The sequence below is a fragment of the Piliocolobus tephrosceles genome, chromosome 6, assembly GCF_002776525.5.
Source record: "Piliocolobus tephrosceles isolate RC106 chromosome 6, ASM277652v3, whole genome shotgun sequence".
Lineage (NCBI taxonomy): Eukaryota > Metazoa > Chordata > Mammalia > Primates > Cercopithecidae > Piliocolobus > Piliocolobus tephrosceles.
This window is the reverse complement of record NC_045439.1, coordinates 77,233,220-77,377,398: the sequence shown is the minus strand read 5'-3', so window position 1 is coordinate 77,377,398 and position 144,179 is coordinate 77,233,220. Positions and strand designations below refer to the sequence as shown.

The following is a 144,179-nucleotide window of genomic DNA, read 5'->3' as shown; positions in this document are numbered from 1 at the left end:
AGATTTCTAAGCCCAGTTCACCCCACTAAGTTTCAGAATCATCACACAAGAATGTTGCCACCACAGCTTCATCTACAGATCTGCTTCTGCCAGCAGAGTCAGGAGGGCCAATGTCTGACCTTGAATCCTGGCTTCAACACCTTCCGGCTGTTTGACTGCTGGCTAATCACTAAAATTAAGGATAATGCCAGCCCTGCAGTTAAGGTTGTCAAGAGAACAAATTCATTTTAATTGTATCAATGCTAAGCATATATTTATCAAATATATACATAAGGGTTGTTGTGACAATAAATCACATTGATTATACACGTCAGAGAGGATTCCAGCCTCCAAATTACTGTGCAAATATAAGGCACTAGGGGTATTACTATTCCCCCACAACTCATATTTGGGATTCCCACCCATATTCAAAGTAGAAATCCAGAAGTCCATCTTTCTCAAGCTGTGACAGTTCTATATGGCCTTGTGCTTGTTCTTTTTTAAAAAATATTCAAGGCCGGGTACAGTGGCTCACTCCCGTAACCCCAGCACTTTGGGAGGCCGAGGTGGTCAGGAGATCCAGAGTATCCTGGCCAACATGGTGAAACCGCATCTCTACTAAAAATACAAAAATTAGCTGGGCGTGGCGGTGGGTGTCTGTAGTCCCAGCTACTCGGGAGGCTGAGGCAGGAGAATCGCTTGAACCAGGGAGCCAGAGGTTGCAGTGAGCCGAGATCGTGCCATCGCACTCCAGCCTGGCAACAGAGCAAGACTCTGTCTCAAATATTTAAGGCCAGATGCGGTGTCTCACACCTATAATCCCAGCACTTTGGGAGGCCGAGGCAGAAGAATCACTTGAGGTCAGGAGTTTGAGACCAGCCTGGCCAACATGGCAAAACTTAGTCTCTACTAAAAATACAAACATTAGCCAGGGGTGGTGGCTCACATCTGTAATCCCAGCTACTCAGGAGGCTGAGACAGGAGAATCACTTGAACCTGGGAGATGGAGGTTGCAGTGATCCAGGATCTCACCACTGCACTGCAGTCTGGGTGACAGAGTGAGGCTCCATCTCAAGAAAACAAAAAGAATATTCAAGAATATCTCTTGCTTGTTCCTCCCCAACTCTGGGACAATGACACAAGGGGAACTATGGCCACATCTTGGTGTGAGAGGGGACAGAATGAAAAGGGGTGTGAATACTCCCGTTGGAGAACTCCCCAGGCCTTATGCTGAGCTAACACAAGGGTCTAAGTTGTGGTTGTCAGCCATTGTGCCACCCTGGGCTCTTGCAGACCCTTCCTCAAATGTTACGTATGCGTCTAAATGCTTGATTTTAAAAAGGATAACCACACAAAAGAGTACGTATGAGGCAAGAGAATCTAGAAGATGAAACGGAAGAATCTAGCCTAGTGTTCATCAAAGTGGGTCCCCGGATCAGCAGTGTCAGCATCGCCCAGGAGTCTGTTACAAGTGCAATTTCTCAGGCCCACCCTGAACTACCAAGTCAGAATCTCTGGGGCGGGGCTGGGAAGCTGTGCTGGCACAAACGCCCCAGACATTCTTAAAAACACTGAAAGTCTGATTTAGGGGGTGATGAAAATGCACTAGAACTAGATCCTGGTGATGATAGTACAACATTGTAAGTGTGTAAAATGCCACTGAATTGTACACTTTTTTTTTTTTTTTTTTTTTTTTTGGAGACAGATTTTCGTTCTTGTTACACAAGCTGGAGTGCAATGGTGCAATCTCGGCTCATTACAACCTCAGCCTCCCAGGTTCAAGCAGTGATTCTCCTGCCTCAGCCTCCTGCGTAGCTGGGATTACAGCCATGCACCACCATGCCCGGCTAATTTTGTATTTTTAGTAGAGATGAGAGTTCACCATGTTGGTCAGGCCGGTCTCGAACTCCTAACCTCAGGTGATCCACCCCCAACCTTGGCCTCCCAAAGTGCTGGGATTACAGGCGTGAGCCACCACACCCGGCAAATTGTACACTTTAAAACGAGTTAAAATGATAAATTTTATGTTATATGTTTATCACAATTTTAAAAAACACACACACTAAAGCACTAAAGCCCAGTGGTTCCAAAAATTTGGCCAATCATCAGAACCATCTGGGAAACTTTTTGAAGCCTGGATCTAGTGGACCAGAAGCTCTGGAGTATGGGACTCAGAATCTGCATGTCTTTTTTTAATTCCCAAGTGAATCTAATGATCAGTGAGTTCTGGGAGCCACTGAAACAGAACAAAGCGGAGGAGGTTGACAGTCTTACATTGTTGGCAGACAGTCAGATAGGATGAGGAGCAGGTGTGTTCTGTGCTGCTCCAGCAATCAGAACTAAAATCAATGGATTAAAATGACCAGGGAGCCAATTTTAGCCTGAGAACTCCCCTGTAACCAAAGGAACCATCAATAGAATGGGCTTGTCTCCCAGGATAGGAAATGCCCCCACCAACTAAGGCATGTAAAGAGAAGCTGGATGCCCACCTGGGATCCTGGGAGAACTCTTGCAGCAGTGAAAGATTAGAGATACATTCTAAAGTTCCTCCCAACTTTCAGATTCTGTGATTCTCAATGCCACAACTGCTGCTGTCTGGCGCCCCATCCACAGAGGCCAGTCCCATTCCAGAGTAGAAATGCAGCTGGACTGTCTGAAGTAAGGCATCCTTCCACTATGGGTGATTCAGGACAAGGCAGTTATACATCTTGGCTTTGGACCAGGAGAGAATTTCTAGGTTTGGGCCTGGAGTGGAGTTCACTTTTTCTAGGTGTCATACCTGAACTGCCCAGCTACTCTGTAGAACTTTCTGCAATGATGGAAATGTTCTATATGCACTATCCAGCATGATAGCCAATAGCCACCATGTCACTATGGAACACTTGAAATGTGGCTAGTGCAACTGAAGAACTGAATTTTTCATAATATTATAATTGATTTTAGTTTTAATAGCCACAAATAACCAGTGGATGTCATATTAGACCGTGCAGCTCTAGAGAACCCTTGGCCAGAATTGACCTTTACAGTTAGCCCAGAACTCCTATAGGCTGGAACCATCACCCCACAGCTGAACTAGTCCCAAACCACCCTCCGAGAGTCGGGGCAGAGGCCTGAGACCTAACAGGCCCATTTGCCCCTAGGTTAAGCATTGCTGCTACCAGGGCAAGAAGCAAAGAGATGGTCAATGCGGAGGATTTCTGTTGCATGAGCCTTAATTCTAAAAGGAACTCATTGGAGACACTTGAGATTTCTAAGACAGGCGCTAAGGACCCTAAACTAAGTGCCCCTGCCTCTCTCTCTCTCTCAGACAAGAAGCAAACCGAATGACGGGGCATCTTTTTTTCTTTTTGCTGTTTGCCTTCTTTAGAGCTATAGGTAAACAAACAATCACCATGGGAGAGATTTCAAAAGCTGGGGCTCAGGTAACCAAGGGAGGCTCCTGTCTCCTCTCTGATTACAGCTGAGTAGTTGAGGGAAGTGGATTGGGACTCCCGCTGGGTCTGCTGGATCAGGTAGAAGATATATTAATACCTAATTACCACTGTCCTCACAAGAAGGCAGTTGTAATTGTTGGAAACTGCTCTGGGCTAAATACCCTGCTGTAGGATCTGTTCTCTCTGTGGAGGGCACCTCCTCTTGGGACTAATGGGCCTTTAACGGGAGTGCACAAAACAGCTCCCTGTGCCTGCCTTCACCTCCTGTTGTACATCCTCTCTGAAATGCAGACAAGAAAAGCCATTAGAACCTTGATCAGATAAGTAGGTCTCCAAGGTGGTATTTGTGCCCAGAGGTGCAACAAACCTGACATTGCAACCTGAAGAACAACCTAGGCTAAGTAAGTCGTGCCTGACGGTGGAGCAAGGACTTTCACTGGAGTCAAAAATAACTTCCTGTCGCCACCAGTCCAAGCTACTCCCTACCCAGATGTGTTTGTATAGGCTGCTAAAAAGAAGGATGATGGTTCTAAGCACAGGATCTGGAGCCAGGCTGCCTGAATTCAATTCCATACCCTGCCTAGTATTTGATGTCTGACCTCGAATAAATCTCTTAATGTCTTTAAGCCTCAGTTTCTTCATCTGTAAAATGGAGATAACATCTATATCTCTTCAGAAGGTTGTTGTGAGGGTTAAGTGAGATCATCAATACAACACACTTAGTATAGGGCCTGGAATATAATAGTCAACCAACTGTTATTATTACTATTAATATTAGTACATTCACTTTAAAGTATCTTCGACAGGTATTTGTAATAAAAATTCCAACTATCCAAATGAAACCCATGCTATAAAGTTTTCTGAGTCCACAGTTCTTTGAACTAATAAAGCATCATAAATAGCCATAACACATCTAATTTTTTCTCACTTTATTTCTAGATCATGAGGGTCGCATTGGCATGGCCTCCATCAAAATGAAAGAAAACCATGAATTTGATGGAAAGAAACTCTTTCAGCACGTTGCTGATTACCTGCCTAGTTACGCGAGGCCCCGGTTTCTAAGAATACAGGTGAGATCTCTTATTATCAAGCTCAATGATCTGCTCTCTTGGAGATTCCTACTTCTTGGGGAACAACTTGCCTTCTCCCAGGATGACTACGTTTGCCAAATTATCACCACACTTTCCAGGAAGCTCAGAAAGAAGTGTCATAGACCAATAAGGAAGTGGTCATATCAGGCTGGCTGGGTGCAGTGGCTCGTGCCTGTAATCCCAGCACTTTGGGAGACTGAGGTGGGAGGATTGCTTGAGCTCAGGAGTTTGAGACCAGCCTAGGCAACATAGTGAGACTTCATGTCTACTAAAACTAAAAATTTTTAAACAGGCCGAGTGCAGTGGCTCACGCCTTTAATTCCATCCGCCGATCACCTGAGGTTGGAAGTTCAAGATCAGGCTGGCTAATGTGGTGAAACCCTGTCTCTACAAAATTACCTGGGTGTGGTGTAGCATGCCTGTAGTCCCACCTACTCGGGAGGCTGAGGCAGGAGAATCATTTGAACCTGGGAGGTGGAGGTTGCAGTGAGCCAGGATCACACCACTGCTCTCCAGCCTGAGCAACGGAGTGAGACTGTGTCTCCACAAAAAAAAAAAAAAATTAGCCAGGCATGGTGACACGCACTTGTAGTCTCATTTACCTGGGAGGCTGAGGCAGGAGGATTACTTGAGCCTGGGAAATCAAGGCTGCAGTGAGGTATGAGTGCACCACTGCACCCCAGCCTGGGCAACAGAGCAAGGCCCTGTCTTAAAAAAAAAAAAAAAAAAAAAAAAAATCAGAAAACAGCTAGCGGAAATCCAATTCTAATCCCTTTCTCCTTACAATGACAGACCAGTTCATTCAGCAAGAGTCTTAGCACATAACTCACAAAGTCTGTTTGGTGAGTCCTGACAGACATCGCAAATAGAAATGCTTTGACCCTGTTTGTTGTTTCCAGTTTTAGAGAATACAGAAATCCACAGAAGTTCTGCACCTTTCCATGGTGTGAAATTTAACTGGACGTTAGCCAGCTGGAATTGCCTAAGACTTAACTATCACCGCTAGGGGTTTTTTTTTTTTCTTCCTCCAACATTAACCCTTTGGTTGGTTTAACACTCTCACTTTTAGACTTTGAGCTCTGTGATTCTGTAGTTGAAGAGTTGACAAAGGAAGTCTTAAGATTCCAGATATTGTGTGTATAGGATTATTCCTGTTCATAAAGCACCGACATTTGCTTTGCAACCAGATGGTAAAGAGGCATGAAAATGAAATATCCTCAGATATTTTGATTAATACATTAATTGAAGGAAAAATCAGTCTTCAATCTAGTAGACAAGATAAGCAGACTGACAAAACAGAGTTTGTCTGTAAATGATCCCTCCTTCTACTCCCACCTAGAGTCGGGATATCCTAGTGGTACCTGAAGGCTTACCAAGCAGTAAGTACCACTCCTCTGCTCAGAAATCTATGCACAGGTATCTCATCATTGGCAGGTCCTCCCTCCCCACAGGTGATCCTAAAGCTTTAAGGGAATAAAAAATACCTCACAAAGGGCTCCCTAATGGAGACCAGGGAACAGAATGTATGGGTATCATACAAAACTCTCACTTCACTAGAAAATGTAAAGAGAGTGGATGTTGGCCGGGCGCGGTGGCTCAAGCCTGTAATCCCAGCACTTTGGGAGGCCGAGACGGGTGGATCACGAGGTCAGGAGATCGAGACCATCCTGGCTAACACGGTGAAACCCCGTCTCTACTAAAAAATACAAAAAACTAGCCGGGCAAGGTGGCGGGCGCCTGTAGTCCCAGCTACTCGGGAGGTTGAGGCAGGAGAATGGTGTGAACCCGGGAGGCGGAGCTTGCAGTGAGCTGAGATCCGGCCACTGCACTCCAGCCTGGGCAACAGAGCGAGACTCTGTCTCAAAAAAAAAAAAAAAAAAAAAAAAAGTGGATGTTACTTGCTCCTACCACAAAAATTGTAGCTATGTGAGGTAATCCATTTGTTAACTAGCTAGATGTAACTATTGCACGATGTATGTGTACTTCAGCACATCATATTGTACATGAGAAAAACACACAATGTTATCTGTCCATGTAAAAATAAATCAAAATGGAAAACTTTTTTTTAAAACTTTCACTTCCCAGCTGTCACATGAGCCAGGGATGCTAATTATTTGCTAGATCTCCATGCCCCACCCCTACCCCTTGCCCTGCATCCCAATCTATTGCAAAATGCAACCACAATGTGGATTATTTGATGTTTTTCAGGACACCATTGAGATCACTGGAACTTTTAAACACCGCAAAGTGACCCTGGTGGAGGAGGGCTTTAACCCCGCTGTCATCAAAGATGCCTTGTATTTCTTGGACGACACAGCAAAAACGTATGTGCCTATGACTGAGGACATCTATAATGCCATAAGTGCTAAAACCCTGAAACTCTGAATATTCCCAGGAGGATAACTCAACATTTCCAGGAAGAAACTGAATGGATAGCCACTTGATATAATCCAACTTTAATTTGATTGAAGATTGTGAGGTGCAGTTTTTTTAGGAAATTATGCATACCAGTAAAGGGAGACTTTTTAAAATAACAGCTGAGTCTTTGCAAGTAAAAAGATTTAGAGATTATTATTTTTCAGTGTGTACCTACTGTTTGTATTTGCAAACTGAGCTTGTTGGAGGGAAGGCATTATTTTTTAAAATACATAGTAAATTAAATGAACACCAACATGTGAGATGGCACCATCTCTGTGTTCTTTCCTCACTTTATTCTAATACAAAGCCTGTGTCAGTTACTCCAAAGCCTGAAGTTCTCACTGGTAACTTTTCATACATGCCCCATTCATAAGAGTAATGACAGTCTAGGTAAAACTGGCTGGAGACAGGGGGTGGGGTGTGAGGGGTGGTAGGGTGAGGAGGCTGGATCAGCAGAGGCCAACACAATGAAAATCTACTCCAATGTGAGGAGACCAACTTTCCCTACCCAGAGGCATCCTGTCCACTGTGTATAGGCAGCATTATCCAACAGGTAATAATGCCATCTATAGTCCTTACAGGAGCCTAATTCTATGGCATCAGAGTTCTGTACATAAAAGGAGTTCAGGCCAGGCACAGTGGCTCATGCCTATAATCCTAGCACTTTGGGAGGCCAAGGCAGGTGGATCATGAGGTCAGGAGTTCAAGACCAGCCTGGCCAAGATGGTGAAACCCCATCTCTACTAAAAAAATACAAAAATTAGCCAGGCGCAGTGGCAGGCACCTGTAATCTCAGCTATTCGGGAGGCTGAGGCAGGAGAATCGCTTGAACCCGGGCGGCAGAGGTTGCAGTGAGCCAAGATCACACCACTGCACTCCAGCCTGGGTGACAGAGTGTGACTCCGTCTAAAAAAAAAAAAAAAAAGTGTTCAATACATTTTAGCTACATCAGGGGTTGCAAACTCAGGTGTCTTCAGAATTCACATAGGTAATGTGGATGAGAAAAGCAGGTCACAAATGAATGTGGTAAACTTGGGGACAGCCACTAAGCTTCAGTTAGCTGAATATAGGTCAAGTATTGCTGGGATTTTCTGATTATTCAGAAAACAGAAATCCATCAGAACTTATTAACTTTAGTGTCACTAAAGTTGATCTACAACCCCCGCCCCCAACACACACACACACACGCACACACACACACCCAACTACTAAGTTTGACTGGCTTTTTAAAAAGAAAACAGAAATCTAGATACGTATGTGAATCTCCCAATTTTTGAAATCTGAAGTCTCAAAATTGTTTAAATTTCTATGCATCCCAAACAAAATATGTCTGTGGGCCAGATAAGTCCCAGCTGTCCAGTTAGCACCCGAGTCCCACTTACATGTGCCCCTATTCCCCAGATGGCAACTGGTTTCACTCCAAAGCCAGTCTCCTGCCCACGGACCCTCTTCAAGGACAGGAGGACCTTTAGGATGGCACAGGAGGCTTTGGGAAATTCTGAGGAGCTCTTTCACCTAAGCCCTTTCTCCTTAGACCTAGCTGCTCCCTTCCTGGGTTTAACTGCTTTACCTCTGCATGTATGAGCTGCAACAGAATTCCAGGAGCAGGTCATTGGTGGCAGCACTCAAGACGACATGTACCTTACCTAGAGCTTGTCCTAGGCCATGGGAGCATCATGGTCATTGAGTTCACATCCAGAAAGAATGGCCCAAGTTTACCACAGCCTCCCTAGCAGTTTCCATCATGGAGTTTCCCTCCCTAGAGGACATCTTCAGATGACCAGGAACTGGTAAGGCTTGCCAATTCTCCTCCAGTGTAGTCCCCATAAAGCCCCAGGCAAACATACCTAGGACTCCTCAATGATATATGATGAGAGGTGTTGCCACCCCCAGCCCCAACAGAGTACTAGAAATACTTTTTTTTTAATTCTCTTCACTCTTTTGGGTGACTTTTAAGAAGAATCATGACCAAAATCCTTGCCCCCACTCATTATACCTAACGATAAACATTTCCTGAGTGCTTAGTATACATCGAGGACTTGAGGAGGGTCTAAAGAAAATTCTAGACAGGCTGCACCTTTGTGAATTTTGCCAGTAATTAGAATGATTATTGTTTGTGAGTCAGCACTTGGGAATTTTTGCAAAATTCTCTCTGCCTTTGAGTTACAGGAGAATGAGGAACCCAAGTAGTGGGAGATAGGACAGCCTTTGAGTATCACGTTGTGCAATTGTGTTACCTGGAATCTTGTCAAAGGAGAAGCAGGATGTCAGCAGGGGTCATGTTAGAGCAGTGGCTTCATTCTGTGTCACAAAGGGTATCTTTTTGGGTAAGAGGTCAACATTTACACTGTTGGCCAGAATATTCGTGTTATATTAACCAGAGCCTGCTTGCCCCGATCTCATTTGACCTGTGTTTTAGACCTTCCAGTCCGAAACTCAGAGACCCAGGTCCTCACATCCACACCCTGCCCAGCTCTGCCTCCCAGCCTGATGGTTTCCTCAGTCTCTAATTTTCCCACACCTCCCTGAATCTGACCAGGTAACACAGCTCCATTGAGATAAATTAGAGACACCCCCACAATGTCCTCAGCCCCTAGGTTTGCATGTATGTAAACAATTTTAAGCCATCACTTGTGAGAGATAATCCCTTAAAGACTGACTTTTCTCTTTTAAAAGGGTAAGAAATTGTGCCCAAGAAATATCTGCACAAGTCATTCTCATTTGAAAATATCAGTGGATATTTGAATTTAAAAAAATAAGCTGATATCCATGTAAGTTATCCAACAGGGCTTTGATTTCAAATGTATTGTTTGGAAACCTGTAATCAGTGCATACATGGGATACTATAGGCACCAAAATAATTTGGCGATAAAAGTAGGAAATGTCAGCTTCTGAAATGGAAGCTAACGAGAATCAGTATTAAAATGGGTAAGGTTAGCCAGGCCTGGTAGGGTGTGCCTATAATCCCAGCTACTAGAGACTGCCTATAATCCCTGCCCAGAGACTGAGGCAGGAGGATCACTTGAGCCCAGGAGTTTGAGTCCAGCCTGGGCAACATAGTGAGACCTCATCTCAAAAAAAAAAAAAAAAAAGGTAGGTTTAACTAATTGCAGTGACTCAACCTAAGAGATAATTTGCTAAATGTGTCACTCATTCATACATCCACTCTATAAGCACTTAGTGAGTGCCTGCTATGGACCAAGAAGTGTTCTCAACATGGAGTGCTGAGTCCCATCCCCCCGAACTAGAATTGGAGTTTGCATTTCTAACAATGCCCAGGTGAGGGTAATGCTGTGGGATGGGAGCCACATTTGGGGAATAACTGACATCCTGAGTTATACATCATGTGCACTTACTTAGTGGGTAACTCCGTTCCTCCGGGCTGGGTTATCCCTTGCTGAGACTCAGCTCTTAGATCAAGTGGCTCAAAGTGCAGGCCCCAGGAAATGTCCAGCATCCAGAAGCACCCTGTCATCTCAAGCCTGCAATTGCTCTTGGAAATTTACATCAATTAGAGCTTATATCTGCTTGCTAGATACATACACACGTATTATGATTTGCTATAGCAAACTAAAAACAATCCTAGAGAGTAGCTAGTCAAACCTCTTTACTTGATAAATGAAAAAACTGAGGCCTGAGGTTGAGTGACATGACTAAAATCACACAGCTAATTGGCATCACTAAGATCTCACTTAGTACTTGCAGGAAGAGAGTATCGTCATAGACCAGTAGTTCTGAGTGTGGTCCCTGAGCCAACAGCATCAGCAGCACCAGGGAACTTGCTGGACCAACAAATTCTTGGACCCTGCAAATTCTAGACCTACTGAATCAGAAACTCAGGGAGCAGGCCCAGACATCTGCGTTTTGACAAGCCAAAGCCCCCCTGGTGTTACTGATGTGGACTCAGTTTGAGAATCACTGGCTTAGAGCAGTGCACAAGCTTTACGGTGCATGAGAATCACTTGGAGACACCAACGCTTGGGGCACACATGCTGCTTTGAGTAGCATGTCAGTTTAAAGCGGTGGTTCCTAGATGTCACTGCACACTAGAATCATCTGGGGAGCTGTCAAAAATACCAAAGCCCAGGCCCATGCCATGCCAATTAGATCAATGATTCTGGGAGTGGGAACGAAGCATCAGTATTTTTTTAAGGACCTCCAAGTGATTCCAGTATGTAGCAAAGTTCAGGGATCACTAGTAGAGAACAAGGGGCAAGTTTTCAGCTTTTTCCCAGGAGCAGTGGCTCACACCTATAATCGCAGCACTTGGGGAAGCCAAGACAAGAGGAGTTCTTGAGCACAGGAGTTCACAATCAGCCTAGGCAACATAGGGAGATCCTGTCTCTACAAAAAATTTTAAAAATTAGCCAGGCCAGGCATGGTGGCTCATGCCTGTAATCCCAACACTTTAGGAGGCCAAGGCAGAAGGATCACCTGAGCCCAGGAGTTCCAGACTAGCCTGGGCAACATAGGGAGACCCTGGCTCTATAAAAAATTAGCTAGGCATAGTGGTGTGCACCTGTAGTCCCAGCTACTCGGGGCACTGAGGTGAAAAGACAGCTTAAGCCTCAGAGGCTGAGGCTGCAGTGAGCTGTGTTCACACCACTGCACTCACAGAATGAGACCCCATCTCAAAAATAAATAAATAGCTACTTGGGAGGCTAAAACAGAAGGATCGCTCAAGCCCAGGAAGTTGAGGCTGCAGTAAGCCGTGATCGTGCCTCTGCACTCCAGCCTGGGTAAGAGAGAAAGCACTAGTCTCAAAAAAAAAAAAAAAAAAAAAAAATGCTTTAAACTCTTAACAAAGATTCTTTTGACCAAACTCTAGTCAAGCTCCTCTGAGCCCTGAGCCCCCTTCTCAACTAGGCCTCAACCTTTGCCTATAAAGACGTGAACAAACACTAACATAATTTCTCACAGCTCAAGGCCACATCCCTGAGATGATCCTAGCCCACCTTAAAGTGCCTGCCTAAGAAAACTCAAAGCTGCCGAAAGATTTAACTGTTTGTTCAGCCAACCCCTGAACTGATTCCCAGTCTCTGTGGGAGAGTAAGAGTCTTTCTTCAAAAAGCACCAGTTAGCAAACCCAGAGGAGTTTCACATCAACCACTTTCCACTTTTTGTAATTTTTCACATTCCTGACTCTTCCAAGTCTAGGCTGGCCTTCTCCCTATTCTCCATTCGCCCTGTGAAATGCCTAGTCACCTTTGCACAAATCCGAGTTCAGTTCATACGGGACCCTTTTCCCTATTGTGATAGTATATTATTAACATCTTTCCTTACAGTTTTAACTAATGTCCAGCTTTGTTTGTCTTTAATACTCTTTACTAACCCATTTCAGAGTCACAACCTAGCAAAGTACCATCTGAAATGGAAATAAAATTATGTGTTTGGCCTCTGAACCAATGATGAGCAAGCCACTTGTGAGTATAGCTTTTATTTGACTACTGGGTCCAGAAAACAAAGGGAAAATGTACAAGGTCCAAACCTAGAAAGGAAACTTTTAAATGTACTGGAGGACCAGAGTGGCCTGCTGGGCTGTGAGCTCCTGTTCAGGTCCAACCTTGAGCAGTACTGCATGGTGGAAACAGCCTGGGCTTCACTGGAAGCCAGGAGACCTGGGTTTGCCTATTTAAAGCTATGTGTGATTAAGAAAATGTGGCACATATATACCACGGAATACTATGCAGCCATAAAAAAGGATGAGTTCATGTCCTTTGTAGGGACATGGATACAGCTGGAAATCATCATTCTCAGCAAACTATTTCAAGAACAGAAAACCAAACACCGCATGTTCTCACTCATAGGTGGGAATTGAACAATGAGAACACTTGGACACAGGGTGGGGAACATCACACACCAGGGCCTGCTGTGGGGTTGGGGGAGGGCGGAGGGATAGCATTAGGAGATATACCTAATGTAAATGATGAGTTAATGGGTGCAGCACACCAACATGGCACATGTATACATACGTAACAAACCTGCACGTTGTGCACATGTACCCTAGAACTTAAAGTATAATAAACAAACAAATAAATAAATAAAAAATAAAGCTATGTGACCTAAACGTTGGTTTCCTCATTCATGAACCTTGAGCCACAGTGCCTGACTCATAATTGATGCTTCAAAAAAAGTACATGCGTTTAAGCTCCCAGACTGGTTAATCAATGTTTCAGCAGCCAATTAAGTGACACAGGATATGTTTTGTTTCAGGGACAAACATAATTTATTTCTAGGTTATATTTCATGTCACAAGCTGAGCCACAGAAGCTGCCTGTCTACCCTCAGCCCTTTCTCTCTGACCAGCCTGCTGAGCCCATCTGGATCATCCTGGCTTCAACTCTTCGTTTGTATCCCATCGTGGGGCATGAACCCCTATGAGAATGTGATTAAAATTATGAACTCGCCCCCAAGAAAAATGCATGTACACATAAGCACACAAAGTTGGCATACAACTGTGAGGGGTTCACAGAGTCCCTGAAGAATATCCTCAGACTCTGGCTGAAGACCCTGGGTCTAAACCATGGCCTGCAGAGGGCAGCAGGGCAGCTGGAGCCCACACTGAGAGCTGCATTCAGGAAAGCTGGGGACGCTGTAGAACTTGATGAGTTTTTTGAAGGCACTTTTCTTCAGCATCATCATCTCTTCTGGAAACCTGGAAAAGATTCTGACCCTGGAGGAGCCCCCATTCTTCACAGAGGCCTCTGTAGGCAGTGGCTTTTGAGCACTCACTGGCACGCTGTTGCAGCTGAGGGAGCGCACTGTCTTCTTCTTAGTCTGCACAGACAAGTAACTGAACAGGAAGGAGGACAGCTTGTGCTTGGTGGCATCCGGGGCCTCTTCTGAAAAGCAATCATCAACTGGGTCCGGCAGGCTTTCATCATGGCGGCCGTTTTCCCTTCTCATGGGACCGGCTCCCACACACTGAGGCTGCTTGATGATCTTCCTGGCCTGGACTGGATCATCTCCTGCCCCACTGACAGACTGAAGGGACGTTCCACCAGCCCAGGCTCTGGCGCCCCTGATTTGGGGGATGAGGTTCCCAACCCGAGGGCTGGGTTGGGAAGTACAGTGCTGACTCAGGATGAGAGTGGCAGCATCTCGAATGAGATTCCAGTCTCTCAGGATGTCATCCCTAGTGGTAAACTGGGATGTCACAGTGAAACGGATGATTAACTTGTCCTGGATAGTGGCTGGGATGAGGAAGAGATGGCCAGCTTTAGCTATTTCCTTTAACACATTTTCTGTGAGACAATTAGGACCCTGTTTGAAAAATAAAGAGAAGTCTCCATCACACCCCGTCAGCATTCCCAGAGTCCAGCATTTGTGTTTCCGAGAGGCTCTGGAGCACCACATAACATCATTCACAGAGGGGCTTGGAAGATGGTATTACCTTTAGACGAAAAACCACCAGGCCAAGGTGCCTCTTGGCAGGAATTTCAAAGGAAGGGTCATTTCTGACCAGAGATTCAAAATATTTAGCCATTTCAGTACCCTGGAATTGCAAATATAAAGAGAACTGAGATTCACCATCTGACAAGGGACTAACTATGCATAAACTTTCATACTGCTAAATAGTTTTAAACCAGTGCCACCTTCCCATCAGAGAGACCTAAGCAGCTTCTGCCTCATTGTCATCTCCACTTGATTTTGCTCATATTCCAAGCTGGAAAATCTCCAATGGCCCCCTGTTTCCTGTCACATCAGATCCACCTCGAGAACTCATCTCAGGGCCCTCTTTAAACTCAGCCCCAGAACCCAGAAGGCCTGTGCTTTGCAGTCCAGGCAACCCGACCTCAACTCATGGTTTCACAGCTCCTGGACCAGCCAAGTGGGCAAGTAAGGACCAAAACCCAGCCCATGCTCTGCATCCCCAGCCAGGTGCCTCATGCGAGCTGCATCTGCCTAAAGGAAGAGATGCCTGTTTCTAGGGCACATAAAGTTGCCATATGGGCTAGTGGGGCAGCCCCGCCCCATCCTCAGCCTATATACTTCACTTGTCTCTCAAACCTCTTCTCACCCTGTACCCCAAATGCCCTTTTCATCCCCTGTTTCTGACATTCCATAGAGAATATATTTTCACATCTTGTCCCCACTCACCATGGAAAGGTGTTGGACCTGGTTAATGGATACAGTGTTTCTGCTCAGGATGATGAAAAAGTTCTGGAAATAACTCACACAACATTGTGAGTATACTTAATGCCACTGAATCGTCCACTTAAAAATGAGTAAAATGGTACATTTTATGTTATGTATATTTTGTTACAATTTTAAAATGTTAAAGGCTTTGTATTATATTAATCTTCCACTGAAGTTCATGTCATCTTTTTAAATGTCCTGGGGTTTTTTGCTTTTTGTTTTTAACTTAGGATTACTAACTAAACAAGAACAGGACTTGCCTTTTCTTTTCTTTTTAAACATTTCTCCAAGCATCCAGAAGAGCTCAATAAAATATTTGCTAAGTAATTATATCAATTAGTTCTCACACTTGCTACTCTATTTCAAGAGAGGGCAAGGGAGTTTGCTGATCCTCTTTTTTTTTTTTTTTTTTTTTTTGAGACGGAGTCTCGCTCTGTCGCTCATCATTAGTTCAGAGGCCAAACACATAATTTTATTTCCATTTCAGATGGTACTTTGCTAGGTTGTGACTCTGAAATGGGTTAGTAAAGAGGCTGGAGTGCAGTGGCACAATCTCGGCTCACTGCAAGCTCCGCCTCCCAGGTTCACGCCATTCTCCTGCCTCAGCCTCCCAAGTAGCTGGGACTACAGGTGCCCGCCACCACACCCAGCTAATTTTTTTGTATTTTTAGTAGAGATGGGGCTTCACCATGTTAGCCAGGATGGTCTCAATCTCCTGACCTCGTGATCTGCCCGCCTCGGCCTCCCAAAGTGCTGGAATTACAGGCGTGAGCCACCACGCCCGGCCCTTTTTTTTTTTTAAGAGGGTAAGGTCTTGCTTTGTCACACAGGCTAGAGTACAGTGGCATGTTGCACAATCAAAGTTAACTGCAGCCTTGAACTCCTGTGCTCAAGTAATCCTCCCACCTTCACCTCCTGAGTAGCTAGAACTATAGGCACACACCACCATGCCCAGCTAAATTTTTAATTTTTTTGTAAATACAGGGGTCTCTCACTAGGTTGCTCAGCCTGGTATCAAACTCCTGGGCTTAAGCGATCCTCCTTCCTAGGCCTCCCAAAATGCTGGGATTATTGACATGAGCCACCATGTCTGGCCCTCATCCTGTCTTTTGACCATAATGAAATGAGTTTCTTCAAATCTTTCTCAGAGCCCCTTTCTCCCCTGCATGGTCAGTTTCAAATAGCACAGGAGTTTTGACCTGCTCCATTTCTAACCTGGGCCCCTTCACTCCTCCTTAGGCAACCTGGTGATCCCTTGTCCTGGGAAGTCACCATATTGATGCTGAACTTAGTGCGGACACTCAATCAGCATAGCACACCATAGCCCAGAACTCCTGAGCTCAATTGAGCTTCCCACCTCAGCCTCCCAAGTAGCTGGGACTACAGGTTGTGCCACTGTGCCCAGCTCAATCTTTCCATTTTTTAGAAGGAACCAAGGGAAAGTGACTTTCCCAAGGTACAAGTGACAGCAGGGAGATCTCCTCCCACTGTGCTTTTATCCCTCCTACAACGCATGCTGTTTGCAACAACAGAAGCAGAGGTCAGGGGAGAGGAGAACACAGAGCACAGGCAGCATCGCCATCTCCAAAGCCCCACTTTACAGGTCATGAAAAGAGAGCTGCTGCCAGTGCCCTGCACCGCTCTAGGTCAAGGGCAGGCACTGTGCAGTCATGGCCAAATATAGCCCCCACCTGTGCTTGTAAAGTTTTTTGGAACACAGCATTCCCATTTGCTTACATATTGTCTATGATAGCTTTTGTAGTACAGAGGTAATTATAATAGAGTATGGCCCACAAAGCCAAAAATATTTACTATCTGGCTTTTTATAGGAAATGTTTACCAATCCCTATTGTAGGTGATAGGAGATGAGGATGATGATGATGATGATGGTGATGATGATGACAACTTATAATTAGATGAAGAAGGAGATGATGAAGGAGGGGAAGAAGAGGAGAACAGGAAGAAGAACTCACTGAGTACTTGAGTACTAGGTAGACCCTATGCTAAGGGCTGCATATATATTATCTCATTTAATTTGAAAGAGGTAGTATCCTTTTCTCATTTTTATAAATTAGGAAGGCATGGCCAGGGGTGGTGGCTCATGCCTGTAATCCTAACACTTTGGGAGGCCAAGGTAGGCAGATTGGATCACCTGAGCCTGGGGAAGTCAAGGCTGCAGTGAGCTCTGATGGCACCACTGCACTTCAGCCTGGGCAACAGAGACCTCATCTCAAAATTAAATAACAAAAAATAAATAAATAAATAAATAAGGCAGACAAATATAGAAAGGTTAAGTAATTTGTCTAAGGTCACCAAATAGCAAAGGGTAGAACTAAATTTCCATTCCTTAAGGCACTTCTCTGTAACAGAGAAATATGAAATTTAATTTTATATAACTTTCCAAGAGCTCAGCATATTGGAAAGCAGCCCAGAACTATGAAGAAAAGATTTGTGATTGGGAGGCTTCAGGGGAAGTCCCAGGCCTTCTTCCCGCAAGCAGGGCAATTGCTCCCTCTGAGCCTTGTCAGATTAGAGTGACCACCCCAAGCACTGTGCTAAAAATCTAGTGAATAACTAGAATGTATTTTTGTACTGAAGGCATTATACAAGTGTTAATAATTATCATCACAGTCAAGTTGAAGAGATAAAAGTAAATCATATCAAACAACTTTATTTTAATTCCATTTCTTCTATTGTGGGACACTGGAAGAACTCTGAGCTCAGTTTTGTAAAGGTGTTTGAGTAGGTGATCACAGGAATGCTAATGAAGCAGAAACCAGAACAGATGGAATAGGCAGAAAAGTTCCTGGTGGAAGCAGAATTTAATCCATTCGCAACATTTGGAAAGCAGAGGGCAATTCAGGTGAAGGACACGGGTGAAGGTGCAGAGATGGACTGAGCATGGGGTCTGGATGGGTCGATGAAATGCCCAAGCTAGGGTAGGAGCTGATCATCACCTTGAAAGCCAGGCCCAGGAGTGTGGGCCGCATATATGGTAGGCAATGGGGTTGCTAATAGGAATTCAGGGGTTTGACTCGCAGACGGAAGTGCTAAGGGAGGTTGGTCAGGATCTGCACATTGAATATCCAGTCCCAAATTGTAAGCAAAAAAATCTTCCTAATTACTTATAACCTCCACCAACCATTCCCCACCCACAACCCTCCAGTCTTGAGTCTGAGTTTCTAGAAACAGTACAAAGTGCCTAAAGTTCCTCAATGTTGTTGATGGCAGCTGCTCATTGGTAAACAACCAGTGGTGATTACAAAGGTAAAATTACCAACATTAAAACCAGTCATATGAAACTGGAGAATATTATGTTAAGCAAAATAAGCCAGGCGCAGAAGGACAAATTTCACATGTTCTCACTCAAGCATGGGCGTTAAAAAGCAAGCAAACTGAGCTTGTGGACACACACAATAGAATGAAGGTTGGCAGAGGCTGGGAAGGGTAGCGGGGAATGGGGGATAAAAAGGTGATAGTTAACGGGCGCAAACATACAATTAAATAGATCTAAGGTTAGGTGGCACAATAAGGTAACTGTAGTTAACTATAATTTGCTGTACATTTCAAAATAACTAAAAGAATGGAACTAGAATGTTTCTAACACAAAGAAATGATAAATGGTTGAGTGTGGATACCCAGTTACCCTAATTTGATCACTGTTCACTGTAGGCCTGTATCAAAACCTTACACATACATCATAAATAAATGCATAATTATTACATAAGCATAATAATTAATTTTTTTTTAAGTTTTTAAAAGTCATAGTTACCGCTTCCACCACTTCATTTTGGTTTGTGTTTGTTTAACCAAGAAGGAATTCCCTAGAGGCAAGGTGGAAGGACAAAGCACACATAGGCAGAAAGGATAGTGTCTCCAGCTTCCCCTGCCGCTTTTATCAATGGCTTTGTCTTGCATGTGGGCTCTTGTAGAAATGGGAGACCACCACCAGTGGTCAGAGTTCTTACGTCCCTCCTCTTCCATGAAGAACATGGGAGAGAGGCTGTGCCTGTCTCATTTACCTCTGTGTCCCTTTCTTAGCACAATACCTTTGTAATTGCTGAATTGAATAGAAATAAATTAAGCCAAATAGGGCTTCAATAAATGCCTGTCAATGCAGGGAGGTTTGTTCCAGACTTGGTAGGTCTACCTGTCCAAGCCAGGAGAGCTTTGTTTAAGGCATAATCATAATAGTGCTAAAATATTCAGCCAGCTGTGACCATCAAGGTAATTCCACAGCAGATAGGATCCTACCCTGGCAAAACACACTTCCTCTTGATTTACTTTATCTTTCTCTCTCTGCAAACCAGACTCTGGGGCCATCCCTCCCCAGTGCTCAGTGACAGCAAGGGGAACAGTGAGACACTCAGCAGAAGACAGGCATCAGGCGGCCCTCGGGGCATGTTGTGCTCAGTGCTCCTCAGGTTGACAAAGAGAATCAAATCCCAGGAGCTGAGGAACAGGCCCAGACACCTGAACCAGACACCGCAAATCTCCTGGGCAGATCTGCAAAGTAGAAACCAGCTTTCCTCGCCATGAGAAAACAGAGGAACACAGGCTCAGCCCCCACAGTGGCATGCTACATACATGTCTGACATGTGCTTGAAGATTCTTCACCCCGAAGGACCGAATGACGAACCAGAGCTTAATAGACCGAAACCGTCGGCTCAGGGGGATCTGCCAGTGCTAGAAACAAAGGAACACAGTGCCCATGGTTAGAGACAAGGGCGGCCCACTCCCTCGGGCATTTCTGGGCATTATCTGTTGCCTGCCCAGCTCTCCAGGGATGAATGGTGTCACCATGACTCCAGAAGCTGTTGCTAAGAGGTAAGCCAAGCTTCCCAATGGTTGCCCCATCGTGTGACCAAGTCACTGATGAAGGTGGCCAATAGTCACTTGTCTGAGAGCCAGACAAGTGGAAATCAAGTCCATTACCCTGAACCAATGAGAAGGGCACTTTGCTTTAAATTGCTCCTTTAAACATTTCATCCCAGCCCAGAAACTCAACATAAGGGCAATACATTTTCACTCTAAATGCATCTATATTCCTTGAATGGCAGAAAATAAAGTCCTATTTTGATCCCCCCCAAAGTATAGTATAGTGTAAAGTATAGTGGTTAGAGCACAGACAATAGAGTCCTGCAGACCTAGGTTTTGCTTCCAGCTCTGCCACTTACTAGCTGTGTGACCTTGGGTAGTGCCACCTCACTGGCTCATCAGTGCGGGACATAAAGAACCAATTGCACCTCCTGGGGAAGTGGCGTGAGGACAAAGAACGCCAACAGCCTCAGAAGAAGTTGTCAGTAGGTGTTGGCTATTTCGATTATTTTAAAATGTGAGCTACAAATCACAGTAGCATTTCTGTCTAGAGCCAAGATGATCCCTATTTAACCTCACACTGCCTTGTTCATTTTCCTGTGAGATTCGTGTGATCTGAGAGGCATCACTCCAGCTGTCAGATTTCAAATGAGCAACGAAACTTCTGCCTCTGTTAGATGAAAATTGATCTTTTGCTCCTGGTGGCCAAATTCAACAGAGCTTAAAGTTCAAGGTTGCAGCCACCACAAATCTGAAAATTTCCAAATTAATTTCAGACTGATTTCTCAGATCTGAAAATAGAGCAGAGGATTTGGAAAACATTTGCAGTTATTATAATGAGTCATGTGGTTTCTAATGACGTCTCCCTCAAATGTCAGAAAGTTTCTACCACAATTTCTGTTGACTAAAAATAAATGTTTGTCCCACTGAGTATTTATCTGCCCATGCACAAGATTATCAAATCCTCACAAATGTCCTCACCTTCACCCTTCACCCCAGTTTCCTGAGCCAGGCACAGTTGGGACATCACCCCTTTGTTGATGGACAAAGTTTCCCCAGCATAAAAGTACTAAGCCTTTGATTTCCAAGCAAAAAACTCTGTTGTGCTGAGGACCAGCTTGTGGCTTTTGTGCCAGCAGAGGGCAACAAAACCTGAAAATGGAACAAAATCGCTGTAACAGGGAAAGCGTCAACTCCGCCTCTTGTCCAAGGACACTCCAAGAGAATAATGAATGGATGATAGGGGTCATCTCTTAAAAGGTTCTGATTTCCAGATAGTTATAGCCAATTTATTTCATATATAGAAAGAGCTACTTTATTTTACCAGCAAATAAACCAGGATAGGCAGAGGTGATTTTATTTTGACTTCTTCACAATCTTCCTTATTCCCAGTTGTTCCTTTGCTTGTCACTATTCCAAAACTGATCCATGCTGAATCAGTAGAGTGGTTCTAGTCAACATTTTCTGTTGGATCAAAAAATCTGGACATATAAAGGCTGACAGGACTCTTCTGTACCTTGAGGCATCCCCAGCCTCCTCTGTGTCCTTGTAAGGTTTTGCAGGGCTCCCCTGCCAAGGTCAAGGTAATGCTCCCTCCACTGGTGCTCTCTGTCCAGTGGGAGGCAGAAAAGAGGGAGCTTCTCTGCTGTCAGAGAATCTAGCCCTGATTTTAGGTGATTCCAGGGCCCCAGGGATTAAGCCCCTAAGTCTTCTCTCCTGGGATGCTACCCTATATTTGGCTCTTCTCAGAGCAAGACTGAGCTTCTGTTCGAAGCTGCAGCCACCTGGGTGGGAAGGACATTGGGCCCATGTGAGAGTAGCTATGAGGACCCTCAGGTGCTTTGTCATAGCACCCTGCTATGACAAAGATAGCAGCTTCACTTTTCTAGGAGTTTCTTCATGGACTTGAAAATCAAATCCATAGGATTAAAGGTGGGGGGAAGGATAAGTGTCAGGCAGCACTTTCTGGGTGGAGAGGTAAAAATAATAAGGTTCCCCAGAGCAGGGCTGGGAAGAGTTTACTGTAACAACATTTTTATGAGTTATCTGGAAGAGAGGGAGCACTGTAAAATCTCCAGACTCCTGGGAATGAACCCCGGGAAGATCCTGAGGCACTGTGGTAAATGAATTTAAAGGGTAACATGAAATTCAAAAGGGCAAGGGTGAACATAATGCTCCTCAGTTATGATGACCCAAATACACTGGTAGGAGAATGGGCATCAATTCACACTCAGGAAGCAAACCCACAGTTATCCCTAAAGATATCTGACCCTTGGGCTGTTCCGGAATTTTTTTAATTTTTCATTAAAAATCTCTGAAAACCCACCAGAAAGAGCAGTGGAGATAAAGAACCATTATTTTTCTTTATTTACCTCTAGAGGGTCTTCTGTCACTACCAGTAAGCCATGAGGCTTACCGCTGCAATTCTAATCCAAAAGCTTCAAAAATCTAAAGAGGGTGTGGGCTGGTCCAAGGGAGAATAGCCAGTATAATCAAGTGATGACGAAGCTATTATTTGAAGACTAAAAGGGCAAGACACTTCAGTTGTCCAAAAAGATAAAAGCATCTCTTCACAAGGAAGGACACTTACGGGGGTCAGACACTGCTCTCAGTGCTTCAGTGTATTAATTTGTATAATCCTCACAGCAAGCCTAAGAAGCCAGAACTGTGGTCATCAGCCTCATTTGACACAAGAGGAAATCTGGACACAGAGTTTAAGTCACTTGTCCAAGGTCACACAAGTTAGTAAACAGAAAGCCAGGACTCCAATACAAGCCATCTGGCCTTAGCACCTACATGCTTACCCACTGTCATAACAAATCTCTGCAGCTTCAAAGAAGAACTTTCAGAAATACTATGCCTACCATATATCGAGCACTTGCCACACGGTTATTGTGCTAAGTGATCTACACGTGTTCCCATTTAAGCTTCACAATACCCTGTGAATCAGCGCCACTATTCTCATTTTACAGATAAGGAAAGCGAGGCTCAGAGAGGTCCAGTTAGTTTCCCAAAGGGCTGCTGCTGCAATGGAATTCCAAACCAAGCTCGCCCCTACTCTGCTCCGCTGCCTTCGTTGGCCAGGTAATGTGTAATACATTCGTTTACATCCCTGTCTCCCCTACAAGTAAAGGAAGGGCTCATCCTCAAACTGCGGAGTCAATGTGTAAGAACTCGTTTCCCTAAGGCAAAATACTGGCTGAGGATGTGGGATCAAGAGAGTCGAGGTTTGCCGGGCACGGTGGTTCACGCCTGTAGTCCCAGATACTCGGGAGGCTGAGGCAGGAGAATCGCTTGAATCCGGAAGGCGGTGGTTGCAGTGAGCCAAGATGGCGCCGCTGCACTCCAGCCTGGTTGACAGAGCGAGACTCCGTCTCAAAAAAAGAAAAAAGAAAAAGAGAGAGAGAAAAAAAGAGAGAGAGAGAGTTAGAGAGTTGAGGTGCAGCCAGCTGGGGAAGTCAGGAATGCTCAGAGGCTTCCAGAACCTCACACAAGTCCCGCAACCCGTCACTACCACAGAGCTGCCCCACAGCGCCTCTGTCAGGGACGAAAAAACAAAAGCGATTTCAGCAAGAAAGCTCTTTCCACACCAGGGAAATTCTCCACCCTGCCCTGCTGCTGGGTAGGAAACAAAAAAGATGACCCAAGGTGGAGGCAGAAGGAACTGGTCCACCTGTGATAGGAAGAGCATTTCTGGGAATTAAAAAAATGCCACAAATATTCAGGAAATGTGCACAGTGCCTCAAAGGCTGTTCTCATTTTCAACCATGTTCTGGGTTTCATTCTATATACTTAGGGACAATTAGAAACCAGGGTACGCGTTGGCAATATTCTGAGAGGAGCTCATAGCGTGCTGCCTTCTGAAGGGAGCCACCGTCCAGATTTTGGGGGGTCAGACGCCCGAGACCACTAGGCTGCCTGTCCCTGGCCACTCACCATGAAGTCGGTGGCCACGCCTGAGTTGGCATGCCTGAGGTAGATGGGATTCACACTGAAGGTCTGCTGAAGCTTGTACTTGTCCTTGACCCTGTGGGTTTCCAAACGGGCATTAGTGGCTGAGGTCTCTCCAGAGGAGTCAAGGCTTTCCCGTGTGCTCAGAGCTGGGCTGCTGCACTCACCAGAACCCAGTACAGTCAAAATGCACCATCATCCACTTGGAAGGATTAAAGGTGAAGGAGTCGGCATACTCAATCCCCTTCAGAAACCCCCGGAACTCGGGGCACAGGAAGGCGGTGCCTGCATAAGCAGCATCGATGTGGAGCCACAGCCCCTCACAGGCACCTGAGGAGGCAAACATCACCTGGCTGGAGGGGAGGCATGAAGTGGGGAAAGGTGTCTCTCACCTGGCCAAGCTGAGTGGTGGGCTGCAAGGATGATGTGCTCTGGCTAAATGAGAAATGGAGGGGTGTGGAGATGGGAGCAGGGGGAGTCAGTTTGAGGAAGTGGGGCTGAAGGAGGCATCCTTACCTCCTAACAGGAAAGTCTACAAAGCCTCACCCTCGCCTTTTTCTTCCACTGGGTAAAGGGCCAACACCCTCTTGGCCTCAACCTAGAACATCCTGGTACAGAAATCAATTTCCCACCAGCACAGAGAGCAATATTAGCGCACTGAATACAAAAGTTAGAGGGTTTCTTGCTTGGGGGTTAAACAGTCTCGTCTGGGTTTCCTCTCTGCTTTAATCTCTCCCATTATTTCCCCCCCCCTACCCTTTTCCTTTTCTGAAGCTAGAATAGAAAGCATTTCTATTCTAACCTAATTCCCACTGTATTTTGGATATAGCCTGCATTAAGTAAAGTTCAACATACGAGTAAGAGGATGAGAAAACCAAAGCCTCTCCTACTGTCGCCTCCTAGGACAGGAGGCAAGGTAGGGCACCTCTAACTCTTGTCACACCACTGGGAAAGGCAATGTCCAGGGATCCCTGGAAGACAGCCTCATGACCTTTGGTGGTTCTTCCCATGTCTCTGCATTGACCAAAGAGGAATAGAATAATCCCATAGAGCTAGTCTCAGGTTCTTGCTTTAGGAGACATTTAAAAATGTATTCCTTGTCTTCCTAGCCAGAGAGGGAAGATACTTACAGATGGGGCCCAGCTCTGACAGACAGTCAAACGCACAGACCCCAGTGGTCCCTAGTGTTGCACAGACCTAGGGGAAAATGAAAGCAAGTTAACATAGGAGGGTGGGCTCGTGTGACACGTTTGGCCTAAGATTTCACCACACATGTGATCTTCTCCCATCCATCCCACCAAAACAGTGTATATTTCAGACTGTGTTTTACCATGACTCGTAAGAAACACATTTTGTGTAACAATCTAGTACATGTATACATGTGTATTTGAAAAAAAGTTTCACAAAACAATACATACTCTGGCTATATGTGTGCACTCTAATATTTTATACTATATTTCTTTTTAATGCTGGTTATGACCCACAAAATTTATTCCACAACACACCTATGGATAGGACGTCATGATGTGTAAAATACTGTATGGGAGGACCTTTCTGCTTTTGTGTGCAGCATGTTACTTACCTGAATTCTGCCAAAATTCCTTCCTCACATCCAAGTTCTATCATTCTAAGCTTAGGCACACATTGTGACTTACAAAGACAGGCACCAAGCCCCGCTGCTTGTCTTCCTCGATGGCCTTCTGAAGAGCTTCCCCTCGGAGTGAGAAATTGTCATCCACAGGCAGAAATTTCATCTTCACAAGGGATATCAAACCAGCCTTCTCCACGGAGGAGTGAGCCTAGAAGAGCCACAGAAACCTGTCAGCAAGAATCGTCCTGGAATGATCACTCCCCAGAAACTGCTGAAGCCTAAGACTCGGGGAACCGAATACCATCATTGGAAGCTTGTCTTCCCTACAGTTGCTGGAGACAAGCTCCCAGGTCTGAGCCGCCCGGAACCCCAGCGTACTCACATCTAGAAAAAAATTGCTCAGGGACCAAGATTCCAGAAGCCAAGCACCAACCCGAAGGGCTGTTCTGTGTCAGGCAACTCACCTGGTCAGAGGCATAGGCCACGAGTCGGGCATTCAAGCAGGACTCATCAGCATCGGGCTCAGACATTTTCATTTCCAGGATTTTGTTCTTCCTTGCTGCCAGCAGGGCAATCAAAGTGGATTCACTGACCGTGCTCTGCAGGGGAAAAGGATTACCATGGCAGCCTTTCTGTGTTCTCTTGCCAAATTTCCCCAGGTTTTATAGTTGTTTCTCTCTCTCTCTCTCTCTCTGTCTCTCTCTCTCTCTGTGTGTGTGTGTGTGTGTGTGTGTGTGTCATAGCTATTCACAGAAGGAAATACACAGCTCCTCCTGCCTAAGGTGCCTATCTCCCTCCCAAACTTGCATTCCTATTCTGCCTTCTAAAATAAGCTTGCACCTAATACCACCCTCTCTATTAGAGAGGCCACAGAAACCGAAAAGAGCATGTTCTGTCCCTCCTGGATGTGTTTGCTCCCCATGTAAAACATATTTAAAAGAAGAACTCTCAGTTTATTACACAAATGGAAATGGAGTTCGATTCCCCAGGGAGAGAGGATCCTGGCCTGTGCAAGAGGCTGGTGACTTGGGCCCATTTAGTTGTCAATAGCTCTGGTGACCTTGTGCTAACATTTCCCCTCCAGAAGACTCTTTTCTGTCTATGAAATGGAGAGCATCCCTTTAACTGCTTCCCAGGATGGAAGTACAGATTATCCAAACAAGGGCTGGGTAGGATTTTGCTCTGGCCATGATTGTGGAAATCTGCAGGGCCACCTCAGAAACTTCACAGGAGTCTTTATGGTTCCTCATCATTCATTCACCCAGTCTTTGATGTCTTTGCTTCTTGAAATCTTCAAGTAACCTATAGCTGATAGAATCCTGCTAAAAAGGCCTGGCAGACACTGTCATGGAGAGTGGTGTGGACCAGATCCCACAGATATCAAGTGTCTGGGAGTTACTCCATAACAAGAAAGCTATTTATGTAAAGAGGTACATAATGTAATAATAATAATAATAATAATCAGCTGGGTGCAGTGGCTTGCGCCTGTAATCCCAGCACTTTGGGAGGATCCCTTGAGTCCAGGAGTTTGAGACCAGCCTGGACAACATAGTGAGACGCTGTCTCTTAAAGAAAAAAAATTAGTCAGGTTTAGTGGGTGCACACCTGTAGTCCCAGCTACACGGGAGGCTGAGGTGGGAGAGGATTGCTTGGGCCCAGGAGGTAAAGGCTGCAGTGAGCCATGATGGCTCCACTGCACTCCAGCCTGGGCGACAGAACCAGGCCCTGTTTTTAAAAATAATAATAATAGTAACAACACCTTCCATCCGTATTGCAATTCCTAGTTTACAAAACACTTTCTGGCATTCTACTTGCTCCTCACAACACCTCTTCGAGATAATTATGATTCTTGTCACACTAAGATGAGGAGAGGGATGTTCAGAGAGGTGATGGGACGAACTCAAGTTCACATGGCTGACAACACAGGAAAAAGCATGGTTTGGATTTAGACAGGCATGGGTTTGAATCCTCGTTCTTCTGCTTCTCAGCTGTGTAAGCTAGGGCAAGTTATTTAATCTCTCTGAACTTCAATGCTCTTATCTCAAACATTGGGGAATGGTACTATTCATCTACAGGGTTCCTGAGATAATTAGATGAAAAGCAAGATCATGCACCATAGACATTTAGCATGTTCTCCCAAATATGATATCCGAAGTTGTAACTATTTGCTGACAACCCAAAATGTCCACAACATGCAGCAATTTGTCTTTCTTCCGAGGTTCAGATTTTAATCTGGCTGCAAGGCTGGAGTGAGAGAGGGAGTCACTCAGCTAGCAAGAGGACCCAGTGAACTTCCTGGCTCTCATCTCAGAGCGACATGGCAATTTTTTTATTTTTGATACAAGGTCTTCCTCTGTCGCCCAGGCTGAAGGGCAGTGGTGCAATCATAGCTCACTGATGCAAAAGCACCTAAGCTTTCTGGGAGGCACCCAGAAAGCTCCACTCCATGGCACTACAGTTGAAAAAAATAAATATTTGAAAAGCCATTATTTGACAACTATCCAAAAGATAGGGTCAGAGGATGCCATTAATCAGTTTATGCTGTTAGTTGCTCTCACTGCAAGGGATCTCCTGAACCTAGCAGGGAGAGAGACAGAAGTCCTCCCTTGCCTTCTCCTTTCCCCTTTCACCGTGAGATGCAAAATGGAACAACAAAAGGGAATTGTCAGATTATAGACTAAGAAACCCGAATCAAGTCATACTGGAAATGTGATCATGTGTTGGCTCTTTAATTTCTTTCAAAGGAAGTAGCAGCACATGTGAATGAAGCAGAAGCTGCGTTGGGAGTAGAGGTGGAAGCTGTGATGATGGTGGTGTTGGTGATGATGGTGTGGTAACGTGGGGGAAACTCCATGGAGAACGGGAGAATTGCCAGGTTAGGGTTTGGCTTGTCTTTCGCTACTGAGCCCCCATGCTAGGCGAAGCTTTGCCAAGGGAAGTACCTGCAGGACGCCTCCGCCCTGGCTGCTGGGGTGGTAGTGCAAGAAGTGCTCTGGAAGTCCCAGCATTTTTGCCAGCCAGTCCATGACGTTCATCTCTAGCTCTGTACACGCAGGGCTGGATGCCTGAGAAAGGAAAAGGAACTTCAAACTGCACAGCCCCAGGGCACTGAGGTGCCCCCACGAGCTCCAGAAACATGCCTGTCCCTGATGGTGTCAATGGGAACCTTTCTGGAAAAGGGATCAATGTTAGGCCATGTGCCTCTCTCCCGGTCCATGCTCTGTCAACCAAAAAGAGAAAATAATGTGGGGTTTTGGATTCATGCTGCCCTCAATGAGGTGAATTCTCCAAGGCTCTATGGGGAAATAGCCCTAGAAATCCTTGGCTTGGATTTGGTTTTCCAAGTCCCTAAAATACATAGCTGAGAAGTCCTCAAATGCCCAGGGGGAAGTTTTAGGACTAAGAACGTACTCTTTCCTAGAAAAGATATGAATACCCCCGCCCTCCCACCCACACACACATAAGAGTTCAGGCTTAAAATAAAAAGATGTTCTAGAAGGCTTTTTGGCACCATTTAAAGCTGAGTGGTGCTTAAGGGGTTATTAAGGGAAGTCTTAGGATGTATCTCCAGCTACTCAAATACAAGAGCACAGGGGAAGTGGCGACCCAACAGGCATCAAATTGCTGAGTTAAGGTCACAAACTGTGGCAATAACCGGATCTATATCCAAATCTTATCTGTGTCTCTATGAGCTATGTGATCTGGGGGAGATAAGTTGCTTAAGCCTCGATTTCCTCATTTCCTACGCAATGAGACCAATACTTGTGATTCCATAGGGTTAAAGGATGCAATGAGAAAATTAAAATAAAGCATAAGCTTAAATAATGTAGCCATTGTTAATATTTATTGTGGAGCCATATTCAGAAAGAAAGGCAAAATATTTCTGCCCTAGGATGCCACTCCCTGCTACGTTCCCCATTGCCAGTAGTTACAGCCATTGCTACTCACCCAAGTGAATCCCAAGCAGTTGATGGCATCAGCCAGCATGTCTCCTAGCAGGGAGGGCCAAGAGGTGAGGGCTGGGTAGTAGGCGTGCATATGGGGGCTCTGCCAATGTACCACCTGGAGGCAGAGCATGCACACAGTTGGCACCAGGAGGCTTGCTTTCTCCAGAGACCATCTCTGGCAAGGTGAAGTGTCACTCTAGAGATGGGCTGACACTTTTAAGCAGAAATAAGTGACACAACTCCATGAAAATCCGACTTGTTAACTGGTGTTCTTGCCACTCACATGGCTCATGTCCTATGCTAGATCATCAGTGGAGCCTCTTCATATATGCAAAGTCCACAGGGGAAAATGCAAAAGGAAAATCACTAAAGTAATCCAGTTGTGGGATTCTGAGTGGTATTCACATTAGTCCCCAACACTTACCGCTCATGCCACCCCTGCCCAGGAATAAAAGGAAGGACAGACTGTGAGCTCTAGAAAAGTAGACTGTTTGTTTCATCCAGTTTCTTGCAAAAGGCACCTTTTGTTTTATGGAGCACTGAGCTCTCTGGGCATGCAGCTCAGAGGGTCAGCGTGAATAGGTTCAAAGCTGTCCTTAAGCATCACATTGGGAATGTAGTGAGGAGAGGAGACAGTAGAGAGGAGAGCCCAGACCAAGCATATTAGAGGCCAACCTCCAGGCTAAGCCCTGAGCCCACAATCAAACCCGGATGTAAGGAGGAGCTGAGTGGGCAGGGAGGGCCCCCCATCAGAACTCAGAAGCAGCCCCAGTGGTTCATCTGCCTCAAGGATTATCTAATCTCTCCTCATCTCACTGCTCTGCAAGCATGCCCTGTTCCTTCCTGCATTTATGTCTTTGAGCAATGCTGTGTCCCCTGATACAGAGGCACTCGCCATAAAGACATGACCTTCCAAAACCTGCCAGTTTTTAGAAAGCTACTAAATATTCATTTCCTGCTCGAACTCTCCCCGAGCTCCCACAGCTCCCTTCGATCCCTTCCCTGAGCGATGGAACACTATCATTCTAGATGTTTCACTCTACTGAGGACTCATTTGATAACCTCTTAGAACATCATCCTGTTCTTTACTGTGCACAAATACTCAGAGTCCTTGAAGAACAAGGGCCTTGTCCTGGACAACATGTATAGTATAAGTAGCATAAGAATTAAGTCCAAGGACACAAGTTCCCATCCCACCTCGGTCCCTAACCAGCTGTGTGACTGTGTAGATTTACCATGAAGCTAATGAACTTAAGGCTCCAGCATACCATGTTTGCAGGGGCCTCTTTTAAGATTCTTTCTTTTTTCTGAGACAGATTCTCACACTGTCACCAGCGCTGGAGTACAATGGCACCATCTCGACTCACTGCAACCCCCGCCTCCCGGGTTCAAGCAATTCTCCTGCTTCAGCCTCCCAAGTAGCTGGGATTACAGGTGCCCACCACCATGCCTGGCTAATGTTTTCATATTTTTAATAGAGACAGGGTTTCACTATGCTGGCCAGGCTGGTCTCGAACTTCTGACCTTATGATCCGCCCGCCTCAGCCTCCCAAAGTGCTGGGATTACAGGTGTGCACCACCGTGCCCAGCCTCATTCTTTTTTGTTTTTCAAGAGGAGGTCTCAAAAAGCGTTTACAGTACAGACCCCCTAAAACCAGGAGCCTATCCTGCACTTCCCTCAACCTCAGTTTCTCATCGTAAAATAAATCCTGTCTCCTAGGGTTGCTGTGTGGGTGGAGGCGTGGGCAAGAAATGTGTGAAATGTTAACGGTAAACTAATCATGTGGGTGACAGACACATCACATATCCTGACTTGACTCAGAGAATCAAACCTCTTCCTCCGATTTTCACCATGCAAGACTCATGACTGGTAATAACCACATCTCCTGCTCTCCATGCCTTCTCTTACTTACTTCTCACAGGACCTTATGGGGTGGGGCCTACGCATTATCTCTGTTTTACAGGTGAGAACTGGGGGTGGCAGAGAGAAGCAACATCCCTGTGGTCACATATACCCCATACGGACAGGTGACTGCAATGAGACAGAAGCCCAGACACCTGAGCAGGGTGGTGTCCTGACTTTTTCCACGGGAATGCCCTCTCTCTCTCATGAAAAGTAAATGAGGATTGTCTAACCAGGGTTGGAATTAAAGGGGAAAGAGAGTTTTTCTTCTCTTATTTTCTAGGTGGTGGCAGGAAGAGAAAAACTAATTCAGTTCTCAATGAGGCACTGAGCAAAATGAGTAAGCAAAGGGCCAACTGCTTTCAGGCCAGCTCTCGGAGGCTGGTGTGGCCTGAGAGATGAGTTGAGAGATTTGACCCTTATTATCACTGTGTTTAGTGACAGTATTTTGGAAACCCCAGACAAGGGCTTCTACCTCCTAGCCCTATCAAGAGACAATAGTCTGTTCTCGTAAGATAAATAAGATAAAATAAGCCAGAAGAGCCCTTATCAAAAACAAACAGACCTCCCTTTCCAGAAATGAGCCTCACCGACCATACCCACAGCAACTGCTGGAATTCCTTTCAATCAAATGAATCAGCTCATTTCCACCTCTTCTGACAGTTGCTTTCAGTCTCACTCCCAGATTACAGTTAGCCCCTCAGCAGATTACATTTTACAGAATAAAATCCAGGAGATAATCTTATCAGGATCTAGCCTCCGTAAGCCTTACTGATACTGACATTTTCAAAAGATGCTTGTGAAATAGGCTGAATGGTCAAAGAGATGAGTGGCTTTATATGAAATTGCCTTCATGGCCAGGCGCAGTGGCTTAGGCCTCTCATCCCAGCACTTTGGAAGGCCGAGGCAGGAGGATCACTTGAGCCCAGGAATTGGAGAGCAACTTGGGCAACATAGTGAGACCTTGTTTCTGTTGCTTTAAAAAAAAAAATCAAAATTGCCATCACTTTCTGAGCTTGAGTATTTTCTCACCCCTGCCTCTAGCATATTTTTGTCACTTTTTTTTTTTTTTTTTTTTTTGAGATGGAGTTTCGCTCTTATTGCCCAGGCTGGAGTGCAACGGTGCTATCTTAGCTCACCACAACCTCCTCCTCCTGGGTTCAAGCGATTCTCCTACCTCAGCCTCCCAAGTAGCTGAGATTACAGGCATGCGCCACCACGCCCAGCTAATTTTGTATTTTTAGTAGAGACGGGGTTTCTTCATGTTGGTCAGGTTGGTCTCAAATTCCCAACCTCAGGTGATCCTCCTGCCTCGGCCTCCCAAAGTGCTGGGATTACAGGCGTGAGCCACCACGCCTGGCCTTTTTGTCACATTTAAGTCAAAAGTTCTTTGGCAATGATGAAGGCAAACCTCAAGTTGGCCTCAGGAAGAGCCTCTAAACATGTGTGGTTCAGAACACAAATGCCCTAAGCGGGTAGAGGGAGGACACAGCCTGTGCGGGGGTGCGGAACCAGAGAGGCAATGCTAGGGGCCCAGGCTTAGCCAGGCACACTCAGGCACTCACCAGTAGAGGTGACAGAGGGTAGGAGAAACGGCAGAGCCTGTGAAGTAAGACTGGTCTAGGTTAAAATCCTGGATCTACCAGGTACTAATTCTGTGACTTTGGGCAAGACAGTTAACTTCTCTGAGCATCAGCAGCTTCCTCATCTATAAAACAGGGCCACTGGGAAGATTAAATGAGAGAGCATGTAATGTGGCCAGCACAGAGCTGGCACATGGCAGGGAGCCCCGCCCCAGGGAGGGAGTTGATGCTACTTTAGCGTGAGCACATGGCAGAGCTCCTCACCGCCGCTGGCCGGGGGTGTCATCACCACCCATTAAGGCAGGTTCCAGCTCAAGCCCATGCGTCAGCCAGCTTCCATCAGCTTCCTGGCCCCACCAGCACTACCCCGGCTGCACCCTCTGTCATGGAAAGTATCAATGATTCAGGGAAAGCCCCTCTTGCTCTTGAAAAGCAGCTCAATCACCAGACCTCAGAGGTGACAGGAGGGGTTGCTGGGGCCCACTCAGTTTCCTGGACCAATGCAACCTGGTCACCAGAGCGTCCTTGCGGGGATGTGTTCCCCAATTCCTTCCTTCTCTTTGGTGTGGTCTCAGACACTGTATAGAAGAGTCCCTGGCTCCGTCGTCAGGGCCAGGCAGTACCTCCAGCTTCCTCTCCGCTGTCTTACTACCCACAGTTGTCCTTTCCCCTCAGACAAAATGTTCTCTTCTCCACCCATCCCATTAGACTTCCACACTTCTGCCAGACTGTGCTCTGGAATGCAGGTGTTCTGGCCAGCCCTGCCCTGGCATCATAAACCTCTTGCCATGGCACAACTTGGAAAAAAAAAAGAAAAAGAAAGCTAATACCAGTCAAAGTCCTGCCCTCCACATGCCTCGCAGATGGGCTGGGGTGTTGGTGGCCAAGGATGCATTCTCATCCCAAGCTGACACAAAGCAGGCCTTTCTTCAGGCCACCACCCACCCTTCTGTGCCCTGAAATCCAGATCTGCCCTTGTGGTCACTGTGTCTCACCCCAGGCATGATGATTCGTTCAATGTCCCCAAAGATGTTGTCCCAGCTGTCGGGGTCCTCAGGAGCACTCTCAGGCAGCTGGGCTCGCAGGTAGCCGGGCTGCACGTCTGGCGTCACACGCCTCTCCCGCACAGTGCTCAGGTACTGGCAGATGTAATCCACCATCTCTCTCCCTAGAAGTGACACAGAGAAATCAGGCTGAAGTCCCCTGACTGGGCCTGACCAATTTGTGCCCATCCCTCTCAGGTCCAGGCCAAGAGACTTGGTAAAGAAGGAGATGGATTTGGCCGGGCACGGTGGCTCATGCCTGTAATCCCAGCACTTTGGGAGGCTGAGGCAGGTGGATCACTAGGTCAGGAGATCGAGACCATCCTGGCTAACACAGTGAAACCCCTCTCTTCTAAAAATACAAAAAAATTAGCCAAGCATGGTGGCAGGCACCTGTAATCCCAGCTACTCGGGAGGCTGAGGTAGGAGAATCGCTTGAACCTGGGAGATGGAGGTTGCAGTGAGTCAAGATCGCACCACTGCACTCCAGCCTGGACCCAAAAACAAAAAAAAAGAGACAGATTCATGGGCCAAGGGTAGGATCTGATCCCCTGCACAACCTTATCTTCAGAATTTAAAAAAAGAGTAAGGGAGTGAATGAATGATGGAGGGAGATTCTGAGTGAGCAAATGAACAAGAGGGAAAATCTGCAAAGCACAAAACTCTAGCGCCAAAGTGAAACGTTTCATTTTCTTTCCCCTTCCTTTTTCCACTTCAATTTTGATTGTCTCTCCTACCTTTCTTTCCTTCTCAGAAACAGGACATCTATTAACTACTTTATAGGTTCAGTAGAAACTCTATAGCTCTTTGTATCCAAAAAGTGTTACACACACACCCACCAGTTAAATCTGTTAGCACAGATGGAAAGATTCCATGCCCAGTTCCAATAAAGGACAAAAAAATCTATTTTTTCACCATTCCCATTGAATCCGTTATTATTCATCTTTTTTGGAATCATATGAGGACTTAAATTCAAGAATCTGATTAAAACTGTAGGCTTACATATACACAGAACTTTGTGTATAATTTCTGAGACTCACAGAATTCCTAAAGCACAACCATGGGTCCAGACCAAGCCCCCTGCCCTGGCCTGGGAAATGTGGCACCAAATCTTAATGACTTTCTCTCCCTCCCTGCTGCCTCCATCAACACCTCAGTGCTTAGGATATTTTTTAGATGCTAAAAAAAAAAAAAAAAAAAATGTATCAAGTGAATGAACATATGAATAAGGAAGGAAAAAAAGTCAAGTCGAACACTCTGAAACTATTGCAAATTATTTATTCTTTCAGGTTGCAGTCTTCAGTGCCTCTGTTGCTGTGTGTGTGTCTGTGTGTGTACATATTTCTTTGTCTCAATATCCATTCCTTAGTACTTCCTGAGCTGCTTTTACCTAGGAGAGGAAACTCAATTTCTCCCCTTTGCATCAGCTTATGCAAAGTTCTTAAGAACAGAACCAGCCCCAGGCAATACTGATGAGACAAAGGTAGATTTCCACACCATTCTGTCTTCCTTCTGCTCCCCTTCAGCCCTCTCACATCCTGGTGCTTCTCCAGCAGGGCCCCACCAGAGATCTGAGAGCTCTAGACCTAACCCTCCACAGGTCCAGCAACAGTGCTAAATGTACTTGTGTTCCACTCAGAGGATGAATATCTACAGGAACCTGCTCTCAGCTGACAGTGCCTTAGGAAAGCAACAGAAGAAGCTAATGCACACTAATTAGTGAGTAGGAGGATATAAAAAATTATAGAAATAAAGACATTCAAGATTCTCTTTTAAGCAACTACCTACTTTCCTGCTAAGGGAGAGCCATGTCTGAAAACTGGATAACCACTTGGTTTTGCCTGATACAGAGTAGGCACCTACTAAATATTTATGAAATAAATGACTAAATGAAAGGACGCTCCTGATAGGTTCACACATGAAGGAATGAATGTTAAGAAAGAAAAGATTTGCAGTGATCACAGAATACTGAGAACATTTTTTTCTATTTCAGAATATGAACAATCCCCTTTTCCCATTTAATGGCTCAGGAATCCAAATCCTCTATTTTGTGGGAAAGTGAGGAGGAAAAGCAAGGCACGGTGGAATTAATTAAACCTAGTGGAATTAATTAACCTAATTAAAATTAATTAAACCTGTGGACGTATTTGAGCGTGGTTATATGAGAGAGAGAATGAAAGAGTGGTTGAAAAAAGTTTTACACTCTGATCCCACAACCCTTTTGCAGAAAAAAAAAAAAGTGTTGCTGGTTCCAACTCTCAGAAGGCAATTCTAATGCTCCGGTCAAATGTCACCCCAAAATCTAAGGGCCACCCAGCAGCAGCTGTTCCTGCAGAAGTAGCAGCAGGGAAGAGGGCCAGGGATGCCTGTCGCTCACCTCTCTCTCTGTACTCCTCAGGCTCCATCATCTCCCTTGGGCTCTGGCTCCTTCTCACAGATGGACACGCAGGAGGTGGAAGGCGTGAAAGGCGGAGCAGCCCAGCTTCCCTCTTGCCGGTCCTGCGCACTCCCTGGCAGCCAGTGTGGGCCCTTTATTTAAAGGGTTCGTTCTTTGACCTTAGCTCCGCCCTTCAAAGTCTCTTCCTCTAGGTTTAATTAATTCCACCCTTTCTTTCCCGGTCCTTGTTGAAAACAGTGACCACAACTTTGAGTGGTCAAGACAGCCAGGATAAAAGGCGCTTCTAAATTAAGCAATGCACTTAGCAACCCAAGCCTGCAGGCAGCCTCCAGGTGGATGCCATAAAAGAGCCCTCAGTTATTTCTGCCCCTGGATTCAGACAGTAGAGCTCCAGCCTCAGACAAGCTCTCAGCTCAGTAGCCCAGAATGAGGCCAAGGGTATGCAGAAAAAGTAGCACAAATTATTAGTATTATTCCTGCCCCTGTTTCCTTATCAGCAGTAGGGAGGAAGGAACAGGCACTAATAGTGATGTCCCCTGTGCCCAGGAACGGGCAGAAGTTATCATTGACCACAATGGCTTTTTCTATTACAACATACTACCTGTTGTTGTAGAGAATGAGAAAACACAGTTTAAGCCAAAAAGAATAAAAATTAAAACATCACCCCAAAATAATCACTTTTAGCACTTAAAGAAGTGGAAGGGGGCATGTAAAGGGACCTGCAGAAACCCCTGCAGGGAGGGGAAACACTATCCTTGGGGTTTGATTTCTGAGTAAAAAGTAATCCAGTGCTTGCAAGTTGCTAAATGCAATAGTCTTTCTTGTTTATTTGTTTCCCGTCATCCTTCTTCTTCTCTTGGTGGTGTTTTATTTGTTACTACTTCATCGTTGCAGCTCACAGTTTCTCTGGGCTTTCCTCCTACATCTCAGGCTGTTTGTTTCCTCCAGTGCTGGCACACCTCAGGGCACTGCCCTCCTTTCATCTTTCTTCTTACGTGGCATTGCCTATTTCTAAGGCTTTCTTTTTTTTCTTTCTTTCTTTTTTTTTTAGACAGAGTCTTGCTCTGTCACCCAGGCTGGAGTGCAGTGGCGCAATCTCGGCTCACTGCAACCTCTGCCTCCTGGGTTCAAGGAATTCTCCCACCTCAGCCTCCTGAGTAGCTGGGACTACAGGCATGCGCCACCACGCCCCACTAATTTTTGTGTTTTTAGTAGAGATGGGGTTTCACCATGTTGGCTGGGTTGGTCTTGAACTCCTGACGTCAAGTGATCCACCCACCTCAGCCTCCCAAAGTGCTAGGATTACAAGTGTGAGCCAATGTGCCTGGCCCATTTCTAAGGCTTTAAATGTTACCTATGTGATATCCATATAGGTTTAAACATACCATCAGGCCCTCCCTGTCTTTTGAGCTTCGAAATCTTATATCCAACTGCCTTTCTGACAAATCCTCTTGTATGACTCTGAGGCACCTCCAACTTAATGTATTGCAAAACTGTCTTTGTCTCAAAATATGCACCTCTTCTAGTCTTCCCCATCTCAGTTCATCATCTCTCCATTTTCCATCCACCCATCTATTCACCCCTTCACCATCCATTCATCCAACCACCATCCATCCAACCACCATCCATCCATTCATCCACCCAAATGCTGAAGGCATAAACCTGGAATCTTCCTTCCCCTTCACTTTCCCTGCTCCCTGCCCAATTCAATCTGGTCAAATTCAGTTCTATTTCCAAAATAAATTTAGTCTGTCAAATTCTCCCCATTTCCATGATTACCACCCTATTCTGGTCCAAGCCACCATCATCCTTCACCTAGACTAATGCAGGAGCCTTCTCATTGGCCTGTTACTGACCATGGGTTCTTGGGCTCTCAATGTAATAGAAATTGAGAAGGCCAAAAGAGTTTTCCCAGACAGGGCTTTATCAGAGCTTATGCCCAGGCATAAGGGAGCCAGCACAAGAGAAAGAGAATTCTCTGGCAGGCTCTCTGAAGAGAGTCAGGAAAGTAATTTTAGGCTAAAGTAGGTAGGAACTTTTTAAATTACTACTGAAAAAACTACAGTGAGAAATCACTTCATACAGACTATGATGACTATAATAAAAAAGGTAACAAGTGTTGGTGAAGACAGGAAAAAATTAGAACTCTCATACTTTACTGGTGAGAATGTAAAATGGCACAGCCATTTTGAAAATAATCTGGAAGCTCCTCAAAAAGCTAAACCTAGAGTTCTTTATGACTCAACAATTCTACTGCTAGGTATATACTCGAGGAAAATGAAATCATGTCCATACAAACACTTATACATGGGTGTTCATAGCAGAATTATTATAATAGACAAAAGTGGAAATAATCCAAATGTTCATCAACAGATGAATGAATAAAATGCAGTATATCAATACAACAGAATATTATTCCACGATAAAAAGGAATGAAGTACTGATACATAGCAAAACATGGATGAACTTGGAAACATACTAAGTGAAAGAAACTAGTCACAAGGAACCATATATTATATTATTTCATTCATATGAAATATCTAGAATAGTCAAATCTACAGAGACAGAAAATAGATTTGTGGTTAGAGGTGGGTAGGGAGCTGAAGATTGATGGCTAAGGAGAACAGGGATTTTTGGCAGGATGGTGAGATGAAACTGTTCTAAAATTGTTGGGTTTTTTGGTTTTGTTTTATTTTGTTTTGTTTTGAGATGGAGTCTCTGTGGCCCAGGCTGGAGTGCGGTGGCGCAATCTTGGCTCACTGAAACCTGTGCCTTCTGGGTTCAAGCAATTCTCCTGCCTCAGCCTCCTGAGTAGCTGGGATTACAGGCGTGAGCCACTATGCCCTGCTGAAAATGTTTCATAATTTATTATGGTGATGGTTGCACACTTCTGTGAATATACTAAAAACTATTAAACTGTGCAATTCAAAAGAGGAAATTTTATAGAATGGGAATTATATTTCAAGAAAACTGTTGATTTAAGAAGAAAAATAATGCCCTAAGAAAATAAGGGCTTTGGTGAAAAAATGGCCTAGAGGATTTAGATTCCAGTGATATTGTCAATAAATCCTTCACAGGAGCCGGGGTGGGAAAAATAATAATATTGACAACGATGTGGGAGGTAAAAAATTTGATCTCATGGAGGTAGAGAATACAATGATAGTTACCAGAGACTGGAAAGGGTTGGTGGGAGCTGCGGGTGAGGAATAAATACAGATTGGTTAATTGGTACAAACATATAATTAGATGGAATTCAATAATATTCAATAGCACATTAGGATGACTATAGTTGGTAATTTATTATATATTTCAAAATAGCTAGATTTGGAATGTTCTGAACACAAAGAAAAATGTTTGAGATGATGGATATCTTAAATACCCTCATTTGATCATTACACACATTGTATGCATGTATCAAAATATCACATATACTCCATAAACAGGTACAAATATTACGTATCAACTTTAGAAAGTGCCAAGCACCAAGTTAGGCACTTTTTTTTTTTCTTTTTGAGACAGGGTCTTACTCTGTCAACCAGGCTAAAGTATAGTGACGTGATCACAGCTCACTGCAGCCTTGACTTCCAGGCCCTGGTAATTCTCCCACCCTCACCTCCTGAGTAGCAAGGACTACAGACATGTGCTACCACACTCAGCTGATCATTGTTTTTTGGTTTTGGGGGTTTCTCTGTAGAGACGGGGTTTTGCCATGTTACCCAGGTTGGTCTTGAACTCCTGGGCTCAAATGATCCACCCATCTCAGCCTCCCAAAGTGTTGGGATTACAGGTGTCAGCCACCACACCCAGCCAAGTTAGGCACTTTAAATAAAAAAGTATTAGTTATTTTTGGCCGAGCGTGGTGGCTCACGTCTGTAATCACAGCACTTTGGGAGGCCGAAGCAGGCAGATTACGAGGTCAGCAGATCGAGACCATCCTGGCTAAAACGGCGAAACCCCATCTCTACTAAAAATACAAAAAAATTAGTCAGGCGTGGTGGCGGGCACCTGTAGTCCCAGCTACTCGGGAGGCTGAGGCAGGAGAATGGCGTGAACCCGAGAGGCGGAGCTTGCAGTGAGCCAAGATCGCGGCACCGCACTCCAGCCTGGGCGACAGGGCGAGACTCCGTCTCAAAAAAGGTATTAGTTATTTTTTCTTCAAGTGTTGCATTCTTCCCATTATCTCTCTTCTATTCTGCAAATGCAGTCCTATGTTAAACTTGTGTATTATATATACTATTATATATAAACAGTATTGTATTTTTTTATCTTTTTTCTGAATTGCTTTGAAAATATTTTTCTTATTTTTTAGTTGTCCCTTCAAATGTATCTAATATAATAAACCATTTATTGATTTCTTAATATTAGATATTATATTTTTTCAGTTGTAGAATTTTTATGTCTTCTGCCTTATGGGGGCAAAAAAAGAATTTTTATTTGGTTCTTTTTTATAGTTTTCAACTCCTTGCCAAATTTTTAAACCTCGACTTTTATTTCATTGAACATAGTAGATGTTTTTTCAAATTGCTACTGAACAATATAAAAAAAGACCTGTGCAGGTGAAAAGACGTACCATGCTCTCACGGAGTAAGACTTAATTAACATCATGAAGATAACAGTTTCCCCTAAGTTAACCTGAAAATTTAACATAATCTCAGTGGAACAATCAACAGGCTTTGTGGGTGTTCTATTTTGGAATTCAGTACCAACTTTTAAAGTTCTTAGGAAAAATAAACCAGAATAAAGCAGAAAACTTTACAAGAGTAACGAGAAGTTTCTGTTCCTACCCAGAAGGTATTAAAATTTCTCATGAAGCTTGAATAATTAGAACAATGAGATAGATACTGGTGTACAAAGAGACAAACAAAAGGAGCAAATAAATTTAAACGTACAGAAATTTAGCATCTTAATAAAGATAGCATCTCAGATCAGAAAGAAAAAGATGAACTATTTAATAAATCATGCTAGAACAAGGTGTAGCCATCTGGCAAGAAAAATAAGTTGGATCTATTTTTCACATCATGCACTTAGATAAATTCCAGAAAAGTCAGATTTAAATGTGAAAAATAGAAGCATAAAATTACATGAAACCATCACCACCATCAGGTTAACAGATGGTTTCCTGGCTGTGTACACATGTCCAAACTCATCAAACTGTAGTAAATATGTGCTATTTTTGTATATCAATTATGCATCAATAGAGCTGTTTTTAAAAAGATGAAAATTAAATTACGAAAATTAGGAACTTCCCTGGACAACCTCAGAGTAAAGCATACATTTATAACTATGGTTCAATGCCAGAAACCATAAATCCAATCGCATTTTTTTAAAACCATAAGAAAAATCAAGATAAATAGCAAACCAAGAAAATATAATTGCAACATATTTGTACAATGGGCAAATTTGTCTAATCTATGAAGAATTTCAAATCAAGAAGAAAAGAGGCCAGGCACAGTGGCTCATGCCTGTAATCCCAGAGCACTTTGGGAGGCCAAGGCAGGCGGATCACCTGAACTCAGGAATTTGAGACCAGCCTGAGTAACATTGCGAAATCCTGGTGGGAGATTCACTTGAGCCTGGGAGGTGGAGGTTGCAGTGAGCCAAGATTGCCCCACTGCACTCCAACCTGGGTGACAGAGTGAGATCCTGTCTCAAAAAAAAAAAAAAGAAAAAGGAAAAAGATCAGCACCCTAATAGAAAAATGGGCAAAGGATAGTAAGATAAATTAGCAGAAAGGGAAATATAAAACTCATAATGGAGAAGATCAATTTAAATCTACACTGACCTACCATTTTTTTCTTATCAGAGTAACAAAAACCCCAGGTTAATAAACTCTGTGGGCAAGGCTGTAGGGAACTAGGAGCCCTCATCTAATGGTGGTAGAAGAGCATTCTGAAAATTCCTATAAAAACTGCAAATATACATGCCTTTTCATCCAGCTTTTCCACTTCAGGATATCCTTACTCATGTGCGCAAAGTAATTTTTTGTAGAACTATTTGTAATAGCAAAGGACTGGAAACAACTGAAACGTACACTGCTAGGGAACTAGCACTGTACACTGCTAGATTACTCTCTGGTATGCCCACACAGTGCAGCTCTATGAAAAAAAGAAGGACATGTCAAGATATATTAACAAATGAAGTACAGAACATTGTACTGTACTTGTCCCTTTTGTGTTTAAAAAAAGAAAGAAAAGAAAGGAGAAAAATTAGAATACAGTATATATTTGCTTTTATGTGCCAAAAAAAAAAAAAAAAATCACTTTTTTTTTTTTCGAGACAGGGTCTCATTCTGTCACCCAGGCTGGAGTGCAGTGGCGTAATCATGGCTCACTGCAACCTCAACCTCCCGGGCTCAAGTGATCCTGCCACCTCAGCCTCCCAAGTAGCTGGGGCTACAGGTGCACACCATTCCTCAACATATATTTAAGAATGTTAACTCTGTACTGAGCACTATGCCTTGCACTTGTCATGTACACTATTTGATTCAATCTTTACAACAACCTGGTGAAAGCCATTTTCTACGTCATCTTTGAGACACTGAGACTTGAGGAAATTAAACACTTGGCTAAAATTACAGAAGATAATTACTGAAGAAGCCAGGATTTGAACCTAAGATCATCTGATCCAAAACCCATGTTCTTTCCACCACACCAAGCTGCCTCTCTCAACTTTACTATTATTGACTCTTAAGATGCCAGATATGTAGGATCAGGGGGCTAGTGGAATTCTAATTTTGGAGGCTGTACTAAACGCTCCCAAACACTTTACTAAATATCATGCGCAATAATCCACTTAATCCTTTAAACTATAATTCAAAATACACAACTATAAAATACCAGAAGTTAGAGCGAGAATTAAAAACAAGTTATATTAGGTAGCTTATTACGTCTTTTAGAAATGCTAAAAGTGAAAATCAAATCTTTATCTCACTAATTATCTGGAAAGTATACATTATAAAAAGGGGGAAGTACTGAACTAAAAAACAAAAGGATCAACTGGTAAATTAAAATTTCACTCCACCTTCAATTACAGGCACCTTGGGTGTCAGACTTATATAAAACTTCTTAGACTTCTCCCTCAGCTTGACATTAAGAATTGCACATAGAGGCTGGGCTCAGTGGCTCACGCCTGTAATCCCTACACTCTGGGAGGCCGAGGCGGGTGGATCACCTGAGGTCAGGAGTTCGAGACCAACCTGGCCAGCATGATGAAACCCCATCTCTACTAAAAGTGCAAAAAATTAGCCGGTCATGGTAACAGGTGCCTGTAATCCCAGCTACTCGGGAAGCCTGAGGCAGGAGAATCACTTGAACCCAGGAGGCAAAGGTTGCAGTGAGCTGAGATCGCGCCACTGCACTCCAGCCTGGGTAACAAGAGTGAAACTCTGTCTCAAAAAAAAAAAAAAAAGAATTGCACATAGAGGCATTCACTAAATATGTGCTAAGTTAGACAATGCAAACGAAGTTTTAAAACAAAATACAGTGGGAGAATATATTTACAACTGACACAACTAGCAAAATATTAGTTTCCAGAAAAATATTAAACTTCAATATATCAATAAGAAAAACTACACCCCCCAAATGGCCATGAATTGGCAATTCACAGAATGAACTTTAATGGATAAAAAATAAGAGGGAAAAAATATTTGACCTCACTAGTAGTAAGTGAAATGCAAATAATGAGAAACAATTTCACACCAACGTGGGTTGACAAATTTTTTTTTTTTCTTTCTTTCTTTGAGACAGAGTTTTGCTCTTGTTGCCCAGGCTGGAGTGCAATGGCATGTTCTTGGCTCACCACAACCTCCATCTCCTGGGTTCAGGTGATTCTCCTGCCTCAGCCTCCCGGGTAGCTGGGATTACAGGCACCCGCCACCACGCCCGGCTAATTTTTTTATTTTTAGTAGAGATGGGGTTTCTCCATGTTGGTCAGGCTGGTCTTGAACTCCTGACCTCAGGTTATCCATCTGCCTCAGCTTCCCAAAGTGCTAGGATTACAGGTGTGAGCCACGACGCCCGGCCGACAAGAATTTTAAAAATGTGACAGTATCAGGTGTTGGTGAGATGTGGTGAGATGAAAATTATCATTATTCACTCATTATACTTTAGAAAGCAATTTGACGATACTTAGTAAGGTTGACTGCTGTAGATCTAACAATTTCATTACTAGGTGCATGCCTCTGGGAAACTTGCATATGCTATAAGGAGGTAATATACAAGAATGTTCATTATAGCACTATTCACATTAGCAAGAAATTGGAAGTGATATTTCTATACAGAGAAAAATGACAAATTATGATACATTCTTAATTTCATGTAACAGTCAAAATGAATGACTTAGATATTCAAGTATAAACATGAATATCTAATATACCATTTACCTGAAAAAATCAATACACAGAATGCTACTTATATAGTACAATAGCCTTAATAAAGTTTAAGAACCACACAAAACTCTACCATATATTTCTGAAATCCGGTCTATAATAAAAGCATAATGTAAAAATGTAGATAGAAACATCTCACACCCAGGATAGTGGTTGATATTGGTTACCTTTTAGGAGAGAGGAAGGGAATGGGTTATGGGGAGAAAACAAAATAACTACATCTATAACATTCTGTTTCTCAGAAGAATTAAAGCAAGGAAGGCCACTTAGGATGTATTAAATTTGGGTGGTAGGTACATGGATGTTTTATTATTCTCTGTGATCTTTCATGAAAACTTCAAAACATAGTAAATGAATGCAATTTAAACAATTCTTAAGAGTCACGATGAAGATGGTAAGTCTAGAATAATGAAAAATAGTAATGCAAAAACAAATGCTCTACGTTAACTGGCACACAAAAATATGTGGGAAAATTGCTTATAGAAAAACCAAGAAGACATTTAAATAATCCACACAATTCAAAATTATAATCCATGTAATCCATCAGTAGTAAGATTGGAATTGTATTCGATAATATTATATATTTACAGATGTGGAAAACATTACATGTCAACCATGCACATGAGATCAAAACTATCCAAATTAAAAGCTGAGGAAGCTAGGGCCGGGCACGGTGGCTCATGCCTGAAATCCCAGCACTTTGTGAGGCCGAAGTGGGCAGATCACTTGAGGTCAGCAGTTTGAGACCAGCCTGCCAACATGGTGAACCCCAGCTCTACTAAAAATACAAAAATTAGCCGAGTGTGGTGGCGTGTGCCTGTAGTCCCAGCTACTCAGGATGCTGAGGCACAAGAATCACTTGAACTTGGGAGGTGGAGGTTGCAGTGAGCTGAGACTGCCCCACTGCACTCCAGCCTGGGTGACAGAGCGAGGCTCCATCTCAAAAATCAAACAAACAAACAAAAACTGAGGAAGCAATTAATAAAGCAGAATGAACAGAATCTCAGAAACCAGGTCAAAATTTTCCAAAAAGCAACTGGTGGCTTTTGAGGGAGTAGTTACAATATTTATCTGAAAATAAAGAGCCCCTAGAAATTGTATCCAAATTATGTTCAAACTTTGACTATCATTGAAGTGAAAAGTTAAAAGAGCTCAGTGTATCAAAGGATCAAGACCGTGTATCTGTGTATCTATATATTCGGAAAATAGTTTTAATAAGTCACAAAAATATTGGTATCAAAATTTTGATTTGGAACCAGAAGCATATTTCCAATGATGATAGTATGTTTTCCATTGTAGGTTACACAGAATAATCTGAGAATGAATATGGAGAGCTTACGTCAAACTGAGTCCATGTGCATCAGGTTTTCTCAACTAACAGAGGAAGCAAACAGCAGACATCATTCAAAACTACAACAGACTAGTTATCTATAATGAAATCCAAGCACGGTAAATATTATTTGATGAAATAACGAATCTATTAGTTAGTCCATTCCTAAGTTGACCTGACATGATGGAGGAGTTATTTATTCAATAGAAACCAGGTGAATGGAAAATATTTTTTTTCTATTTGCTATATAAGCCTGAGTGCTAATGCCTTGGGAACCCATCCATATGGACATTAAGGTTCCTTTGTTTGTGATTTTACCTGAAAAGGCTTTTCTTCTTGCTCTATTTTATTCTGAATCAGCTCTCAAGGTCTTTCAGGTATTAAAGCACAAAGAAGCTTTATAGATTTTATCAGGAAAAAACTTTGTTATATAGTAGTATGGAAAAAATCAATAACATCAGAATAAGGTACTCATAAACATTTCTATCAACTCATCAATTCCTGCTATGAGCAAGGATTTCTTCTAATTTTCAATGACATCATAAACGATAATGTTGAAGACATATATACTGGTAGAGATTTGCATCAGTCACGTTTTGGACAAAGATATTTGGAAGCAGATCTTTTTATTACAAACAAGTACAGATGCTCTCTGGCTTGCAATGGGGTTACGTCCTGATAAACTCATCCTGTCAAAAATGTCATAAATGTAAAATGCAATTAATACCCCGATAAACCCATTGTAAAGTCAAACAATCACAAATCAAACCATCATAACTTGGAGACCATCTGTATAGTTTTCATTACATGAGATTTCCCATTTATCCCCTTTTCTCTTTAATTTTCTTCCCAACACTCCACCACCATAAAGAAATAGAGCAGTCCAGTGGCAGAGTAAAAGAACTATCCTGCCATTCATGTCACAAAAGACTGATGTTAAGAAAATAATTCCTAAAAGCCAATGAAAGCAAATGACATCACAAGTCCTTTTGTGAAGTAATTAAGATATAAATAGAATAAATAACAATAAATAAAAATTAGTTGAGAAGCACAGTCCCTACAGACACTACTCAGATGAGGCTTTCTGAAAGCATCACAGATTCAACCTAGAATTCATAATTCTAGAGGTCCAGGGACTATACAGAGGGAAGTGTTAAATCTGAATCAAGTAATTGGGCAGTCAAGATGCCTAACGAACTTGGTGTCTAGATAATCCGTAACAAGAATGATTCTAGATGCATAGGAAAGAAAATAATTCATTACACCGTAACACTAAATGGCTTGCTTGTCTTGCAGAACCCTGGTTGAGAAAGGTTGCTCTAGAAGGTGTTTGTTCATATATATGTCAAAACAATTAACCAGTGACGTGGCAACCAGATGACTGCTAACTACAAATCCATCATTTGGATATGTAGTGGAAACAACTGTGTGGATTTCTGAAAACTTTTATTTCATAGACTTTTATTTTTGTCAGTTCTTTAAATCCTCTGCTCAGAGCACCATTGAGAATGACTAGAATGCAAAGCTTTTACAGCCCACTGAAAACAGTATGAAATAAGGGAAAAAGAAATCCATTTTAAGTTTTAATTACAAATTCTTGTCTAAGTATTGATTTTACAGAACAGTAAATGAAATGTAAATGATTGAGAAACTGTAAGTTATATAACAATGACTCTGAAAAAGGTGAGCTTCCTCCATAGATACCTCAGTACCTGATGCTACCATAGACTTACTCCTTTTAAGCACCAATTATTTTCTCCCATCTATGCCAGCTGTTGTTATTAGGAATCAAAATTATTTCTTGCACCAGGTAAAGTCTCAAGCAGGAGAGGAGATTGGAAGTCAAAGACAACATTAAGTTAGCTTTCATAAACTTGTCCCCAACACTGTCTTGAGGCTTTTCAGGGCCAGCCTGGTCTGAAAGCAAAACTACAGCGGCTGCACTCTGGGGTGAAGACATCGGCCCCTTTCTGCTCCTGCACCATGTCAGGGTACCCGGCTGTTGTACCAGCACCCTGCCTAACATGACAAATTAATGTGCCAAAGTAACCACAAACAGGCATTCTCTATTGACTTTTCAGGACTGCAGAAAAAGTCACTTCATGCTACTGAAAATATGGCCTGGCATTTATTTTTATTTACTTATTTATTTATTTTCTGAGACTGAGTCTCGCTCTGTCGCCCAGGCGGGAGTGCAGTAGTGCAATCTCGGCTCACTGCAAGCTCCGCCTCCCGGGTTCAAGCAATTCTCCTGCCTCAGCCTCCTCAGTAGCTGGGATTACAGGCACCCGCCACCATGCCCGGCTAATTTTTTGTATTTTTAGTAGAGACAGGGTTTCACCCTGTTAGCCAGGCTGGTCTCGAACTCCTGACCTTATGATCTGCCTGTCTTGGCTTCCCAAAGTGCTGGGATTACAGGTGTGACCCACCGTGCCCCGCCCCTGGCATTTTTAAAAACTAGTTTTTGGATCACTTAAAATACGTCAAATTTAGTGGAAAATTGAAAAAGATCTTTTTCCTCTTCCTTACAGAGTTCTTCAATTTGCCCTAAACCCTTTTTAAGCGCTTCCACTAGTAACCATCAGGCGGGCAGACCACAGACCCCTTTATTACATTAACAAATAAACTGGTAATTCCAGTGAGAGAGTTAACAAATTCTCAAGAGCTACCTCAGGAATTTTAACGTCACACTGTGGAGAGTATAAAATATTTTCATATGGTGGCTCAAATATGCAGTAGGATAACATTTTTAATGTGTTAATAAGATGTGATAAAAACATAAGTCTACAATGAACATATGTGAAAAAGATATTTAATTGCAAAATAGAAAAGTAGGCCAGAGTACAGTTTTAAGGGTAATTGCTTTTTTATACAGTATAGATAACCTAGAGGGATGTTAGGGTTAAACAGTTCATAAAGCAATAAAACATTGAAAAATAAAGCAAGAAAAAGGGTTTTGAAGTAATGTTTTACCAAAAAAAAAAAGAAAGAAAAAGTGAACAGTCTGCCAGTGTTTAATGTCCATACATTGTGGAATTCAACAATACTGTGATGAGGGCAAGTCACAGCACAGACACTGAGCTTTCAAAGGGAAAAGTAGAAGTTACATTAGACATGTCTATTGCATCACTATAGTACAAAAAGTTCCTGTTCTACATACAAAAGCAATTTTTTTCCATAAGAATAATTTCCTGGGGAGAAATAAGTCCATAAAATATTTCAGAAACCCATATACATTGAGTTTTCCAAAAACATTATCTTAAAATCCAGTGCCTTAAAGTGCTTTCATGTGGAAATCATGATGGAAGGCACAGAATACAGTTTCACATCCCCACTATTAAATTTTCGAAAAAGCACAGATTTTGCAGAATTGGCAAATTCAAGTTATCTGGTAGGCTGCTCCTTCCGAGAACATTGTCATTCCAATAAAACCAGCTGCTAGCTTACTTAGTTTCAATGACCTGCAGAGTAAAGGGGTTTTGTTTTGTTTTTTTTTTTTCCTGGTTACTTTCATCATTTCTGTGGGAGAAATACCTATGTAAGTGATGCATTTTGAAATTATAAAACATGCAGAATATGTACAAACAGAAATTTTAAAAAATATTTGCTTCATATACATGTAAATCTACTTGGGTATAGCTGAAATTGAACAAATATAAAAAGTTTGCTTTCTAAAAAATGTTTTCAGAGAATCTGACACAACTTAAAGCTGTACAAAGATTTCCCGGGAGAAATCTTCCCTTCGTATAGAGGTTTATACCTATAGGAGTAATTCCAGCATCAGTCCACCGTAATTATTACACAACGTTTGCTCTAACCAGCAACGATCACCCTTAAAACTGTTCTGTTTCTGAGAAATTAAGGTTTGTACTAAAATCAAAAAGAATTCACAAAAACAGTGGCTTATTGTGGTTTTGGATCTCTTCAACAATCTTTATCAACTCATTTGGAACTGTAAAAAAAAACAAAAACTATTTACAGAATTCAGTTTTAAATACATTTCACAACTTCTAAAGTAAAGTTTTATGTTACAAGAATTCAGAGCTCATGGCTTAAGTCCAATTATCAATCTGTAGTCTCTTCTATCATTCTGTATTCCCATGGCTGTACCTTTGTTGTGTACAGTTCAAGACTGTATTCTTTCTTGACCAAAAGTAAAATCAAACTACATGTTCGTTTCAATTAAACAGCTTCTTTATTAGTCTGAAGACGAGTCATAGCTTCCAACTTCTGTCTGTAGGCCTCTGCTTCCTGTTCTTTCTTTAGGAGCTGCTGTCGATATTTTTGTGCTTCTCGATTTGCTTCATCCAGCTGTTTCTGAAGAGCTTCTCTCTCCTAATTAAAAGAATAGGTTTTTTTTAATTTTGGCAAAAATACATTTTTAATCCATACAAGTATGCATCATTCAAATTAAAAAAAACAAAAACCAAAAAACTGTAGTAGCTAAAAGTAGCCAACTACTGAAATTTCCTAGACATCTTGCCTTTTCAATCAATTCACTAATATTTAAGTTCCTAATTTTGTGCTCCACATTATGAGATGTGGATCACTTTCCGACCGCAAGGAAATTATTTTCCTATTTAGAAATAAGACTAACAGAAAGACTCCAAACTGGGCACCTGTACTTTTATACGTACTACAAAAACTAACAAAGAGTTTTTAAGAGGGAAATACACAACCACACCTCTTTATATTTCCATTTGTTGTGCTCTTACCTAAAGGTAATAATTATAAAACAATTTTACTGAACACCCACTATATGAGTAAACAGGGTGATTTCCAACAATAAGCTTCTGAGACAGATATTATGCTCAAGTTACAGATGAGAAAAATGATGTGCAGGGATGAGGTAGCTCTCCCAAGGTCACATAGTAAGGAGTTAGATTTATAGGGTTCTGACATTACTGCTTTTAAAACTATTTTTCATTTACAATAGCAAGCAAGATAATTCACCTTTAAAATGAAGAGTGCTGATCAAGATCAGTATTTCCTAAATTATACTGTTTCATAAACCAATAAAATATGAAATTATCAATGATTAAATTATATAGGTATAAAATGTATGTATTAAATTCCTCAGCAAATTGAGAGCTGAAACACAAATCCAATCCAATGAAAACGGTATTCTTTCTCCTCTTCCTCCTCACTCTGCCCCTATTCAGTTATTGCAGGAAAAACAAGGAAAAACATTTCAACGAACCCATTCCCACACCTCTAAGCAAGCACAAGGACAAAAGCTCAGCCTCCACAGACCAAAGCTCAAGGTTAGTTTCCATGGTCTTAGGAATGAAGCAACCTCATCACAGATGCCCAGGACCTCTGAGTGGGGTGAAGGCCAGGGTTCAGACTGTGACAAGAATGATGGGTCCACAGTGGACAAGACAATTGGTCAGAGGGAACTAAAGGTAAGTGGTTGGCCGACTGCTGGGGAGGCACAGTATGAGGTTCTCTTTCTATATATCCTATTCTATGTATCCTCTGCCTCCTTGACTCTTGCCCATTGCCAACACCAAAGGATTCCTCACCTTCACTATTCACATGGTTGGTCCACAAGCAGGAGCATGTATAATCCCCCTGCCTTTCTGTGATTCCACTTCCTTCCCCACAATGGGAATGAAGGGAGATCCAACATTTCTTTTTCTCATGGGCCCACCAGATGTGGAAGTGATTCATTTGGAATCCAATTACACAAAATGTACAAGTAGAAGAAAGGAATGCCCCTTACCCCCAGTTTAAGCAATGCCCAGGCCCTATCCTGCTGCCTCCCAATACTTCTTCTCCCCTCCTCTTATCCTAACTCCAGCCAAGATAGGAACAAGTCAGAAAAGACACCCTGGGATGAGTCCAAGGTAAGCAATCAATGCCAGTACCCTGGCTACGAACTGCAGGACTTTAAGGACACCAGTGGAAGCGGTGAGGGGTAGAAGGTTGGATGTTACTTCCCAGGAGCTAGACCACAGCTCTGGCAGGAGTGTCCACAGCCCTGCATGTGTTTTAAAATGTTACGTGTGGCTGGGCACAGTGACTCACACCTGTAATGCCAGCACATTGAGAGGCCAAGGCAGGCAGACCACTTAAGCCCAGGAGTTCGAGACAAGCCTGGGCAACATAGCAAAACCCCTACAAAAACATACAACATTTAGCCAGGCATGGTGGCATGCACCTATTGTCCCAGCTACTTGGGAAGCTGAGGCAGGAGAATCACTTGAGCCCAGGAGGTTAAGGTTGCAGTGAGCAACTCCACTGCACTCTGGCCTGGGTGACACAGCAAGACCTTGTCTCAAAAAAACAAGAAAAAAGAAAAAAACAAACACAAACTTACATGTATGTGAAAAATAAGACCAATCCTTTGGTAGCCAAAGTTTTGAAAATGAGTAAAAATTTACCTTGATTTAGCAAGAAATATTGGAAGAGGTTAACTCTAAAGCATCTTCTAGTATTACCTATTTATTAACATTTAGAGTCAGGAAAGGATTCACAATTATTGCGGAAGATGAAAGCAAACCGAGTGAGGTAGTCTAACAGTGAAAAGAGCCTAACCCTATTTTCCATATTGCATATTTTAACTTCAAGAAGTATAATTTATATTGATAAAAATGAAAAGATAGCTCCCTTCTGCCTATTTGTGAAATAAAAAACTCATTTTCACAGTATTTTTTGGCTAATTCTATAAAACCTAGAAGACAAAGATCATTAGCACTGCATGCTCAATACATTTAATCTTTAAGATTGAAAGTATAATTAACACTATACTTTTTTTTGGCTAATTCTATAAAACCTAGAAGACAAAGATCATTAGCACTGCATGCTCAATACATTTAATCTTTAAGATTGAAAGTATAATTAGCAGTATACTTTTTTTTTTTTTTTTTTTTTGAGACGAAGTCTCGCTCTGTTGCCCAAGCTAGAGTACAGTGGTATGATCTCGGCTCACTGCAACCTCCACCTCCCGGGTTCACACCATTCTCCTGCCTCAACCTCCCGAGTAGCTGGGACTACAGGCGCCCGCCATCACGCCCGGCTAATTTTTTGTATTTTTAGTAGAGACGGAGTTTCACCATGTTAGCCAGGATGGTCTCGATCTCCTCACCTCGTGATCCGCCTGCCTTGGCCTCCCAAAATACTGGGATTACAGGCATGAGCCACTGCACCCGGCCTAAATGTTTTTTAAAAGAGATAAACTGGGCAGGATATGTGAGCTGTTTGCTTGTGTGTAAACGTCAATTTTGTAACTGCCCTGGGCCAAACATGACAACTATGATTTTGTTTTTATAAAGTTTTATTGAAATATAGCCACACCCACCCATTTTCAAATTGTCTATGGCTGCTTTCACTACAATGGCAGAACTGAGTAGTTGACAAAGAGACTGTAGGGTCCACAGAGCTGCAAATATTTGGTACCTGGCCATTTATGAAAAAACCTTTGCCTTCTCCAGCCTTAGAAAAAAGAGATATGGACTGGGTGCTGGGCATGCAGTGGCTCATGCCTGAAATCCTAGTACTTTGGAAGGCCAAGGCAGGAGGACTGCTTGAGCCTAGGAGTAAGAGACTAGCCTGGGCAACAGGGCAAAGCCTCGTCTCGAACTCCTGACCTCAAGAGATCCTCCCACTTCAGTCTCCCAAAGTGCTGGGATTACAGGCATGAACCACCATGCCCGGCTGCAAAACCTTATTTCTACAAAAAAAATACAAAAATTGGCCAGGCATGGTGGTGTATGCCTGTAGTCCCAGCTACTCAAGAGGCTGTGAGGTGGGAGGATTGCTTGAGCCCAGGGAGGTCAAGGCTGCAGTGAGCTGTAAATGCACCACTGCACTCCAGCCTAGGCAACACAGTGAGACCCTGTCTCAAAAAATAAATAAATACAAACATACATACATACATAAAAACATTAATTTTAAAAAAGAGAGAGAAGAGATATGACCTGGATATGGTGACTTATGCCAGTAATCTCAGTTCTTCAGGAGGCTGAGGTGGGAGGATCACTTGAGGCCAGGAGTCCAAGACCAGCCTGGGCAACATAGCAAGACACCCTCTCTACAAAAAGAAAAAAGCCTAGCCGGGTATAGTGGTCCCAGCTACTTAGGAGGCTGAGGTGGGAAGCTTGCTTGAGCCCAGGAGTTTGAGGTTGCAGTGAGCCATGACTGCACCACCGCACTTCTGCCTGGGTGACAAAGCAAGACCCTGCCTTAAAAAAGAAAAAAGAAAAAAAAAAAAAAAAAAAACAGAGAGAGATGTGACTATAAACATTTTTAAATTGCAGATCAGGAAAGATAGCCATAAAAAAACAAAAAACAGATTGAAAAACTTTGCATCAAATAAAACATTTTATAAAGTTTACAGAAATCAGTTTTTTAGAGAGCACTAAGGATCTCAAATCTACCACCAGTTAAAGGGCACAAATATTTCATTAAAAATAAAATTTACAGACATGAGCAGTGACTCGCGCCTATAATCCCAGCACTTTGGGAGGCTGAAGCGGGCGGATCACCTGAGGTCAGGAGTTCAAGATCAGTCTGGCCAACACAGTGAAACCCCATCTCTACCAAAAATACAAAAATTAGCCAGGCATGGTGGTGTGCACCTGTAATCCCAGCTACTTAGGAGACTGAGGCAGGAGAATCACTTGAACCTGGGAGGAGGAGGTTGCAGTGAGCCGAGATCGCAGCACTGCACACCAGCCTGAGCAACAGAGTGAGACTCTTTCTAAAAAAAATTAAATAAAATAAAATTTACTAATAAACATATTTATCTTTAACCTCCATGGGAAAGAAAACGTAAAGGTATTTCCCGAAGTCACACAATAAAGTAATAGAGAAAATCTGTTACTCCTAATACACTAAATATATTTCTTACACATGTACAAAGATTAATTTCAATTCAGAATAGTCTAACGTTTATTTTTGAAAATCTGTAAATAACACTCTTCTGCCAAAAATATATTCAATGCAGTAATTAATGGAAGATAAAATTATATACATTATTGCAATTTGGTGTCTTATTCATACCCTTCCCTCCAAAAAACAAACCTATTTTATTTCCTATATTGCCATATGCAGATATAAAGCCCACAAAATGTACAATACACTTTCTACAATTTAAAGTAATTTTTCCAGAGACTCTTGGAAAACTTCTCCATTGTTAGTTGGGAAACTGTAAACATAAATTCTTAGCACCTTATTGTATTATTATTTTTTCTTCTGTCTCACTCTGTCATCCAGGCTGGAGTACAATGGCGTAATCTTGGCTCACTGCAACCTCCGCCTCCCAGGTACAAGCGACTGTCTCGCCTCAGCCTCCCGAGTACCTGGGACTACAGGCGTGTGTCACCACACCCGGCTAATTTTTGTATTTTTTAGTAGAGATGGGGTTTTGCCATGTTGGCCAGGCTGGTCTCGAACTCCTGACCTCAGGTGATCTACCCACCTTGGCCTCCCAAAGTACTAGGATTACAGGCGTGAGCCACTGCCCCTGGCCAATTCTTAGCACTTTCTTTATGGAGAGTCACTCTGGTCATTGCAGTCACAGATACATGGAGAAAACCCAAACATTAGATTTTGTACAGAGTTAATTTTTAAATTTCTTTAAGTTTCTCAATCTCAGCATCATTGATATTTTTGGGCCACATAATTCTTTATTGTGGGAGGCTGTCTTGTGCGTTGTAGGATGTCTACCCAGCCTCTATCCATTACATGTCAGTGGAATGCCACTAGTCATGACAACCAAATATGTCTTCTGACGCTGCTTTACAGAAACTTTTTCAGTTAATGGCCAAGCTGTCCCTCAGGAGTATAAAAGTCTCCCCCCAAGATAACACCATTGGCCACCTAAGAAAATAAATTCAAAATAACAACTTCACGTATTATAAGGAAATGATTACCTGGTTTGGTGAAAACATTGAAGGTCATCTCTTCATTCTACATCTCCAGCCTACCACTACCTGTATACTCACTGTATGCTTCCAGGTTTCTCTGAAATAGCCCTAAGAGGTCAGGCAAGCTTGGCTTGAACATTTCCAGTGATGGAGAACAAGATTTCCATGACCAGAAAGCTCTCATTACTAAAATCAAAACAAAGCAAGCAAACAAAAACCACTGTTCTTCACACCAAGCTGAAACCGAATCTCCCTAAAGCTCCATCTCCTGGGCCCTAGTTATTTTATATACCTCTCAATTCATACTTTCCTGTTATTTGCAATTATTTTCCCTGGTCTCTCAAAGACTGTAAGAAAGAAATCAGGCTAAACTTTGAGGGAAACAGCAATGCTCCCTGGTCATTAGGTAAATACAGGTACAGGCTGCACATTCATTGTTTAAAAATATAATCTGTTGAATTAAATAAGCTTACATTTAATAAAAAATTCAAGTAATTTTAAAATAATACTTTATTAAAGAGCTAAAGCGAAGTACATTTTTTTACCTTATGTGTCTGAAAAAGATCATCTGACATATCAGAAAAACAACAAAAAGTATTAAATGATAAATATACTGATACCATTCAATGGAAAAATTGTTAGTTTGTGAATAAAAACTTCAACATCCTACACATCACTTTAAATCCTGAAGAAATAAAACAACCCAACATCAATATTTAAAGTCATAACTTTACCAAATATTCTGGTTAAACCATTAATCAGATTCTTTTAAACTCAATAATATATTTGTGGTGTGGCCAAAGATGTACCAGTCTTATATTTACATGAATTTAGGAAGGGTATTTTCTCATTGTCTTTAGTTTGACTTACGTTACCTTTTAGTGGCTTATTTTAAAAATCTCCTTTCTATAACAAGAACCTTTACAAAAAATTACTAAATATTCACCAAATTTACTACAAACACATATCAGATATAAATATTTTATGACTATGCTGACTTTTTCAATTCTCATAAAAACCCAAAAATGGAGACATTATTATTCTAAATTCCAGTTTGGAATACAATAAAACTGCAACTCAGAAAGATAAGATTCCTTGCCTCAATGCTAACAGAGCAAGAGGTGGGATTCAAACTCAGCTTATCTGATTTCAAGTTCAGTGGTTGCAGCTGTTCTTTCAAAGTTATTCAAGAATAACTTTGTTTTCATTTGATATAACTTATTATCAAGTTCATGGAGCAAAATTTTATTTACAGTCAGTCAAGAAAAAAACCTGTGAAGCAACTATGGTTTGGTTACACCTACAAACTGGTTTACACTTACAAATTACTCTGAGGGAGGGGAAAAAAGGTTGAATCCTATGAACAGCTAGTCTAAATTCATTTACTTTCCTTGAAAGAAGCAATTATCTACTGCTTTTAAAAAATAACCCATTTGACAAACATCGACCTTCTTTAAGAGGACCCCCTAGCCCAATTAGGTATTTTAGCTTCAGTTTTGAATGAAAAAAAAAAAATCTTAGCCAATATATACTGGTATTTTCCTTAGTGACTTGTAAGAATGGTGTGTGTAACTTTAAAATATAAAGGATGAAGTGCAAGAACCAAAGACATTCCAGTGTTGCCAAGATGACAGACTATTATAAACAAATTCTTCACTCACTCATTCATTCATTCAATATTTATTTATTGAGGGCTTGCTATATGTATAAGGCAAAAATAAACAAAATGAAAATACTATGCACTTTCATTCTGTATCAAAACAATACTGTCAGTAATAAATATAAAAGACAAAAAACTTGGATTTATTTTGGATGACTGCGGCAAAGCACACCGGGTAAAAGACTCCTTACTTCTATTTCTGCAGATTCCACCCGGTTTTCAATTATTTCGATACATTGTCTCTTAGCTGGTGGTTCTTCACTTATAACAGTTTCTTCAGCAATGTCTGTTGCTGGTACTGTTAATACTAAAATGAAAAAAAAAATTATGTATTACTTCATTTTCAGAGAGATTTATTAGAAACAAAACTAGTCTTGGCACTGTTGATGCTACTCATCTAAAATAAGTACATTCCAAAACAGTAATTCCAAATCATTGATCTGCTTTTTATGAGACTATCCATATACGTCTTTTTTATTACCTTCTTGCTTTTTTACTTATGAAAGTACCTACATATATTTTTTAATTATATAGATAATATATTCATTCATGACTCAAACATCAAAATATTGAACAAGCATATTTTGAGAGGCTTCATGCCCACCCCGATAACAGATAATCATTTTATTAATTTATTATGTATTATCCTTGTATTAATTTGTTTAAAAATTAGTATATATTCTCATTTTCCTTTCTTACATAAATGGTAGCATATATACAATAGATACATTGTTCTGCATCTGCTTTTTTCACTCCAAATACTTATAGTATCTTACATCATTACATAGAGAGCTTCTGTTTATTTAGCTTCTTAATATCCACTAAGTGGACATTCCATTATGAGCACTGAGAGTTCATAAACATTGCTTGTTTTTGAATTGGACTGTTGGGCTTTTTCTCAGTTTTTAGTAGCTCTTTATATAAATGTAATTATACAGAGAGGCTGTCCTTGCTTTGCACAGCAGTACAGGAACATAAAAATGACTGTGCAAGCTGAAACCACGTGAAGCCATCCTAAGAATCACAATGGGGAAAATTACAATTGTTCCATGGCCTTTAAAATTTTTTGCCAAAACATGAAAAACCCTCTTAGTGACAGCTATAAATGTAAATAAAAATTTAAAAATAGTAAAACTAACATTTATTTAGTACAATGTAATTTAAAACATTAGAGATATTGAGAATTCGGGTTTTCTTTTTTATTCATGACATTTATAAATTAACTCAGGAAAAAATGAGAATTTATATCTGTTTATTAGACTGTACAGTCTATATAATTCACATGTTAACTATATATTTTTAATTCAGGAAGGCTTTAAAAGTTTTTTTTTTTTTTTAATATTCAGTAGAACTCTCTCATTGCTATTCTTTTCCAGAGTTTTCCTTATTCTTCTTCCCTCTGCCCCATCAACATAAACTTTAGAATCAATTTGGCTAATTACAGAAAAAAACGTGATCTTTGTTAGGGCTGAATGGTACTCCCACTCCCCAAATTCACATGTTGAAGTCCTAACCCCCAGTACCTCAGAGTGTGACTCTATTTGGAGATAGGGTCCTTAAACAGATAGTTAAGGTAAAATGAGATGGGCCCTAATCCAGTACTACTGGTGTCCTTACAGGAGGAGGAGATTAGGACACAGATAACACAAACAAACTGAGGTAGACCATGTGAGGACAGGCCAGAAAATGGCCATCTGCAAATCAAGAAGAGCAGCCTCAGAAGAAACCAAACCTGCCCCAAGACCTTGACCTTGCACTTCTAGCCTCAGAGCTGTGAGAAATCATTAGTCTGCATAATGATACAAGTTTTGGAAACAATGTTACGTCTGCTTGATACAAATATTTTTAAAGCTTTCTTCTTTTCTAAAAATTAGAATTAGTTCTTTAACGCTTTGTGAAAGCATCTGACCCTAATCCAAATTTCAGACCAGCTATCAGCAGAAGATTTCAGCAGAGTGGGACAGAATGGCCTCCCAGGCTTCACAGGTCAAGTGTTTCCTCTTCTACTGTTACAGCAACAAACCCCTTTCTCGAAATCTGGTCTCTGTTCAGTGTCATGCCTCCTCTGTCACTCAAAACCAAACCTGGTTTAGGTGAAGTTCTACCTCTAGCCCTGCCCTTCACTGGCCATGAAAGGCACACTCTCTACAATCCTACTCATTTTCTTTCTTATTTTTTTGGAGACAGGGTCTCGCTCTGTCATCCACACTGGAGTGCAATGGCGCAATCATAGTTCACTGCAGCCTCAAACTCCTGGGCCCAAGCGATCCTCCTGCCTCGGCCTTCCAAGTAGCTGGGACTACCATACCTGGCTAATTTCGTTGTTTCTACTTTTGTAGAGACGAGTATCATTGTGTTGCTAAGGCTGGTCTTGAACTCCTGGCCTCAAGCAATCCTCTCACCTTAGCATTCCAAAGTGCTGGGATTATGGGCTTAAGCCACCATACCAGCCCTAGTCATTTTCTCAGATTATGTGTGGACACTATTTTTAGGGGGAGACAAGGTACAGGGCAATGCTTAGTTAGGTACTTTCCGCAGCTTCTCTCTCTGCCTCGGTATACATGCCCTATTCTATCTTAGTCCTGCATTCAGCACTTCCTACTGAGTCTGGGGCCCTATCCTTCTGAGAAGGCATGTTTATCTTTATTGCTGAGCTTAACCCCTTTTATTTCCTTGATGCACCAGTGTGGATTTCCATGAGAGTCCTCTTGCCCTCTGGCTCTAATGGCTTCAGATGCTTTTGGCAGCACTTAAAAATGAGGAATTCTGAGGTTTTCTCTCAGCCTTTTAGTTTTACTGAAAATGTAGTTGAGGCTTTTGTTTCATCTTGTTAGCCTTTGTGGTTTCCAAAAGGAGAAAAATGTTAGAATTCACAATAAAGCTGCTAAAATTAGCTACCATATTCCTACTACAAGTCCTAAGTCCACCTTTTTTTTTTTTTTTCTTTTTCTTTTTCTGAGAAAGAGTTTCTCTCTGTTGCCCAGGCTGGAATGCAGTGGCACGATAATGGCTCACTGCAGTTTCAACCTCCTGGGCTCTAGCAATTCTGCCACTTCAAGCTCCCAAGTAGCTGGGACTATCAGTAAATGTCACCATGCCTAGCTAATTTTTTATAATTTTTTTAGACATGGGGTCTCACTATGTTGCCCAGGCTCCAACTTCTTTTTAAGTAGCTTTCTCTTATGTGATATTTTTTAAAGCTCACATGGTATTCGAATTGCATTAAATGATCTAGGAAACTATTGTCCAATGCTGATTTGAATTATTTATTTCAGGTATTATTTGTGGTGACATTTAAGCTCATTTTTCAACCAGAATACTTTAGGGCCAATTTCTCTTTCCACCTAGAGAAAGCAAGCTAATTTTAATTTTAATTAGCCTTAGCAAATAAAATTAGGTAATTAAGTGTACTGCAAAGGGTTATACAAATATAACTCAAGGCAAAAATAAATTCTTTGGAACACATATCATAATTTCCTGAGAATTAAAAATAAACACAATCTCTTTGGACTGCAGAGAAGACTTAAAGAAAATAAAAATAAAAAAAAACAAACACAAACTTTATAAAAATGTCTACTACTAACCTTGTTGTCCATCTGGCATGGTCACAATGATGGGTTGACCAATTCCACTGGTTGGAATAGAGTGCAAATTTCCAAGCTGAATTCCATCTGTAACTATTGTGATGACTTGCTGACCCCCTGAACTAACTACTTGCTGAATGGCACCATCCACAGATTCTGCAGTAACTACTTCCTCCGTGGCCACTACTGGAAAAAAAAAAAAAAAAGAAAACTCAGCAAACATATGTAACAATATGAACAGAAACCTATTATTGCTTTGTCTGCTACTTTTGCTTTCTCTGCTTCTTTCTTTTCTTTTTTTAAATAGAGACAGGGTCTCACTCTGATGCCCAGGCTGGAGTGTAGTGGTGCAATCATGGCTCACTGCATCCTTAACTCCTGCACTCAAGTGATCCTCTTGAATCAGCCTTCCAAGTAGATGAGACTGCAGGTACGTACCACCATACCTGACTAGTTTTATTTTTTGTAGGGATGAGGTCTTGCTATGTTGGCCAGGCTGGTCTCAAACTCATGGCCTCAAGCAAGCCTCCTGCCTTGACCTCCCAAAGTGCTGAAAATTACAAACATGAGCCACCACACCTGGTCCCCTGCTTCTTTCTTACCCAGGAAAATTTGTACATGGTTTTAAAACTCAGTCTCCAGTGGTGTTGGAAATATCTGTGTAACCAGTTGATTACAAGTCTCTCGTAATTTACAATACGTAAGTTCCAACTATCTTCACATGTGAGTGGTTAAACAATTTCTCTTCATTTGGTTGTATGAGGTATAAAATTTAGAAGATCTAATATCATGACAAAGGTTGTATCTGTTTCATAAAACCTCACAATTCAGTCGGGTGCTGGTGGCTCAGGGCTGTAATCCCAGCACTTTGAGAGGCTGAGGCGGGAGGACCACTTGAGGTCAGGAGTTCGAGACTAGCCTGCCCAACATGGCAAAATCCCGTCTCTACTAAAAATACAAAAATTAGCTGGGCCTGGTGGTGAATGCCTATAATCCCAGCTACTCAGGAGGTTGAGGCAGGAGAATTGTTTGAACCCGGGAGGCAGAGGTTGCAGTGAGAAAAGATCATGCCACTGCCCTCTAGAATGGGCAACAGAACAAGACCCTGTCTCAAAACAAAACAAAAAAAATCCACAATTCATAAGATGAATTTGAATATGATTATACTCCATTTACATTTATATATGAGTTGACATACAGAATAAAGTGTATTCTCTTTTTGGATTAAGTGAGCAAGGATTTGCCCTGATAGTAAGTGGTATACAGATGTGGTACTATGTGATAGTAAATAGTATAATATATTAACATTTCCACAAATAAAATCCCCAAATATGCTCTTAATAATTTATGAGAGCCTTAGAGAGCATTCTGGCAGCTAAAGCAGCACCTGTGTCCTTGTCTGGGTAGAGAAATTGCAAGTTAATACTGCCAAAATCCTTTCTCACAGGCAATCCTACACCCACTACTGATCCCAAAAGACATGTAGAAGAACATACATGGTAGCTTTATTCACACTAGTAAAAAACTACAAACAACCCAGACATTCTTTGATAATAAATAAACAATGGTAGACTCAAACACAGCAATTTGACTGTATGCAAAACATGGATGAACCTGACAAAAAAACAAAACTAAGTGATGTAAACCAGACACAAAAGGATATGTACTGTCTACCTTCCATTTATGAACTGAGCAATGTTTATACAATGTTTACAATTATCCTCTGTAAACCCTTTGTGATAATTCCTCAAACTGCACACTTATAATCTATAAGCATTTCGTATATTAAACTGCACTTCCATAAAAAAGCATCAAAAGGAATGATAGGAATGATAGTAATGGATTACTATCCATTGAATTTTTTTTTTTTTTTTTTGATGGAGTCTCACTCTGTCACTAGGCTAGAGTGCAGTGGCGCGATCTTGGCTCACTGCAACCTCCGCCTCCCAAGTTCAAGCAATTCTTCTGCCTCAGCCTCCCGAGTAACTGGGACTACAGGTGCATGCCACCACGCCCAATTAATTTTTTTTTTTTTTGTATTTTTAGTAGAGACAGGGTTTCACCATATTGGCAAAGCTGGTCTCGAACTCCTGACCTCGTGATCTGCCTGCCTTGGCCTCCCAAAGTGCTAGGATTGCAGGTGTGAGCCACCACACCCAGCCTGAATTTTAAAAAATCTTTCTATCTGACTCATGCCTATAATACCAGCACTCCAGGAGGCCGAGGCAGTATTATCACTTGAGCCCAGGAGTTCAAGACCAGCCTGAGTAACAGTAAAATCCTGTCTACAAAAAATTTAAAAATTAGACAGGTTTGGTGGTTTACACTTGTAGTCTCAGCTATTTGGGAGGCTGGGGTGGGAGGATCCCTTGAGCGAGCCTGGGAGGTTGAGGTTGCAGTGAGCAGTGATCACACCACTGCACTCCAGCCTGGGTGACAGAGTGAGACTCTGTCTCAAAAAAAAAAAAAAATCTATCATAATACCTCATAAAAAGGAGAGAAAGGAGGAAATGGGAAAGATCTTCCTGATAGAAAGACATCTAATTAACATTGAAAAAAGACAAGTTAAGATAAATCATTGTAACTCCTAATGTAATAATTGCTTCAAGCGAGGATCAGTAGTGGTGCTAAAAGCATTGGTAAAATCTTGTGGGGAAACAGGATATTCAAATGTTCTAAAAGTAGCCCACCAAAGATTACTATTAGTTGCAAAGGGAAAAAATCTACCTGAAAAGAGCCAGGAGTCACGATTCCACCAAGTGGTTCTTATCAGGATGGGCTGATATTATGTGCCTCCTTACGAGATGCACTGGGAGGTTACAAAATTCACTGGTGGTCTTCCTGGAAATGTCTGAACTAAATTTGACTATAAATGACATTTGGAGGACAACTTGAAAATGGACCATATGTCAGATAATTTTTGTAATTAATGTTGATGTTTTTAGAAAATAAAATGGAGCTGTGGATATGTAGAAGGCTATTCTTACTCTTGAGAGAGACATGCCAAAGTAAAGGTGAAATATATCATGATATCTCCAGCATACTTTCATATAACTTGGCAAAATAAAGGGGTGGGTGGGTGGGTGTGTGTGTGTGTGTGTGTACATGCACGCATGTATCAGAGAACATATGGGCATGCCAAGATATTAATAGTTGGTGAATACAGGTCAAAGTTATACAGGTTCATCCTCCAGTTTTTCTGTGGGCTTGAAAACTGTCTACATATAAAAAAATTAATTATAACTAGTTCAAAAAGAAGAATGACATTAAAAATCATTTCTAAATGGCATGGTTTTTAATGTGTTATTTACACATTACAAAAGTGTAATTACAAAAAGGGTAATTTTACAAAAAGTGTAATTAAATAAAACCACTCTACTAAAATCGAGCTACCATCCAGATACACAGTTGCTCTGAAACATGCTGAGTTTCTATCAACTCACAGTAGGGCATCATGGATATCAGTGATCACAGGATTTACTAAGACAGAGAGGCCATAAATACAGGCACTGCTTTTTTTTCTTTAAGGCAGGAAAAATACTAGGAAACTGGTTTTCATGATGTACTCAACAGGCCTGGCTTCGACTGTTACTGTGTTACTTAGTAATCAAGGATCACAATACAAACCACAGAACACTCAAAATGCAAACAACCTTTATGTTTGAGCTCTCTTGTAATTTTTGTTTACCTTAAACTATGATTAGGTTTTATCACCAAGCACTTAAGAAAATTTCAGGAAGATAATTACAAAATGAAAAGTAGGACATAAAATAGTAATATAGTCAACAGAACCACTACTAGGATTTTCAAACACATTAAGTATTGCTTTGATTTTTTCAAAAAACTATCCATATGAAAAAGAAATGTTCACTTGAGTTGAATGCTAACTATAGTTAGTAAATATTTTAAAGCTTAATCATATGTAAGAAATTTCTAAGATCACACACAAGGCAAAATTCAAGAACTTTCATCTTTGCACTATTTGCAATGACTGTTATTAAAATAAAAGAGTTCTTGCCTTTCATCTAAAAAGCTTTCTTTTTAAGTTGTGCTATGGTAAGATATTTAAGAAAAAATTAAAAAGAAACCAATTATGTAAGACAAAGTGCTCCCCAGGAGCCTTAAGAACAATCTAACAGTAAAATGTTGAAACATGTAAGAATAAAAGAGAAAGCCTAAAAACTCTTAAAAGATTATTGATTTTTAAAAATATATTTATATTCCAAAACATAAAGCTCCCTGGATAAAAAACAACTATAACATAAATATTCACTGATCTAATTCAAAAGTCAAGTTGTAATATTTAAAGAAAACCTAGATAATCTGCAGCACCTTTGAAGACATCTGAGATCTCTTGTTCAACAAGAATTCTGAATTCGGATGCCATAAAAATGAAATAAAGACAGGGAAGAACACTGTCTTTAAAATGTCCTAAAAGACTGAAAATTCTACATAGAAACATTTAAATAATAAAATAGAAACTATGGGCCAGGCGCAGTGGCTCATGCCTGTAATCTCAGCACTTTGGGAGGCCAAGGCGGGTGGATCATGAGGTCAAGAGATCAAGACCATCCTGGCCAAGATGGTGAAACCCCGTCTCTACTAAAAATACAAAAATTAGCTGGGCATGATGGCGCACGCTTGTAATCCCAGCTGCTCGGAAAGCTGAGGCAGGAGAATGGTGCAAACCTAGGAGGAGGCGGAGCTTGCAGTGAGCCGAGATCACGCCACTGCACTCCAGCCTGGGCGACAGAGCAAGACTCCGTCTCAAAAATAAATAAAATAAAATAAAATAAAGTAGAAACTATGTTCATTGAAGAAAAAAAAACTTTTCAAAGGTATTATGGCAGCAGTTTAACCTGAAATTAAAAACAAAAAAGCAAAAACAAAACAACTTCATGAGGCCCAGTACGTATCCCTTAAAGCCAATTGAGTTGTATTATCCTATTTTTTATACAGACCAAAAAACAATCTGCAAAACAGACCTGGTTCAAATTTCACTTTTAGGAAGAAAGGACGGAACTTTTTATTTTTATTGTTTTTCTTTTTTGAACCCCTATTTTGACACTTAAGAAAGGAGGGAACGTTTAAAGCCACCAGATGCATTACACCTTTGGAAAAACCATTTTATTAGTAATTACCAGAAGTTGCTCTAAAGACAAAAAAGAAGGGTGATCACAGATGTGTATTTAATCAAGGTATTGTATAATTAGACCACAAGGAAGAATAAAGCTAAGCAAAGAAAAGTTGCTATAGGACTACAGGCTAGAGCTACGAAATAAGAGATGTATGAAAAAATATTTTTAAAGAGCCAGATAACTACACTACAGATGTAAGGCCTCCATCTTAACCAATCACAGCTTCTAATTCTACATCCCAAATAAACCTCTAATCTATTCACTCACTGTCTCTGTCAAATCTTCATTCACGCTATCACTATGGTAACTCTTCCCTGGTTGACTGCATTAGACTCCAAACAAAACTCCCTTCCGAAGCATTCTTCTAAACCTGCCAAAGGATCATTTTTAAAGTCCTATATAATCTCACCTTCAGTCACCTTGAGTGACTTTTCTACTTACTGGGTTTAGCTGCACTGGCCTCCGGGTCCCCTAAAAAGTCAAGTTCTTTCCTGTCTCAAAAGCTTCACATGTCCCTCTTGCTAAAATGTTCTTCCCCAAACTTTTCCCTGACTAATGCCTACTTTAATTTTCAGTTTAAATGTTTCTTCCTCTAGGAAGATTCCATGATCCACTAGAGTGGCCTGTAAGCCTTAGTAGAAAGACAGGAAAATGTGATTGCTTCTGTATACTAATAAATAATGTACAACACGGTGGTGGTTTTCCTCATAAGAAAATATATATCCACAATTCCCCCCCCGCCCCAAAAAAAAGCTTTCACTTTTCTGTCTATTCATTTTGGAATGACTTTCAAAATGAAAATCACACAAAATGGTATGAGTTGGAATTAGTTCCAATCTATCTAAATCTTACCCATTCTTTAGAGCACAACTCAACACATTCCCCTCCACCACACCCACCCCCAAACTCCAGCTAAAAGTAATCTCTTTCCACTGAACAGCAATAGTAATTCAGCGAGCTATTTTAATCATCCAGCACTGACAACCTGCTGTTATATTTGCTAGAACATCAAGAAAAGACAGAGGTATCATTTGGTTTCTCAATGAAAATATTATAATAGACATTCTAAGGTTCTCATGGGACTACCATTAATATGTGTGGTATATGTCAAAAATGGTACTAACGTCATTTCCATTTTCTAATGGAAAGTTAATTCCACTGACTTCCAAATGGAAATCATTTCCATTTTGCAAGTCATTCCAAAATGAAGAGACACGAAGGTGCTATCTAAAGCCATAATTCCTGAGTGAAATGGCATGGTACCCTGGACTACCACAATTGCCTTCTCTTTATATATAGGACCATGCCAACCAGCTAGTTTCCATTTAAAATACAGTCCATCTGCTGCTACCTTCTGGCTGTTTTCTACCCAGGAAAAATGTTTATTGTACCACTTAGCTAGTAAAAGAAAAGAATATGAGCAGTAACAATCAGTGTACTGATGGAGCTTACACTATATTTTGGCCAACATCATTTTAAAATGGCAAGAAAGTAGCAGAACACTTATTTCAACAGACTACCTATTACTAGAAAAAGCTACAGAAACAGATACATCCCAAAAGTAATAGTGACGTTTTTGCTTGAAATAAGGTAAAATGAAAATTACACAAATAATTCAATATTGTGTAATTCAAATATCACAAACCAAATTATGAACATTCTAAAAGAGCCCACAGACCATGTGAATAAACTGCATAAGAGAGATGGTACATTATAGTGGTCACAGACACACACCTTGGGAATCAGTCAGACTTTGAGCATAATCCTCCTTTCTCTACTTAATAGCCATATGCCCTTTGATAAAATTATTCAACTTCCACAAACCGGTTTCATTATGTATAAAATGGAGGTACCACTACTGTATTTTCCAGATTCTAACAAGCCCTTGAAAAGATATATATAAACATTTCGAGAATCAGGATGAGTCTGACAATTGATTTTAAAGAAACTGGATAGCCAGAAGTCAGAGAAATAATTTGTGGCAGATTTAGCTTTGCCTGAGTATGTGCAAATTCAGCTTTGAGTTGTTTACTCTTGTGGTAACATACTTAAACTTTTATTTATTTATTTATTTGTTATTTATTTATTTTTTTGAGACACAGTCTCCCTGTGTTACCCAGGTTGGAGCACGGTGGTACAATCTTGGCTCATTGCAATCTCCACCTCCAAGGTTCAAACGATTCTCCTGTCTCAGCCTCCTGAGTAGCTGGGATTACAGGCATATGCCACCACATCTGGCTAATTTTTGTATTTTTAGTAGAGATGGAGTTTCATCATGTTGGCCAGGCTTGTCTTGAACTCCTGACTTCACGTGATCCACCCATCTCAGCCTCCCAAAGTGCTGGGATTATAGGTGTGAGCCACCGTGCCCACCCAGTACTTCTTTTTTTTTTTTTTTTTTTTTTTGAGATGGAGTCTTGCTCTGTCACCCAGCCTGGGATGCAGTGGCACAATCTGCAACCTCCTGGGTTCAAGCCATTCTCCTGCCACAGCCTCCCCAGTAGCTGGGATTACAGGGGCACACCACCACATCCAGCTAATTTTTGTATTTTTAGTAGAGACGGGGCTTCAGAAACATGTTGGCCAGGCTGGTCTTGAACTCCTGACCTCATGATCTGCCTGCCTCGGCCTCCGAAAGTGCTGGGATTACAGGAGTGAGCCAGCACTCCAGACACTTCTTTTTAAGCTTTTCAAAGATCTTCAAAAAGATTCCGCTATGGGCCGGGCGCAGTGGCTCACGTCTGTAACCTCAGCACTTTGAGAGGCCGAGATGGGCAAATTACCTGAGGTCAGAAGTTCGACAACAGTCTGGCCAACATGGCGAAAACCCATCTCTACTAAAAATACAAAAATTGGCTGGAAGTAGTGGCGTGTGCCTGTAATCCCAGCTACTCAGGAGGCTGAGGAAGGAGAATCACTTGAACCCAGGAGGCAGAGGCTTCAGTGAGCCAAGATCACGTCACTGCACTCTAGCCTGTGGTGACAGAGTAAGACGATGTCTCCAAAAAAAGATTCTACTATGATGTCACATTGAAATGAAAAATTATTGTGCTCATAGAAAATTTTAAGTCACATACAATAAAAACTAACTGAAATTGATAATTCTCTCAGACTAGACCAAAACATTTTCAAAGGTAAGAGAAGTTACAGAAACTGGTGTGGCCAATTCATGGAGTCACACATCTAAATGTCAAAATTTCCAGCTGAGTTATAAGAAAAGCCATTTCACTTTCAGATATATGTGTTTTTGTTTTCATTTTTGAGACAAGGTCTTGCTCTGTCACCCATGCTGGAGTGCAGTGGTGCAATCACAGCTCACTACTACCTCTGCTTCCAAGGCTCAAGTGATCCTCCCACCTCAGCCTCCCAAGTAGCTGTGAACACAGGCGCCTGCCACCATACCCAGCTAATTTTTTTTCTAGAGACAGGGTTTTGCCATGTTGTCCAGGCTAGTCTTGAACTTCTGAACTCAAGTGATCTGCCTGCCTTGGACTCTCAAAGTACTAGAATTATAGGCATGAGCAAGCACACCCGGCCAGAGGTAAGTTATTTAATTAAAAAAAAGAAATGTACAAGTTTAACCAAATAGAAACCACCAATGAAATGTTTTCTTTGCTATGCTTCTGCAATTACAAAAGTATTAAATAGATCCAGACATAGGTTATAAAAGCAGCATGTTAGTATGATGATGCATATAACTGCTAATGGCCAAAAGTGATTCATACAAATCTTAAGACTCCCAAATATAAAGGCTTGGATTCAAACTTTGATTATAATGAATGCTACAGAAGCTGGAGAATGGATAAATGTTATTTTCAAAAAGAGGCCAGGCGCACTGGCTCACGCCTGTAATCGCAGTACCTTGGGAGGCCAAGGAAGGCAGATCACTGAGGTGAGGAGTTCAAGACCAGCCTGGCCAACATGGTGAAACCCCGTCTCTATTAAAAATATGAAAAATAGCTGGGTGTGGTGGCACATGCCTGTAATCCCAGCTACTGGGGAGGCTGAGGCAAGAGAACTGTTTGAACCTGGGAGGCGAAGGCTGCAGTGAGCCGAAACTGCACCACTGTACTCCAGCCTGGGTGACAAAATGAGACTCCATGTCAAAAAAAAAAAAAAAAAAAAAAAGAAAGAGAAAAGAAAAAGGTAGCATTCCCCCAACTCCTCCAAGTCAAGAATATTACAGTAATGTGCACCTTAAGGCTTTCTGGTGAGGAATAAATGAGATTATAAGTAAAATATTTATCACAGTGCCTAGCAGAGAGAGTAAGCATTTGATGAAATGTTGTTATTATTGATCAAAGTTTGAAAAAACACTAATTTTAAAAATGAATGACAAATTATTCTTTGCTTTTATAAGCACTGACCCAAATATAATGGCTTAAGCTACAGAAAAATATTTTCTTGGAATTTAAAAAATTGGCTAATTAAAAAAAAAAAAATTACTGACATAATAATTACATCAAAAAGTATTTTGGTTAAGTATAAAGGTAAATCTTGTATAAACCAACTGGTCATTAATACTGTCTGTCATCATTTAACAACAGGTAACCCTTTCATTTCTTTTTGAGATAAAGTTTCATTCTTGTTGCCCAGGCTGGAGTGCAATGGCGCGATCTCGGCTCACCGCAACCTCCACCTCCCAGGTTCAAGCGATTCTCCTGCCTCAGCCTCCCGAGTAGTTGAGATTACAAGCATGGGCCACTACACCCAGCTAATTTTGTATTTTTAGTAGAGACAGGGTTCCTCCATATTGGTCAGGCTGGTCTCGAACTCCTGACCTCAGGTGATCCGCCCGCCTCAGTCTCCCAAACTGCTGGGCTTACAGGAGTGAGCCACTCCGTCCAGCCAGGTAATCATTTAACAGTGGTTTCTGTATACTATTTCCTAGTTCTATCAGTCATGAAGATTTTATAACACTCTAACAGAGCTGCTAAAAATTAAAATTTATGAAAAAAGCAAGTTTTTTTTGTTTTTTGGCTTGGGTTTTGTTTGAGGCAGGGTCTCATTCTGTCACCTAGGCTGAATGTAGTGGCATGATCTTGGCTCATGGCAACCTCTGCCTCCCAGGTTCAAGCGATCCTCTGACCTCAGCCTCCTGAGCAGCTGGACCACAGGCACCAACCACCACACCTGACTAATTTTTTATATTTTTTGGTAGAGATGGGCTTTCAGCATGTTGCCCAGGGTTCCGGGCTCAGGGAATCCACCTATCTCGGCCTCTCAAAGTGCTAGGATTACAGGTGTGAGCTACCATGACCAGCCAAAGTAAGTTGTTTAAACAAAAAGTCACAAACTAGTAAATCAAGGGCCAAATTAGATACAGGGATATTTTTTCTATGAGCTATAAAAGTTTTGTTTTGTTTTTCAATTAGTTACCAAGATTTAATGTTCTTTTAAAATCCGGATTAACAGCTTCCTATTAAAAAACAGAATTTGGGAATACTGGGCTGATGACTATAATCAGTTAGAGCTGAGTCACAGACGACTCCCTGCCCTTGCCCCACTCTTCAGCCGGGCGTAATCTCAATCCTGCCCACCTTAGCCTTTTATTGTCTTCCTGGCCTTTGTAAATATTTGAATCTCCAACTGTTTTTTTTCTTTCTTCTTTTTTTTGAGACAGAGTCTTGCTCTGTTACCCAGGCTGGAGTGCAGTGGCGCAAACTCAGCTCACTGCAGCCTTCACCTCCTGGGTTCAAGCAATCCTCCTGCCTCAGCCTCCCGAGTAGCTGGGATTACAGGCATGTGCCACCACGCCTGGCTAATGTTTTGTGTTTTCAGTAGAGACAGGGTTTCACTATGCTGCCCAGGCTGGTCTCAAACTCCTGAGCTCAGGCAATCCACCCGCCTCATCCTCCCAAAGTGCCAGGATTACAGGTGTGAGCCACTGCACCCAGCCTGAATCTGCAATTTTAATGTACATGTTAGACATGCTTTTCTAACCTGGAGTTTCTGAAGAATTGGACAATGGAGCAGATGCTTCAGCTAAGGCAGCTAATGTAGCTAATACTGATGTAGAAGAGTTTCCAAACTGAACAGCAGATACACCCGTTTCATCTGTAAGAAAAAAGAAAATAGATTTGAATTTCTAAGGAGCTTAATCCAATGCATATTTCTGATACTCTATTTACCTTATTTGACTCTTAAACAAAGCTTGGATAGCATTAGCTTTTGAAAGGTAATACTGTAGTAAATTTTGCAGTATCACCTTTCTTCAGATTGTTTTGTCTCATAAAATTTTTTTTGCCAGTTATACCAAAGAAAACCAAGGTGGCTGATAGAATCTTACCCTTGTTCTCCAACAGTCCTTTCTTAAAAGGATGAATACCTACTAAAGCATAAAATCCCAAAGCCTATCCTATATGCATCTCAATACCTGTTGCCTTGGATGAATTTTCTGAAGATACCAGACCTGTTAGGTTCACCACCCCTCCAGGTCCAATGATAAACTGTGGTGTTGCAGCATGTATTGTCACAGTGTCAGGACTCTCTGGGTTTGTGTTGATTTGGTTCTGCATAGCAATCTAGGGAAAAAATGACCACAGTGTTTTCAGAATTATAACCAGAACATATAGCACAAATTCTCCATATAATACAAACACACATGTAAAGGAATATTCTCTAAGAAGAATCACATAGTACAAGTGGAAATATATGTCTAAAGTCCCCTGACAATGTAGGGGCACACGATGGGATATTTATATCCCGAGTCCCCCTCCTAGGTAAAGCAGCAAAATACTGGGAGAGGAGAAATGAGTATCTAAAAGGTTTTTAATAGAACAAAGAACAACTGGACATTAAGCCGGTTGAGGTGGCAGGTGCCTGTATTCCCAGCTATTCAGGAGGCGGAGGCAGGAGAAGTGCTTAAGCCCAGGAATTCGAGACCAGCATGGGCAACATAGTGAGACCCCCATCTTAAAAAAAAAACAAAAACAAAAACAAAACAAACAAACAAAAAATACTTCCATAGCTATAGGAATTTAATTATTTCTTCTATATTTGGCAATACATAATACCACATATATAAAGCATGTCCTTCTCAATTAATTGTTCCCCATCTTCAACTCCAACCCCCAAACTGCACTCCTAAGAGTAAAAGGAATGGAAAGAGGCATGACAGAATTCATTTTCCTGAACATAAAACATCTTTTAAGTAACTAGTGGAAGCTCAAAGGAGATAGACAGTCTTAGAAAAGAAGAGTTCTACTGCTGGGATCAGGAACAAACAGGCAAGAAGAGGCATTAATTAAAGAAGATAATTTATATTATGTCATATGGCTGAAAATAAGAGAAGTAACATTGGTTACTAGAAAAATCTTCCCAAAAGCCAAAAACAACAGATCTTTTTGAGGATGTTGAAAAATAAAAGAAACAAATCAAACTGCATCACTCACTCAAGGGATGTTATTACGGTTGCTAATATATACATTTTTTAATTTTTATAAAGTCATTTATAGACCTGGAAAAATCATACAGTATCAAAATGCAACAAAAATAATAGAATAAAATGTCTAGGGCCAGGCACAGTGGCTCACACCTGTAATCCCAGCACTCTGGGAGGCCGAGGCAGGCAGATCACCTGAGCTCAGGAGTTCGACACCAGCCTGGGCAACACGGTGCAACACCATCTCTACTAAAAATACCAAAAATTAGCCGGGCATGGCAGCATGCACCTGTAGTCTCAGCTACTCAGGAGGCTGAGGCAGGAGAATTGCTTGAACCCAGGAGGCAAAGGTTGCAGTGAGCCAAGCTCGCGCCACTACACTCCAGCCTGGGTGACAGAGCAAGACTCCGGCTCAAAAAAAAAAAAAAAGTCTAAAGGGAAATTTAGAAACTTAAAAATCAGAAAGTAATCACCTTATCTAACGTTAATGAAAAGACTGGCCTTATAATCAAGAAAATGAATAGTAATAAACAAAGAGGAAGTGAAAGAGAAAAAGGCCTATCCAAAATAACTAAGCCCAAAATGAAAGGCTACAAACGAAATAGTTTAAATCATCCACAATATAACAGATCCCTCTACTGATAATTCTTTTTCTTTATGTTCTTAAGTTAAAAGTCAAAAGTTACCTGTAATATCTCTGCTAAATCTTCATTTCCATTGTCTATTGAAATATCAAATGCAGTTTTACAAAATTTACTTTGCGTGTGTACATCAGCACCATATTTGATTAAAAGTTCCACCACCTCTTGATGATTGTGTTCTGTGGCCCAATGGAGAGCTGTCATCTTTAACATGTCCTTTGCATTGACATCAGCACCATGCTACAAAAATATTTCAAAGAGATTACTAACATATGAAATATCATATAAAAAATTCCTGATATGAAATTATTAGTCTGTGCTTTAAAGCAAGAACAAATAACATAATCAATTCTTTATTTGTATATGTTAAATACATGTTCCAGGCCAGGTGCAGTGGCTTACACCTGTAATCCCAACACTTTGGGAGGCCGAGGCAGTTGGATCAGCTGAGCTCAGGGGTTTGAAACCAGCCTGGGCAACATGGCAAAACCCCATCTCTACAATACAAAAAAAACACAAAAAATTAAGGGCCAGACATGGTAGCTAACATCTGTAATCCCAGCACTTTGCGAGGCCAAGGCAGGCAGATAACTTGAGGTTAGGAGTTCGAGACCAGCCTGGCCAACATGGTGAAACGCCATCTCTACTAAAAATACAAAAAGTAGCCAGGCACGGAGGCACACACCTGTAATGCCAGCTACATGGGAGATTGACACAGGAGAATCACTGGAACCCAGGAGGCACAGGTTGCAATGAGCCAAGATCATGCCACCACCACACTCCAGCCTGGGCAACAGAGCAAGATGCTATCTCAAATAAACAAATAAATAAATAAATAAATAAGTACAAAAAATTAGCTGGGTGTGGTGGCACACACCTGTGATCCCAGCTACTCAGGAGGCTGAGTTGGGAGGATTGCTCGAGCCTGGGAGGCGGAGGTTGCAATGAGCCAACATTGCACCACTGCACTCCAACCTGGGTGACAGAGAGAGAGCCTATCTCAGAAAAAAGAAAAAGAAAAAAAAAAAAACATATATATATATATACACACACACATACACATGTCCCAGCAATCACCACTTAATCTGTCACTTACAACCACCACTTAATCTGTCATTTAATCATTTTTCTCTCATGCTGAATTTCCTGTTTTCCTTCTAATTTCTTAGGAATGAGGCAATTATTTTTTCAGTAACCCAGCTATGGGCACAAAGACCTAGAATGGCATAAGAAATGAAGGAAACTATGAGCATTCCTCTAAAAGCTTCTTTAATGTTTGTATGGCAGCTGGTCCCTTGGTTCCTCATTTCCACACAAAAAAAAATCTTTTGCTTTCAAAACCACTGCAACCCAGAAAAAATAAAAATAAAAAAATTATAAAAAGAAAACCAGTGCACCATAAAGAACTAAAAGTAAGCTAACTAGAGATATATTGTCCAATATGACAGTCAATAGACACATGTAGTTTTTGAGCATTTGAAATGCTGCTAGCCAGAATAGAGATGTGCTATATGTATAAACACACACTGAGGCCAGGTGCAGTGGCTCATGCCTGTAATTTCAGCACTTTGGGAGGCCAAGGCGGGCAGATCACCTGAGGTCAGGAGTTCAAGGCCAGCCTGACCAACATGGAGCAACCCCGTCTCTACTAAAAATACAAAAAATTAGCGGGGCCTGGTGGTGCACGCCTGTAATCCCAGCTACTCGGGAGGCTGAGGCAAGAGAATCACTTGAACCTGGGAGGCAGAGGTTTCGGTGAGTCAAGATCACGCAACTGCACTCCAGCCTGGGCAACAAGAGCAAAACTTCATCCCAAAAAAAAAAAAAACATTGAAATTGAAAAACATACAAAAAAATAGGATGTAATACATCTCATTAATAATTTTTGTACTGGACCAGGCGTGGTGGCTCACCCCTATAATCCCAGCACTTTGGGAGGCCGAGGCTGGCAGATCACTTGAGGTCAGGAGTTAGAGACCAACCTGACCAACATGGTGAAACTCCATCTCTACGAAAAATACAAAAATTAGCCAGGCGGGTTAGCGGGCACCTGTAATCCTAGCTACTCAGGAGACTGAGGCAGGAGAATTGCTTGAACCTGGGAGGCGGAAGTTGCTATGAGCCAAGATCGTGCCACTGCACTCCAGCCTGGGCAACAAAGCTAGACTCCATCTCAGAAAAATAATAATAATAATAATAATTTTTATACTGATTTCATGTTGAAATGATAATCTTTGTATATATTGGATTAAATAAAATATAAAATTAGAATTACTTTTTAAATGTAGCCACTGGAATATTTAGAATTACAGTATATGTGATTTGCATGTATGGCTTCCATTGTATTTCTTTTTGATAGGCTGACCTGGAGGCCAGAATAAGAAGGATCAAGCAAAAAACCTATCATTCTATGTTTCAGAATTTTCTACAAGGTCAGGAGTTCGAGACCAGTCTGGCCAATATGGTGAAATCCCATCTCTACTGAAAATACAAAAATTAGCTAGGCGTGGTGGTGGGTGCCTGTAGTCCCAGCTACTCAGGAGGCTGAGGCAGGAGAATCGTTTGAACCCGGGAGGTGGAGGTTGCAGTGAGCTGAGATGGTGCCACTGCACTCCAGCCTTGGGTGACAGAGAGAGACTCTGTCTCAAAAAAAAAAAAAGAAAAGAAAAAAGAAAAAAACACTGTAGTCCCTCACCATAAGATAGACCAAGGTCCAAGAAATAAATTAGTTGACTTAACTAAGAATACACCTAAAGAAAGTTTTGTCCCTCATGAAATGAAAGCTGTAAGATAATTTTCATTTAATGGGCTTATACACACAAAAAATGAAATACTATAGATAAAATACTAAGTAGGCATTTAGCAAAAACTAGTTCCCTCTCCTTCTTATAAAACTGTAAAGTCTTTTAAAAGCAAAGTGCAAAAAGAGAACACATACCTTAAGTAAAACCTCTACTATGCTGGCATGGCCCTCAGAAGCTGCCATATGTAATGGTGTTCGGTCCACTTTGGTTCTGGCATCTCTGCTTACACCAGCTCGGAGCAGTACCTCTGTGGTGGAATAATGACCATACTGTGCTGCTAGATGAAGTGGAGAAGTTCCCAACTGTACCACAGAAAAAAAAAAAAAAAAAAAAAAATCCACATTTTCAGTATTGTTAGTATACTTCTGTTTATATAGCAAAGATTTTCTTTACATTATCTGTTTACATAGTAACTCAAAACTCAAAAGAAATGACTAGATTCATGCTTATCACATCCTCTTCGTAGATGCCTTGAAGAATTCCCAAACACTCTCAATGAAGAAAAAAATCCAGTATTTCCTTTAATTCAAATTTTCTTTCTTCATTATTTTTTATCAGATAAACTGCCTGAACAAAATTAATTTCATTAGAAATTAAGAGACAGTGGCCAGACATGGTGGCTCACACCTGTAATCCCAGTACTTTGGGAGGCCAAGGCAGGTGGACCACTTGAGGTCAGGAGTTCAAGACCAGCCTGGCCAACATGGTGAAACCCTATCTCTGCTAAAACCACAGAAATTAGCCGGGTGTGGTAGCAGGCGCCTGTAATCCCAGCTACTCAGAAGGCTGAGGCAGGAGAACCACTTGAACCCGGAGGGCAGAGGTTGCAGTGAGCCAAGATTGCGCCACTGTACTCCAGCCTGCGCGACAAAGCAAGACTCCATCTCAAAAAAAAAAAAAAAGTTCACTATGTTATGAAGAGATTAAGTGGGATATATGTATAAAAGTCTTTAGTCCTATCTCTCTCTCTATATATATATTTTTTGTTTATTTGTTTGTTTGTTTGATTGTTGTTTGCTTAATTAGAGACAGGGCCTCACTGTGTTGCCCAGGCTGGGGTGCAATGGCTATTCACAGGTACAATTATCACACACTACAGCTTTGAACTGCTGGGCTCAAGCAATCTGCCCACCTCAGCCTCCAGAGTAGCTGGGACTACAGGCACATACCAACGAACCCAGCTAAACCTTACATTTTCAAGGGAAGGTCATCCCAGCAGATCAAATAAATTCCTTAAACAATCCTTTCTTTCTCCATGCTTTGTCAATTTTTCTTTAGCCTTTTCTATACTCTTAAATGTCAGTATTTAATGAAAATATCTCAACAGCCAATTTAGCAACCAGGAGCTTTGCTCAGTTTGACGTTAGGATCTACTTTTTTATTTTTGTCTTCTGAGACTTTCCCTTCTTGGTTATTGATGCAAAATATATATACATATATGCAGGTTTTTTTGTTTTGTTTTGTTTTCTGAGACAGGGTCTCACTCTGTCACTCAGGCTGGAGTACAGTGGGGTGATCACAGCTCACTGTATCTTCAAACTCCTGAGCTCAAGCGATCCTCCTCCCTCAGACTCCCAAAGTGCTGGGATTATGGATATGAGCCACCACACCTGGCCATGTAGTTTTTGTAGCTTTTGGGGTTTTCTTTTAATTCATTTTTTTAGAGACAGGTTCTTGCTCTGTCGCCCAGGCTAGAGTGCAGTGGAGCAATTGTAGCTCACTGTAACCTCTAACTCCTGGGCTCAAGTGATCTCCCATCTCAGCCTCCAGAATTATACTGCATGTATTTCTCTGTAACTTGCCTTCTTTTGCTCGATATTATATTCATGAGATTCACCATGTTAATAAATATAAGTATAGCTTACTAATTTTCTGTGTTCTATAATATTCCATTGAATGAGTAAACCACAATTAATTTAACCAATATTGATGAATATTTGCATTGTTTCCAGTTTTTGTGTTATTATGAATAATGTTGCTGCTAAATACAGAAGTCTTGTATATGTTTCAGGCACATGAACACATTTCTCTTGAGAATAGTCTTAGAAGCCCAACTGCTACATCATACAGTATGTACATCTTCAAATTTACTATGTGCTACCAAACTGTCTTCCAAAACGATTATACCAATTCCATATTTCCACCAAAAATATTTGAGAGTTCCCACCATCTCCTCACCAAGCCTTGGTACTGATCAACTGTTTTTGCTAATCTGGTGGATATATAATAGTTTTTCATGATTTTCCTTTGCATTTGCCTCAATCTTAATGTAGTTGAGTATCTTTTCATGTTTATTAATCAAATTTTCTCCTTGATAAAGTACCATATAAAGTCAATCTTCTATTGCCTTGTCTTTTTATTGCTAACCCATGCGAATTCCTTATGTATTATGGATACTAATCCTTCTTAAGATCTTTTTGGCTTTGGGAGGCCGAGGCAGGCGGATCACGGGGTCAGAAGTTTAAGACCAGCTGGCCAACATATTGAAACCCCAACTCTACTAAAAATACAAAAAATTAGCCAGGCGTGGTGGCAGGTGCCTGTAATTCCAGCTACTTGGGAGGCTGAGGCAGGAGAATTACTTCAACCTGGGAGGTGGAGGTTGCAGTGAGCCGAGATTGCACCATTTCACTCCAGCCCAGGCAACAGTGCGAGACTCCATTTCAAAAAAAAAAAAAAAACAAAAGATCTTTTTTGTCTTGAGGTACTACAGCATCACTATGATGTATCTAGATATGGATTAGTTTTTAAATTGATTCTGCTGAAGATTTGTTAGGCTACTCAAATCTGTGGGCTGCCATCTTTCATCAGTTCTGGAAGATTATCAGCAATTACCTCTTTGAATTATTTCATCCCTATTTTTGCTCTTTTTGTGGATCTATGATCAGATATTAGACTTTCTCACGTGATCCTTCATGATTCCTAACATCTCTTTTACATTTTCTATCTATTTTTATCTGTGATATAGTCTGGATCATCTGTTTTCATACCTTTCAGTTTACTAATTTTCTCTTTAGCAGTTTCTAATCTGTTACTAAAATTTTATCTCAAGTCCTTATAGGTCTGCTTCTCTTGACAGTTGTTTTAGCAGGTTACTGTTCAAACTGGCATGTGTTCATGTGTTTAGTTATTTCTGACTGCTCACTTTCCTTTGAATTTCATTTGTGGATATGAAGCCTGGGATGAAGCCAGGTTCCTCCAGAGAGGATACTCATCTGCTTCTGTCAGGAACCTGGGGTAATTCCTAGTCCAAAGATCACTTCAAACTCATTTTTCAGTTTACAGTTTTTTAGACTACACAAGTATTTATGAGTTCAGGCTGCAAGTGTGTACAAAGGATGCCTTGTGATTCCAAATTCTCATCATCAGATTTTTTTCCTCTCTCCATTTGATGTCTTGGTTCACATCAGCTTATTATCTTTGCAGCATCATGGCAACAGGGGCAAGGGCAGGAGCAGATAGGAGGAGGGACAGGGTATTCCTGTTTAACCTTACACTGAAGGTGCAGCTCTTTGGAATTCCAGAATTATGAGAAGAGATCTCCTATCAGACTTCTCTCCATGAACAGCCTCAGGTCTTTATCTTTAGTACCCCAAGTCAGTGAGGTGGAAAACCCACCAGACAGTGTGAGTTCACCTAATGTTCTCTAGGTAAAATTTCTCTGGGTTTTAGCCTTCACTTGGTTTTTCAGGTTGATAAGCTCTTTCTTTCTAACTCAGCAGTGTACTTAAGAAGAGTTTCTTTAACATATTTAATCAAAAAGTCTTTATTCTTTAAAGATACAAGTTGAAACATTTATGGATAAAATGATATGGTCCCCAGAATTTGCTTTAAAATAACACAGAACAAAAAATAATACAGTAGATGGAGTTATAGAGGAAACAAGACTTATCATGATTTGATAATTTTTGAAGTTGGGTAAAGGGTATTACAGGGATTGATATATATTTGAAATTTTCTATAATAAAATATTTTGTTTTGTTTTTCATGAAAAATGTAAAAATAACAAGAGAAAGGAAGGCGAAAACAACAAAACCAATAATCTGGAATTTTTAGTTGTTACCAATGGGAGGGTTAATTCAGATTCCTAGCATTCCACATCCCCAATACAATGCTTTTTTATTTGCCCCCAGAATTAAAGAGTTATGTTTTTTTGCCCTCCCCACAACTGCCTTCTTTCTATAGTTGTCAAGATCTCATTCCCATTCCTTTCTTCCTCTTTGATCATGTTCGCAATAGTTTTACAAGTACTAATTGAAACATAAACTTGTTTTCCTTTTAGGAGCGACTGTAACACTAAGTCCAATCTTTATCAGTATCTTTCTGAATTATAAATTCTACCTGTGCTATTTATAAGGCCTTTAAATTAAATCCCAAGCAGACATATGTTTATATTCATGCCACATTAATGCACTCCAAAGTTTGAAAGAAAAACTTTTTGTGGATGAAATATTTGGATAAGGTTATCCAATATCAAAGAAAATAATATAAACCACTTCTTTTAGGACAATTATATTTCTAAAATAATAAACACATTTGCAAAAAAAAATAATTTTTTACCACTTATAAACACAATCCTGACTACATTTTTCTCTGCAAAAACTCAAAAATGAGAAGAAAAAAAACCCACAACATGAAAATCATTCTTTACCCAGTCTGTAGTAAAAGGAGCTCCATTTGCCATCAAAATACGAACTTCATCATCTTGACCTGCTCGTGCCGCTTCTAAAAGCTTCTTTCCCAAATCTACCAGGGACATCTAAACAAAAAATAGATGAACTGAACATCAAAATCTCCATTTATACATTATGACATGACATTTTCCTTTCCTGTCTTTATTAATAAGTCAATTCTCAATTATCCCTTCAAAAGAGTGTGCCATGGTTAATACAAAATAACAGACCATACAAAAGCAATTTATATTGCATTTTAGAATCCATTTTTCTTTCTCATTAAGTTTTTACCTAGAATAAAAGTAGTTTAAATTCTCCACAAATACATCTGGTAAAAGAAGAGGTAAGTAGCAGAGAAAAGCTGGTCTAAATTTTTATTTATTTCTTTATTTTTGAGACAGAGTCTCGGCCTGTCACCCAGGCTGGAGTGCGGTGGCACGGTGTTGGCTCACTGCAACCTCCACCTCCTGGGTTCAAGTGATTCTCCTGCCTCAGCCCCCCAAGTAGCTTGGACTACAGGCATGCACCATCACACCCAGCTAATTTTTCTATTTTCAAAAGAGACAGGGTTTCACCATGTTAACCAGGCTAGTCTCAAACTCCTGACCTCAAATGATCTGCCCGCTTTGGCCTCCCAAAGTGGTGGGATTACAGGCATGAGCCACCACGCCCAGCCAAGCTGGTCTAAAATTTAAAACTGGCAACTAATTGTTTTCACTAGAGGGTTTGCAGCAATAAAATTTTTCATAAAAGTAAATAAAGTGTAAGATATTGTCATCTGTTGTTGGTGCAAATTAAATTAAACTTACCATAAATTATTGTGCAATAGTAAATGTGTTCAAAATTTTAAAATACAAATTTTCCGCCCTCCTACATGCAATGTATATTTAAATTCTTGCAGAAAGTAAATCATTCACATTCTATGAAAATACTAAAAAGAGAGTAACAGTATTACGAATAGACTATCTGTCTCATTAGAGGCTAGAGGCCAGGTACGATGACATACTCCTGTAATCCCAGCAGTTTGGGAGGCTGAGGCAGGTGGATCACTTGAGGCCAGGAGTTTGAGACCAGCCTGGACAACATGATGAAACCCTATCTCTACTAAAAATAAAAAATTGGCTGGGTGTGGGGGCTCACACCTATAGTCCCAGCTCCTCAGGAGGCTGAGGCACAAGAATCACTTGAACCCAGGAGGCGGAGGTTGCAGTGAGCCGAGATCGCACCACTGCACTCTAGCCTGGGTGACAAAGTAAACTCTGTCTTAAAAAAAAAAAAAAAAAAAAAAAACAGGAAACAGTATCTTGTGTCTTTGTGTCTTGAATTTAATATATCTGAAAAGGCTAATGTCCCAGCCTGGGATGTGAGGTGTGCATGGGTGTGTATGTATTTGTGTCTTCTTGAATAAGAAATATTGAAATACATGTCAGAAAAAAAGATTATGACAGTAGAATATAGGTAAATTAAGATTTGAATGTATCACAAACATTCAAATTCAAGGGATGACAGTTCTCAGAAGAAAGTTTCCAAACCCAGAAAGACTATCCAGCTGGAAGATTACTCAATTATGTTATACGGTATCCTAAATAAGGAAAAGCAGAATTTTAGGCCTGTAGGGAAGGGAAATATGGAACCCCTGAGATTTACAATGAAAAAATGTGCCTGGGGTACAAATTTATCTCAAAAAAAGTATATACTCTGAGGGTTAGGTAAGTAGTCAAGAGGAAGTAAGTTATAAAGAGAGTAATGGCAGGTTGATCAGTGTATCTCCACCTGGTATGAACAATTATTACAAGTTGAGTATCCCTAATCCAAAAATCTGAAATCTGAAACTTTTAAGCATCAAAGGAATGCTCATTGGAGCGTTTCAGATTTTGCATTTTTGCATTAGGGATGCTGAACCAGTAAGTATTAATGTTAATATTCCAAAATCTAAAAAAACCCAAAATCTGAAACACTTCTGGACTAAGTATTTCAGATAAGGGATACTCAACCTGCACTCAATAAGGAAGAGAAAGGAGTGTATGTGTGAGAAGGAAGTTGGCAAATGGGGCTTGAAAAAGTTATGTCTGCCAGGAAGAACTGAAATGTTCTACATCATTAAAAGGGCTGTCAAGAAATCTAAAAGGGGTAATTATAAGAAAAGCTGTCCATGAAAATAAACAGAACTACGCCTATAATTTTTAGTGAATTAGGTAAGATGGGAATAATCAAGCACAAAAGAGGTAACCAGGGACAGATACTAATACTTGGAGGCTTGCACAATAATTAGGTGAGATATACATATCCCAAACAGGCCTTCGTCACAAGGCAGGGAAGAATTTCTTAGAATTGTTTCATTTGTAAGGATAAAAATAATCTATATTATGGTCAGGCGCAGCAGCTCACACCTGTAATCCCACCACTCTGGGAGGCCGAGGTGGGCGAATCACTTGAGGTCAGGAGTTCGAGACCAGCCTGGCCAACAGGGTGAAACCCTGTCTCTACGAAAAATTCAATCCAGTCTGGGCATAAGAGTGAGACTCCATCTCCACAAAAAAAAAATCTATATTATATTCTGGAGTAAAGAATAGGAAAAACAACCACATGTACTTGTGGGATTTATATGGGATTTTTTTAAATACACTTCTCTGTGATACTTGCAATATTTTCATCCTTGCATTTCTGATTTCCTTCCCTTTTTTTCTCCTATTCTCTCATAACCTTGATGGAGTCACTGAAAGCCAAGATACTCCTCAATCCTGCTTAAAGTCACTAAGATCTATAGAGATTACTGATCTCCAATGAGGCATTTTTTCCTAGATAATACGTAACTGCTGGACAGTAAAAATTAACATCATATTCCACAGGCAAGAAACCTGCAAAAATAATTTCCTATTAAACGGCAGGATAAAGCAAAAAGAAACTGACCTCTCTCCTACAGAAGTATGGTAAAATCTGAACTGATCACACTAACAAATATAGCACCTATACTTTGAATGATATAAATCTGGCTTTACAACAAAATATATCTTTCCAAAAATAAACATTTTTAAATAGGTTTTACGCAGGTAATATAAAATCAGTTTGCATTCATTCAGCACACATACTGCCAAATGGTTTAGATATCTGAGTATCTTTTGTGAAGTGCCAGTTTACGGCTTTTCCCCATTTTTTGAAACTGGGTTGTCTTTTTCTTATTGATTTGTAAGCATTCTCACATATGTTCTGGATATGAGTCCTTTGTCAAATATAACAAGTATTATAAATATCTCTGTCCAGAACCCTGATTTTTGACTCTCTATCTTATGTTCTTTCTTTGATAACACATAGTATTTTCTATGGGTAGATAATTGTTGAGTCTCATAAAAATGTGCAACTTCTACATATTAAAATAAAATAATCAAAATAAAATAAGAAATGGCAAAGAAATATATTTACCACAAAAATGACTAGAAGAAACAGTCATGTTTTACTTATTTAAAAGACTTGACTCAAAATGAAAAGGGGCGGGGAATAAACAGCAAGGACCCAACACATCAATAGTTAAAAGACAGGCCATACATTTTACAGAAAACAGAAATAATTCACAAGGGCAGAAAATGCTCAGTGTCACTGCTAATCAGGTTAACATAAAGTAAATAATTTTAAAGTAATTACTGATGCAGCTAAGAATTAGGTGAAACTGATACTTTGATATATTGACAACTCAGATATGCTGATAGTAATGTAAGTGGATCAGCTTTATTTTTTAGTCAACTTGGCAAATTTAACAAGTTACAAAAATATCTGAGTCCATTGACCCAGTAAGTGACCCCACTTCTAAGAATCTATTCTAAAGGAAAAATATATTGAAACAGATCTATCAGTAAAGATTATATATGCATACACGTATATATTATATATAACTCTTATAATGTGACCAATCTAAAGGTAGGAAAATGATTGAATTGTAGAATCGAAAGGAACAGTGCAGTAATTTAACCTAACAGTTTTGAAGCTATATAAACAACAAAAAATTTATGCCACATTATGAAAAGATAAAAAACTTTTTTGTCAAAATATGCATATAAAGTATAAAATACTGAAAAATACTAACAATTGTATAGGATGGAATGATTATGGGAAATTTTGTCTTCATTTTACAAAGTTTCTATAATGTTACTATATTACCTAATTTAAAAAATTTTTTTTCAAAGGGACAAATTACATTGTACGACTGTCAACTAAACAAATGACAATATTAAGGAAAGTTTTATGTTCCTGACTTACTAGATGGGATGAGCAGGAAAAAATAAAGAAAATGTAGAACGTTGGGAACTTAAAATATCAATCATATATCTGCTTACATGAATTATAATAAAATCATGAAGCATTTGAACAAATCACCTTTGTCCATAATTATTCAATTGTCCTAATTATTCAAAACATATCACAGTTTAGGACCAAATACACTTAAGTTACTGTGGTTTTAAATTTCCATGAGCAATACAGCCATACGGTAGATTAATGAGATGGATTCTTGGAAATCAGTGGTTCTCATTGGTAGCAGCACTGCCCCCTTGAGAGCCCTTTGTATGTTTATGGCAGCGTTTTGGGGACTGAAGGTGCAGATGCTCTGCTAGCATTTAATGGGCAAGCGCCATGGATACAAGAGGTCCAGCAAAGGAGGGAATAGTCCTGTAGGACAAAGAATTGTCACATGTTCTGGATAATTTTCAAAGATTCCATTGAAAACATATCTAAGGCTGGAATCTAACGTGTAAACAAAATGTATTTTTTCCACAGTGTTAATGTATTCCAAATATTCTAGAATGCAGCCGTACTATAAATCTATTTGTTTTGTTCAGAAATTTACTAAGAGTTGTTTGTCATTTTGGAAAATCATGTCAATGCCACTTTGGCATGTGCATCACCAATATCATATATCAATCAGCTTGTTCAGCTATCACATTCACAGTGATTTTATGTGCCAGCATAAGCATTTTACTACCTCACTGTGACATCTAATGTAGTGTGCTCAAGTATTTACATATTTTAATACACATTTTATTATAAATTGCTTCTTTTCAAATTATCCTTTATATTATAATCAAAACATGATTTTTTTGAAATTATGCAGATCAATAACATTAACTATGATTTTCTTTCTTTTCTTTGGAGATATAGCCCAGGCTGGAGTACAGTGGCGAGATCACAGCTCACCACAGACTCGACTTCCCAGGCTCAACCAATCCTCCCGCCGCAGCCTCTCCAGTAGCTGCAACTACAAGAGTGCACCACCATACTTGGCTGATTTTTGTATTTTTTGTAGAGATGAGTTTTTGCCACATTGCCCAGGCTTGTCTTGAACCCCTGGGCTCAAGCGATCTGCCTACTGCAGCCTCCCAAAGTGCTGGGACTACAGGCATGAGCCACTGCACCCAGCAACTATGATTTTCACTTAAAGTTAGCAGAAGGGGCAATACAAAATATTTATTATAAAAAGGTGGCAATGGATCTAATAAGATTGAAATCAATGGAAGAAAATACACATAAGATCAAGCAAGACAAAAATCAAAGGTGCTCTGATTTTCTTGTCAAGATAATTAGTAGTTTTAAATAATGAAAACAACAAAATCGTAGCATTTTCACTCTGTCTCACCAGACAGGGACACACTCACCATAGTTTTTGACCCTTAGAGGAACTCAATTGTAATAAGATAACTACACTGACCAAGGGGAACATAGCTCCAGGTCAAGTCACTAATTTACTCAGTTCAATATTTATATATTAAAATCCTGGATGGGTGCAGCAACTCAAGCCTGTAATCCTAGCACTTTGGGAGGCCAAAAAGGGAAGATCACTTGAGGCCAGGAGTTTGAGACCAGCCTAGCTAACATGGTGAAACCCCACCCATCTCTACTTAAAAAACACAAAAATTAGCCTGGTGTGGTCCCAGCTACTTAGCTGGCTGAGGCAGGAGAATCCCTGAACCTGGGAGGCAGAGGTTGTAGTGAGCTGAGATTGCTCCACTGCACTCCAGCCTGGGCAACAGAGCAAGACTGTCTCAAAAACAAACAAACAAAAATCCTCAGAGATAAAGTGCTAGATTTTTTTTTAATCATTTAGTTTAACAACAAAAATATATTGCTTTTTTGGTGTGGCAAATAAGTTCTTTACTCCAATTAAAATGTATGTTAGTAATAAATGTATTATCCAAACTAGCTACTTTTGCTCAAAAGTACATGCCAAGAGAGCCATCTAGTGGTAACAGGAATTACTACCAATAATTACATGTTAAAGCTTAAAGTCTATTTTGTTTTGAATTTTTCTGTAATTCACAGCTTATAGAGTTGTTGTGAGGATTATGGCATCTACTGGGCATGAAAGCTCTATAAAATCATAAAGTACCAGTTCCACGTGAGTGGTTACTAACACTCTTAAATAAGAGTATGAATTTTAAAAATGTTTACACCTATTATAAATACATTTAATAAGCCTTTACTCACATTAAAACTTTAAAATAAACTTTTTATATAATTTTTATGCTCAATAAGTACAATTATAAATCCAATATAAATCTCCTAAAGATTTTCTCCACTTTTTGTATTACACACACATCCTACACACACATCCAAAGTCTTTAAAATGTTCATACTCTTTGACTAGTAATTCTACTCATATAAACCCATCACAAGGAAACTTCTCAAAAATCTAAATACATTAATGCTAATATTATTTAAAATAAGGAAAAAAACAACTACAAACAATGATTAAAGACATTAAGATATGTCAGGCCGGGCGCGGTGGCTCACGCCTGTAATCCCAGCACTTTGGGAGGCCAAGGCGGGTGGGTCACGAAGACCAGGAGATCGAGACCATCCTAGCTAACATGGTGAAACCCTGTCTCTACTAAAAAAATACAAAAAATTAGCCGGGCGTGGTGGCGGGCGCCTGTAGTCCTAGCTTCTTGGGAGGCTGAGGCAGGAGAATGGTGTGAACCCGGGAACCAGAGCTTGCAGTGACCCGAGATTGTGCCACGGCACTCCAGCCTGGGCGACAGAGCAAGACTCCATCTCAAAAAAAAAAAAAAAAAAGATATGTCATAATGGAATACTGTAGTGATTTATTTATTTTACATTATGAAAAATTTGTAATATACATAAAGTAGACAGTCATATAATAAACTCCCACATAGCCCACATTTAGTTTAAATATTATCAATTTATGGCCGACTCATTTCCCACCTCCACCCACTGTTTTGAAGCAAGTGTTAGACATTTATATTATATTATCTCTGAATATTTCAGTACAGATCTCTAAAAGATAAAAATATTTAAAAAATAATACTATATATATTCATTTGAAAATATTTACAAACAGTATGTAACAGTTTAAGAATCAGGACTCTAAGTTGTATATATACCATGATCTTAACAGAAAAACACTTGGGGTCGAGCGTGATGGCTCATGCCTGTAATCCTAGCACTTTGGGAGCCCGAGGCAGGTGAATCACCTGAGGTCAGGAGTTCAAGACCACCCTCGCCAACACAGTGAAACCCTGTCTCTACTAAAAATAATAATAATAAAAAAAAGAATTAGCTGGGTGTGGTGGCTGACGCCTGTAATCCCAGCCACTCAGGAGGCTGAGGCAGAAGAATCACTTGAACCCAGGAGGTGGAGGGTGCAGTGAGCCGAGATTGCCCCTTTGCACTCCAGCCTGGGCAACAAGAGCAAAACTCCGTCTCAAAAGAAAAAAGAAAGAAACAATTAAAAAAAAAAAAAAAAACTTGGAGACAATACACCATGGTAATGAAAACTATGAATTTTCCCTTTTTTCTACTTTTTTCTAAGTTTTCATTTTTTATAGCAAGCATATATTACTAATGTAATATTAAAACTTTTATTAAAAAGCATTTTTTCAAAATTAGGTTACAGATAAGGTGATAAAGTCTTTAATGTACATTAGATATTGAAAGCATTTTTCATAGTAAAAGTATGTAAAATGACTCCAAGTAAAATTTAGCATATTATAATCATGTGTACATGTATGAAAATATTCCAAATTTAGTTGCCTACAGTCTCATAAGAAAACAATTTCAATAATAACAAAAACAGTCCCTAGCATCTTGCTCTTTATCTGCATTGTCTCATTTTATCTGAAGTGCCTTAACAAGATCACTATTATCTCCATTTTGCAGAGGAAGCAAGTGAAAAGTAAAAAGATTTACCAAAGAACACTAGTTTTGATCTTAAAATCCAACTCATATTCTCAATTCTTCCTGTGTCCTAAGTTGGAGAACACTGGGAATCTGCTGGGATATAAAGGGCATGTCCTCCAATGATTTAAGTTTAGTGTCTCCCAGTATAATTCCTTTGAACAGAAAAATCATCACATGAACTCTGGTATATTTGGATTTTTCCCCCACGCCCATTTTACGTAATGGAGTTTTTTTTCCCCTTTATTTTTTTTTTAAATGATATTTTCAAATATTATATCCATATATGTATCTCCCATATACCGTTTTTTCAGAAAACCACTAGACGACACATTCCACCAAAACCAAGAGTAAACCAGAAAGAATAATCAAGGCCTTCAGGAAATAAAGGATCCAACATAAACAGAAGAGGAGAGAGTACCCAAAATGATGGTGAAGGGAGACCCCAAGACAACAACTGTGACACAGGCATAGAAAGCAAACCCAGATGGGAGCCAGAGAACACAGTTGCAGGAAGGAGGTCTCCAAGGAAAAGACAGGCTGGTAAGTCTCCCAAGAAAAGAATGAATGCCAGTGGAGAGTTTGGGATGGGTTAATGACGGATATAAGAAATCTAAGAAAAGAAAAAATCAGAGGGGAGAAAAAAACTGTACCATAAAGGTATACATGTCCTTTGTATAGTTTTTCCTTTACACACACACACACACACACACACACACACACATTTCCTTTGTGGTACAGACGTGGATTAGCTAAGAATAACAGTTCCTGGGGTGTAATGTAGAGCAAAATTTTCAGTGTAATCATATTGAAAAGATAAATGGTGAGGGAAAAACAGCTGAAGCCTCATCTTCGTAAGGAGAAAGTCAAAAGGTATCTGATGTGGAAAAAAATCAAGAAATAGCATACATTTGTTATTTAGAAATATGAAGAGCTGAAAGATTCATAAAATGGAGACCTCTGGGAAAGAGGGTTCTGGGGTGGGAAGAAATAACACAACTGAGTATAGGATTTTCATCAGAAGGCTTATATTTTTTACTTTTTCAACTATGCGCACATATAATTTTTTTCTTCCTTAAAAAAAGTTTTTTGGTTTTTTTTTTTTTGAGACGGAGTCTCGCTCTGTCGCCCAGGCTGGAGTGCAGAGGCGCAATCTCGGTTCACTGCAAGCTCCGCCTTTCACGCCATTCTCCTGCCTCAGCCTCCCGAGTAGCTTAGACTACAGGCGCCCGCCACCGCGCCCGGCTAAATTTTTGTATTTTTAGTAGAGACGGGGTTTCACCGTGTTAGCCACGATGGTCTGATCTCCTGACCTCATGATCCGCCAGCCTCGGCCTCCCAAAATTCCGGGACTACAGGCATGAGCCACAGTGCCCTGCCAAAAAAGTTTTTATTTTTATAGATTCAGGGTGTATGAGTGCAGTTTGTTACATGTATATATTGCATAGTGGTGAAGTCTGGCCTTTTAATGTGCCCATCACCTGAATAGTGAACACTGTACCCAACAGGGAATTTTTCAACCCCTTGCCCTTCTCCCACCCTCCCTATTATTACCCACTGTATATTCAGGTATAACCACTGTTCAGTTCCCACTTATAAAGTCAGAACTCTGCACATATACTTTCATAAAAATAAAATTACAGGGCTGGGCGCAGTGGCTCACGCCTATAATCCCAGCACTTTGGGAGGCTGAGGTGGGCAAATCACAAGGTCAGGAATTCGAGACCAGCCTGGCCAACATGGTGAAACCCCACCTCTACTAATACTACAAAAAATTAGCTGGGCGTAGCGGCAGCTGCCTGTAATCCCAGCTACTTGGGAAGCTGAGGCAGGAGAATTGTTTTGAACCCAGGAGGCAGAGGTTGCAGTGAGCCAAGATCACGCCACTGCACTCCAGCCCAGGTGACACAGTGAGACTCCATCTCAAAAATAAATAAATAAATAAAATCACAATAAACAAACACGTTTACTGTACATAAGAATTATACAGTTTAAAGTCATCTCAACACATCATCCTTGTGTTCTCAGAAGTAACCACTATCCAAATGTTTAGTGCGCATTCTTCCAGATCTTTTCTATGCGTATAGAAACACATACACACAATGCTTCTTTTTAAACAAAAACATACAAAGGGGTCAGGAGGGTGGGTAAAAATAAAAAATTAAAATTCAAAAACACACAAAAAGGGATCATACTATATTGTTTGGCAACTTGCTTTTTTCCCCATTCACATGCAATCTTCTTTTTTTCATTTTATTTTTTTGAGATGGAGTTTCACTCTTGTTGCCCAGGCTAGAATGGAAAATAGCGCAATCTTGGCTCACTGTAACCTCTGCCTCCCTGGTTCAAGCAATTCTCCTGCCTCAGCCTCCCAAGTAGCTGGGATTACAGGCATGTACCACCAGGCCCAGCTAATTTTTGCATTTTTAGTAGAGATGGGGTTTCAACATTTTGGTCAGGTTGGTCTCAAACTCCTGACCTCAAGTGATCTATCTGCCTTGGCCTCCCAAAGTGCTGTGATTACAGGCGTGAGCCACCACTTCAATCCTCTTGTTTTATCAGTGAAATCTTCCTGTGTCAGTACACAGTCTTTTTATTGGCTGCACAGTACTATGGAGTGTGACAGGCTGAATAATGCTCCCCCCTAAAGATGTCTAGATCCTAATTCTCAGATCCTGTGAATATGCTACCTCACATGGCAGAAGGAACTCTGCAGAAATTATTAAATTAAGGATCCTGACTAGGGTGGTTATCCTGGATTATCCAAGTATGATGTAATCACAAGAGTTCTTGTAAGAGGGAGACAGGAGGATCAGAATAGGAGATGTGACACTGGGAGCAAAAGGTCACAGTCAGGGAGAAGGAAGCAGAGATCAGAGAGAGGATGAGAGAGATGTGAAGATACTATGCTGTTGGCCTTAAAGATGGAGGAAGGGGCCACAGGTCAAGAAATGCATGCATTCTTCAGAAGCTAGAAAAGGAAAGAAAACAGATTCTCTCCTAAAGCTTCCAGAAGGAACAGTCCTGCCGAAATCCTAATTTTAGGTCTTCAGACTTCCAGAATTATAAAATAATAAATTTGTGTTGTTTTAAGGCACTAAGGTTGTGGCAATTTGTTATAGCAAATAGGAAATTATTACACTATAGGAACAGGAAACAAATATACAGTATATTATTTATATGATCCTATTTTAATTTTTCATATTTACAAATAGTGCTGCAATACACACGAGTTAGCACTGCTCTAGAAATTATTGTGAGAAGCAGGATTGCTAGACTTGCTTAAAATCACATTTTAATTGTGATTAGACACTGCCAAATTATCTACCAAAAAATTGTAGCAACTTATACTCCCACTACCAGTGTACAAGAATAACTGTTTCTCCACAAGGTCTCCACTCCCCACAGCCAGAACCTTGATCTCAGAGCCAGATCTTCCTAAAGTCAAGACCAGTTCCAATGAAATCATACTCACAAAGTTGATAAAAAAAACTTCCTTCTAAGATAACTTTCTTTCAGTAACCATAATCTGAGGACATCCCACTACCACACAAGGAGAGAAAAAGACTTAAGAAGTAAAAGATGCGGCAACCCTTTTATCACTTTTAAAGTCTGCATTAAAAGGGCATTCTGTAGTCCCAGCTACTCGGGAAGCTGGGGCAGCAGAATCACTTGAACCCAGGAGGCAGAGGTTGCAGCGAGTTGAGATCACGCCACTGTACTCCAGCCTGGGCAACAGAGCAAGACTCCATCTCAGAAAAAAAAAAAAAAAAAGTTCAATAAATATTAATCCATTGAATGAACAGTATTTGGCACACAGTAGAAACTCCAGAAACACTTGGAATAACCAAAAACATAACGTTTGCCTTTTTTTTAATGTAATCTAAATTTCACAAACCCTCGGAAATATCATAATAGAATGCTTACTGAATACTTACGTCAACCTTGTTGTAACAAAATTTCTTATAACTAAACAAGGCTGGAACTTGCCTGAATATTATCTTTTTATTGGCAGCAACTCAAATTGACAGATATGACCAAAAAAAAAAAAAAAAAAAAAATCTGAGGTCAATCCTGTTTTTTAGTCAAAAGAGAAAATTGTGAATATAATAAATGTAGATATTGGCTTCGTCTGGGACCCTCAGAATTACTCTTGGACCTGCCAAGTTAGCATAGAAAAATCTAGGCAGGAAGCCAGAACTTGTCTAATAACTAGCAATAATATTACAAAGCAAAATCCGCTCAAGACCACCCTCAATGACAGTAGATCAAATCAGTACACCAAACTGAGCTCAAAGGTTTCAAATGGGTATATTCTAAAATTGAGGTGCCCAGGCTGGGCGCAGTGACTCATGCCTGTAATCTCAGCACTTTGGAAGGCCAAGGCCAGAGGATAACTTGAGGTCAGGAGTTTGAGAACACCCTGGCCAACATGTTGAAAAATAGAAAGAAAAAAAAATTAGCCAGGTGTGGTGGTGCATGCCTGTAGTCCCAGCTACTCAGGAGGCTGAGGCAGGAGAATCACCTGAATCAAGGAGGCGGAAGTTGCAGTGACCCAAGATTGCGCCACTGCACTCCAGCCTGGGCGACTGAGCAAGACTCCATCTCAAAAAAATAAAAAAGAACTGAGGTGTCCAATACAGTAACCACTAGTTATACAAGGATATTGGGCATTGAAATGTGGCTAGTCCAAATTGAGATGTGCTATAAATATAACATACCAGATTTTGAAGACTTGCTATCAAGAAAATATGTAAAATATCTCATTAATAACTTTTATACGATTACTTGATGAAACAGTATTTTGGAAGGGCCAGGCGCAGTGGTTCACACCTGTAATTCCAACACTTTGAGAGGCTGAGGTGGGTGGATTGCTTGAGGCCAGGAGTTCAAGACCAGCCTGGGCAACATGGCAAAACCTGGTCTCTACAAAAAATACAAAAAAATCAGCCAAGCATGGTGGCACACGCCTGTAGTCCCAACTACTTGGGAGGCTGAAGTGACAGAATAACCTGAACCTAGGAAGTCAAGGCTGCAGTGAGCCGTGATCACACTACTGTACTCCTGTCTGGGCAACAGGAGTGAGACCCTGTCTCCAAAACTAATAATAATAATATTTTAGATATAAGGGATTAAACACTATTACGAAAATTAATTTTGCTGGACACAGTGGCGTGCACCTGCAGTACCAGCTACTTGAGAGGCTAAGGCAGGAAGGTCACTTGAACCTAGGAGTTCGAGACTGTACTGCACAGTGGCTACTAGAAATTTTTAAATTAAATCTGTAGCTGCAGGCACCACTGCAGAGGAATGGGAAGTTGCTACCCTAGGATCAGGCCCATGGGGGAAATGGGAAACCTTGGTACTGCGGTAGTTCCTGCTGGCCCATCATTTTTAGGAGCCATGACAATAAAACCAATCATAATTAATACAATGCACTGCTCTCACTACAGGCTGCAGAAGACAACATAGATGCCCTTTTTTAATCCCTGCCTAAGGGAAAGAAAAAAAACACGTGCAGAGGCAAGAAGTGGCCGTGGACCCAAAGTGAGGCAGGGAGAGGTCATTCACCCTTTCTACGCCTCAGTTTACACATCTGTAAACTGAGGGTAATAGCACAACCTCTCTCACAGGGTTGTTCTGAGGATTAGAGGCAATTAGCCAGGCACAGTTGCTCCCAATATTTGGAGAGGCTAAGGCAGGAGCATCCCTTGAGCCCAGGAGTTCAAGACCAGCCTGGGAAACACATAGAGAGACATCATCCCTCCCTAAAACAAACAAACAAACAAAAAATAGCTGTATATAGTGGTGTCTCCCTGTAGTCCCAGCTACAGCTACTCAGGAGGCTGGGGGGTGGGGGGAGGATCACTTAAGCCCAGAAGTTTGAGGTTTCAGTAAGCCACGACTGTGCCACTGCACTCCAGCCTGGGCAACAGAGTCAGATCCTGTCATTCATTCATTCATTCATAAATAAATAAAATTTAAAATTTAATTTAAAAAAAATGGCTGGGTGTGGCGCTCATGCCTGTAATCCTAGCACTTTGGGAAGCCAAGATGGGTGGATTGCTTGAGCCCTGGAGTTTGAGACCCGCCTGGGCAACATGGCAAAACTCTTGTCTCTACAAAAAATACATAAAAATTAGCGGGGCGGGTGGCTCACACCTGTGGTCCTAGCTACTCAGAAGGTTGAGATGGGAGGATCACCTGAGCCCAAGGAGGTCAAGGCTGCAGTGAGCTGTGATTGCACCACTGCACTCCAGTCTAGACAACAGAATGAGACCTCACCTCAAAAAAAAATTTTTTTTAATGAGTTAATCAACGGCAAGCACCAGGCCAACAGTAAGTGCTCAATAAATCTTAGTTACTGCTGTCTCCCACTGTTAATGACCTGCATTCGGTGAGTCCTGTGTGCCCAAGTGCCATCTCCCTACACACAGTCCTAGCAGTAGGGGCTGTACTGCCTATAGTCACATTACAGATGGGAAAACCAAGGTTTGGAAAAGTCACCTGACCAAGGTCACAAAGCTAGTAGGTGAGACATTCAGCCTCAAAAGTGGGATCCCCTGGCTTTGAAGCCCCTCCAGTGATCCACTGCCCTGAATGTTCCCAATGTCTCCGTGGGTCTTTTTTTTTTTTTTTTTTTTGAGACAGAGTCTCACTCTGTCGCCCAGGCTGGAGTGCAGTGGTGCGATCTCGGCTCACTGCAACCTCCGCCTCCCAGGTTCAAGCAATTCCCCTGCCTCAGCCTCCCAAATAGCTGGGATTACAGGAGCATGCCACCATGTCCGGCTAATTTTTTTGTATTTTCAGTAGAGACGGGGTTTTACCATGTTGACCAGACTGGTCTCAAACTCCTGACCTCAGGCAATCCACCCGCCTCGGCCTCACAAAGTGCTAGGATTATAGGTGTAAGTCACCCCGCCTGGTCTCCATAGTTCTTTTTATAGGCACAAGTTAAGGTTATAGTACTAGCTGTTTAGAAAATAGTTAAAGGAGGTTAGCTAGACCCAAGAATCTCTGGCTCCTTGGGGAAACTGTGGGATTATGAGTAGGTGGTTTCTTGTCTCCACTTTTTAGAGGGCCGGCCCCACTAGACATGCGTAGCTCCCTGAAAACACCATGCCCAAGGAAGGTGTTCAGTAATGGGTGTTCCTTTCTGACTCTAAATGTCAGGTCCTAAGTAAATTTTGTGATTTAAAAAAGGTGAAGTCCCTAAAGGATCAAATGTGCTTTGAGGGTGTCAGGATGAAGCTGTTTCCATGAGGAAGATGGACAGGTGTACCCCATGGTAAGTGGGACTAGATCAAGACTTGGCCTCCAATAGTCAGTAACTACAAACTGGACAAATAATATTTTCAGGGCACTAAGGCAATATGATGCTATGTCAAAAAAAAAAAAAAAAAAGGCACGGCTAAAAGCCAGAAGTTGAGACCCCACCTCTGCCACAGATCAGCTGTGTGACCCAGGTGCAAATCTCATCACTCCCTGTCTGGTTCTGTTTCTGTGGATGTAGAATGGAGCAATCAATGGCAAAATAATAATAATATGTGGCTCACTATATTTCTACTGGAGAGAGCTGTTCTAGAATCATTGGTCAAACTTCTTTTTCTTTTTGAGACCGAGTCTCCCTCTGTCACCCAGGCTGGAGTGCAGTGGCGCAATCTCCACTCACTGCAAACTCCACCTCCTGGGTTCACGCCATTATCCTACCTAAGCCTCCCGAGTAGCTGGGACTACAGGCGCCCACCACCACACATGGCTAATTTTTTGTATTTTTAGTAGAGACAGGGTTTCACCCTGTTAGCCAGGATGGTCTCGATCTCCTGACCTCGTGATCCGCCCGCCTCGGCCTCCCAAAGTGCTGGGATTACAGGCGTGAGCCACCACACCTGGCCTGGCCAAACTTCTTGAAGTCACTAACTTCAGAATATGCAAGAAGTCACAATGTTTTAAAATAAGATATAAGGGTTTTGGGGGGTTTTTTTGTGTGTTTTTTTTTAAGATGGAGTCTGGCTCTGTCGCCCAGGCTAGAGTACAATGGCACGATTTCAGCTCACTGCAATCTCTGCCTCCCGGGCTCAAGCGATACTTCTGCCTCAGCCTCTCAAGTAGCTGGGATTACAGGCGCCCACTACCACGCCCAGCTAATTCTGTATTTTTAGTAGAGACAGGGTTTCACCATGTTGGCCAGGCTAGTCTCAAACTCCTGATGTCAGATGATCCAACCACCTCGGCCTCCCAAAGTGCCAAAAGGCATGAGCCACCATGCCCAGCCAAGGGGATTCTTTTAGAAAAATTTCATCTAGGCCAGACATGGTGGTTCATGCCCGTAATCCCAGCATTTTGGGAAGCCAAAGTGGGAAGATTGCTCAAGCCCAGGAGTTTGAGACCAGACTGAGCAACATGGTGAAATCCTAATCTCTCCAAATATTTTTTAAAAATTAGCCAAGAACCGGGCATGGTGGCTCACGCCTGTAATCCCAGCACTTTGTGAGGCTGAGGTGGGTGGATTACCTGAGGTCAGGAGTTTGAGACTAGCCTGGCCAACATGGTGAAACCCCCATCTCTACTAAACAATAAAAAAAAATTGGCTGGGCATGGTGGCATGCGCCTGTAATCCCAGCTGCTGGGGAGGCTGAGGCAGGAAAATCACTGGAACCCGGAAGGTAGAGGTTGCAGTGAGCTGAGATTGCGCCACTGCACTCCAGCCTGGGCAACAGAGCGAGACTCCATCTCAAAGAAAAACGAAAAACAAAAATTAGCTAGGGTTGGTGGCATGCTCCTGTGGTCCAGCTACTCAGGAGGCTGAGGTGGGAGCACTGCTTGAGCCTGGGAGGTCAAGGCTGCACTGATCACACTCCTGCATGCCAGCCTGGGCAACAGAGCAAGACCCTGTCTTTAAAAAAAATAATAAAAACTGCACATGATGAACTGCCCGTTATGGTGCTGAATACGCTTTCCTTCTAAAAACCATAGGAGGAGACAGCCTTTATCCTTGGAAGATTTCACAAATTCATTTGACAAGGAAGGAGCCCATAGATTCTACTAACTCCTCCTCATCTTTGCCACTGACTGTGCCTTTGCCCAATTCAACTATCAGTTGCTTTTAAATCACATGAATGTATCCCAGGAAAAAAACAGAGGCTTGAAAAGAGTGCAAGTAGAAGATAAAGAAAAGGCTAGAACTCTACTGGAATTAGCCAGAAGATGCCTTTGATTTAATCAGGGAAGTATAACTTACCTGCTTCCTACAAAGTTAAGCCAATAAACTGCTGGTTCTTGTAAGTCACAAAAATGAACCATCAATATTCTCCTCAACAAAAAAGAATGCATACATTCTGATTCTTCCTTCTCGGGAGTTCTCATATCCATCCCCTCCTCTCTACCACCTCTGGTCTTACACACTCATTGCCTCATACCTTAAACATCACAATGGTCTCTCAGCTGACCTAACTCAATTTCTCCATCCTGCTGCCAGGCAACCCCCCTAAAATACGATTGTATTCAATCAAACATTTCTATATTTGAACCTCTACACAGTACCTGCCCTTAAAGAATTCACCATCTAGTAGGGAAGACGTATGTCTCATGATTCCCTTGTCCAAAATCCCCACCAATACAATCATTCTGAAGAACAACTTATGAACATCTAGTAGAGTTTAAGATGTGCTGACCAGGCATGGTGGCTCACACCTGTAATCCTAGCACTTTGGGAGGCTGAGGTGGGCAGATTAACTGAGGTCAGAAGTTCAAGACTAGCCTGACCAACATGGAGAAACCCCGTCTCTACTAAAAATACAAAATTAGCTGGGCGTGGTGGTGCGCGCCTGTAATCCCAGCTACTTGGAAGGCTGAGGCAGGAGAATCGCTTGAACCTGGGAGGCAGAGGTTGCAGTGAGCTGAGATCATGCTATTGCACTCCAGCCTGGGCAACAAGAGCGAAACTCCATCTAAAAAAAAAAAAAAGCTGTGCCTACTCTTTGACCTAGGGACTCCACTGCTAGCTACCCTATATTGGTATACTCTTAAACACATAAACAAGGAAAGGAATGTTTATAAAAACATTATTGTAACAGGAAAAAAAAAAGAAACTCCAAATAACCTAAGTATCTGTAAACAAAAAAATTAAATTTTCATTATACAAATTTTCAAATATAGAAAATATACATGCATATATATAATATGTACTGTATATGTGTGTTTGTGTGTTTGATTATACACACACCTCTATACCCATCACTGACATTCTAAATTAAAAGCTGGTCATCTTGCTTCATCCTACTCCTTTCTTTAAAAAAAATAAAAATAAAAAGGGACTTTACAGTTTACACATGTTGTATTTGGTCACTCTATCTCGAAATCAAGTTTATTCTAGGACACTTTCCCTTTCTCCCATCTACCTCTCCCGTTTTTCTCCCTCATGACATTGATTTGTTGAAGAGAATGGTCGGTTCATCTGTACCTCATACTGAGTTTTTTTAATTTCTTCCTCAAGATAGCATGTAATTTCTTGATCTTCCATATGCCGTACAAACTAAGTCTCTGAAGTTAATTAAAATTCAGATTTAAAATTTTAGACAAAAAAATTCAATAGCAACATGCTTGATATTGAAGCACATCAGGAAGCACATCTGTTTTGGCTCACTTTTAATGATACTAAGAATAATAGCTAGATTAGTGATAGTCTAATCCTTCCAATGTAAAGTTATATTCTTTTAGCCTGAGACCAACTAGTAATCTAGTTATCTGTGGAATCATACTTTGGCTCCATGGGAATATCCAATTCCCAATCAAACATTTTTGTCTAACAGTTTTAGCACCCATTAATGATCCTGGCCCAAAGTAATTATTCATAACAGGTTGTAACAAATTGTCACTTTCAAATTCTTTAATTCCTTCTACATTATTTGGCATTTCTCACTAAATATAAAATGGTTCCCACTCAAAAGGCAGTTCAAATATATAATTCTTTTTCATTACCAATTTTCACAGTAAAGAATAATTGCCACCTAGCCACCTCCATTTGTTCTATTTATTGTTATATAATCATTTTCTCAATAAATTATTCTCCTTATTTCTTCTGATGTTCAAACTGTCCCAATTTTGGCCAAGAAGAGTCTTTTCAATTTGGCTTTTCCATCTTTGAAAGCTTTCTTGGTTTTGGCACAAGCTGTTCCAGGTTCATTATGTATGTCCCCTGCCCCAGACCCAGAATCAGTCATTTCTTCAAGGAGTCCTGGATTATTTCAAGTACAAGTATTTAAAGACCAAAATTAGGGTATTAGAAGAGCTCACATCTACCAAGGTGACAAAGTGTTTCTAAGTCCTCTCAGTGGACAGAACTAAGGAACAAATTTATATGGATTAAGAAATGTGTATTATAAATGATGAATTCATATTGACATTTATAATTCAGGTTCAAAATTACAGGTTTTGTGCTTAGCTTCTTTGATTTTATACATGTATCTCTATTGATTACTAATACATTCACATAAAGACTTACTGGCTTTATCCTATAATACATATCATATGGTGTCAAAATTAAAATACCAATATTACAACTAGCAATAAAATGAATAAAGGTGGGGCTTTTTTTGCAGTTCTTTTTATCCTTAGCATATATGCCACTTAGTATTAAGCTCCAAAGTCACCTGAAATAGTTTTTCTCCATGTATTTAAATAACTATTTTGATATACACATGGATGCAATTATTCGTTTGTCTTCAATTTTAAGGATTTAAAAATTTTTGATTTTACTATAATTTTTGAATGTGTATTTACTAATTCAAAAATCAAAACTAAATAATAATAAGACACATTCAGAAATCACATTTCCATCCCTACTTCATGTATTTCCCATACCCTCTACCATAGAGTAACAATGTTATTAGTTTCTAATTTGTCTTTTCAGTGTTTCTCTTTGCAACATAAACAAATTTGCACATTCTCATATTCTTATTCTCCACACTTCCACTCTACCTTTTTTTTTTTTTTTTTTTTGAGACGGAGTCTTGCTCTGTTGCCCAGGCTGGAGTGCAGTGGCCAGATCTCAGCTCACTGCAAGCTCCGCCTCCCGGGTTTACGCCATTCTCCTGCCTCAGCCTCCCGAATTGCTGGGACTACAGGCGCCCGCCACCTTGCCCGGCTAGTTTTTTGTATTTTTAGTAGAGACGGGGTTTCACCGTGTTAGCCAGGATGATCTCGATCTCCTGACCTCGTGATCCACCCGTCTCGGCCTCCCAAAGTGCTGGGATTACAGGCTTGAGCCACCGCGCCCAGCCTACCTTTTTTTTTTTTTTTTCCTCAAGGCAGGATCTCATTCTGTCACCCAGGCTGGAATGCAGTGGCGTGATCATGGCTCACTGCAGCCTCGACTTCTCAGATTCAGGTGATCCTCCCACCTCAGCCTCCCAAGTAGCTGGGACTACAGGCACGCATCACCACATCCGACCAATTCTAATTTTTGGAGAGATGAGGTTTTGACATGTTGCCCAGGCCGGTCTCAAACTCCGGGGCTCAAGCAATCCTCCCGCCTCAGCCTCCCAAACTGCTGGGATTACAGGCATGAATCACCGCGACCAGCCACCATTCCCTACTTCTCACACCAAAGGAACATACTAAACACATTGTTCTGTACTTTGCTTTTTTTCTCCATTTAGTATGTATCCTGGAAAATACTGCACTGAGATTTTTCTCATTCTGTTTTACAAGTGCATAGTACTCAGCTATGTGAAAACACCATCACAAACTTTTTTTGTTTTTTGTTTTTTGAGGCGGAGTCTCGCTCTGTCGCCCAGGCTGGAGTGCAGTGGGGCGATCTCGGCTCACTGCAAGCCCCGCCGCCCAGGTTCACGCCATTCTCCTGCCTCAGCCTCCCTAGTAGCTGGGACTACAGGCGCCTGCCACCTCGCCCGGCTAATTTTTTGTATTTTTAGTAGAGATGGGGTTTCACCGTGTTAGCCAGGATGGTCTCAATCTCCTGACCTCATGATCCGCCCACCTCGGCCTCCCAAAGTGCTGAGATTACAAGCATGAGCCACCGCGCCCGGCCCATCACAAACTTTTTAATTAAAAAAAACAAACAAAACTAGTTATCTCTTACTCTAGCAATCACAAGATCTTACCTTGCAATTTGAGTCCCTCTGTCAACTGCCTCACACATTTACTTCATCCATTTTTCTCTTAATATAGGGCCCTGACAGTCATCTGATTTTAAACAATTCTCCTTCCTCATCCCATACACACTTACCTTATTCCAGACCCAATGTCTCCCCTCATGCGATTTTTCCACTTTAGAAAGGTTACATCCTTTCTCTCCAATTCTATACTTCAATCAAAGCCCATTTTTAAATGATCTTTTCTCCAACAAAACTTTCTGAGTTCTTAAATTTCCTAAATTTCCTCAGCAATTTATAGCATAATCTATATGTTTCTCCTTCATTCAACAAACAAATGTTTACTGAGCATATGAAGAGCAAGGAGCTTATGTTCTGGGATAAGAACTTCACAATAAAGAAGTAAAATAGTAGTAGTAGTGGTGGTTGTGGCAGTGATAAATGGAATGAAGAAAAAGTAAGGCAAAGTAAGAAACAGAGTACTAGATTAGGGATAGGGAATTGCCATTTTGGAGAAAGTGATTACAAAAGGCCTCTCTGAGGAGGTGACAACTGAGTAGAAACAGGAATGAAAGGGAAAAGCAAACCAAGGGAGGATCCAAAGGAAGCATCACGATGCACAAGTCATTCTCTTGGTTGCTTAGCATCAAAACACCTTCTTGTCCTTGGGGAATTCCCTTCCATATGCATCTTGAAAGAAGGCAGAAACCTCTGTCTACTACCGAGTACTTGCCTTCCTTGCTTCCCATATGGCAAGGGTACCGTCGTATGACCTCCACTCCACAAGAGAAGCATCTGCGCTGGACCTTAATGTAGAACATAGTGCATTAAAAAAGCAGAGTGTGTGTAGAACCCTTTGTGGCAAACATGGCAGCAGATTCCAATGACAGTAGTGGTAGCAGCTTCTTCCTGTGATAAATTCCTTTACTGTTAAATTAACCAGAGATTATTTGACTGCTTAGAACTAAGAATTCTGGCTGACCCTGGTGATCCAGGGAAATGGAACAGTAAATGTAAGGGCCCTGAGCTACAGTGAAGAAGTATAACAGCAAATGCAATCATAGAAATACGAATGGGCTGGATCACATAGAGCCTTATAGGCACTAGTAAAGAGTAAATTTTATTGAGATTACTACCGAGTTGTCAGAAAGTTTTAAACAGGAGAGTGCTGTGATGTGATTTACATTGCTAAGAGCTACTCCTGTTATCATATGGTTAATACATAGTGGAAAGCAAGAACTGAAGCAAGCGTACTAGTTAGAAAATTATTCCAGGCAAGAGCTGCTGGCACCTCAGGCCTGGATGATATCTGTGTGATTATTAGACAATTTACCTTTAATTACTATATATTTAAGTTAAATCTAACATCATATTTTGTGCTTTCCATTTGTCCCCTGTTCAGTTTTCGGTTGTTTTGTTTTGAAATAGAATCTCACTCTGTTGCCCAGGCTAGAGTGCAGTGGCATGATCTTGGCTCACTGCAACCTCCATCTCCTGGGTTCAAGCGATTCTCTTGCCTCAGCCTCCTGAGTAGCTGGAATTACAGGCATGCACCACCATGCTCGGCTAATTTTTGTATTTTTAGTAGAGACGGGGTTTCACCATGTTGATCATGCTGGTCTCGAACTCCTGACCTCAAGCAATCCACCTGCCTCGGCCTCCCAAAGTGCTGGGATTATGCCCACCCCCCGGTCCAGTTTCTTTTCTCTCCTTTGTTGCTGCTGCCTTCTTTTACCTCAATTCTTTTTTAACATTCTATTTATTTCCTCTACTGATTTGGAAGTTATACTCTCTGTTTCTGTTCTTTTACTGGTTTTCTAGAAATTATACCATGCAGTAAAGTCTAATCAAAATCTTTATTCTCTCTTTTCCCAAAAAATCTATAGATTTTAAAAGATATAAGCAACACATCAACCAAATGCAATATGTAGACCCTGTTTGGATTCCAGTTTGAAAAAACCAAATATAATTTTTTAAATAATTTTTTTAGATAATTGGGAAAATGTGAATACTGTCTAAGTATGTAATGCTAAGAATTATTATTAATCTTTTTCTGTATATGATACTGGTATTATACTTTAAGCCCATACCTTTTATGAGCTAAGAACAATATATTTACGGGTTAAATAATGTGATTGTTATGACTTACTTTAAAATACTTGGGATATATATAAAAACACTTTAGTCATCAATTCATAATGGTTGAAGGTGGGTAATAAATACGTAAGGATTCATTATACTCTTCTCTTTTACATATGTAAAATTTTCCATAACAAAGAGGGTTTTTTTTTTAATTACTATCCTTCTAGGTAAGACAAGAACCTTAAATCCTAGACTCTATCTATCCTACTTGTTATTCTCTTGTTTTTAATCCATTAGACATTTTTACTATGTTTAATGCAATCCATATTCATTTTCATTCTCTAAATATGTATCCTTTTCTTTACCTTTCATTTACTCTTCATACATTTCATTTTGTGATTTGGGATCAATTTCATTCTGTCCTAAGTATATCCTTTAAAAACGTACTGTCCAATATGGTGCATGTGGCTATTTAATAAAAATTACGTAAAACTAAAAATTCAGTTTATTGGTTACACTAGCCATATTTCAAGTACTCAATAGCCCTATGTAGCTTGTGACTACAATATTGGACAGCACAGACAAAGAACATTTCCAGGCCAAAGGTGGTGGCTCACACCTATAATCCCAGCACTTTCTAGGACTGAGGTGGGAGAATCACCTGAGCATAGGAATTTGAGCCTGAGCAACATAGCAAGACCTCGTCTCTACAAATAATTTTAAAAATTAGCCAGGTCGAGGTTATGTGCATCTGTGATCCCAGCTACTCAGGAGGCTGAGGTAGGAGGAGCGCCTGAGTGATCACATTATTATCACATTATCACATTACTTAATCCATAAATATATTGTTTTTAGCTCAGTGAGCCATGATTACACCACACTCCAGCCTGGGTGAAAGAGTGAGATCCTGTCTCAAGAAAAAAATAAATAACATTCCCATTTCCACAGAAACTTCTATTGAACAGGGCTGATTTAAATGATCTTGCATGGGTGAGATGTTGATGACAAGTTGTTTTTATCTGAAAATATCCTTATTTTACCATCATTCTTTAAATATATTTTCACTGGGCATAAAATTCTAGATTGACAGGTAGTTTTCATTTCATATAGCAGACATTTCGCTGTCTGCTGATTTCCACTGTTGCTGTTGAAAAGTCATCCTGCCAGGCGCGGTGGCTCACGCCTGTAATCCCAATACTTCAGGAGGCTGAGGCAGGTGGATCACCTGAGGTCAGGAGTTCGAGACCAGCCTGGCCAATATAGTGAAACCCTGTCTCTACTAAAAATACAAAAAATTAGCTGCGTGTGGTGGTGGGCGCCTATAATCTCAGCTACTAGGGAGGCTGAACCAGGAGAATTGCTTGAACTCGGAAGGCAGAGGTTGCAGTGAACCAAGATTGCGCCATTGCACTCCAGCCTGGGCAACAAGAATGCAACTCCATCTCAAAAAAAAAGAAAAAAGAAAGAAAAGTCATCTATTACTCTAATTCTTGCTCCTTTGATGGTTTTCTTTTTCTCCAGCTACTTTTGGCTTTCTGTGACTTTATTACAATGTGTTTAGGTGTGGACTTATTATTATCTTAATTAGGATTCACTGGAATTCTTGCATCCTGGTTTGGTACTTTTCCTTGGTTCTGGAAAGTATCAGCCATCATCTCTTCAAATGTCCCATTCTCTCTTCCTTTCTTTCTGGAATTCCAATTAAGACTCTCTCACTCTCTCCCCATATGTCTTACACTGTCTTCTATAATTCCCATCTTTTTGCCTCTAGCCATCATCTATGCTACACTCTGGATAATTTTATCTAATCTATATTCCAGTTTGATAATTTTTCTGATGTGTCCAATCTGCTGCAAATTGAATCATTAGGTTTTTAATTCAGTTACTTTATCTTTTTTTTTTTTTTTTTTTTTTTGAGAGAGGGTCTTATTCTGTCACCTAGGTTGGAGTACAGTGGTACCATCTTGGCTCACTATAGCCTTGACTTCCTGGGCTCAAGCAATCCTCCCATGTCAGCCTCCTGAGCAGCTGGGACTACAGGCACATGCCACTATACCCAGCTAATTTTTTTGTATCTTCTGTACAGACAAGGTTTCACCATGTTGCTCAGGCTGGCCTCAAATTCCTAAGTCAGTTATTTTTTAATCCAAAAATTCTATTTGGTTTTTTCAAAACTATGATGCCACTTAAAAAAAAATATCATTTCCTATTCCCTATTCTCAAATTTGTCACTTATTTCTGTAAACACAGTAAGCTTGGTTGTTTCATTACGTATCTTTTAATTCTATTACATCATGCCTATGAAAATCTTTTTCTGCTGTCTGTTGTTTCTACTGGTTCATGCCTATGGTTCCTTGTCTCCTTGTATGTCTAGTTTTCTTTGACTATGTGCTGATTACTGTCCTTGAAAAACTGTGGGGAGGCCTAAGATGAAGGAGCCTTCAGTCAGAGAACATTTGCATTTGCTTCTGATAAGCACCTGGAGTCAGGAACCAACCTAAATTAAGTATGGCTTATGGTTCCCTTTCCCACCTATGCTATGGGCACGGCTTTATAAAGACTTTTGTTTGCTTGTTTCCTTTCTCTTTTTTCCTCCTGCTCTGCTCAGTGCCTACACAACTTGTCTTGAAGTTCCTTGATATTTGATTGAGAGGTAGGTGATGAAAGGTGATGAAAAGGGGTTAGTTCTGGTTCATCCTTACCTCTCAGCTATAGATATATGGAGCCCAAGCCTAATCAGGCAAGAATGTCTCAGAAGCCTTTACATGTCCACATGTTGGGTGGGCTCTGCATCTTAATTTCTGTCCACCTCACCCCATAAGACTGATGAATAGAAATCTAAATTTCTTGATATTGGCAAACATATTGAAGGCAAAAGTGGCTTCAGTTCGCCAGATAATCTGTTAACTTCTTGCTTTAGGCTTTCTTCCAGAACTTGGCTTAACAGATTCCCTTCTCTTCCCAGTTCTTCAAAGCTATTAAGGTAATGTTCTATGTATTTTATCCAACATTTTCAATTGTCTTCAAAAAGAAGACTGGTCGGCCGGGAGCAGTAGCTCACACCTGGAATCCCAGCATTTTGGGAGGCCAAGGCGGGTGGATCATGAAGTCAGGAGTTCAAAACCAGCCTGGCCAACATGGTGTAACCCCATCTCTATTAAAAATACAAAATTAGCCAGGCATGGTGGCATGCACCTGTAATCCTAGCTACTGGGGAGGGTGAGGTAGGAGAATCGCTTGAACCCAAGAGGCACAGGTTGCAGTGAGCCAAGATCACGCTGCTGCACTCCAGCCTGGGCAATAGAGCAAGACTCCAACTCAAAAAACAAAAAAAGAAGAAGATTGGTCTAATTTAGGCCACTATTATCCAGAAACCAGACATATTTGGAAGTGACCTTCCTGATGTACAGCTTGACCCTTGAACAACATAGATTTGAATTGCACAGTTCACTCATACATTTTGTTTTAATATATTAGAAAATTATTTTGAGGCTGGGCATGGTGGCTCACGCCTGTAATCCCAGCACTTTGGGAGGCCAAGGCAGGTGGATCACCTGAAGTCAGGAGCTTGAGACCAGTCTGGCCAACATGACAAAAACTCATCTTTATTAAAATAATATAAAAATTAGCCAAGCATGGTGGCGGGCACCTGTAATCCCAGCTACTCAGAGGGCTGAGGCAGGGAGAACTGCTTGAACCCAGGAGGAGGAGGTTGTAGTAAGCCAAGATCATACTACTGCACTCCAGCCTGAGCAACAGAGTGAGACTCCGTCTCAAAAAAAAAAAAAAAAAAAAAATATTTTGAGATCTTTGACAATTAAAAAAAACTCACAAAACTCACAAGCCTAGGTACAGTGTCTCACACCTGTAATCCCAGCATTTCAGGAAGGTGAGGCAGGCACACTGCTTAAGCCCAGGAGTTCAAGACCAGACCAGGCAACATAGTGAGACTCCATCTCTACAAAAAAAATTTTTAATTTTTTAATTAGCCAGGCATGGTGGCATGCAGCTGTGGTCCCAGCTACTCAGGAGGCTGAAGAAGGAGGTTCACTTGAGCCCAGGAGGTCAAAGTTACAGTGAGCCATGTTCATGCCACTGCACTCCATCCTGGGCAACAGAACAAGACACTGTCTCAAAAACAAAACTCACCAACTGCATATTTAAAAACTTAAGAAAAAGGTGTCAAGAATGCATAAAATATATATAGATTTTTGTCTATTTTATGGTTTACTACAATTAAATATACACAAATCTATTGTAAAAAGTTAAATGTAGCCAGGCATGGTGGTACATGACTGAGAGGATGAGGCAGGGGGATTATACTGAGCTCAGGAGTGCCAGGCCACTCAGCCACAGTGGTGTGTGCCTGTAGTCCCAGCTACTCAGGAAGCTGAAGTGGGAGGATCACTTGATCCCAAGAGATTGAGGCTGCAGTGGGCCATGATCACACCACTGCACTCCAGCCTGGACAAAAGAGTGAGACCTTGTCTCAAGAAGAAAAAATTACTTACATATATATATATATGAAGAGGTCAGAGCCCATCCAAAACTCTAGCCCAGCCCAATCCAGCATTTCTCAATTTGTGATTCCCAAAGCTCCAGACTTCAGTACCAAGAAGGACAGTGGCTAAAGAGGTAAGCACAGGTTGGACGTGGCAGAACGTTTCAGACCCTTTTCACTCTCACATAAACAAGACCATCTCCACCTGTTATGAGATTCTATAATATTATTTGTAATTTTAAAGCATTTTTTGAAAGACTAAGCCAGCAATAAAAGAATCTTAAAAAGTACTTACTAGTAAACTATTTTCTCTTCAGACATAAATGGTTAAAAGTTTTGAATCTTAAGCAAAAATTACTGGCTGAGTGCAGTGGTTCACACCTGTAGTAATCCCAGCATTTTGGGAGGCTGAGGCAAGCAGATCACTTGAGCTCAGGAGTTCAAGAACAGCCTGGACAACATGAAGAAATTTCGTCTCCACCAAAAAATACAAAAAATAGCCAGGTGTGGTGATGCAAGCATGTGGTCCCTGCTACTCGGGAGGCTGAAGTGAGAGGATCACTAGAGTCCAAGTAGAGGACTGCAGTGAGCTGAGATTGCTCCACTGCACTCCAGCCTGGGTGTTAGAGACAGACCCCGTCTCAATTAAAAAAGAAAAAAAAGAATTACTTAGTAGTTTTCATTACTATTCCACACCCAAATCCTTACTAACAAAAATCCAGAAAAAAACTACATTTGCAAGTCCTACAAGTATGTGCTTTATCTGTGGTCCTCTTTTACTTAATTTTAGACTCTAGCCAAATAAAACTCAGGTAAAAGTAGTATGGATATATTAGAACCTCAAAAATCAGATTCTGAAATATAATTCGCTCAAAAAAAAAATTTGAACTCTAAATTATATACCAAAAGCTTGTTTTTGTTTTTTGAGACAAAGTCTCGCTCTGTAGCCTAGGATGGAATGTAGTGGTGTGATCTTGGCTCACTGCAACCTCTGCCTCCCGGATTCAAGTGATTCTCCTGCCTCAGCCTCCCAAGTAGCTGGGATTACAGGCGCATGCCAACAAACCCGGCTAATTTTTCTATTTTTAGTAGAGATGGGGTTTCACCATGTTGGTCAGGCTGGTCTCTAACTCCTGACCTCAAGCGATCCAACCACCTTGGCCTCCCAAAGTGCTGGGATTACAGGCGTGAGCCACCACACCCGACCAAGAGCTTGTTTTAAGTAGCACCCAACATGTTATGACTCCTTGTCTCCATTAGGTTAAATCTCTTTCTTTGTCTTATATACAGTTACTCCCAAAGGTACTACATAAAAAAATATTTCTGTGCTGTTATAAACTTCCCTAAACTTCAAAGAGATTTATTTTTCTTTCAGAGTTCTGTCTCCCAGGCTGGAGTATAGTGGTGTGATGTTGGCTCACCACAACCTACACCTCCTGGGCTCGAGGGATCCTCCCACCTCAGCCTCCCAAGTAGCTGGGACTATAGGCACACACCACCATGCCCAGCTAATTTTTTTCATTTTTTGTAGAGACAGGGCTTCACTATGTTACACAGGCTGATCTTGAACTCCTGGGCTCAAGTGATCCACCCACCTTGGCCTACCAAAGTGCTGGGATTACAGGCATGAGTCGCCACACCTGGCCTAAACTTCACTTTTAAATATTACAGCATAAGCTCATCTACCATGATGACTTCCTTTTTCATATATATTTTTGTTTCTTTGAATTTCAGATATCAAAAGATGTCATTAAATTGGAACCATAGGCCAGACATAGTGTCTCATGTCTCACTTTGGGAGGCCAAGGCAGGCAGATCACCTGAGGTCTGGAGTTCGAGACCAAACTAACAAACATGGTGAAACCCCATCTCTACTAAAAACACAAAAATTAACCAGCAGCTGGGTGTGGTGGCTCCTACCTGTAATCCCAGCACTTTGGGAGGCCAAGGCGGGCAGATCACCTGAGGTCAGGAATTCGAGACCAGCCTGGCCAACATGGTGAAACCCTGTCTCTACTAAAAATACAAAATTAGCCAGGCATGGTGGTGCATGCCTGTAGTCCCAGTTACTCGGGAGGCTGAGGCGGGAACATTGTTTGAGCCTGGTAGGCAGAGGTTGCAGTGAGCCAAGATCACACTGCTGCACTCCAGTCTGGGCAACAAAGTGACACTCCATCTCAAAAAATAAACAGACAAATAAATAACCGGTAATTAACCAGGGCATGGTGGCAGGCACCTGTAATCCCAGTTACTTGGTAGACTGAGGCAAGAGAATCACTTGAACCTGGGAGGCAGAGGTTGCAGTAAGTCAAGATTTTGCCACTGCACTCCAGCTTGGGCAACAGAGTAAGACTTCATCTTGGAAAAAAAATAAAGCTTCTTGAAACCATGTTAATAAATTAAGCTCTTACTTTCCACCTAAGCTATGTATTTATCAGATATACATTCTCTATTTCTCTATCTACATTCTACCTGTGTTTATCAGTGTCCCTATTATGATTATAAAATTAGTCATAATTTTCTAAAAATTAACCCAGAATATGTCCATGGATAAAGAATATTTATTGATGACTACTTAACATTCATGTTTAAGATAACCTCAAAAGTTCCACATCTAAAGTACATAAATTATACCAACACTAAACTAAGAAGTAGTAAGGGTTTGTCACTTAGCACGTCCAGAACTTCCCAGGCACATGCCAAAACCTAATCTTCCTTCTGCATTACCTGATAATATTAACAGCCTCTTTACTTCCCAATTTAGAAATCTGGGAGCTATCTTCAACTCTTCCCTCTCCCTCATCTTCTACATACAGCTGGTCTCAATGTTTGTGTCCCCACAAAATTAACATGTTGAAACCCTAACCCCAAGGTGATGGTATTAGTAGATGGGGACTTTGAGTGATGATTAGGTCATGAGGGCAAACCTTATCATTCTATTCATAATTTCATGGATGGAATTACTGCCAGATAACTGCTTTGTCCCTTCACCATATGAGGACACAGCAAGGTGGCTCCATCAGTAAAGCAGGAAATGGACCCTTACCAGCCATGGAATCTGCCACCACCTTGATCTTGAACTTCCCAGCTTCCAGAACTGTGAGAAATAAATTTCTATTGTTTATAAGTCACTAGTTTATATTTTTGTTATAGTACCATAAATGGACTAAGACACTTGGTCATCAAGTTCTATAAAGGCTACTTCACATCTTTTTCTTTTTTCAATAGGCAATACTTTCATATAGCTCAAAAGCCCAAACACAGAAATGTATACATTGAAAATTCTCAACGGGAAGTATTTACACTACTCACTGCTCCTCCCTGGACCCACAACTCCAACAAGTAATCACCTTTACTAGTTTCATGAGTATGCTTCCAGCATTTCTATAATCACCAAAAAAATAAATAAATAACATTACCACATAACACTGTTCCCCACTTGCTTTTCCTGTTCAACACATCCCAGAGATCTTTTCCTATTAGTTCACAGAGAGGAGAACTTCCTCATTTTTTTATACAGCTGCACAGTATGCTATTACTGTGTTTTAACATACATTTCTCAAACTACTAATGAGACCATGGATCTTTTTTCAAATGTTTGTTGGCCACTATGTTTCCTCTTCAGAAACTGCCTATTCATATTCTTTACCTATTTTATCATTTCATTCTCTTTGTAGGAGTGCAATATGTATATTTCTGGTTTATTACATATGTTGCATACTCCTCTCAGTCTGTTTTAAATTTGTATATTCTTTTTTTTCTTTAAAATTTATATATTCTAAATGTTAATGTTGTCATAAAGTTTTAAATTGTGGTTTGGTCAAATTTATCAAAATACCTTTCCAAAATGAATGTAGATATAATTATGCATTCCAATCACCCATAGAATACAGTGGCACTGAACCACATGTATATTTAACTTGAAAATGATTTAGGCCAGGTGCGGTGGCTCACGTCTGTAATCCCAGCACTTTGGGAGGCCAAAGCGGGCAGATCACCTGAGGTCAGGAGTTCGACACCAGCCTGACCAACATGGAGAAACCCCGTCTCTACTAAAAGAACAAAATTAGCCAGGCATGGTGGCGCATGCCTGTAATCCCAGCTACCCTGGGAGGCTGAGGCAGAAGAATCACTTGAACCCGGGAGGTGGAGGTTGCAGTGAGCCGAGATCGCGCCACTACACTCCAGCCTGGGCAACAAGAGCAAAACTCTGTCTCGAAAAAACAAACAAAAAAGAAGATTTAAACATTTGGCTACTCACCATTCTAGTTAATAAACATAAGTCCCAGCATGAGCCTGAAATATGAATCTATTTCCTCAGTAGGTCTCAGTTCTCAAATGCATCTTATGGAATGAACTTCTCATTGCAATAGATAAGTTAACATTTTATACGATTTTATTTTGTACAACATAGCCCATAAATGTAAGCCATCTTCCTCTAGGGCACAGTTGAGGAAACAGTGATATATTTCATCACTAGAGGAAAAACTGGCTGTTTTGGAATTATCGAGAGATGGTATCTTACTTCCCATATGGCAACTTCCTACAAGTTAATTCTGACTATGCAGTCAGAATTACATTTTCCCCTAATATGCATAATCAATAAGTGGTAACTCCAAAGCATCTCAGACCTTCAAGGATATGACCTATGCCTCACTGCAGCCTCTTCACTCAACATTTCCCCCTTGGATTTATATTTTAATATAGAGTTATCTACAATACCCTCATGTGCTATTCTCTCTCATGATTCTACTCCTTTGTTATCCTGCCTAAGAAGTCGCTCCCTCCCAAACTTACCTAAGTAGTTCTATTTTCCCTCCAAACCCAGTTCAGACATTACCTCCTCCAATAAGTTTCCCTTGACCTTCTCAGCAAAATGAATTAATCACTTCTTTATTCTCTCATTGCAGCCTTAACACACTCCATTATTAGATAGATTCCATCACATTACAAATGATTTATTTACAAGCTTTCATCTCTCATAAACCTTAGGAATTCAGATAGGGATTTATCTTTTTTTTTTTTTAACCCTTACAGGAGTAAAGGCTAATAGTTTATCTTATTCTTACGTGTATTTTAGTATCTAGCAGCTTCTAATATACCACTCAACAGATGTTTGCTAAATTAAACAAGTCCTTTCTATTCAGCATTATTATAAACACTGTAAGCCTACACACACACAAATTGAAGGTAAGATCTTTAACCAAAAATATTTCACAAACTGAAAAAAATGTGTGGATTATAACAAAAGTAGTTTGTAGTTCAGTGTTTCGTTTAAGCGGGTATAGATACCATAGATTAGTGCTCTTCAAACTGTTAGTCATGACCTATTAACAGACTGTGAAATCACTTGAGTGAGTTAAAGCCAATGTTTCTGAAAATATCAGCATATATCAAACGTAGTTATCTCACACACACACACATGCACACAGTAACATAAATAGACAATTACCATATAAGATGTATTTTTTATTGGGAGACAGAATAAACAATCATCTGAGAGCTACTTCATAGTTGATAGGTTCCAAGGTTTATATTAACAAGTTGTAGCAGTCAAGGAAGGCCTCTTCAATGAAGGACTTAACATCTGAAGCATAACCTGTCTCCCCACCATCTCTTCTCAGCTCCTCTCTCATTCTCCCCCTTAGTTACTGTGCTCTAGCCACAAAAGTCTTAGCAATTCTTTGAACAAGGCAAATGTGTTCGCACTTTAGGGTCTAGCACATGTTGGTTCCGTTGCCTAGAAAACTCTTCACTTAGATAACTGCATGGCTTCCTCCTGCACTCCAGGACGCCCAGGAGTAGCTTTCGCAGACCTCCTAAGATAGCTACCACATCCCACCAATCTATCCCCTCACCTCCTTTTTTTTTTTTTTAGATGGAATCTCGCTCTGTCACCAGGCTGGAGATGCAGTGGCACCATCTCAGCTCACTGCAACCTCCGCCTCCCAGGTTCAAGCAATTCTCCTGCCTCAGCCTCCCGAGTGGCTGGGACTACAGGCACACACCACCACGCCCAGCTAGTTTTTGTATTTTTAGTAGAGATGGGGTTTCACCATGTTGGCCAGGATGGTCTTGATCTCCTGACCTTGTGATCTGTCTGCCTCGACCTCCCAAAATGCTGGGATTACAGGCGTGAGCCACCGCACCTGGCCTCCCCTTACCTACTTTTATTCCTTTTCATTTTACTCATTACCACCTAATATCACATATTTATTTACTGAGTCCCTCCCCACAAACGTCAGCTCCAAGATAACAGGGACTTTGTCTTCGTTTTGTTCATTACTCTAACACCAGAGAATAGAACAGTGCCGGTCACAGGGCAAACATCCCTGAGTAGGCTCTGACAGGCAAGGAAAAGGAAGAATGCACGGAGTTGTGCTTAAGCAAGGTATATTACAGAGGAAACACCAGCTTAATAATGTTAAACAGTAAGGAATAAGGCTGAAAAAGAATATAAAAAGGTTGGAAAGTCAGAAGTAGAATTTGGACTTTATCTTGTAAACAACTGGGAGTCATTCAAATTTTTGAGCAAATGGTGACCCTTTCAAACATTTATTCAGCACAGGTTCAATTCACTTTGTTTGACAGAATAGACAGTGCAAAGGTCAACAGCACATGTTCTCTCAGGCTTATATGTTTAGCAATGGGTTCAAAAATTTTTCAGGAAAATCATTCTGGCAGCCATATGCAAAACGGATTCAAGGAAGGAAAATCTAAAATTTAAAGGAAGTAAATAATAGAAAAAAAAAAAGAAAGCAAAAGTATGCATCGCAGACTACTTCAAGATTTAAGTATGACAAAATTAAAAGAAATGCTGAAAGCAGGTGGGAGGCTGAATAATAATAAATCTAAAAGTGATGGAAATTCCTTGGGTTTTCCAACAGAAATATCCAGTAAACTATTAGAGCAACAAACACGGATGGGACACACATTTGGGAACCATCAGCATATAGAACATCTGAGAGGGGAATAGATAATCAACTACTGATGAGACTAACAGTGCTAAGAGGCTCATGAAACAACAAAGAAAACAGAAAAGTAGTAGTCAGAAGGGAAAACCAGGATGGCAAACTAATACAAAGGGCAAAGAAAGAACATTAAGAAGCCTCAGTGGAAATAGTAACACATATATACTAGCTGAAGAGAGTCAGGATGAAGCCGTTATTATTGACAAAAAAGATGTCCTCTGAAGCAACAATCTGAATCATGATATTCCAAAACTGCGTAATTTAGGGAAGAAGTAGTAAAAGAACTCAGGAGTTGAATAGCCTGGACAACACAGTGAGACTTTGTCTCTACCAGAAAAATACAAAAATTAGCCAGGCATGGTGGCACATGCCTGCAGTCCCAGCTACTCAGGAAACTGAGACAGGAGGATCACCTGAGCCCAGGGAGGTCAAGGCTGCAGTGAGCTGCAATTGTACTCCAGCCTGGGCAACACAGTGAGACCTTGTCTCCGAAAAAAAAGTAAGAACTCAGGGCAACAACTGTAAGTCAATTCTTAAAATTTTTGAAAATAAAGAAGAGAAATGCAGCAGATAGAACAGTAGCAGCAGTTCATCAAAATTGATTCTTTTTCCTCCCAAAGTACAGAAGTCTGTACATATTTTAAGATAGCAAAGAAAAAACATTGCAAATAATGATCAAGGCCAGGCGCAGTGGCTCACGCCTGTAATCCCAGCACTTTGGGAGGCCGAGACAGGCGGATCACAAGGTCAGGAGATCGAGACCATCCTGGCTAACACAGTGAAACCCCGTCTCTACTAAAAATACAAAAAAACTTAGCCAGGCGTGGTGGCACGCGCCTGTAGTCCCAGCTACTCGGAAGGCTGGGGCAGGAGAATCGCTTGAATCCAGTAGGCAGAGGTTGCAGTGAGTCGAGATCGTGCCACTGCACTCCAGCCTGGGCAACAGAGTGAGACTCTTGTCTCAAAAAAAAAAAAAAAAAAAAAAAAAATCAAAGTGACCAGAGAGGTAGTTAACTGTGGCAGCAGGATTCTTCTTCCATTCAATTTACAAAATAAGATGAAAGAACAGTGATTTGTCATGGTTACAATGAAAAAAAAAAATGTGCAAGCTTGTATCCTGTTTTCCTTTTTCACTTAAATAGAAGTAAATGGCATCTATTAAGAGTTAAAGAGGAAGAAGGAATATAAGACAACAGAAAAATGCAATTAATAAGATGATTGCCAAGAAGTAGGAAGGGCCTATTTGGAATTGTTCAGCATAAATTTATAGTGGCCAAGAAATCTTCATAATTACTCACCTTCCTCCACAAATATGCTGTGACCTGTGAGGGAAAACAGAAGAAATCGATGGTGGAAAAAATCTGACAATATGAGTCCAGTAAAATATAAAATAAGTGACTGATGTCAAAGTGTAGACTGTATCTAGTGCGTACAGGAGTAAGTTAAATGTCTTAGACTGGGTTGCTGTAACAAAATACCATGAACTGGGTAGCTTACTAAACAACAAAAAATGATTTTCTTGGTTTTTTTTGTAGCGATGGGGTCTCACTATGTTGCCAAGGCTGGCCTCAAGCAATCCTCCCACCTCAGCCTCCTCAAAGTGCCAGGATTACAGGTATGAACCACCACACCCAGCCCAGAAAACCATTTTTAATAGTTCTGGAGGCTGAGAAGTCCAAGACAAGGCACTGGCAGATTCAGTATCTGGTAAGGGCCAGCTTCTAGACAGCAGTCTTTTTGCTGTAACCTCATGTGGAAGAAAGAGCTAACAAGCTCTCTGGAGTCTCTTTTTTTTTTTTTTTTTCTTTTGAGATAGAGTCTCATTCTGTCACCCAGGCTGGAGAGCAGTGGCGCGATCTCTGCTCACTGCAACCTCCACTCCCCAGGTTCAAGCAATTCTCCTGCCTCAGCCTCCCGAGTAGCTGGGATTACAGGCGCCTACCACCGCACCCGGCTAATTTTTGTATTTTCAGTAGAGATGGGATTTCACCATCTTGGCCAGACTGGTCTTGTACTCCTGACCTCCTGATCTACCCAACTCAGCCTCCCAAAGTGCTGGGATTATAAGCATGAGCTACTGCATCCAGCCTGGAGTCTATTTTTTAAGAGCACTAATCCCACTTGTGAGGGCTCTACCCACCTGAGCTAATCACCTCCCAAAGGCCCCACCTCCTCCTAATGCCATCATCTTGGAGGTTAAGATTTCAACATGAATTATGGAGAGACACAAGTATTTAGACCATAGCACTAAGGGAGAGAAACTGAGGGTCTCTATGAATGGAACAAGTAAAGGAACATAGGAAGAATAATCACATCGGCAAAGACACAGAGTTCACACAAGCCATTCAGGGCATAAAGGAAATTTTTTAAATCATTCACTTACACACCACACAAATTTTTTTTATATCATTAAAAAGAATAAACATGGAACACATCACAAATTTATGTGTCATCCTTGTGCAGGGACCATGCTAATCTTCTCTGCATCGTTCCAATTTTAGTATATTTGCTGCTGAAACAAGCACTGGACTACTAATTATTTTTTCCTCTGTTTGGATACATGGGAAGTGCTGTGGACATAAAGGATTCCAGGAGTCAGAAGGGGCTATACATCCAAAACTGTTATCATAATGAGAAGAATCGACCTAATTCCAAAGTTCAGTTCTGTAATTTTAAAACCACCTCACCAGCTACTCAGGAGGCTGAGGCAGGAGAATGGCGTGAACCCGGGAGGCGGAGCTTGCAGTGAGCCCAGATTGCGCCACTGCACACCAGCCTGGGCCACAGAGCCAGACTTGGCCTCACAAAAAAAAAAAAAAAAAAAAAAACCACCTCAGTCTCTACATGCACAGAATGGGTGCGTTAAAGACAGGTATCATATTGGCATCTACCCACCTCCTTTAAAGAATCACTACTATAGGCTGGGCGCAGTGGCTTATGTCTGTAATCTCAGCACTTTGGGAGGCCAAGGCGGGCAGATCACTTGAGGTCAGAAGTTCAAGACCAGCCTAGCCAACATGGCTAAACCCCGTCTCTACTAAATATAAAAAAATTAGCTGGGTGTGGTGGCGGGCACCTGTAACTGCAGCTACGTGGGAGAATCACTTGAACCCAGGAGGCAGAGGTTACAGTGAGCCAAGATCACGCCACTGCACTCCAGCCTGGGTGACAGAGTGAAACTCCATCTCACAAAAAAAAAAAAAGAATCACTACTATAGTAAACCACCATAGTAAAAGTATCTTATCCCTCAAGCATAATGAGACATAAACAAGCTAATTGGGTTATAGGAATGCTCAAGCCTCATTCAGAAAAAAAAGATTCTATATTATATAATATAATCACGGCATTAGTGGGTTTAAAATATTCTTAAAAATAGAATCACAGGCAGGACCAACAAGAGTAGTTTTTTAAAGCTTCAGTTTTTTTTCTTTTTTCTTTTTTTTTCTTGAGACAGAATCTTGCTCTGTCACCCAGGCTGCAGTACAGTGGCGCAATCTCAGCTCACTACAACCTCCACCTCCCAGGCTAAAGGGCTGCTCCCCCCTCAGCCTCCCGAGTAGCTAAGACACAAGCGCACGCCACCACGTCTGGCTAATTTTTGTATTTTTAGTAGAGACGGCGTTTCACCATACTGGCCAGGCTGGTCTTGAACTCCTGACCTCATCTGATCCACCCGCCTCAGCCTCCCAATGTGCGGGAATTACAGACATGAGATACTGCGCCCGGCCATTTTTTTTTTAATTTAAACTGCGAAACTTTTAGGCTGGGCACAGTGGCTGACACCTGTAATCGCTGCACTTTGGGAGGCCAAGGCAGGCAGATTACAAGGTCAAGAGATCGAGGCTATCCTGGCCAACATGGTGAAACCACGTTTCTACTAAAAATGCAAAACTTCGCTGGGCGTGGTGGCGCACGCCTGTAGTCCCAGCTACTTGGGAGGCTGAGGCACGAGAATCACTTGAACCCAGGAGGTGGAGACGGCAGTGAGCTAAGACCGTGCCACTGCACTCCAGCCTGGTGACGGAGACTCCATCTCAAAAAAAAAAAAAAAAATTTTTTTTTTTAAATCATAGTATCAGTGTGCTCAGTATTTTTTTAATCAAAGGAGATGGAGGTGGACATTTTCCATTATTTCATTTTAATTGACTTTAATTTACCATGCACTATAAAATTATACAATGCCATGAAAAGATGTTTTAGTATTATAAAATTGGACTCAAAATTAATATTTTATAGGTTCCTTATCTGCAATTCCAAAAATCCAAAAAACTTCTGAAATCCAAAATAACTCATCTTGTGGTAAACCTTACCCAAACTGATATGAAGCTATTTACAGTCTTTATCCTATTTAGTGCAAGCATTCATACATTTTGCTGTAGAAACAGTAACACTTTTGAAGGGGGATACTGCACTGGACTCTGTTGGAAGGCCATACATTACTACTTTGCCCTTATCAAAAAAATTCCTAATTCCATAACCTATTAGATCCTGAGAGTTTGAATGGTGGACTGTGATCCTATAATTGCTAACATTTATTGAGCTATTAACTATGTGTCAGATACTGTTCACTTTATATGAAATAACTCATTTAATCTTTCCAATCATCATGAGCTAAGTATTATAATAATCCCCATTTTACAAAGAAGGAAACTGAGACATGGAGAGATTAAGTAAACTGCCTAAAATCACACAGCTAGAGTGTGACTAACTGGGATGACACTGGGATGAATATTTAAAATATTACACATAAGAGTAACAAAACACAAGAAAATAAGATAATTGATTATGGTAGGGTGCTAGAAGTCAGTGATACGTTTCTCAACTCAATTGATATTACTTCCAGAATAAGGAATCAAACAAAAAATGACAAAACACTACATGCATTTGTAAATTCTCATTTATGTACAATTTCTACGAACTTGCTTAAAATGCAGAGTATAAAACCCAAATTTCTCAGCTTATGTAACATATTTTTTATTGAAAAATAACATCTTAATATCTTAATTACAACACACGATAGATAATTTATAGTCATTGCAGAAGTTAGAAAATTTGGATAAGCAAAAAAAAAAAAGAAAAAAAATCACCTACAAAACTACACTCAGAAATAACCACTTAACAATTTGGCACATATCCCTCCAAACATCAATATATTTTGGGTTTTTTTACCAAATGGAATCATGTTTTTAAATCTTACTTTTTCTCACTTACATATACCAAGACATCCTTTCATGTATTTATATTATTCTATCATCATTTTCATGGCTGAGAAGGCAGTATCCCACTGTATGGATGGACCCTAACAATCACTGTGAAATATTTAGGCTTACAATTTTACCATATAATGATCAATAGTACTGGCTCTAGAGTCACAGTGGTTGGATTCAAGTCCTGGCCCTGAAACTTAAGTAACTCAGGTACCTTGAGCAAGCAACCTCATTTCTCTATGCCTGTTTTCTCTTCTGAAAAACAGAAATAGTACTACCCACTCCATATGATTACCGTGGGAGTTAAAGGCATTAACACACAGATTGTATAATCAACAACACCGCAATTGGTATGCTCACAGCTAAATGTTCACACACATCTTCACTACATCAAAAAAAAATTCTTTAAAGGGAATTTCCATGTCAGAAAGTATGCCCATTTTTAAGGCTTCTGAATCTGCCAAATTACAGTGTGGTTTAAAGTCCTTCATTAAATAGCCTTCTCACTTAATACTCATTTCTCTTTATCAAAAAAGGCAAAAACTATTATCCAGTTAAGGTAACCAGCTTGTTTCACTCAATTAGTTTTTTGTTCTTCCACCTGTAAACCTCGGCATATTTAACAAAACCTCAAAGTTTATAGGTAACTTGAAGACACCTAGCCGAAATTCTCCTTCAGCACGATTCCTCTACTCTAGAATCCTCAATCTGTCAGCGAAAAGGAACAGCCTACCACCCAAAACAACTCATTCTATTTTCACAGTTTTGAGGAAATTTCTCTTGAAATAGAGCGGAAATCTGTTTCTTTTAAACTTCTACCCACTGACCCTAGTTCCTTCTGGTCAAATGTGATCCTTCTGTGTGACAGAACTCCAAATCCTTAAAGGTGGCTGTTATTTCTTAAAAGAAGCTCCTCTTCTTTAGGTCAAATATCCCATTTTTTCAACTTTTTCTCATTTCCATTTCTCTCATGATCAAGGTCCTCGTTTATGCTCTACAGATAAGTGAGTTTGACACTTTGGTGTCTACCACCTTGGAAATGAGAAAAATAAAGGTCCGTTCCTACCCCACGTAAGTTTGGGCCTCTGTGTGGTTTCTTATTAGCTCTCCAGATTATTCTGATAAAGTCTGAGAATGAATACAAGGTCTCACTTATGATAGTATGCTACCCAAAAAGCTGACTCAATACCCCACGTATAATATAACTAGTACAAAGTAAAGTGGGGCTAACACCTTGCTCTTTCAATAAGCTATTCTACCATCTTCAGAATTACTCTCGGACAGGTTTGGTGGCTGACGCCTGTAATCCCAACACGTGGGAGGCCAAGGTGGGAGGATCACTTGAATCCAGAAGTTTGAGACCAGCTTGGGCAACATAGTGAGACCTCATCTCTACAAAAAAATTAAAAAATTAGCCGGACACATTGGCAGGTACCTGTAGTCCCAGCTACTCAGGAGGCTGAGGCAGAGGCAGGATCGCTTGAGCCTGAAAGGTGGAGCTTGCAGTAAAGTATAACTGCACTACTGCACTAAGCCTGGGTAACAGAGAAAGCAAGACCCTATCAAAGAAAGAAAAGGTGCAGAGGGGAACACAGGGAGGGAAGAAGGGAGAGAGGGAGGGAAGGAGGGAGGGAGGGAAGGAGGGAGGGAGGGAGGGAAGGAGGGAGGGAGACAGACAGAGAGACAGAGAAAGGTGCACTAGCCCACCAACAACTGAGCTGACAGCTGATTGCACCAAAGCATCTTCTCTGTATAGAGCACTGTGATGTCAACACTGAGAAAAAACACAGGCCTTAATACGGATCTCATCTAGTGCTAGATTTACCTTCTAGAAAGCATGGTGGAACAAACATCTTCAGACAACTATAATACTAATTATAGCTATACCAAAGTAGGCACATCAGGCTATAGAAACATTGTGATTACTAGCTGGAAATCATACTAGTTGTGGGGGAGGAGAGGGGAGGGGAAGGATGATACTAAGGAAACTAAGTTGCTCTGAACTTCAAGATTTTGTGTGGGTTTGTTTTTTAACGTTTGCAAAGTCAGAAGAGATGAAGGCCATCAGAGAGTTCATCTGAACTCGGGCTACCTGCAAACAGAGACTGGGTAACCGCCTCATGCACCCTCAAAAATAAATTCATGATGCAAAACTTCATGTAATTTCTGAATTCCTCATGACATGTGAACTTTACCTGTTACTATTTCTAACAAGGTAATGAAGGGCAAAAGAAAAACAAAACAAAACATCCATGGTACAGGAGATGTGGTCCAGTATAATGACACAATGTTAGAGGAAAAAACAAACTAAAACCAAGCATACTTTTTTTTTTTTTTTTGAGACGAAACGGAGTTTCGCTCTTGTTGCCCAAGCTGGAATGCAATGGCGCTATCTCGGCTCACTGCAACCTCCATCTCTCTGGCTCAAGCGATTCTCCTGCCTCAGCCTCCCAAGTACCTAGGATTACAGGCGCACGCCACCGCACCCGGCTAATTTTTTGTACGTTTAGTAGAAATGGGGCTTCACCGTGTTAGCCAGGCTGGTCTCAAACTCTTGACCCTCAGGTGATCGGCCCGCCTCCGCCTCCCCAAGTGCTGGGATTGCAAGCGTGAGCCACTGTGCCTGGCCAAACCAAGTAAACTTAACCAAGATCCAATCTATTTTCATTTAAACAGCAAACATTAAAAATACACCTGGTATTCTCTAACAATTACACGAAGAATGACCAGATGCTTCCTGTTGATGGAACAGTAGAGAACTACAGACTGACAGATTCAGACTAGAGTTCACAGAAGCAACTGGAAACAAACTTAGCTTCCTTTCAAAACCATTAAAGTATGGCCTTAAATTTTTACGCATTAATCAATTAGGTATAATTGTCTCCCAACCTAGAAAACCCAGAATGATTCAAAGACACTAAGAACTCTAAGGATACGTATCTGCGAACTATTCGTTTCACCAAAGGATTCACTGCAGAACTAGTTTTCTGTAAAATCTGCACCTCCTATAGTTTTCACCATGTCTCATCTTTAAAGATAACATTTACACACAAGTATTAATAGCATATGTAATGTGGAATTCACGTGTTACTTGTGTAAATCATTATATGTACTAGAATTAAATTTTTTAATCACTTAAGAATATTTTCAAATGTTCCTGAGTCTTCAAGATCATAGGTAGATTATGCAGTCATTATCTGTGATTTTGTTTAGGTACCTAAATTCCAACTTTTAAAAAAGCTGGAGCCCAGTAAAAAAAAGTATGGGAATCAATCTTATTCGTCTTGTTAAAATGTGTCTTGCATAACATCCTGATTTGACTTGTATGGTGAAAGCACGGTAAGAATGACACATTTCTGTTTTTTGGTTTAAAAAAAAAAAAGTATGAGTGTACAGTGGAGTGTTCCAGAGGTTACATGGTGTGCTAACCACAACAGTGACGTAGATTTGAGAATCTTCTATTAAACCAGGCATCAAAAAGATTTGCAAAAATGCAAGATGTTACTCTTAACATACCATCTATGTTAACATGTAATGGATTTTTTGTTTTTGGGGAAAAAAAACCCGGGAGAAAAGAAAATAAAGCCATCTTTAGTTGCCTCAAAGTCTGACCCTGAAAATGGAAGTATCAAAGCTGATGGTTTATACGTCAGTGAGAAAAAAATTTAAACCAAGCTGGGTGGGTCTTTACATGAGATATACTATCTACAAGAATGTCTGACCACTAACTTCTGCATAATAAATGACAGTGGATCTTTTAATTCTGGGATGGCAATGTACTTTACAAGGACCATTTACAGCCTACATCAAACCTTTTTCTAGATAAAAAACGTACTTCAGTAACTTGCCTGAATTGAAAGAGCAAAACAGTCCGGAGAGAAAACTTAAAATGTTTCCACATTATCAAGCCCCCTTCAGAAGTACTGTGGTCTCGGCCCCTCCTTTGAACAGATGTCCGCTCGCCACAGTCCAATCAGGTTTAAAGCAAGAGTATTTGTACTGAAAACAAGCTTCAAGTGGGAAGATACACACAAAGCAGGCCTGTATCATTTCTTTGGTTTCAGTTTTCACGATGCACCCTTGAGGCTAGGCACGCTGATTCAACACACTTGGAGAGCTTCACCGAAACACACTAAATACACACTGATGAACTGTGCCCTGGCAGAGATGACCTGGCAAAATTCTCAACTTCTTCCCTGAGGCCGTGCACCCGCGAGTCTCGGCAACGAAGTCTTTCGGGCAGAAGTCCCAAGCCTTCAAAACGGCAGACTTCTCCCACTCAGGACTCCAGTCCCCGCGGCCAAGGCTGTCGCAGCGGGGGCCCCGCGCGGGACTGGCCAGGCTCTCCCGTTAACCCTGTCCGGACCGGCCGATCCCGCCGCGGCCCGAGCGCCTCTCGGCCCCGCAGCACAGGGCACCCGGGACCCGCCGACCCCGCCGCCCGTTCCCCTCTCCGGAGAGCCCGGCGGGGCCGTCAAGCTGCCCAGACAAAGGGTACCGCGGCGCCAGGGGCCGGGACCGGCCGCGCCTGCCTTCCTCCGTCTCCCGCCCACCGCCAACCTCCAGTCTCCCGCAGAACCTCCGCTGCCTCGGCGCGACCCCATCGCCACCCCGGGGCTGCCGCTCGGGACCGGCCCGCCGGGTAGCCGCGAGGAGGCCGCCGCACGCCAGGGCCGAGGAGGGGGCGGCGGCCGCCACCATGTCTGCCCGCCCCTCCCAGAAGCGGGGTGCCCAGCGGACAAAGCGCAGCGGCGGCGCGGGCGGAGCGGGCGCCCAGGCCGACCCCGCCGACCCCCGCGGAATAAGCGGGGCCAGGAGCCCCGGAAACCCGGCGCCTTAATGCAATAAACAGGAAATCGCGGGGATGATCTGGGTTCCGGGGGAAGTGGAATTATTTTTTACCAGCGAAGAGATCAACTTCCACATCCGGTGGTAACAGGGCCCTACACAGACCCGCACTGACCTGGAAAAGCTTCGGGAGCGGCGACGGGAAGGCAGCAGGAGGTGGTGCGGGGACCCGAGGCGCTTCGTACCCGGCCGGGCTGACGCGGCCCCGCTACACACAAAGCGCTTCAGCAGCACAGGGCGCTATTTTCCGAAAATGCCGCGTCTGGTCGGCGCCCAAAATCCCCACCGAAAAGTCCCCCGTGCTGCGCGCGGAGGGACACATGGTGTGCGAGTGAGTCAAGCTCCCAGCATCCCTCCCGGACCCGGCCCTCGTCAGCTCCTCGCCTGAGGATTTTCCGCCTCTGCACTCTTCGGCAGATCCCGCTCCTACCCATTCCCTGACTCTGTTCCTACGGGGAGAGAGGGGAAAGAGAGTCTGATTTTTTAACGAAAGGGAGGAAAATATCCCATTTCTAGCGCTTCAGCCGCACAAAGAAAGCGGCGGAATGATCCGGTCTCGGCGACCGCAAGTCCCGGCCCGCCCGGCGCCTGCGCGGCAGCGGGGGTGGGAGCTGCGGCCGGCCATGTGCGCGGCGGAGAGGCTGGGTGGCCGCGGAGCCTTCCCGCCTGTTTCTGCGGTGGGTAGGAGTTCGGAAACTAATGTTCTTGTGCTAACCTTCGTGTCTCTGTGAATTGACCGTTTAAAGACGGAGAGTGCGGAATCTTTGGAGTTTAAGCTTGCCAACTGAGCGGCCTAGCAGAATCCTGGGAGACGGAAGGACAGCCAGGAGGCTAGGATTTACCTTTTAAGTGTCCCTAGATTCAACTAGTCAGACTGGGACGGGAGACGCTGTGAAGGTACCAGGGAAGGAACAAGTGAGGTTCCTTTTCCACTTTTGCGTAAACTCAGCGGTCAGATTCATGACGAAGATGTACATATTTCTGTAGATTTTTTTCCCGAGCATTCTAATGATGCCTCATATTTCGTAGATCCTAGTAACTGCTTGGATTACTGCCGCCTCAGAGGTAGAGATCTGTTTTTCCGTGGCTGGAATGTCAAAACTTTTGTTGTATTTTATTAAGTAGCAAAAGTTTGGAGATTTGCAAGGTTAAAAAAAAAAAAAAGCCTTATGAACTTAATCTAGATGTGATTTGCTAAGGAACTTAACATATTGATATGTTTTTCGCAGGGGAGTCAGGGCATGGCTTTCCCAACCTAGTAACTGCAACTTCTAGCATGCTACATCTAGGACTTGGGAGTACGTGAGACAGCGCCAAGAATTTAATCCAGGAGAACTGACAAGCTTAAATGAAATCCATATTGCCCACTGATTTTGTGCAGCCTCAGATAAGTAATCTTTCTCCACTTAGCCTTTTGTAACAATTGATGTAATAAAGGTTTGTAGTCTTTGCGTAATTTATTAAAGCATTGTGGCTAAAACAGAAAAAAAGCATAGGAACCGTAGTCTATGTTTTCTTTTGATTTAATATTTTCATTGCTTCAGTTAATAGAAATTTGTCAGAATGCTGATGTTTTTCTGTAGCATTATTTGAATGAGCATTGTTTGAGTGAACATTCAGCTAATTATTGTTAGAAAATCGTTGCGCCCAGAATGAGCATTGTTTGAGTGAACATTCAGCTAATTATTGTTAGAAAATCGTTTTCCCCATTAATCTTACGCTGTAGAATGTAGACAAGTAAGTAGGCATCATCAGTATGATGAGAGTGAAGCTGCTTAATACTGTGGAATCAAATAAAGGAGGAACCCCTTACTAAAGTAAGAAGGAGAAATAGAATGGAATGGGACTAGAGAAGCAATTAGCTTTAATAAGGGTATTGTGGAAGACCTTCTAGAGAAGAAGCAGTAAGTACCGATGTTTGGAGGCTAACACTAGAGAGATTTTTGGGTAAAGAAGACAGTGCTGGAGGTCTGCTTGTGAAGGCCTTGAATGCTATGTGCAGAAGTCAGCTTCTGAGAGCCAGGAGGAAGATATTGAAAGATTTTAAGTAGTAGAATCAGGATTGAATTCATTTTAGACAGATCACTGTTACACAAAAATTTGAGGCAAGGAAAAGAGTTTGGAGTAAACAGTAGACTGTGAGCCAATAATGACTTGGACTGAGTTGGTGGCAAGTAGTTGTGAAGAAAATGAAGTGGTTATTGGGAGATTTGGTTAACTGAAAATGACTGAGGGAAATAGGTGTCAGAGGTGACTGCCAAGTGAGTTGGTGGAGCAGCTACAAGGATAGTAATATCTTCACTGAGATTAGAAACAAAATAAGAGAATATATGTTAGGGAAGAAAGAAGTCTCTGTTTTGACCATGTAAAATTCAAAGTGCCTGTGAGCCAACCAGACAGATATGTGTAGTCAGCAATTAGATACTCATTCAACACTGTTGGAAGAACACCTACTCTGTGCCAGGTACAGAGTAGGTGTTCACCTACACTAAAATAAAGCAGCAGCAAAACAAACGGTTCCTACTCCTGTTTTTAGAGGGAAACAGCATATAAACAAGTTTTTAAAATGAGAGAATATCCCGTAAGTTCGTGAAGAAGGCTGGGTGCAGTGGCTCACGCCGGTAATCCCAGCACTTTGGGAGGCTGAGGTGGGTGGATCTCCTGAGCTCAGGAGTTAGAGAGCAGCCTGGCCAACCTGGCGAAACCCCATCACTACTAAAAGTACAAAAATTAACTGGGCACAATGGCACGCTCCTGTAATCCCAGGTACTCTGGCGGCTGAGGCGGGAGAATAGCTTGAACCCAGGACATGGAGGCTGCAGTGAGCCGTGATCTCGCCACTGCACTCCATCCTGGGCGATGGAACAAGACTGTCTAAAAAAAAAAAAGTTCATGAAGAGAATTAAAGGCTGATTGGATAAAGTGTTAGTCTGGGGAAAAGAGAGCAAACTTTTGGTGGTTGGTTGATCAGAGATAGCCTCACTGAGAAGGTATTAGAAAGGACTTAAGAATAGTGTGTGAGACCGAAATAGCGGGGCAAAGGCCCTAAGGTGAGAAGTTTATTGTGTTTAGGGAACAGCAAGGTCAGTGTAGCTGAAGTCTACTGACCAAAAGAAGGAATGATAGGAGGTGAAGTCTTCAGCCTTGATAAGAAGGTGACGTGCACCGGAAGCCATTGAAGGATTTAAGAAATGGAGCATCATGGACTAGGATAGTAGCAGTAGAGATGAGGAAAGTGGATGGATCCAAAAAGCTGACCTATCTTGCTCACCAATTAAATGAGGAAAGGGAGGAATCAATAGTGATTCCTAGGTTTGGGGCATGTTGTCTAGGTGGAATTAATTTTAATTACACCTTTTATTTAACCCAGTATATCCAAATATTATTCCACATGTGATCAATATAAAAAATTACTAAATATTAAAAATATTTTACATTTTTCTCATAACTAAGCATTTGAAATCTGGTGTGTATTTTATACTTATAGCATATCTCAGTACTTGATTTCGTAAAATTTCCAGCTGAAAAAATAGATTCACATATCCAAGTCGTTCCAAGCATACTTAAAAGTTTTACGGTAATCGAATCGTGTATATTTTTAAATTTTATTTTAAATTAAAGTTAGGATTACGAATTCGGTTCCTAAATTAGCCTCATTTCACTTCCTGCGTTTCAAGTGGGACAAGTTGTTACCATATTGGACAGTGCAGTCTAGTGAAATAGAGAATAGTGGGAAGTCAGACTTAAAAAGTTTAGAACTAGCTCTGGAAGGCCTTGGATGTCAGATTTAAGGATTGAGATTTTACCCTTGAGTCAGGCAGAACAATGGATGGTTTTTGAACTAAGGAGTGACACAACATTGTGTTTATGACTAGAAAGAGGCCACTAGGTGGCCAGCCGTGAGTCAGGACACCCTTCAGTTGCTTTGACTTCAGCCCTTATGGATTCAAAGTCTGATTTTTGTCAGCACTCTAGAGCACTTCCACCAAAAGTGTGGTCCACAGGGCAGTGCCAGTCTGTAAGCCCTTTATTACACATCCATGACAAGTCATTTACAGAAAGTAAGAATTTAGAAACTTACAACAATTTAACAGACTAATTTTATTTCTGTGGGTCTAATAAAAATTTGAGGGACTGTACTTTGTATGTATCTTTATTCCCTTTTTTTTGTTTGTTTGTTTTTTGTGTTTGAGATGAAGTCTTGCTCTGTTGCCAGTCTGGAGTGCAGTGGTGTAATCTCGGCTCACTGCAACCTCCGCCTCCCAGGTTCAAGCAATTCTTCTGCCTCAGCCTCCCGAATAGCTGGGATTACAAGTATGCACTACCACACCGAGCTAACTTTTTTTATTTTCAGTAGAGACGGGGTTTCACCATGTTGGCCAGGATGGTCTTGATTTCCTCCTGACCTTGTGATCCTCCCGCCTTGGCCTCCCAAAGTGCTGGGATTACAGGCATAAGCCACCGTTCCTGGCCTTTTTTTCCCTTTTTCTTTTCCTTTTTTTTTTTTTTTGAGACAGAGTTTCACTCTTACTGCCCCGGGTGGAGTGCGATGGTGCGATCCTGGCTCACAGCAACCTCCGCCCCCCACCCCCCGAGTTGAAGTGGTACTCCTACCTCAGCCTCCCAAGTAGCTGGGATTACAAGCATGCGCCACCACACCCTGCTAATTTTGTATTTTTAGCAGAGACGGGTTTCTCCATGTTGGTCAGGCTGGTCTCCAACTCCCAACCTCAGGTGATCCACTTGCCTTGGCATCCCAAAGTACTGGGATTACAGGTGTGAGCCACCGCACCTGGCCGTTTTTGTCCTTTTTCTAATAATTTTTATCATAATACATAAAAGTACCTGTGGTCTCACAGATGAAGGGAGTCAGAAGAACCAAACTCCTAGAAGACTTATGTAAATCTGAATGCCTTTTTTACTTTGGAGTGAAAACTGTAATAGCTCAACTATAATGGACATTGCTCATTTTCTCCCTCCATGTAGACATGGAAAGCTATATGGAAATAACCAAGTTTATAGTAGCTACCACATATTAAACGTTTCCTGTATGGCAGCCACTGTGCAAAGCCTATTATATATATTGTCTCATTTAATCCTCAAAACTCTGTAAAATAAGTATTGTTTGCCCCATTTTTCCAATGAAGAAACTGAGGCTAAAATAGTTTGAGTAACTTACCTAAATTCACGAACCTCAAAGATGTTAAAGACGGTTCCAGTACAGGTCTCTCATTTCCTTCTTGATTAGGGATACTACTTTGAAATGAGAGACCTGTACTGTATCTGTTAATACCAAATTCCCTGACATAAAGACTTAGTACATTGTTTAAAGAGAATGCATGGAGTTAACTGCATTACCTTCTGGAGGGTTTATTTGTGAATTTGGGGCTAAAGTAAGGGTAGTTACTGGTGTTCTAACAGCATCAAACGAATGAATTCATTTCTTTTTGCGGGGGGTGGGGTGGAGGGAATAAGGTCTCACCCTGTCACCTATGCAGGCTAGAAGGCCATGAAGTGATCTCGGCTCACTGCAGTCTCAACCTGGGCTCAAGAAGTCCTCCCACCTCAGCTTCCTGAGTAGCTGGGACTACAGGTGCACACCACCATGCCCAGCTCATTTTTGTATGTTTTGTAGAGACTGGGTTTTGCCACGTTGCCCAGGCTGTTCTCGAACTTGCGAGCCCAAGTGATCCTTCTACCTCAGCCTCCTAAAGTGCTGGGATTACATGTGTAATCCGCCACACCCAGCCAAATGCATTCATTTCTACAATAGAAATATGTCTCTTTGCTCCTATCTTGAATTTGTAGACTCCCATAAATCAATAAAAAATAAGACAGCCAATAAAAAATGGGTAGAGGCCAGGCGCAGTGGCTCACACCTGTAATCCAAGCACTTTGGGAGGCCCAGGCAGGCAGATCACCTGAGGTCAGGAGTTTGAGACCAGCCTGGCCAACATGACAAAACCCTGTCTCTACTAAAAATATAAAAATTAGCCGGGCGTGGTGGCATGTGCCTGTAATCCCAACTACTCGGGAGGCTGAGACAGGAGAATTGTTTGAACCCAGGAGGCAGAGGTTGCAGTGAGCCAAGATCACACTACTGCACAGAGCAAGACTCCATCTCAAAAAAAAAAAGGGTAGAAACTTAAACAGTCACCTCACAAAAGAGGGTATCTAAATATTAATTCCTTTAAAAAAAAAAAAAAAAGAAAGGCATGTAGATGGCCGAAAAACATGTAAAAGGTACTCAACTAATTTAATCGTTAGAGAAATGCAAATTAAAACCTAAATGAGATTTTAATCTCACATCCAACAGAATAGCTAAAATGGAAAACCCAGAAAATGCCAAATGTTTGTTAAAGAGTTGGAGTAACTAAAACTACACGGCTGCTGGAAATGTATATTGGTATGAACACTTTGGGAAATGGGAAGTTCAACAAACAGGCAAACCAATCTAGATTTAGGGATATATATTTAGGTAGTAAAAGTATAAAGAAAAGAAATAGCTGGCTTTGCAGGGCATAGTGCTTGAGAGGTAATAGGTGCTTCTGGAGTGCTGTTGATGTTCTGTTCCTAGGTAGGGTGCTATGGTTTGAGTTTGGTTTGCCTGACTGTACCAAGTCCCATGTTAAAATTTGATCCCCAGTGTTGGAGTTGAGGCCTGGTGGGAAGGGTTGTGGGAGTGGGTTTCTCATAAATGGCTTGGTATTCTGGAAGGAGTGAGTTCATTAAGAGACTGGCACCTCCTCTCTCCTTTCTCTCACTATGTGATTTCTGCATATGCCATCTCCCATCTGCCTTCCACCATGAGTGGAAGCAGCCTGAAGCCCTCACTGGAAGCAGATACTGCTGTCATGCTTCTTGTACAGCCTGCAAAACCATAAGCCAAATAAGCCTAACATTCTAAGACACTGGTATTACATGAGTGTTCTTTCTGTGATTTATTGAGAAGTAGGTTTTTTGGAGAAAAACGTACTTTCAGTATGTATATTATATATTTCATGGTTAGTTATTTTTAAAACTCCTGAGCAATGTTGGATACACACTACCAACTATTATTTCCCTTACTGAGCCAATTTTTCTGTAAATGCATCACAAATGTGAAAGATAAGGTAGGCCTGAATTCTGGGGAATGACAGTGGTGAAGGAAAGGCGAGACAGATGCAAGAGACACTGCAGAACTCAGGCTCAAAATCTCAATCATCCTTAACACCTTCCCTCATCCCATCATGTTGAATCAGATGTCAGTAGCCATTTTATGTGGCATTTTTTAAGCTTGCAAAAAGTTATAAACAGAAAATGGTCATTTTATCACTCCATCACAGACAAAAAACATAAAATTAAGCTAGGAGACATGTTCAGGTGATTAGGTAGAGCATAGACTAAAAACCAGTGAACTTGTAAAAAAAAAAAAAAAAAAAATGCCGTGATGGGGACGAAAAAAAAAAAGATTTGAGCTTGTGGCTCCTCACTCCAACTCCTGTGACTCTCAGCTTACCCCCACTGCCTTCAAGTTTTTTGTATAAAGAAGTTATATTTTATATGGATTGCGTTTAAGATGATGCCAGAGTATCAAGGTAGAATTATTAAACAGACACAAAAGCTAAGATTTGGTACTCTGAAAAAAGGTCAGAATTGGTGATAGAAAATCAGAAATTTTCCATCCCTAGAAAAATAATAATAAAGCCATGACAGTGAAGGGAAACCAGTGGGAGAGAATATTGAGAAAAGTACTGAAGGACAGAGAAGGAGAAGCGAAGGAGGAAAGGAAATCAGCATTTATTGAGCACCTGTTAAACTGTATGCCAGCTGCTCTGCATTTACTATCTCATTTATTCCTCTCCATTTCCAAGGTAGCCAATTTTAGCCTCATTTGGTATTTGGTAGACTGACTTTGTAGACTCACACAGCAGTAAAAAGAACAAGCATTCAAAACCAGCTTGACTCCAGTTCATTCTATGTACTACACCATTCCTGGAAAGGCTAAGTGTGTGTTATAGAAGACCATGGGGAGAATTTAGGTCAAGGAAAGATAAGCCCTGGGAAAAGACCATTGGATTTTTGTGTTTTTTAACCAAGGGGTTCCCATAACATAGCAGCACCTGCACTCCTGTCTTTAACACTTCTGTGAATGTGGGTAATCCAGACATACATTTGTGTTGTAAACGCCTGTCAATAAGGGGGAAAAAAGTCAAGATAGTAAATGTGAAAATTAGTATAATGAAAACAAACCAGCTATTAAATTCTAGCTAGATACTCTTGCCAACCAAGCACTTCGAATCTAAGGCTTGAAAGAAGAACAGCTTTTTTTTTTTTTTTTTTTTTTCTGAGACAGGGTCTTACTCTGTTGCCCAGGCTGGCATACAGTGGCATACAGTAGGCTCACTGCAGCCTCGATTTCCCATGCTCAGGTGATTCTCCCACCTCAGCCTCCTTAGCAGCTGGGACTACAAGCGCAGCCACCATGCATGGCTAATTCTATGTATTTTTGGTAGAGATGGGGTTTTGTCATGTTGGCCAGGCTGGTCTGGAACTCCTGAGCTCAAGTGAGACACCCATCTTGACCTCCCAAAGTGTTGGGATTATAGACATTAGCCACCACATCTGGCCTGTAAACAGGAATAACTTTCTTGCTGTGTGATTCAATGCTGTTTACCGCATTGTTCATGTACTGCCTAGAACCATTTTGATTATCACCAGTGGTATGGATCCTGCACATTGGGAAATACTGTGGTGTTACTTAATTTTGTTCACTGTGTTTACAGTGCAGTTTTAGTCACGTGACATTCTAAGAGAAAAGATCAAGATGGTTTTGCCAATCAAAGGTCATTAATACTTGGAATGAAAGATGAAAGATAACTTCTACTGGTGATGAACACATGCCTTTTGAAAAGCATCAGTATCTCCTTAAAATGTATAAACTACAGTAATCAATGAGGAAGACTTTTTCCTACCAGATTTATTAAACTCACTCACTATACGCATAGCATTATAACATTAAAGAAAATTTTTAAACAATTCTGTACCATAAAACAATTACTGGTTCCTTCCTACCTGTTTTTAGGTTTACAGATGAATGATATGTGGATTTTTGGCAGACACACTGCTGAAAATTTTTCACTTGGTTGGATAAGCATCTCACCCTATCTCTATTTGTCTCCCTGCTCTATCTGAGTTCTAGAGAAGACCACCAATAAGCAAGTGAAATTATTTGGCCAAGTCACTGATATCAGAATTCCCCAGAGGCACCAACAACTTTGATTTCCAGAAATTGGTTAGGCATAGCCCCTTCATTCAACCTTATATTTTGTATCTCAGAGTTAAGGTTGCATGCATTTGGGCTACCTAGCCTGTAGACTCTATTTTAAGACAAGCAGGCATTTAATAATTGTTGGTTGGTTGGTTAGAGCTTCTAGCCAATTTTTAAAAATTATTTGAATAGATAAGCCATTCACTGGTTCAAAAATTCTTTTTTTAATCATCACTCCCACCCATCCAGTTACCACTACTGAAGTAACCTCTACTTTTTGTTTCTTGTATATTCTTTTTTTTTTTTTTTTTTTTTTGAGACATAGTCTCGCTGTGTTGCCCAGGCTCACTGCAACCTCTGCCTCCCGAGTTCAAGCGATTCTCCTGCCTCAACCTCCCAAGTAGCTGGGACTACAGGCGCACACTACCACGCCCGGCTGATTTTTATATTTTTAGTAGAGACGGGGTTTCACCATGTTGACCAGGCTGGTCTTGAACTCCTGACCTCAGGTGATCAGCCCACCTCAGCCTCCCAAAGTGCTGGGATTACAGGCATGAGCCATCGTGCATGGCCTCTTGTATATTTTTCCACATACACATTTTTTCATGCATATCTATGTAAGAATAAATGTTCTTATTCCCCCCTTCCCCATTTTTATATAAGAGAAAATACCGGCTGGGCGCGGTGGCTCAAGCCTGTAATCCCAGTACTTTGGGAGGCCGAGACGGGCGGATCACGAGGTCAGGAGATCGAGACCATCCTGGCTAACACAGTGAAACCCCATCTCTACTAAAAAATGCAAAAAACTAGCCGGGCGAGGTGGCGGGCGCCTGTAGTCCCAGCTACTCGGGGGGCTGAGGCAGGAGAATGGCGCAAACCCGGGAGGCGGAGCTTGCAGTGAGCTGAGATCCAGCCACTGCACTCCAGCCTGGGTGACAGAGCGAGACTCCGAGACTCCGTCTCAAAAAAAAAAAAAAAAAAGAGAAAATACCATACAAATCCTTCTGCACATTGAACTTGAGATGGATTTTCCATCTCAATGCAAAAAGCGATATTTTTTCTTAACCACTGCACATTACTTAGTTATGACCCAGTTTAAGGACATTGAGTTTCTTTTGTACTCAAACTAGTGCTTGAATGATTATCCTTGTATGTACATCTTTCCTTGTATATTTAAATATGTCTCATCTCAGTTTCCAGAGGTGGAATTGCTCTGCAAAAAGACATGTATGTGTTTTTATTTTGCCTTCTATGTACCAAATGTTTTCACCCCAGCATTGCTGATGGATTAGAGTGCTACCAAGTTTTTGGATTTTTACCTACCAGCTTTTGAAGGTTATTTCAAGTCTTAATCTTTTCAGGAACAGTAACAATATCATTTGGTTAAAATGAGAGAAATGGGGTTCAGTTGACAGAATTTGTTCAGGATATAGAATTTTTTGGCTGCTGCTCCTGCAGCTGCACACCCACAACTAGTAAAAACATGGTTGCTTAGGTTGTCAAATGACCAGCAAACCTGGAGAGGAACCAAGAATGACTATAAACAGCTCCACCCACACTTTTTTTGGGCAAATGTGCAAGCTTAGCAGAATCTAAAAGGATCCTTCAGCCTCTGAGTTGCAGAAAATTAACATGGTAAGGAGGAAGAAATCACTAATTTCATTAAAAAGTTCCCTGATATGGGAACTGAAAATGATTTTTGACCAACCTGGGCAATAGAGCAAAATCCCATCTCTACACCATGCCGAAAAATTAGTCGGGCATGGTGGTGCTGCCTGTAGTGACGGCTACTCATCCTGAGGTGGGAGGATTGCTTGAGGCCAGGAGGTTGAGACTGCAGTGAGCCAGGAGGATCACACGACTGCACCAGCCTGGGCTACAGAGTAAGACTCGAGGAAAACAAAAGATTTTTAATCTTGCTTCAGTGCTGAGGTGGTACAGGGAGGGAGAAAGGGATATTGGGCTATGAATTCCACCTAAACTGGGGATTTTTATCAGAGTGTGAAGAAAGATTTTTAGGAATAATTATCTGAGTTACTTGGAGTAGAAGTAACAGGAGGAGGAAAGGAGATGTGGCATGTGGGTCTCTGACTTGCCAAACTTTTTATTCATTTTACAAATCATGGGTTTCTAGAGCATCTTAATCTTTGACATGCAACTGCTTAGAAGTTGCATAATCTCTATGCTTCAGTTCCCCCCGTAAAACGGGGAATATGATAGAATCTACCTTGTATTTGAGAGGATCAAGTAAATATAAAGTGCTTAGAAAAATAAGGACTCAAATACTAGTAATTATTATTTTGACATGTTTAAGTAATCAGTACTATCTGGAAAACTGTGTTAATAGTGCCTGATCTACACAAATTTAAGTGATTATGTATACCTCTTTTTTGAGTCAGAGTCTCGCTCTGTTGCCCAGGCTGGAGTATAGTGGCGCAATCTCTACTCACTGCAGCCTCCACCTCCCACGTTCAAGAGATTCTCCAGCCTCAGCCTCAGCCTCCCAAGTAGCTGGGATTACAGGCGCCCCCCACCACACCTGGCTAATTTTTGTACTTTTAGTAGAGACAGGATTTCACTAAGTTGGCCAGGCTGGCCTCAAACTCCAGATTTCAAGTGATCCGCCTACCTCAGCCTCCCAAAGTGCTAGGATTATAGGCATGAGCCACTGCACCCAGCACTCTGTGTATCTCTTTTGAAAGTCATAAGAAATATCTTTGGAAAAAACACTTAAGGTTATTTATTTAGAGATAGTGTCTCTCACTCTGTACCCCGGCTGGAGTACAGTGGCACAATCACAGCTTGCTGCAGCATCAAATTCCTAGGCTCAAGCCATCCTTCCACCGGACATGTTGGCGTGTGCCTCCTGAGTAGCTGGGACTACAGTTGTGCTCCACCACACCAGGCTAATTTTTGTATTTTTTAGTAGAGATGGGGTTTTGCCATGTTGGACAGGCTGTTCTGAAACACCTGACCTCCAGTGATCTGACCACCTCAGCCTCCCAAAGGGCTGGGATTACAGGCATCAGCCACCTAAGGCATTTTTAAAAATCAGTAATTTCTAAATGGTTTTGGACTTTTCACTCCTTGTAAGTGTTAAGGTATTTTGGTATCGCTTTTTTCCTTGCAAAAAAAAAAAAAAAAAAACCAACTAGGTGATACCTATTCCTCAGTTAAAGTTAATTAAAACTATTTTGGATCCCAGCACTTTGGGAAACCAAGGCAGGCGGATCACCTGAGGTCAGGAGATCAAGACCAGCCTGGCCAACCTGGTGAAACCCTGTCTCTACTAAAAATACAAAAATTAGCTAGGCACGGTAGCAGGTGCCTGTAATCCTAGCTACGCGGGATGCTGAGGCAGGGGAATTGCTTGAACGCGGGAGGCAGAGTTTGCAGCCAGCCAAGATCGTGCCATCGCACTCCAGCCTAGACAATAGAGCAAGACTCCATCTCAAAAAAAAAAAATTGTGGTTTTTGGTTTTGAAAATGTCATGATACCTGTTGAGATAACTGCTGAATATATGGGGTAATATACAGTCTAGGGCATGGTATCAAAAGAACTTGTCACTGTATATATCCAAAATGGTAAAAATATGTTTTGCCATTTTCACAAATTCATTCATTTTTCGTGTTTCACGAATTCATTATTTAAAAAACATCCTGCTAATTCTCTGTTTCTCTTGCTTTTCTCCTTTATGACTAAGTTTTCCTCATTATGGGTTACCTCACATTGCTGCTTACAAAGACGTCTCTTTAGTCAGAAAACAGTAGCTTGGTTCAGCTCTAGCTTCATTGTTAAGGTCATAAGTAAATCTGGCAAATGGCTAGAAATAGTCACATGTTTGCATGTCCTTAATGCTCTCACCTTTTCCCAGCTATTTGGATAGCTATACTTTTGCTCACTTTGTAGTGTGCCAACTTAATATATGTTATAGACTAAATGTTTATGTCCTCCAGAACTTCATATTTTGGAAGCCAGACATGGTAACACCTGTAAACCTAGCACTTTGGGAGGCCTAGGTGGGAGGATTGCTTGAGTCTGAGAGTTCGGGACCAGCCTGGACTAGTGAGACCCCATCTTTACAAAAAAAAAAATTTTTTTTTTAATTAGCCAGGCATGGTGGCACACACCTGTAGTCCCAGCTACTCAGGAGGCTTGCTTGAGCCCAGAAGTTTGAGATTGTAATGAGCCATGATTATGCCAGTCTGGGTGACAGAGCAAGACCTTGTCTCAAGAAAAAGAGAAAAAAAAATAGCCAAGCGCAGTGGCTCATGCCTGTAATCCCAGCACTAGGAGGCCGAGGTGGGTGAATCACCTAAGGTCAGGAGTTTTGAGACCGGCCTGGCCGTGGCAAAACTCTGTCTACTAAAAATGCAAAAATCACCCAGACGTGTTGGTGCACACCTGTAATCCCAGCTCCTTGGGAGGCTGAGGCAAGAGAATCTGTTGAACCCAGTAGGTGGAGGTTGCACTGAGACGAGATCGTGGCATTGCATTCCAGCCTGGGCAACAAGAGGGAAACAGTCTCCAAAAGGAAAAAAAAAAAAAATTTGGAGGCCAGGCACAGTGGCTCACACCTGTAATGCCAGCACTTTGGGAGGCTGAAGAGGGTGGATCACGAATTCAGGAGTTCAAGACCAGCCTGGCCAACATAGTGAAACCCTGTCTCTACTAAAAATACAAAAATTAGCCAGGCATGGTGGCACACACCTGTAGTCCTAGCTACTGGGGAGGCTGAGACAGGAGAATCGCTTTGAACCTGGGAGGTGGAGGTTGGGGTGAGCTGAGATGGCATCAATGCACTCCAGCCTGAGCAACAATGTGAGACTCCATCTCAAATAAATTAAATAAATAAATAAATAAAATATTTTGGAGTCCCACCCTCCAATGTGATAGTATCTGGAGATGGAACCTTTGGAGATAATGTGGGTTAGATAGGTCATGAGAGTAGGGCCCTCATAATGGGATCAGTGGCCTTAAGAGAGAAGCCCGGTGCGGTGGCTCACATCTGTAATCCCAGCACTTTGGGAGGCCCAGGCGGGCGGATCATGAGGTCAGGAGATCAAGACCATCCTGACTAACACAATGAAACCCTGTCTCTACTAAAAATACAAAAAATTAGCCAGATGTGGTGGCACGCGCCTGTGGTCCCAACTACTCAGGAGGCTGAGGCAGGAGAATGGCGTGAACCGGGGAGGCGGAGTTTGCAGTGAGCCAAGATCGCACCACTGCACTCCAGCCTGGGCGACAGAGCAAGACTCCGTCTCAAAAAGAAAAGAAATATTCCTCCTCAAGAGCACAGAGGAAAGCCATATAAGAATACAGTAAGAAGGTGGTCACCTGCAAGCCAGAAAGGGAGCCCCCACCAGGAACCAAATTGGCTAGCACCTTGATCTTGGATTTCCCATGCTCCAGAACTATGAGAAATGAATTTCTATTATTTAAGCCCGTGGTAGTTTTATGGCATCCCAAGCTAAGACGTGTCTCTAGTTTCCCACAGACTCTTAAAGGTCTGTTAATAGTTTCCTGTCCTTGAATTTAACAGCGACTAACATATTGTTTGTGTAGTTCTTGCACCATTTGGAAACAGTGACCTTTAGGTGTTGCAGTTAACTATTGGGAAATCCTTCAATTTAATGTTTCCATATTTTAATTTGCATCTTGGGAGTTGCTTGGAATTTGGGATCCTCTTCTGTCTCTTGAGTTGAAATCAGAGGCTGCTTGCCGGGTGAGGTGGCTCACACCTGTAATCCCAGCAGTTTGGGAGGCCCAGGCAGACGGATCACCTCAAGTCGGGAGTTAGAAACCAGCCTGGCCAACATGGTGAAACCCCGTCTCTACTAAAAATACAAAAATTAGCTGGGCATGCAGCATGCCTGTAATCCTAGCTACTTGGGTGCTGAGGCAGGAGAATAGCTTGAACCCTGGAGGTGGAGTTTGCAGTGAGCCGAGATTGTGTCACTGCACTCCAGCCTGGGTGACAGAGCAAGACTCCGCCTCAAAAAAAAAAAAGAAGAAATCAGAGGCTGGGGACAGTGGCTATACCTGTAATCACAGCACTTTGGGAGGCCAAGGCAGGTGGATCACTTGAAGCAAGGTAGGTGTTACCCCTGATTTTACAAATGAGAAAATGTAGATTCAAGGTAAGTTCAAGACCAGCCTGGGCAACATGGTGAAAGCCTACCTCTACTAAAGATACAAAAAATTAACTGGACGTGATGGTGTGTGCCTATAATCCCAGCTACTCAAGAGGCTGAGGCACAAGAGAATTGCTTGAACACAGGAGGTGGAGGTTGCAGTAAGCCAAGATCACACCACTGCACTCCAACCTGGGGTGACAGAGTCAGACTCTGTCTCAAAAAAAAAAAAAAAAAAAAGAAATCAGAGATACATAAATGCAGGCGTAAACTCATACACTTAATGGGCTGTAAGTTTTGGAACTGGCTCTGATAATATAACAAAAGTAGTAATGGACTGTAAGTGGTATTAAACATGGGATTAACTGAATATGTAATGATACCAAGGAATCATTAATTTTGTTTGGCTCTGATGTTTTATTATTAGAATGATGTTATGATTAAATTTTATTTTTTGGCTGGATACAGTGGCTCATAGCTGTAATCCCAGCACTGGGAGGCCAAGGCAGATGGATCACTTGAGGCCAGGAGTTCAAGACCAGCCTGACCAACATGGTGAAACCTCATCTCTACTAGAATTACAAAAAAATAGCCAGGCGTGGTGGTGCACGCATGTAATCCCAGTTACTTGGGAGGCTAAGGCAGGAGGATCACTTGAACCCGGGAGGTGGAGGCTGCAGTGAGCTGAGATTGCGCCACTGCACTCCAGCTTGGTCAACAGAACAAGACTCCGTCTCAAAAAGGAGAAAGAAAGAAATTCTATTTTTTAAGTTTTTTTTTCTTTGAATGAATGCCATTTATAGCTTTCCGTTCTGAGCATAATGATTAAATTTTAAAACAAGGCTTGGCACCCTGGTTTATGCCTGTAATCCCAGCACTTTGTGAGGCTGAGGTGGGCGGATCACCTGAGCTCAGAAGTTCGAGTCCAGCCTTGCGAACATGGCGAAACCCCATCTCTACTAAGAGTACACAAGCAGGGAGCGGTGGTGTGTGCCTGTAGTCCTAGCTACTTGGGAGGCTGAACCAGGAGAATTGCTTGAGCCTGGGAGGCAGAGGTTGCAGTGAGCCAAGATCGCACCATTGCACTCCAGCCTGAGTGACAAAGTAAGACCCTGTGCCCCTCAAAAAAAATTTTTTTTAACAAGAATCTCTTAGGCATACTGAAATATTTAAGAGGAAATTATATTAATATCTGGGACTTGTTTCCAAATAATCTGGAATCGGGGCAGGGTGTAAATTGTTGGCAATATCAAAGAAACAAGAGGAGTTGGGATGATAATTGTAGAAGCTGCATGATGGATACACATGTTCTTTATACTTCTGTATATGTTGACATTTTTTATAAAATTATAATTGTGTATAATGACTATACTTTCATTGTCTTTATTCTGTGTGGTTATGTTACTTGCTGAAATTAATACATAAAGAGTCTTCAACTTAAATGACTTATCAAGCATAAACATTAAAATACTGGATGTTACTACACATTTGACTCCACTTATGCATTTATTCATCAACTATTAAATGCTTTCATGTAGGTTTCTCATTTAATCTCTGCAAGGTAGGTGTTACCCCTGATTTTACAAATGAGGAAATGTAGATTCAAGATAAGTAATATGCAGGTCAAAAATAGCAAAATTGGCCGGATGTGGTGCCTCACACCTGTAATCCCAGCACTTTGAGAGGCCAAGGTGGGTGGATCACCTGAAGTCAGGAGTTCAAGACCAGCCAGCCACCATAGTGAAACCCCATCTCTATTAAAAATACAAAAATTAGCCAGGCATGATGGCAGGTGCCTGTAATACCAGCTACTTGGGAAATTGAGGCAGGAGAATCGTTTGAACCCAGGAGGTAGAGGTGCAGTGGCCCAAGATTGTGCCACTAAACTCCAGCCTGGGTGACAGAGTGAGACTCCATCTAAAAAAAAGAAAAAATAGCAAAACTACAACTTTTTCCCCATTTGGTGTTCCACCTGAAAACTCATGTTTTATTTCTACTGTACCATGCTGCTTCTCAGACATGCCTGACTATGTTTTTTCCCCTGCTGTTTCCTTTAGGAGTGAAAGCCTGGCACAACATGTACAATAAAATTCATGGAAGATTTTTGGGGTATTTGTC

General features: G+C 41.3%; 4 protein-coding genes and 1 non-coding gene across 12 annotated transcripts in view; 2 read left to right on the top strand and 3 right to left on the bottom strand.

Moving 5' to 3' along the window:
* SLC27A2 (solute carrier family 27 member 2) overlaps positions 1 to 7,190 on the top strand; it is a 52,463-nt gene extending 45,273 nt beyond the window's left edge. Inside the window, exons 9-10 of one of the 2 annotated variants that reach the window (XM_023227179.2) lie at positions 4,353 to 4,483; positions 6,713 to 7,190. In XM_023227179.2, the coding sequence (XP_023082947.2) occupies positions 4,353 to 4,483; positions 6,713 to 6,889 (308 nt within the window). In that variant the 3' untranslated portion in view covers positions 6,890 to 7,190. The remainder of the gene's footprint in view (positions 1 to 4,352; positions 4,484 to 6,712) is intronic. The other variant, XM_023227180.2, reaches the window with a different exon arrangement.
* A 5,934-nt stretch (positions 7,191 to 13,124) lies between these two features.
* On the bottom strand, positions 13,125 to 36,720 carry HDC (histidine decarboxylase). 2 transcript variants are annotated; one of them, XM_023227235.3, is made up of 12 exons: positions 36,275 to 36,400; positions 33,850 to 34,022; positions 29,370 to 29,483; positions 28,364 to 28,486; positions 25,886 to 26,020; positions 25,486 to 25,629; positions 24,961 to 25,027; positions 23,998 to 24,160; positions 23,816 to 23,906; positions 19,649 to 19,747; positions 14,316 to 14,417; positions 13,125 to 14,185 (listed from the first exon to the last, which is right to left on the bottom strand). In XM_023227235.3, the coding sequence occupies exons 1-12, from the start codon at positions 36,303 to 36,305 to the stop codon at positions 13,439 to 13,441; spliced, it is 1,989 nt and encodes a 662-aa protein (XP_023083003.1). In that variant the 5' UTR covers positions 36,306 to 36,400; the 3' UTR covers positions 13,125 to 13,438. The 2 variants fall into 2 exon arrangements, with proteins under 2 accessions (XP_023083003.1, XP_023083004.1); XM_023227236.2 differs by lacking the exon at positions 29,370 to 29,483 and having other exon boundaries at positions 36,275 to 36,720.
* A 12,022-nt stretch (positions 36,721 to 48,742) lies between these two features.
* On the bottom strand, positions 48,743 to 128,171 carry GABPB1 (GA binding protein transcription factor subunit beta 1). 6 transcript variants are annotated; one of them, XM_023227122.3, is made up of 10 exons: positions 126,789 to 128,171; positions 117,916 to 117,939; positions 81,746 to 81,853; positions 77,229 to 77,396; positions 74,336 to 74,530; positions 72,642 to 72,789; positions 72,209 to 72,322; positions 61,128 to 61,313; positions 57,735 to 57,850; positions 48,743 to 50,346 (listed from the first exon to the last, which is right to left on the bottom strand). In XM_023227122.3, the coding sequence occupies exons 3-10, from the start codon at positions 81,851 to 81,853 to the stop codon at positions 50,194 to 50,196; spliced, it is 1,188 nt and encodes a 395-aa protein (XP_023082890.1). In that variant the 5' UTR covers positions 117,916 to 117,939; positions 126,789 to 128,171; the 3' UTR covers positions 48,743 to 50,193. The 6 variants fall into 6 exon arrangements, with proteins under 6 accessions (XP_023082890.1, XP_023082889.1, XP_023082892.1 ...); XM_023227121.3 differs by lacking the exon at positions 117,916 to 117,939; XM_023227124.3 differs by lacking the exon at positions 117,916 to 117,939 and having other exon boundaries at positions 72,678 to 72,789.
* On the bottom strand, positions 119,036 to 119,138 carry LOC111552836. Its single transcript, XR_002734748.2, has one exon. It is a non-coding gene; the product is annotated as a U6 spliceosomal RNA (small nuclear RNA).
* On the top strand, positions 122,796 to 127,837 carry LOC111552773 (translation initiation factor IF-2-like). The gene is made up of 2 exons (XM_023227189.2): positions 122,796 to 122,829; positions 126,027 to 127,837. The coding sequence occupies exons 1-2, from the start codon at positions 122,796 to 122,798 to the stop codon at positions 126,671 to 126,673; spliced, it is 681 nt and encodes a 226-aa protein (XP_023082957.1). The 3' UTR covers positions 126,674 to 127,837.
* Positions 128,172 to 144,179: the final 16,008 nt, after the last annotated feature.

Bases quoted from the DNA above. Each gene is read 5' to 3' on its own strand.
- GABPB1 (XM_023227122.3), bottom strand. From the start codon at position 81,853: ATGTCCCTGGTAGATTTGGGAAAGAAGCTTTTAGAAGCGGCACGAGCA. The intron at 77,397-81,745 runs GTAAAGAATGAT...TCTGTGGTACAG, and splicing joins CTCCTTTTACTACAGACTGG to TTGGGAACTTCTCCACTTCA. The intron at 50,347-57,734 runs GTAAGGAGTCTT...TCTTTTAATTAG, and splicing joins TGGAATCTGCAGAAATAGAA to GAGAGAGAAGCTCTTCAGAA.
- HDC (XM_023227235.3), bottom strand. From the start codon at position 36,305: ATGATGGAGCCTGAGGAGTACAGAGAGAGAG. The intron at 25,028-25,485 runs GTAAGTCACAAT...ATTTTCCCCTAG, and splicing joins GGGGCTTGGTGCCTGTCTTT to GTCTGTGCAACACTAGGGAC. The intron at 24,161-24,960 runs GTAAGTATCTTC...TTGCCTCCTCAG, and splicing joins GTCAGAGCTGGGCCCCATCT to GTGCCTGTGAGGGGCTGTGG.
- LOC111552773 (XM_023227189.2), top strand. From the start codon at position 122,796: ATGATCAAGGTCCTCGTTTATGCTCTACAGATAA. The intron at 122,830-126,026 runs GTGAGTTTGACA...TTCTTCCCTGAG, and splicing joins CGTTTATGCTCTACAGATAA to GCCGTGCACCCGCGAGTCTC.